This window comes from Ischnura elegans, chromosome 5, assembly GCF_921293095.1.
Source record: "Ischnura elegans chromosome 5, ioIscEleg1.1, whole genome shotgun sequence".
Lineage (NCBI taxonomy): Eukaryota > Metazoa > Arthropoda > Insecta > Odonata > Coenagrionidae > Ischnura > Ischnura elegans.
The window spans coordinates 134,781,251-134,925,429 of record NC_060250.1 but is presented as its reverse complement, the minus strand read 5'-3'; the positions used below and the strand labels follow the sequence as shown (position 1 = coordinate 134,925,429).

The following is a 144,179-nucleotide window of genomic DNA, read 5'->3' as shown; positions in this document are numbered from 1 at the left end:
GTAATAGTACTGGTAATGCTTGTTTTTAATAATGTACGTTTTAATTTTTTATAACCATAGGGGTGTTTTGGGGGCATTAAAATCCCCCATATTTTTCCCCTGGAGGTGACTACCTGAAATGCATCTGCTGAGAAGACCACAAGCCCTCCAGCACTCCAATTTTCAAATTACATATGTGGTTACAATTCATTATGTCTTCCAGTAATCAATGAATTGTTATAATGCTGAATGATTATTTCATCGCTAAGTAGCTGAAAAGTTTGTAACGAGTGTATCCTTGTCTGATACCTTCAAAGCGACGATAAAAGAGTATCAGTGCAGGCAAACCACATAACACCCAAACTCTTCATACCTTTCTGGCTATGTGGCTGACTGAGAACTCAGCAGGGATCTGCCAGGTAAGTTCAACCATGAAAATTAGAGCCTCATTTGCATAGCTAATTTGCATTGTTTTTTTAAATACATAACACTGTCAGACAGTAAGATGGAGGGAAAGGGGCTTTAGGATATCAGCCTCGAACATTTATACATATAAGATGAAAATATTCCAGGTTGGGCACACAGAGTACAAGACAATTTAATAAAAATCTTTCCTAACTCTGGGGAAGGTGGTAGGTGCCCCTGAAAATTTATTTATTTTCATCTTTAAGTGTGTCTTTAACTGTGTGCGCCCAACCTGGGACATTTTTTGTGTTACACACCTCGTAGAGGAATTTCCTGAAGTATTTATACATATAATGGTAAGCAGGGGCGGATCCAGGATTTCTTTCTGGGGGGTGGGGCACAAGCGCGACCGTATCCAGGATTTTGTTCTAGAGGGCACAAAGATACTTCGTAATACAAAGCGAAAGCAATGACAATTGGACTGTATTAAAAATATTGCATATTTTTTTAAGAGTCTGGAGGGGGGGCACAAGCCCCCGCCCCCCCTTCTAGATCCACCTATGGTGGTAAGTTATTAGTTATATTGATATGTTATCACTTCTTAGTAGGGTAAAGTAGCTACCCCAAAAAACCAGATGCATTAAGATCCATTTTTATATGTTTATATTTGAGTGCAGCAAGAGCAATCTCACATGGTCACCAAGTGTAATGCATCGCCACTCTCGCCGGCAATCCCGGGACAATTCCCACAGCCGCTCCCGTTCCCCATCCAGTGACGGGCTGTACTGGTATCACGTGAAGTTTGCGGAGATGGCGCATTGCTGTGAGTCCCCATGTAACTTCGTGGAAAACAAGTAGGGCAGTTGGTAAATGCGTCAGCCGACTACCGCCCTCCTGTCAGCCGCCTTTTCATCACTGACTCTAAACTGCAGTATCTCATCGACACTGGATCGGACTTGAGCGTTTTTCCTGGAGCCCTACTCAAAGGTCCCCGCCCAAAATCCACGAACCAGTTATTCGCTGCGAATGACACGGTCATTGCCACCTACGGCTGGCTTCAGCAGCATTTAAATCTTGGCCTTCGCCGGGATTTTGTGTGGAGATTCGTTGTGGCGGATGAGTCGAAGCCGGTCATCGGAGCCGATTTCTTGAGGTATTGTAAGCATCGTGGGATGAGGGACTCTGTCCTGTCTTCCCCACATCACGGCACCCGCCGCCCACGCACTGCCAAGTCCGCAGTTCCTTCTTCGATTCTCACCCATTCCTCACCTCACCTCGCCTCAAGTGTGGGGCCGACGCAACGTCGAGGGAATGGACATACCGCAGGGCGATAGAGTGGGAAGTGATAGAGAGCGTCTAGCATGCAAAAAGAGGACACTATGAGTGTGTGGTTGGCTGCCGTCGTGCACGAACGTGGCAAATAAACCTGCTTGTGTAATGTAGAGTTTTCTTTTAATTGATCCTGCCTTCCCTGATGGTATCAATATACTGAACACTTACAACTGGTGTCCGAAGTGGGGATCGATACCAATCAGGGGGCAGTTTTTGGTGGACGACCTAAGGCGAAATGGCGAATCGCGTGAGTTTTGGGGGCCACGATGTCGAGCTGCAGAGCGTCATCGATGATTTTGGGAGGAAGATTGAGCAGGTACGTTCGGAGAATGAACGACTTAAGGCTCGGAAAGGGACCAAGACGCATCCACACCTGTGAGAGCGAAGTTCTCCTTGCTAAACACGATCGAACCTTTCCATGGACGGCCTGGAGACGACGCTGAGGCGTTCATCGATAGAGTCCAGCAGGTCGCCTCTTTGAGCGGCTGGATGGACGAAGATACGCTAGCTGCTGCAAGGCTTCGACTTTGCGGAGAGGCGGCGGAATATGCGCGCACGAGGACCGAGTGTAAGACAGCGACGGCATTTAATGAATGGAAGGAGTTCATCCTTGACAGATATCGCTCTAAGAGGACACAGCGATTCCACCGTGAGCTGCTGGCGAACATTCGGAAGGACACTCGCGAGGATATAGAAGAGTTCGGGGATCGAGTCAGGCGGATCGACGCGCGGACGGCGGAGACTCCGGAGCGGATGGAGGCGATGAGATACGAGGCTGATCAGCAGGCTTTGAATGCTTTCCTGAGAGGCCTTTCGGGCGAGTTGGTTCGGCAGGCTACGCCTGCTCGCTATGCCCGAGAGCTTCGATGCCGGCGTCGCAACGGCAGTGAGAATCCGGGAGTAGGCGTTGAGGACGCCGCGTAATCCATCACCCAGTCGCCGGGCGTTCCAAGTGACGGCCCGAGAGTGCTACAATTGCGGGCGCACGCGCCATCTCGCCCGTGATTGTCGCAGCCAACGCCGTGGGAAGTGCTACAGCTGCGGCGTGGAGGGCCATTTTGCTGGTGAGTGCAGGAAGGGGAGCCGGGCGGTCAATTTAAACGGCGAAGGGGTCGACCGTCCTGCCGGCACCGAAAGGAAGTGCTGATTCCAGCCATCCAGGTGAGTGCGGGAGTGAAAGACTTAGTCGTGCGAGCGGTAGTTGAAGGGAAAATGTGCTCGTTTCTGTTAGACCCTGGGGCCCAAGTGTCATTATTAGTGCGGGGATCGTGTAGCGGGAGCGGGATGGAGCCCTCACAATATCGCATCCGAGGCGTCGCGGGGCGGGTGCTGAAAAGTTATGGTGAGAAGCCGCTGTCTTTAGAAATAGGCGGTTATGTTTATCCAATCAATGTGCAAGTAGTTGAAACATTGGGCGGTTTTGAAGGGATTTTAGGGTTAGATTTTCTATGTAAATACGGATGTGTAATCAACCTTCCAGAAAGGGCAATGAAACTAGACGGGCGTGTAATTGCACTGCACGGGGCTGATGGGGTAGAGAATGATCATTCGGAAAAGACACGTTCCAACAACGTGCGTTCCGGATCACTACGGACCAGGACCATGCGGTAATTCTTTCAGATGAGGAGTACATACCGCCGCGGTCCGAAAAAGTGTTTCGAGTGACTGTACCACGCGCGGCGGTAGGAGGCGCAGAAATGGTTGTAATAGAACCCAGATTGATTGAAGTGGAAGTGTGTGCCGTTGCCCGGACTCTGGGCAGGGTGGATGAGAAAAACCGGGTAGTAGTAATGATGTCTAATTGGAGTGACGAGAGGATTAGAATACGTCGAGGTAGGACGATTGCCGCAGCAAACGGTGTGGAAGTCGGTGAAGTTCCGGAAAGAGAAATTAGACGCGCGGAGAAGGACAAGCCGGGGAGGGATCTAACGGAAAAACTTGCACACCTTTCAGAGTCGGAAAGGAAACCTCTTCAGGAACTCATAGAAAGTTTTTGGGGTCTATTTAGTGAAAAGGAATCCGTCCCCGTCACTAATCTCGTCGAACATCATATTCCTACTGGTGACGCTCGTCCAATATACCGACGTCCGTATCGAATTCCTTTTCAACAGAAGCCCTTGGTTGAACAATTCGTCCAAGAGCAGTTAAGAACTGGGGTAATCTCCCCAAGTTCCAGTCCTTGGGCGAGCCCAATTGTTATTGTTCCAAAAAAGTCTACCGATGGAAAACCGGCGTACCGTTTTTGTGTAGACTTTAGGGCGCTTAATGATGTCACAATTCCTGACGTGTACCCGCTACCTAACATAATAGAAACTTTGGATTATTTAGGGGTTGGATTATATACGGACGGAAGAATGGAGAGCATTTGGTCCTTAATGAATGTAAAATTGTGCGTTACCCATGAAGATGATACTACTTCCTAAAATTGGGAAAATTGAATGTTATTGCATTTATTCCCTTTGAGCGATCTCTAAATGTTAAAAAAAATCGAGCTGAATTTTTAGGATATACATTCTGGACCCCCTTGCATATTTTAAGGGTTTAAAGAAAATTTGTTGAATACCTTCATTTCAATTCAGTGCTGATTTTGCTGAAAGACTTTTGCGATTTTTGATTCCAAGGGGGGGGGGGCGCTGCCCCCCCTGGGTACACCCATGGACGCAGGCCATCTTCCTCAAGAGAGGAGAGGAGCCGCTAGAGAAATCTTTTCCTCTAGCAGCTACACGTCTGCCGAGATTACCACTAGCCCAGAGGCAACCATCCTCCCTCCATCAGAGACCCTCCATTCTATGAAGTTATAATATGAAACGTGTTTATGAAAGCAGTGCACAGAAAAGAAATGAGGGGAAGAAAAAACTCTTTTATGCTAATAATATCCAAGGAAAAATTACCTGCTTGGCTGAACAAGAACATTGGTTCCTGTATCGATTTACTGCATAATGAGAGTTTAGATAGATTCAGTGTGACGTTACGTCGTAAATCTAGTTGATTTTTCACGTAGGCCCAGACAAGGGAAATACTCCAACCGTCGGTCACAAGCTGGATCAGGGAAAGACTCCACAAACAAGAAAATCAGCTCACAAGAAAAAGGGAGCCAAAATAATTTACGAGTTATTACCGTTCGATATCTATTCAAAGTAGAGTATTCAAAAATCATAAGTATTACAGAAAACAATGAAAGTAATTCATGATCCCAAAGGAAACATTACCAGCTAAATACCAGCCGAATAATTGCTCTAAATTTGCCATGTCTCACTAGACATGCGTCCTCGACCAGGGCACGAGCAGAAGAGGCTTGCCTATTACAAGACGAGACAGGATTTGAGGGGAGGGATTTTTCCAGGGAGTGGAGGGGTAGACAGGGCGATGTTTAAACTGCTGCGCCACTGCTCCTGTCGACCGGCTGTTCCGCAAAACATCATCCCTGGGTTTTGATTCAACAGCATACCACCCAAAATTTTCCCCTCAACTTCTGGGTTTGAGACATCAGTCGAATCAGAGGGATATTCATTGGAACACATGGAGGGGAAGGAGATAGTGGGGTGAGGTGTTGGAGGGAGAGAGTGTTGTGATAGGACAATAGTAAAACTTCTCACTCCAAAGTGCAATACTATGGACTTAGCACCGATTTCCCCTTGCTTGCCAAGGAGTAAGTATTCCTCCGCAGTAGTCCTATATAAGTCTTGGATTGCAGGTAGGCTGATTCGGGGCTGTTTCAGAGGCTGTTTCCAGAGGCAGGATTTTCCAGAGACAGGATTTTGCGAGACAGGGCCTTTTTGCTACAGGCCTTTTGCGCGAAAATCCTTTGTGCGAAAAACCTTAGCGCGAAAAGTTCTGCGGATAAGTTCGGAGGAAGTTCGAGGAATTTCTGGGGGGGGGGGGGGGGAACACTAAAAAATGCCACATCAGGTACGTTAAAATATTCACATTTTCATTTTAATTGTTAAAAAAACCACTTTGTGATGCGCTTTGAGTCAACTTTCCTAGCAGTTCTTCCTTCTCTTCATAATCAAGTCTATTTTTTAGTTCGTTTTGTACATTTTTAATTTTACATAATTTAATTTTTTCTGCATTTAGTTTCTATTTTCAATGTCTTGCACCAAACGCAAACATTTGAAAGAAACGATCTACTATATTGCAAATCCTGCAGTGATACGCCTGATACTAGAGAAGTTGTAGGCTGATCGAAGTTTGGATCACAGGGGGAAATAGGATGAATATAGGATGTATTCAGGGAATTAGGATATTTGGGATTTTCAAGACTAAAAAACAGCGGCTAATTCTTTTATGAAGAAAGACACTACTGTGCACATTTAGTAGGTCATATTATTAGTGAAAGTTTTACGGTGGTAATCTGCATCTACATACCACCACGCAAGCTGCCTCAATAAGCACATGGCGGGGGATGTCAGGACACCCGCTGTATTCATAGAAAAAGGAAATGTTCTAATGAAATTATTCCAAGCATTTAATAAAGTCCTTTGTTGTGCGGGGGAAATAACGAATTTCCTCACATATCCGTTCGCCTAAATATTTGTCTTATTTTATTGTTTTTGTCGTACATGCAAACACTGGCGTCGCCGTCATAGGGGACAAGGGGGACGCATTCCCCCCAATATTTGAAGTCAGCTTTGCCCCTCCCCCTAAATTGTATTAAAAAATTAATACAACTCCATTGTCCCCCCCCCAAGTGGTGACGTTTGATGACACCAATGCCTGGAAATGTAGTGGGGTTCTAATAAAATGATCTCCGTGTCGCTCTTAAAGATATCCATACTCTATCGCTCAACGGCCGAGTCTCTAGCGGCACCCAACCCAATTTGTTTCACATCTGTGTAAAGCTTTTTGTATGCACGCAGCAGTTTTTGACGAATCGCGGTAGGTTGAAGGGAATGAGGCCTTCAAGAGGCCCGGCGAGTTTGCTAAAAAAAAAAACTCCCCAGGTCAATTTTTAGGCAAAAAGTCATTAGATTCCTCTAAAATAGCCCAAACAAAAATAGTTTGAAAGATTTCATCGAGCAACTTATGAAAATATGGAAGATATATTTTTTGGCCAGCTTTTTTCGATTTCAGCCCACTGTGCACATTCATTTTTATTTAATTGGCCCAATGCCCTTCCCTGCAGTTAACCACTGCTGTCTGACATGCATCTACCTTTTCAACAGGTGAACGGAAGTCTTCCCGCAACCAGATGCGATTGCAGACACAGCGGCACAGGAACATTAGATGGATGCATACCCCGCTTTGGCACTCCAATCCGCATCACCACCGTGCAAGGCCATAAGTTCCTGTCAGATCTAAACCAAAGGCTGGCCAAGCTGATCAGTACCCACCACAAGGCAACTGCCTCTCATCCATGCGCCAATTGAGCGGTTCCATTTCCAGTTGAAGGGAGCCATTCTGTGCAAAAGAAGTGAACAGACATCCTCCTCACCACCCTCCCAGCCATGCCTTGGAAGGGAAATCCATCCAGCTCCTAGGAGAATCCCTCACATCCACAACTGCTGCCTGAAGACCCAGACTGAATCGCCGACGTGAGGGGGAGTATGCAGGAGCTCTGCCCCTTTCCCCCAGTACATCTCGGAGAGATGTCTATGTTTGTGTCCAAACACCTCACACATCTTTGTGTGCACCAAAATGGTGCGACTACCTCTGAAGCCCCCATATGAGGGGCCATTCCCTGCTGCCTCTGCAGCTACACCATTTCACCACCAGGTGGCGTCCGAGGCAAGGGGAGAAAGCTGTCCCCAGAATGAGGAAGGCAGCAACTGCCTGGATGCAAGAACTGCTAGTTCATGTTGCCCTCTACACCGCCATTTGTAGGAAATGTTTTGGCTTTATCTTGCGGACACAACAAATCCCATCACCACTGAGCTCAAGTTGATTCCTTGTCCTGTCCTGCATGAAAAGAGCTCCTGGATCCTATCTGAATGAAATTTCTCTAACTTGGGTCACCCACAGCTTGAGGACAGCCTTCAGTGCTTAATAGAAGACTTTTTCATATCTGTCATGTCAAATAAATGTAGAATGACATATTTAGTATACCCACGCGTGTCCTCAAGGAGTTAGCTCCACAGATCGCACCTATCTTAGAGATTATATTCAAGAAGTCACTCTCTGAAAGGAAGTTACCGCTAGACTGGAAAATTGCAAGCGTTACACCCATATTCAAAAAGGGAAACAGACATGACCCAGGCAACTACCATCCGATTTCATTAACATCGATTATAGGCAAGATACTTGAGCATATCATCGTTAGCAATATCATGACTTTCTTGGACAGACGTAACTTCCTCCATGACTGTCAGCACGGACTCCGAAAAGGTAGATCATGCTAAACACAGCTCGCGCTCTTTCTTCACGACGTTATAAAATGTGGTGAATCGAAAAGACAAGTTGACGCACTATTTCTAGATTTTAAGAAAGTTTTTGACACTGTACCTCACAACAAACTTTTATACAAATTACAGTAATGCGGATTAAACGAAACAGTTGTAAACCGGATACGCGACTTTCTCAGAGATTGTAAACAAAAAGTAGTTCTTGACGGAATTAGCTCTGATGTTGTGAAAGTTACATCAGGTATTCCACAAGGAAGCGTAATCGGCCCCCTGTTGTTCATTATATACATTAATGATCTCTGCTCCCGCATTAGTAGTAAAATACGTTTATTTGCTAACGACGCTGTCATCTACAGCAAAATTAGCGATCACTCTATGAAATTCTATCATCTGACTTAAACAACGTACATTTGTGGAGCCAAGAGTGGGGACTCGAACTTAATCTGAGCAAATGCATGGCGGTACATTTCTTGCGGAATTCGTCCAACTATAACCATGTTTATGCAGTGAATGGTATTAACATAAAGGCAACAGACGAAGTTAAGTACCTGGGAGTTACGATAACCTCGAACCTCACGTGGGGAACACATATAAAGAATATTTGCGGCATAGCCCTTAAGAAATTAGGATTTGTCAAGCGTATTGTGGGAAGATTTTCAGATGAGAAAGTAAAAGAAAGGTGCTATTTCGCTCTCGTCCGACCGCACCTTGAATATGCAGCGAGTGTATGGGATCCGGTGCAGAGAGACTTATTCCGCGAACTGAATAAAATACAAAGGAAGGCTGCGCGTTTCGTCAAAAACTGCTACGGGCGTACGGACAGTGTTGCCCAGATGTTAAGCGAATTAGGCTGGGAGCCGTTGGAGACTCGGAGGCAGTGCGCTAGGCTTAGATTGCTTGAACAATTGAGAATGGATATCTTTAGGAGAGACAAAGAGAACATATTATTAGAGCCACACTGTATCTCCAGGTCCGATAGAAGTGATAAATTAAGAGAGATGTTTTGCCGAACGGATAGATATGGGAATTCGTTTTTCCCCCGAACCATAAAGGACTTTAATAAATGCTAGTCCCAACCTCGTTAGAGGACTTCTTTTTTTTATAGTTGTAAATGGCTGGTGTCCTAACACCCCTGCCACACTCCTTTTAGGGGGCTCGCGGGGTATTATGTAGATGTAGATTTATAATCATATACTTATTTGATCCTTCCTTGTAATTGTTTGCAAGAAATCAAGGACTTCATACAACTCTTCATCCTTGTTTCTTTAAGCAAGTGTAAATAAAACTAACACATCAAGTAAAAACAATATTATTTATAGGAAGATGTAATACCATTTCAACAGCTCTTACAGAAAACTGCAACATCATTAATTATTATTTTGAAAGTTTTAAATGATCTGTTCACCAGTCATTATGAAAATTATCAAGACTTACATAAAACCAATCTTCTCAAATGTAATATGAGCTTATGAAAAATTACAGTACTTGAACTTTTTATTAGAGATGGGTCGAATAGCAGATTTCTCGAATTTGAATATCGAATTCGATTATCGAATTCGAATATTAAATCATTGCTCGAATATTCGAATACCTCGAATACTAAATGATGAATGCTGGAATGTTTGACTCGGTTGCCTATTCAGAAGGCAACACAAGATTTTGGGGAGTAATTTTGATTTCCTTTAAATGATTCGAACAGGAATTTAGCTGATTAATGAATATTTTAATTTTATGGAAACAATTGGGCATATCAGTAACTCAACTAACATCGCTTTACCCCCACTTCTGCTGCCAAGTGCTAGCTGACAATCTGAGGCATTTTGCAAAATACAAGCTCTATTCCACCGGATTTTCTTCAATTATTTTCAGTCCATCTTTGGGAGTTCTCACGAGATAAGAAGATGAATTGGAATTGCTATCAGGGAGAAACCAAATATTCTAAGAAAATATCCCTTTGTCTGGGACTGTAACAATAAAGATTTATAGCACCACTCATTAATTGTAACTTGATATATGCTTTCGGAAAAAAATACAGCATCAACTTCCGAGAAGCTCTGCTGCTCATATCGAGTTTCGCCAGAATGCTAAGTCTCCGTCGTATTTTGACATTTATTTCTTTGCGTAAAATGCTTAAATAAACTCAGAAATACGTCGTGTTTGGTCTTATTCTTTTTGAAATTACGCGCACATTACTAATATTTCAATTCAATGAAGGTGTAACATCAATTGACGAAAGTCATTCTTAGACACCTTTTGTGCTAATAGATGACCCATGCAGCGGTTGACTTCCACAGAAATGGGGAACTTCCAAGCTGGTAGGAAAAAAAAGGTCAGTTGGGGAGGAAAGGGAGGGCCCGAAACATGTTTCTATTGTTCTCGTGTAACTTGGTATTTTTTCGAAGCTTAAGTCTTCGTAATATGATCCCTGCGCGAGCTGACCTTTTTTTATTTCGAAGAAGAGGAAAGCCTCAGAGGGGGGGCTAGTGCTGAATGGAGAGGGATACCGGATCTTGGGAAATGCGCTAATGTAAGTATCCCACGGTACTCACACAGCAGTCGACCTCCAGAAATGGGGAACTTCGAAGCAGGTAGCCAGAAAAAGGTCAGTGGGTGAGAAAAGGGGGGAGGGCGTGAAACCCGTTTTTATTGTTCTCGTAACTCGATATTTTTTTCGAAGCAGGGGTCTTCGTAATGGGATCCCTAAGGGAGCTGGGACCTTTTGTTTGATTTCGGAGAAGAGGAAAGCGTCAGAGTGGGTGAGGCGAGTGCTGAATGGAGGGGGATAGCGGATCGTGGGAAATGCCCTAAGGTTGCTATCCCACGGCACTGAGGTTCTCCTGGTGGGGGGAATCGGGGATTTTCGGATTTTTTCACCCGAGCATTTTCGGTTCCCCTCGTCGAACTCTTTTCACCGCTAAAATCCACGAATTTGATGTAATTCGTCAACTTGCGTAAAACGGCGCTGCGAGCACTAAATGACTACAGTTCTCTACATTTTTCCGAGTCAACTACCAACGACGTGTGTGCGACAGTGTATGACGCGAAATTCAAAGTATTCGAGGTATTCGAGGCGGTACTTTTTGCATAACTATTCGAAACCTCGAATATCGAATACTTTCTAATATTCGAGGTATTCCAGTATTCGCGGATACTATTCGCACATCTCTACTTTTTATCTATGAAATAATGGTTCCCATTTCATTGAGCACTAGGGATGCCAAATATTAATGCAACTATAGATGAGCTCATCAACACTACACTCCAAACCAGGTGTACTCTCACCATTCAAATTAATTCACTCCTTGACAGCCAAACATTTACAAAATGTAAACATTACCAAAAACTTCACAATTACCTATTATTTCTATTTTGAGGCAATCTGAGGAATATTGTACAATGGCTCACTGCATTTTTTTTTTCCTTTGCTGAAGCAGGCTGAACTTCCAACAGTATAGCTTCAAATTTATTTTTATTAAGTATTTTGACAAATGTCAGGTCAAACCTATAACATAATTGATTGAGTTGCAATATTAAATGATAGGAATTAGCATAACAAAATACGAATGACAAAATTATTTCCCCATCCTAGGATCAAATTCTAGCTTAATCTTTCATAGAATGATAGTAGTGGCAATAATAGATTGAAATTCACCACTGAGCCAGAATTCAATCACAGAGAGGAGGTATAGCAAGGGAATATTAACAAATATGGCCCAGATCTATGATGATAATATAAGCTGATTTTGATCCACCTAGCAGTAACTGAGAAATGGTCACCATCAGTACAAAACATGTGCAGCAGTAGCTTTAATTATATCAATGACTTTAATTAGGTGTTACATGCATTAAAAAAATCATCAATATGAAGTATTTAAAGACATAGAAGTGGATATTGTCCATGATTACATGCAAATGAGATACACTGACAACTGAGAGTTAAAAATAATTCTTGACATAACATACAGCATGAATTGATAAACACTGAACTAATTTGATTCAAAAAGCTAAGGAAGGCTAACCTAAAATTAACTATGTAACAAGGTTTACAGGCAGAGCTCTTTGGTAAGGAATGAAAATTAATCATTTCCTAAAATTTTTTAGACAAATAAAACTTAAATGAATATTAATAACTAAAAATCAATAATCTTTCGCTCCTAATTTGAACTGCATGGAACGTCAGACAGCAAGATATAAATGCCATGGGCTGTAAAACCAAATTTCTTGCATTCCTGAATCTTAATTTGAATGAAACTACTCTTTGTACCAAGAGATTAATTACCGCCCACACTCTTCCTCTGAGACTTGAAACTGCACCTTACCGTCCTCACTACACCATACATTTCCAAAAAAAATCAATATCCCCACGAAAGCACATTTTTTCACAAGTTAACTTATGTACACATTTCAGTTGTATTTAACAGCCAGTCAATCAGAAATCTGATACCTTAAAACTGCAGCACCATACAATCCCAGCACCACATTTTCACTTCTTTAATTAACTGTTAAGTTTCATCCTCTAAGCTTTAGGTCATTGTGCCAAACACAGGGTTGTGCCGACATATGCTGGGTCCATACTCTTCGTATGCTGCTTTTGTATGGCACACTTGGTAGAATTCAGGCTGCAAAAGAAAGCTTTGCAGGATTAAATTGTCGAAACACCAGACTCAAGATTTGTGTTTCACAGATTGCTTCAAAGGAATATGTACCATGTATTTATGCAGAAGCATGATTTTGCACACAAATTCATAACACCAGACTTTTTCAAACAAGTATGAGCCCTTGACTGGTCTGGAAGACTGCAGCAGTTTTTAATTATGAATATTTTCCATTGAAATTTTCAAAATGTTTGTTATTCTCATTATCTTCCTATTTTTGTCAAATAAGGATAAAGTAGACTAAAAATATAACATTTTTTTTTGTTTTTCTGTAAAATGATGATAAATTACCGTCAGCAGCCTGAGAATATTCCCATTACCCAGTACAGGTCATGCTGACTCCAAATACACGATTCCAAAAGTGGTAAAAAAAAACCTTAGAGGAATTTCAAATAAAAGAACAAACAACTCCTAATAGGAAGAATTTATAAGAATGTATGATTGATATTTATTTGTTTCCTATCATTCATCTAAGGAGATACAATGGCGACTTATATACCGTATTTCCCGGCCGATAAGACGCACTTTTTTTCTCCTGAATGTGCTGTAAAATTTGCCTGCGTCTTATGCGCCGATGGTATACGGATATCACGGGTATAACTTCGTCCTATAATAAGCAACCATTTTGACAGGATAAATAATTACCATTAAGTATTTTTTAGTGTATCAGGCATTGGAAATAGTTCAATTCATTAAAAATTTTGATAATACATAGCACTCTTTTGAGCAGGTTGTTAGAAATAAAGTTTTAAAACGTCGATGTCTAACTCCCTTAAAAAAATTCCCGGATAAATCAGAAATGCATGCAATGTAGCATGTTTAGTTTAATCTTGCAATGGGTGCTGCTGCAAAACTTACATACATTGAGCTAATGGAGATGTCATCTATATGCTAATACATTGTATCTCTCACGATAAACTCACGAGTCTACCGGTACCACCGGCACTCAACCTTAGGTAACAAAGTATGAGCTCAGTGTTCAGTCAGTTCAGGCGTAATACGTATCTTTCTATTTAGTCTGCACATGTGCTTCTAAGCACAGAAACTTGGTAATTTCTGTATAAAAAGTCAAAATTAGAATAACCTAATGGGATCTAAAGAGAGAAGATTGTCGTACAGTATTGCGTTTAAACTTGAAGTCGTGAAATATGCTTCGGAACACGGCAACTGGGCAGCTGCAAGGCGTTTCGGCCCACCTCCAACCGAGAAGATGATACGAGAATGGCGGAAGCAGAAGGTAGATTTAATGAATGCAAATAAGAGTAAGAAAACTTTTCGTTCATGTTCTCCGAAATGGCCAAAGCTTGAGGAGCACGTTAAGACCTGGATAATAAATCACAGGAAGAACGGGATCACTGTTTCAACAAAAATGATTTTAATGTAAGCGAGAAAGTTGGCGATAGATATGTCTATAGCCGATTTTTCTGGGACAACGTCGTGGTGTGAAAGATTTATGAAGAGAAATGGTCTGTGCATGCGTACTAAAACCACAATAGCACAAAAACTGCCACCCGAATACGAAAGAAAAATTATCGAATTCCATAAATACGTACTTAACCTGAGAAAAATGAAGTGTTTTGAAATAGGACAGATAGGAAATATGGATGAGGTTCCCTTGACATTTGATGTGCCATCACATAGAACTGTGGACGTTAAAGGTGCAAAGACAGTTACGATAAAGACTTCCGGCAACGAAAAAACACGCTATACTGTTGTCCTTGCGTGTTGTGGTGATGGTTCAAAACTCCCTCCTTTGTTGATCATTAAACGAAAAACGCTGCCTAAGTGTACAATTCCACATGGAATTTATATTCATGTTCATCCTAAGGGATGGATGGATGGAGAGGGTATGAAACTGTGGTTGCAGAGGGTGTGGTCCCGGCGTGATTGACTTCTCAACTGCAGCCTTTGGATGTTTCAATCAATAAACCATTCAAGGGATTTATGCGTGAAGAATGGATAAAGTGGATTGAGGCACCAACTCACGATTTCACACCGACCGGAAGAATGAAACGGCCATCAATTTCTACCGTTTGTGAGTGGGTGAAAAGTCCTGGCAGAAAGTAAAAACTGAGACTATCATAAAGTCTTTCAAAAAGTGTGGAATCAGCAATGCGCTAGATGGAAGTGAAGATGACATTTTGTATGAGGAAAGTGACGACTCCCGAGAAAATATCTACGCGAATGATTTTAGCAGCAGTGATGAGGAATTTCTGGGGTTCTATGATGAATAAACTCTGATATATTTGCTCATTAATAATTTTAAAAATTTTTAATATTAAAGTTCCGTTTTTATGTAAAATGTTATCATTAAAATTCTTTTTTGTATTATCCAAGTATTTTAGTTTTTTTCGTAAATTCTAACCTGAAAAATCCAGGTGCGTCTTATGCGCCGGTGCGTCTTATAGGCCGGGAAATACGGTAGATGCTAAAGGTGCTTCCTGAGTAAAATAAATCATGTTTTTTGGAACTATCACACTCATAGTTCCATAAATGTGAAACTTATCATACAAATATTTCATAAACATTGAAAAAGAAACAGGTAAATCACCTGTAACCCTTCCAAGCGGTACAGAGGTAAAAAAATTTGCTTAAAAGAGAAATTTTGAGCTCCCACACATCATTTACTTGTGTCTTTCGTCAATTTGAGCGTCAAAATTTATTTGGTGGTTAGTCTCTTGTCAGGTTTATAGATTCAGGACATTAAAGTAATCAGTTTCAGTGACAGGAGAACATTTAAGAGCCTGGGAATTATCCAGAGTAATACAGCAGACTCCCGATTATCCGGCTGCGGTTTGTCTAGGATGCGGATTATCCGTGCTAAGAAGTTTCTCACGGTCCTAAGAAGTTTTCTGCGATCTTTAAAAAAAAATATAATCTGACGCAAAAGCACCAAGATATTGGCATTTTTTTTAAATAAATATATAATGACGAATTGATTGACTGACTGACTCATTGATACAATTTCGCAGCCCAAACTGTGATAGGTGTGGATATTTGGCTTATTGGACGTTAAAGTAAAAAAAAATCATCGGGAGAAAAATTCTGAAAACTTGAAAAATTCGATTAGTTTTCGAGATATATCGACTTGAATTAACATGGGAGCCTTATGGGACTAAAACTTGTTCACTTTTATTTTGTGCTTTTAAACGTCAGAGGAACATAATATTCAATGGACATAAACTGGATTTTTTTGTTTGGTTGCCTTTGCGATGAATTGATATTTAGTATTTTTTTATTATAGTTTGAACGCTTTCAATGCTTTTCTTATGGGAAAATTTTAGGAATTTTTTTGACCAACTTACAGTAATCGTACGACAAATTCCTTGAAATATAAGGTGGAAGATTTTTTGGTTGATTTTTTGGCTATATTGGAATCTTCGTACGTTGAAGCAATTCCGAGGAATAAACGATTTCGATTTTACATTGTCGTGATGGGCGAATTTTCAAACACGGATTTCGGCATTGAGACGAATGCCATATGAAAATTTGGAATCTTCTGGAAAAACTGTTGAGGGTACTTCGTACCCTCCCGTTCTAACTGTTTCTCCCATAACCTTCTTGGTTAATTAATAATTAAATTCCGAAAAATATCCTGCACGCGAAAAATCATTGTCGCCATTTTTTTGTGGAGCATACAATCTTAAATATCTTAGAAACCGTTCCAGCTAGATAAATGAAATTTTCAGAGTAACATTATTATGAAAAATGTCAACTTTTGCAATGATGGCCATTCCGCTCGATCGCTTCAGGTGCGAGTTATATCGATACAAATCTCCTTGGATACGGTTAAATCGCTAATAACTTTTTTGTAAATCAAGTTTTGAATACAAGAGTCATACACAATACAACTGCTAATGTTTTTCATCCGACAATAGTAAAATCTAGCGGATCGATTGATTACAGTTGAAGTTATAATCGATTTAAGTTTACATTCGATGGAGCCATTTTTCAGACCTGTTTACATAGTTACGGGGATAAAAATTTTAGCAATATATAAGGGAAGAAATGAATTATGCGTACATATAAATTTTTTAGAAGAGTAATGTTTCCTAATGAAGATATATCAATATGAATTTATATCTTTTTGTAATAGGTCCCCGTAAGAAATGCACGCATCGCCCTATCTACGTCACCAATATTATTACATAGGTGAAATTTAGAAAGCGGGGATAGTTGAGAAGGCAGGGATAAGGGAATGACCATAGAATGGAAGGGATATCAATAGGATTGCGAATTTTTCAATACAGGTGTCCCGTGTCAGTATAGTCGAAAGTTCGATTCAATTTTTATAGCAAATACGCAAATTGGCATAACTTGATTAGTGTATACGTTGGACCAATGAAATTCGGTGAATGGGTACATCTTGGTATTCCTCACAATGCGCAATGGAAATATGTTTTGTATATAGTCTCACGTTCGATATATATCAAATCTACTTTTTCTTAAAATATATCGAATTGCTATAACATATAGGATTTTACATCCCAGGAAATAGTTGACGAGGAATTATAGAGTATTTACCCATAGACTGGAATTAAAATCTACAGCATTGCGGATTTTACAGTACAGATGTCAGTATGATCGAAAAATTGACTCGATTATTATAGCAAATACATAAATTGGCATAACTTGAATAATATATCCGTTGGACCTATGAAATTTGGCGAATGTGTACATCTTAGTATTCCTCACAATGCCCACTGAAAATGTTTTGTATGTAGTCTCACGTTCGATATATATCGAATATACTTTCTCTTAAAATATATTGAATTGCAATGACATATAGGATTTTACATCTAAGGACATAGTTGACCGGGAATTATATAGTAGATGACCATAGACTGGAAATAAAATCAATGTAATTGCGGATTTTACAATACAGGTATCAGTATAATCGAAAGATTGAATCGATTATTGTAGCAAATACGCAAATTGGCATAACTTAAATAGTATATCCGTTGGACCAATTAAATTTGGTGAATGAGTACATCTTGGTATTCCTCACAATGCCCAATGGAAATATGTTTTGAGGGCCATTTCATCTCAAATCAGGCAGATAGTGCAAAATCATGTCAGGTGACCATCGCCGATTTCTCTGAAATTTATATATGTGAAAGCAGTATCCTTATGATGAATAACGATGCCTTTATCTCAGCTCAGAACTGAACCATCATAAAGTTACCGTCCTTTGCACATTGCAGTGTCAGGCCTCAGAGTAAAAAATGAAAAATCACATAAATGCTGATTACTAAGGAACCAAGGCCTGTAATGCAGTGGTTATTGTTTCATTGTGAAGAGAATACATTTATGCACATTATGGCATAACTTGAAAGTCATTTGAAGAAATAATAAACAAATGGGACTTGTTTAAACAATAAAAATTAGTCATTAGTTAACAATTTATTACTAAGAAAAGGCCACCTTTTATTTTCTTTAAAATTTGTCAGGGGGTAGTTTAAATGTTTTGCTTTCAATTAAAAAAATAAAAAAGGTAGTATTTTTATACTTTTGTTTTCAGGCATGTCAAAGTTAGGCATGTTTTCGACCCTTTTACACCAAGATTGCATACCTTCAAGGGGATAAAAATGAAGTTTCATTCTACTTAGCCTTCTTAACAGTGAAAAGTTCATATTTGAATGATTGGTTACATCTATTGAGTGAAAGCAAGTTCAATCTTGTTTACTTCCATGGCATCCAATGTGTGCATACACCCACTGCTACTGGCTGGAAACGGTGAATGAGTCGCAATTTGCACAGAGTATTTTTCAATGGCACTTTACACAAGTCTTCTACTTTGGGCCATGTGGAACAATTCGATGGACCTTGTGGATGTATAAGCGAGACACTAATGCCATTCCCTTCTAAACACACCGCAGTGATTTTAGAAATTCACCAGGTTTTTCGGAAGCACACGATGAAGTCATTCATGGTGAGATTTTGAGTACTGTATGTCTTTATATCTGATTTTGTTAGTGCCACAGCCTGTTTGATTGTGTGGATTAAAGAGAGAGCTGTAGTTGTCCTATGTCCGTTAACTACCAAGACATGAAACTGTTGATGCCATGTACAGGTGCTCCTTTCACCCAATCATTTTTTTGTCTAAATAGGGTGGTTTCCTATTATTGTTTATTGCCTAAATCGAAAGATTATTACTCCTGGAGTGCATATTTCACGATTTTAGATTTTTAAATGATGATATGTATCTGTTTTTTGCGATTAAATGAAAAGTGAAAATTTTCAAGTGTACGAGAACGCGACGCCTAAGTATGAATGCTGCAAAAAGCCCGCGTTACCTCTGGCTGCTTGCTGCCGAGCATGGCGATAGCGTAGAGTTACCTTCTAGCAGGTAGTGCTTGGTTTAAATAAGGATTATTAATACCCTATCAAACAAAGGAAACTCTCTGACCAAAGACAATTTTAATAGGTGATTGTTAAGGGATGTTTCCCGGAGCTCTGTGCCTCATGCATACATTGGTAATCTCAGATGATATAAAACTCCTATATAGCATCTAGGTCCCTGTGACGTCACGTGGAGTGGCATCGCATCGGTGCCAATCTGGCCTTCTTCAAATGAGGATAAAATTGACCATTGCCATTCGCCTAAACTGGGATTTCTAAAAATCAAATAAATTGTAAACATATTATGAATGCACAAAGGTGATTAACGAATCGCAAACAATACCTTTCGTTTTCTTAGATGAAGGAAATTACCCTATTTGGCTAGTTTAACATGTGTTAAATGCAAAAGTTTGATATTAGGCAAGGATATTCTCAAACATGTTCTACAAAGGACTTTTTTGAATATACATGTATATTCAAAAAATATACATATCCTTGATGGACCGCGAGGGCCTAACATCTAGTGCCATGAGCCTCGGTATAATTGCCATGGGAATTAAAGAACCTGGATAGCGTAGTGGTCTGCGCATTGGCCCAGAAAGCCAAAGGTCCGTGGTTCGATTCCCGGTCCAGGGGAATTTTTTCTCATGGCAATTCTTGTATATTTCACCGACGTTCACGCAGCAGGTTTAGAAATATAACACAATGGAAATGTGTTTCATCCCTACCCCATCTCACCAACTGACCTATTTCGGCCTACCAGGTTCAATTCTCCTAGTTTCTGGAGGCCAAATACTAGGTGAGTCACCAACTGAGCTCGAAGATATCTCAATATCTTACAGCAATTGTATGACGCGCACAAGGTTCAAAAACGAATGAGACCTAACGCGACGTATATCTGACGGCATTTAAGTTTTTTGAACTCTAATTGATTGACACAAAGATTTAAAGTTAAAACAAGGCTACTAATATTCACCATAGTCCAAACAGCACAATTTCGGAAGAAACAAACGTAGCATAAGCGCACTCAAACAAGACGAGACAGACTGGAAACTCAGGATGCGCAAACTACGTATATCACATTGTTGCGCCCTCGCCGCTTCGCTTTCAAGGCAACGACGTCAAATGCAAGATCGGACGTGGTTTCCCTTGCTCCTTCGCTCATAGCCTCGTAGCTTGAAATACGGAGGTGATACGCTCCTCGTAGCTTGAAATACGGATACACTCCTTCCCCTCGACCTCTCCTTCAGCGCTCTTCACTTATAAGTATTTCCGATTGCTTCTATCCACCATTTAGTCCAACAATGAACACACTCGTTCAAATATTTTAAACTGCAGGTTTTGACACCAATATAACTTTCAGTTGCAAAAATCCTCATATAAGCATCTGAAGGTAATTTTTGAAAAATCATGTGCTCAGCGTAATGGAAATTGCTCGGCAAGGCAGATATTGACTATTAACCAGGCATGTCCTTCAACACTATGCGTTTCTCTACGTTTGATAAGCGATTACTATACGCAGTATAAATGCCGCGGAATGCCCATTCGTGGCAGTAAATTTACTGCGCGCTCCGGAGCGAATCACCCCACGCAATCGTTTCCAAGTTCACCTCTGGGGTACCGACGTGACAGCGCGATGCTTACAATAAATGCAAACAGGAGCATTTTACAAAAACGTCACTAAGGGAGAAACTCCCCTACCTGCTGCTTGATTTTGACCCAGGGTTTCAAATGACTGACTCACGCTGAAAACCAAGGCGACTCAGTTCCCCTTGGACTTGCGGCCGGCGAAGGGGGAGGGGAAGATAAGAAGTTTGTGTAAGAGGCGCACCCCCCTTTTTGGCTTCAATTTCTGGGAAAAAAGGTGCGCCTCTTACACGCGCTTATACGGTACTTGCCATAAGACATCAGGGAGGGAATCGCATAAGCAGAGGACGCTTTCATGAACAGGGAGAATCTCATGAGAGGTTCGCTAATTTGTAAGAATTTAAAGAAAAGGTTAGTGAAGAGTCTGATCTGGAGTGTAGCTCTCTACGGTGCGGAAACGCGGACATTGAGGAAAGAAGACGAGAGAAGATTGGAGGCATTCGAGATGTGGGTATGGGGAAGAATAGAGAAGGTGAAATGGACGGAGAGGAAAAGGAACGAGGAAGTAATGGATATGGTTGGCGAGGAGAGGCAACAATTAGATGAGGTGTGGAGGAGACAGAGTGTATGGATGGAGCGAATACTTAGTGGGGAGGGGATGTTGAAATTGGTGTTAGGGGTAGAATGTTATGGAAACAAGGGAGGGGAAGGAAATGAATTGAATTTTTAGATAGATCGAAAGGAAGTAGGCCTTACAGTGAATTGGAGAAGGCAGCGCTGGAGGGAAAGCAAGGCCCCCAAATCACTTCCTTAGTACTCCATGGAAACCTACATCAATCGGTAGAATACTATAATAATAATAATTCCTGAAATAATAAACTCCAAACCAAAAACTCTTATTATCATAAATGTGTCTCCGCTTTCGCATCAAATTTTCAGCGTGGAACTAATTCAAGGGTTATATTTCCTTGCCTTATTAAATGGAGTGCAGAAAATTTCACAAAGTGGCTCAGTATCATGTCTTGCGACAAAGTACTATCAGCGATATTATCTCTCAAATTTACCAATGTTCCAGGACCGCATTGCGGAAGGCTGTAGTACTTCGTCAAAGGAATCATTTTGTCTTGCATAGTATTACACTGCTACATGTGAAACACCTCCAACGTCCATTCGGTTATCGAGCATATCTCCTCTCACTATTTCATCAAAATCTGTGGTGGTCGTGAATACTTCCGTGACCCTATCTTAACTGATAGCCTATTCGTTTAGTTTGCGAATATATATTTAAAGGGCCTGCGGCCCCCCTGAAATTTCCCTCTCTCTCCTCTTGGCTTTCGGACTGCAATGTTTGAAGTGCATGAGACAGTTTCAACATTTATTCACAGCTGTATGTTGAAAAACTGTTTTCAGTAGTAATGGGGAAAGCCAAGCAGAGAGAAGAAGGAAGGATTCGTGGAAGATGCAGCTCGCCAGGCGAGAAAGAAATCCCTATAGGACCCTGTCTTTTTTCTCTCACAATCAGCCCATGGCAAACATCGTTTTCCCTTCCTTCGATGCTTGGGAGACGGACGGAGAGTTAGGAAGAGGTGAGGGAGGGAAGGAAAGGTGAGGGACTGGAAGCGACCTTGAACGTGGTCTCTCTCGCCTCTTGCTCGCCACTCCAGGGCCATCTATCTGCTTTTTGAGAGTTAAAACTGTTGATACAATTTCTGCCTATGCCGTGAGCCCTCTAGAATATACTTACGCTATGGGCGTATTCAACCACATGCGAGTCCACGACAATAATTGCACATTTGTGATATGAAATATACAATTAAAGATCGTAAGTTACACTCCTATGAATTTGCGAATGATTAACCATTGAAAATTCTTCTAAAAGTAAACGAGAGTTTTTTTTTCCGCCACTGATCGTTGTCTACAATAGTAGAGCAGACATCCAAGTAAACTTGAAACATTCCTTGTCTGCAAATAGATCAAATAATTCCGATTTAAAAAGGGTATTCTAATGGAAATAATTAGCCCAGTGTAGCTAAATATTTAAACGAGTCGATAGTCGCTTGAACTCATCAAACGGGTAATTAGGGGGTTGGGAGCATTGTTGTGTCACGTGTTTCCGAGTTATGTGCCCATAAGTTGCTTAAAAAGGAAAAAAAACTCATAATATCGTTTGAATGGATGAAATATACGGAGAGTACGCTTTTTCGCCGTCAACAATACTTAAGGTCGTCTTAGTAACCACGATGGTATAAGCGTTGAGAGATTGTTTTAATTTTAATATTTACGTAATGGGGAGAAATACATTAATGATGACCGGTGAAGTTATTTAAAAAGGCCGATTTTTTGTAATTTAGACCTTTCTCTATGATTGTAGCTACTCCCTTTCTGATCGTAAGGGTTTTAACACAATAAACTTAAGCAATTTATAACAGATTTAAAAAAATAAAAGATCTGAGACCAATTAATACCAATACCCAGCCGCATATTTCACATATTTCCATTGGGCATTGTGAGGAATACCAAGATGTACCCATTCACAAAATTTCTTTGGTCCAAATTATATAGTAATCAAGTTATGCCAATTTTCGTATTTGCTATAATTATCGAATCTATCTTTCGATTATAGTGACAACTGTACTGTAAAATCTGCAACGATATTGATTTTATTTCCAGTCTATGGTCATCTATTACATAATTCCTGGTCAACTATGCCCTTGTATGTAAAATCCTATATGTTATAGCAATTCGATATATTTTAACAAAAAGTAGATTCGACATATATCGAACTTGAGTCTATATACAAAACATATTTCCATTGGGCATTGTGAGGAATACCAAGATGTACACATTCGCCGAATTTCATTGGTCCAACGGATATACTATTCAAGTTATGCCAATTTGTGTATTTGCTATAATAATCGAATCGATTTTTCGATCATACTGACATGCGCACTGTAAAATCCACAATGCTATTGGTTTAACTTCCAGTCTATGGGTGTCTACTATATAATTCCTGGTCAACTATGTCCTTGGATGTAAAATCCTATATGTTATAGCAATTCGATATATTTTAAGAAAAAGTAGATTTGATATATATCGAACGTGAGACTACATACAAAACATATTTTGATTGGGCATTGTGAGGAATACCAAGATGTACACATTCACCAAATTTCATTGGTCCAACGGATATACTATTCAACTTATGCCAATTTGTGTATTTGCTATAATAATCGAATCGATTTTTCGATCATACTGACATGCGCACTGTAAAATCCACAATGCTATTGGTTTAACTTCCAGTCTATGGGTGTCTACTATATAATTCCTGGTCAACTATGTCCTTGGATGTAAAATCCTATATGTTATAGCAATTCGATATATTTTAAGAAAAAGTAGATTTGATATATATCGAACGTGAGACTACATACAAAACATATTTTGATTGGGCATTGTGAGGAATACCAAGATGTACACATTCACCAAATTTCATTGGTCCAACGGATATACTATTCAACTTATGCCAATTTGTGTATTTGCTATAATAATCGAATCGATTTTTCGATCATACTGACATGCTCACTGTAAAATCCACAATGCTATTGGTTTAACTTCCAGGGAGGAGGTATGGTGGAGGATGGGGTTTGGGTGACGAGAAGTGGGGATATTGAAGGTTGCGGGAGATAAAAAAACGACCCTTCTTAATTCCTAAAATGTCATTTTGACTGTCGATACCGTTAATTTTTAAACCAATAAGTATTTTAGAAATTTTTTTAGACCCACAAGAGGGACCCGACACCCGTGACGTAAAAATTATGCCGTGCGACCGGGCGTGTACCACCTGTGTACCTTCTTATCTGTATCACCTTTACTCTACAAGCTTGAACTAAGTTATACAAATAAAGGTACATTTTAGCAAAAATCGAGTGTTATCATATAAATACCGCATGCATTTACATTATGCACAAGCATATATTGTAAGCAAAGTACACCACACACCCAGTTGTGTAAAACTATCAGGCACGCCTACTCTAGGGTTAACGAGGATGTTTTAACTTTGGAACATTGCTCAATCATTTATTTCGCTGGATATCTTAAGAAACTCTTGGCTAAAAGTGGATGCATTAACTGCAAGAAAAATTTTTCAGGGAAGAAAACAATTGAGGATAGGTGTCAAATATTAATCATGGAAAGAACATTTCCAGGAATAACCAAGGATGTTGAGGGTTTGCTGTGTCCACCGAAGAGGTTTATCAGAATTTGTAAAAAAGCTCTGTTAATTTTCAGATATCAATTTAGTGATAAACCTCATAAAAGGATATTGAGAAAGTGGATGCTTTCAAAAGCAGAGAGGTTCCTTAAGTTAGGGATGAATTATGAGCCTGAGGTTTGTAATGAACATTTAATATTCACTCTAAATTTACTTTTTCAATGCATGATAAAAAGGAGCTGTAAGTGATTGTCCCCAGTTGCTTCACAGGTGAAACAAAAAATTAATACTTTGTTTAATTTATAGTAAATACATGCAACTGAATCTTAATACTTATGTAAATAAAGCAGAATGAAAAACTCATTTTAACTATCAATTCGTTTCTGAATTTCGATATAAGCAAGCCCTGACCCCAGCATTTACTCAGTAATTGACTGATGATAACAAAAGGAAGAGAATCTCAGCTGCTGGATGAAATAGTGTAGAAGTGAGTATGAGGAGCTCATGGCAATCAATGAATCAAAGGATGAAATGTGTCGATCTAAGGTGTGTCCTATTTCAGCTGTTCATGACCTACATTGCTGTATCCATATGCGATAGATGGCCGTTATGGTGAAATATTCTATAAAGTCCAAAGAATTAATGACAATGAACGTAGTAAATGTAGTATTTCCTCATGCATTCATTCACAAATGGTTTGAATTTTTAAGATCTTCAAGTCTGCTCACCACTTATGGAGAAATACATTAAGGATTAATATCTCTTAATAGCTAATGTATAACAACTATTTTTAATCAACAGTTATTTAATTGAAGGCACCTGGTTTTCTGATTTTGACACCGAAAACTAACCTTTACCACTCGTTAGTACATATTACATCGCATGTAGCGCTAACGAATGTTATCTTAATCACAGACACGTATTGTGACGCTTTTGTATACACCTGCTAGTGTTATAGCCTAGCAGGAAGTGATAAACACTCTTGATCGCAGTGCATTACAGTCCTCTAGAAGAAGGCGAGTCAGTTTCCATCTAAAATATTGGCACCGCGTGTTTATAAAACCTGAGATTCAGATAATAGCTGGCACACTTGCATGACAGCAACCCACTACATTCGGAGAAATACGGTAAGCTCCAAAGAATATGCGATGTTAACCCCAAACAATGGAACTAGTACTCATGAATGTAAAGAACACAATTAATTACATTTAATTAATTGTGTTCTTTACATAATTACAATTAATAAAATCAAACTTTTGCCAGTAAAGGTATTATCAGTTAACACAACAATCTGTTGGATTCGAAGTAAAAATTTTCATATTGCTATGGTCATACGATATAAATACTGCATTATTTTCAATGTTCAAGTTCATAGTCAGCAATGCAGGTGACCGACTTAAAAAATAACCAAAATAAAATATTACTTGGGCTCAAGCCCAAATAATGAGAAATTCTCAAAATATTACGGCTTTCTTGTTATATAGTTACATGTACATATATACATTGATAGATAAGTCTTGAAGTTTCAAATTTTTAAATAGGAAGACAACATGGTAAAAATCAGGGCATCTAATTTTCTTTACATTGAAAATGACAATAATTAATAATATCAATCAAAACAAATGGAGCAAAAATGCAAGGTTAACTTACTGTTGATGCTAACATGCTTCCTCCAAACCACACGGCATATCTCTGCATGTGGTGAGAAATCACTTGGACATCTATAGGTTTTGGCTGCAAAATGAATGAACAAATGGAAATAAGACAAACAAACATCATAAGCTCGTTGATTAAGTCACTAATTAAGAGCATATTCCCAGAATAAAATCATGCAACAGCCTAAAAGTTTTAAGATATAAACTAGGGGTGAGCCGATAATTAATTTCAACATAAATACTGGCAGTAATTAAACCATCAGCATAATGTAATGAAACATCAAAATCTAATAATTTTTCCATTTTTTTAGAATAATGTTTTAAAGATATTGCTGTTTATGTCTCCATTGAATATATATTTTGCTTTGCCCGCTTCACCACACTTAATAATGTCCGTCCTTTGTTGGCAAATTTCTGAAATAATCAAATAATTGGCTGTATTTTGAAATCAATGCAAAAGCATAACCTATGGATATTTGAAATTTGATACTTCCAACCTCTGCAGCACAACCTAATTAAATAGTGCCAGAAATCACACTAAGCCTCACTATCACATATAACTCATGGTGTAACTGGAGGTGGTCACTATGTGGCATGTGGAAGTATTTTGTGAAGTACATGACGACCCCAATAAGGCATTTTGCTGACTTTGTAATTCACTTGTCTCGAGGTGGAAAAAATTCTCAATCGTATACTACAAGTAACTTGCGAGTTCCTTTGAAAAGCAACCATTTGATCCACTTCCGAGATCTGAAAAAGAATAAAATAAAATGTGCAAGGAAAAATATTTAAAATGACACACCTTTATAGCCACTCGAGAGGCCTTTTCATAGACCGTAACCTCCTTTCCTGCATTCTCGGACCTAAATATATTTCATCACATCTCAAAAAGTTGGCAACATCTATTTCTTTAACGCCGATGAGGGGCCAAATAAGGTACAAGTCGTCTCACTACGCATCCTTTTTTACCTTCTACCATCATCCGATTTATATTATCAAAGATGAACGCCCTCCGAGCACCACACTCGGGATGAATTTAGCTGTATGTATTCGAGGGGTGAGAGGGGGAGAAGCAAAGCGGGGTGGAGACGGGATCGTTCTTGTATCTGCAACGCTGCGTGGGCATTGGAATATTCTCTTTGCGGACGCAGACTCAAATTAAGCATTTTTTGGCTAAACGGTGTCAGATACGTCAAAATGCACGAAATTTTTGCCCTAATTGAACAGTAACTTAGCCATTGGCAATAGGGTGGTTTCCTATTATTTTTTTATTGCCTTAATCGAAAGATTATTACTCCTGGTGTACGTATTTCATGCTTTTAGATTTTTAAATGACAATATCTATTTTTCGCGATTAAATGAAAAGTGAAAATTTTCAGGCGCGCGAAAACGCGACGCTCAAGTATGAATGCCGGGAAATATCTCCGTACGTCGTATTTCTGGTTCCCCCTCCCGCCCGGTGAGGTGACCTTGAGGCGAGGCTTAGCGCTGATACGTCGCAGGCTGCCAGCGGGTAGCTGAGTACCTTGCTGAAAGGTAGCGCTTGGATTAAATAAGAATTATTAATACCTTATCAAACGAAGAAAACTTTCCGACCTTAGCCAGTTTTAGTAGGTGATTATTAAGACATGTTTCCCTGAGCTCTGTGCCTCATGCATGCATTGGTAACCTCAGACGATGTATAACTCCTATCCTCTCGTGTAGAAACTAGGTCCCTGTGACGTCACGTGGAGTGGAATCGCATGGGCGCCAATCTGGCCTTTTTCAAATGAGGATAAAATTTGACCCTTGCCATTCGTCTAAACCGGTATTTCAAAAACCAAATAATTTGTGTATTATGAATACACTAATGGTGGGTAACGAATCGCAATCAATGCCTTTCGTTTTCTTTGATGAAGGAAACTACCCTATTGTTGGCAAATTTCTGAAATGATCAAAGAGTTGGCTGTATTTTGAAATCAATGCAAAAGCATAACTTATGGATATTTTATCAAGACATCATGCCAACATATATATATATATTAGAGATGGGTCGAATAGCAGATTTCTTGAATTCGAATATCGAATTCGAATATTAAATCATTGCTCGAATATTCGAATACCTCGAATTTCGAATACCTCGAATACTAAATGATGAATGCTGGTATGTTTGACTCGGTTGCCTTTGCAGCAGGAAACACAAGATTTTGGGGAGTAATTTTGATTTCCTTTAAATGATTCGAACAGGAATTTAGCTGATTAATGAATATTTTAATTTTATGGAAACAATTGGGCATATAATTAATTCAACTAACATCGCTTTACCCTCACTCCTGCTGCCAAGTGCTAGCTGACAATCTGAGGCATTTTGCAAAATACAAGCTCTTTTCCACCGGATTTTCTTCAATTATTTTGTTAGTTTTTTTTGTTAGTTATTATTATTAGTCCACCTTTGGGAGTTCTCACGAGATAAGAAGATGAATTGGAATTGCTATCAGGCAGAAACCAAATATTCTGAGAAAATATCCCTTTGTCTGGGACTGTAACAATAAAGATTTATAGCACCACTCATAAATTGTAACTTGATATATGTTTTCGGAAAAAAATACGGCATCAACTCCCGAGAATCTCTGCTGCTCATATCGAGTTTCGCCAGAATGCTAAGTCTCCGTCGTATTTTGACATTTATTTCTTTGCGTAAAATGCTTAAATAAACTCAGAAATACGTCGTGTTTGGTCTTATTCTTTTTGAAATTACGCGCACATTACTAATATTTCAATTCAATGAAGGTGTAACATCAATTGACGAAAGTCATTCTTAGACACCTTTTGTGCTAATAGATGACTCATGCAGCGGTTGACCTCCACAGAAATGGGGAACTTCCAAGCTGGTAGGAAAAAAAAGGTCAGCGGGGGAGAAAAGGGAGGGCCAGAAAGACGTTTCTATTGTTCTCGTGTAACTTGGTATTTTTTCGAAGCTAAGGTCTTCGTAATATGAACCCTGCGCGAGCTGTGACCTTTCTTTTATTTCGAAGAAGAGGAAAGCCTCAGAGGGGGGGCTAGTGATGAATGGAGAGGGATACCGGATCTTGGGAAATGCGCTAATGTAAGTATCCCACGTTACTCACACAGCTGTTGACCTCCAGAAATGGGGAACTTCGAAGCAGGTAGCCAGAAAAAGGTCAGTGGGTGAGAAAAGGGGGGAGGGCGTGAAACACGTTTTTATTGTTCTCGTATCTCGATCTTTTTTTCGAAGCAGGGGTCTTCGTAATGCGATCCCTGCGCGATCTGGGGCCTTTTGTTTGATTTCCGAGAAGAGGAAAGCGTCAGAGTGGGTGAGGCAAGTGCTGAATGGAGGGGGATAGCGGATCGTGGGAAATGCCCTAAGGTTGTTATCCCACGGCACTGAGGTTCTCCTGGTGGGGGGAATCGGGGATTTTCGGATTTTTTCACCCGACCATTTTCGGTTCCCCTCGTCGAACTCTTTTCTCCGCTAAAATCCACGAATTTGATGTAATTCGTCAACTTGCGTAAAACGGCGCAGCGAGCACTAAACGACTAGAGTTCTCTTCATTTTTCCGAGTCAACTACCAACGACGTGCGTGCGACAGTGTATGACGCGAAATTCAAAGTATTCGAGGTATTCGAGGCGGTACTTTTCGCATAACTATTCGAAACCTCGAATATCGAATACTTTCTAATATTCGAGGTATTCGAGTATTCGCGGATACTATTCGCACATCTCTAATATATATCTATACGGAACGACCATAAAATATTACATTATTCGAATTTCGACCTTCCCCCCCTAAATTGCATTTGAGCAAGGGTCAGGGGTTCACCTAGAGGTCTCAAATTTTTCAGGCCTTATTTTTGATCGGTCCCACAACTTTTTTTCATTGGGCCAGATGGATTTGAAAAAATCAATTTTTCCGATCCACCCTATTGTACAAGATAGAAGTTTTTTTTCCAAAATGTGTCTTAGGCCTGTATCCTCAACGAATCTCCGAAGATGAATTGTGCCTGTAGGGGACCAACCCTTTTTTGTGGTCTTCCTATCCCCACGTTCGGGATATTTTATGTTTTCCGAGGATCACAGACCATGCACGCATGTGAGCGCATGCTCACCAAACCGCCCCCTACAATGATTGCGTATTGTATAACTCTCTGCAATGTGACAGTTTGGCATGATGTCTTGAATATAGTTCCTGCTGGCATAGGGTCATTCCATTCATTTCATCAATCCCCAACAGTCCTTGATCACAATGCTTCACATCATGTGACATGCAGCCAAAGATGTGTGGTTTTTGGAAAAGGGCACAAACATTTGTGGGAAGATTGGTGATGGTTTTCCGGGTTTACACCGCGTTGATAAAACCGCGGAAACCTCCGTAATAATTTGTGGGAAGATATTTAATTGGTAAAATTATATTCAAAAATACAAGTGAAGGCAAATGCAGACCTAAATAAGTGAAGTGACGTGAAGTAGCACCAATACGACAGGAAAGCGGGGCGTAAAAGTTACCAGGAGAATTGAGGGGGTTCATCTTTCATTTTTTGATATAACCAGCTCTAGATGAAATGAGTGATTTTCTACGGATTATAAGCACTCCTTACACTGAGCTTCCGTGGTATGGTGAAGCCTTTGACAAACCTTAATGCCTTAATATTTAAGCAAATGCAAAAAAAAACTCTGATTTGGTCCATCATATGCAGTTAGGACAACAAAAATTTGACAATCAATTTAAATTTTCTCCAACACAACGACCCTAATAAAAGTCTACACAGCTACATATGAAATCATTTCACGCTTAACGTTGTGAAAATATGATAAGATAAGCAGTCAAGAAGTCAAATTTTAATTAGATTCATTCACAAAATGAACATTTTAACAGTCAAGATGTCATATCTTTTGTTAAAACTGATGACTAAATTCAGCAAACCTGGAATTTCATCTTTTAACCCTTCCACGATCATGAAAAATGAATATTTTCTATAAAATACCCAACACTAAAGAAAAAAACAACAGTTGCTATTTTTACTACATTTAGAGCTTCTGACAGGCAATGCGAGGGTCCCTTCCGCCATTAGTTCGTCAGATGATTTAGAGAAGTCTCGGTTGCATTGCAGAAATGATTTACAGACTCATCAGCCTAAATTTGTTACTCAACATCTTGTTCATTTGTTGATATGTATCAGATTGCATTACAATCGTTATTTTGTACTGGAGAGGTCATCAGCTTGGGTCAAACTATTGCATTTACCAAACTGAGTGTGCGTGCACAATTTATAAGATAAGGTAGATAACACATATTACTGTGGCAATTTCCAAGTAAGTTTTTCATGGCTTAACCTGGATCCACTCAAAATATTTTTTTAGATTAATAATTGATATTCTAGGGGAACGCTAAGGGTCTCATTTTTTCAACATTCTGAAAATATTACGTTGATCGGTTGCGTAGTTTCCGAGATACAGGCAGTGACATAAGTATCACATTCTCTGTTGTCTTTTGGTGCATGGTAACGTTTCCCCAGATAAAGCAAATATTTTTCGTATTTTTGCTGCTGAGTTAATTAATATGATAAAACACAAGAAAAACATTTATTTTGGACACATTATTATTTATGTACACTATTTTCAAGCTTTTGTTTTCATTTGAAGAAACTTATTGAAAATTTAGCTATAATTTTCAGTGTTCCATTGCCAGCGATTCATAAATTTTTCGATGTAATGTCATTTCACAAATGTGGGGTATATTTAAATTTATTATGTTTTCAAATGCACATCAAGAAAAATTATTTTAAATTTATGTAAAGTTTTCGCCAGGAGTGTCATGAAATTACAGAACTTTGAATTGACACAAAAAATAATTTGTTGAAGGTAAGTTTAAATAATATTTTTACATGGAGAATAAGTAAAACAGTTGAAAATGCATTACCCCAATTTTGGAAAAAAATAGAATAAATACATATTTGAAAAATATTCTCACAACACATAAGAGTGTATTGTAGTATTAAATTGAATGAAATGTGAATCAATTTGTTTCAAATAAACTAAAGATTGATTTAGATTTGAATGCCGGCATACACGTACCATTTTGAGTGTTAAGTAGAAAAGCAATATTTGTCCATATTACATATATCGCATGCAGTGCGGTTGATGGAAGCCCAATATTCTCCAGCACGGCAACGTCATATTTTATTTAGTATAAAAAGGGACTAAATGATCATTAGCATCGTAACATAATTCATTGTCTACCTCCGTTGAAAATGAAGTAGTACGGCGGCTATACTTGGATTCGCATCAATATATGGCCAGTAATGTTTGCACTATTACACCCCTGAACTCTAATTGTGACCAGATTTCCGCTTGTGAACAGATTGTGAACAGCTACACCCAAAAGCCAAGAAAAAATATTCCACCAGCACCACCAAAATGGATTGACTTCTGCCAAATGAATTGCATGCAAGGATTGATACCGAAATACCCAATCATACTCCTATCAAAAGAGTTTTCTCGGTGAGAAAAATCCCCCTGAAACGTTCTTTCAATTTAGTGATCTACGGGCATAGCTCCCATAATTTGTCTTTCATGTCGGGCATCGTATAGTCAACACAGTGAAGGCATTTACTTATCACATAAAGGGAACTCATCACTCAGCTTCCCTTATTTTTAATAAATTACCACCGCATGTAAAAACTCAGTCCAACATTGCAACCTTCAAGCGCGAATTGAGAAGGCTGCTTTTATCCAAAGCCTATTACAATCTAGACGAATATATGTGTGATAATGTATAATTGATCTGTGTCGTTTTTTGTGTGTTTGGTATCTCTTTTTACCTGTAATATTCTCTTGACCATGTTCTATGTTCTATTCCTTGGACCAACAGAACAATAAAAATTATTATTATTATTATTATTATTATTATTATTATCACAAGGAACCTATTCCTTCGCTTGGCTATGGCACCCATTGAGTTCTGAACATCCCCAGAATCATCCCAGGAATCATTCCAGGCATCGCATGGAAGGAACCCTGTTACAACCCCATAACACTAAAGTTCCTATGAAAATTTTCATCTATTCTACACTGATATTAGGAGATGAAAAAACAATACACGCAGTATAATTATCTGATTCTGCCATGAGAAAAAAAGAGAACTTCATCCGCAAAAAAACCATTTCAAAAATTTCTACACATGCTTTTTTCCTCAATTCAGGAAGATCTGTTTTGCGGAATAGCCTAAATCTTACAAAAAGACCTTCCTGTCGCCAATTGGCTGCCTCTCTTTTTACTTTTTTCTGTAGGAGAAGTAACGTAAGCTTTGTTGACTTCGAATCCTTTTCCTTACGTGAATCTGGTACCGAAATTCTTCTGGTCTTCTCTTGAAATTAATTAGTATAATCATTATCAAGCCACAAAACAAGCTCCACTCTTGCCTGAAGTTGTCTTCCCATTCAATTTTCCACAAGCCCACCAGCCTGATCATCTGCAATGTCCTCATCAGTGACAACTGCTGCTTCTGGTGGCTCAAGGTATATTGATTACACTTTGTCAAAGTCTTCGTTTTACAGAAGCTCTTTGGCTTCATGAAGTGTAATATCTCTAAGATATCAATTTCACTACTATTAAAATTTTTAATTCAAACGTAATTACCGGAATAAAAGTTAATAAATGCAAATTTATCACTTAGTTGATAAATAATAAATCGTTTGGCAAGAATACGAAGGAAAAAACTTTGAAATCACCATAAATTCTAACTAGAGCATAAAATTTGCAACTTTGAAGATTGGCACAGGGATCCGCCCATTGTGATGCCCAATCAGATGCTTACAAGTGAGACTGTAAATAGGTAATAATGAGAATCTGAGCATAATTGGGGATTTGGAATTAAATATGAAATTAAAACATGGTACAAACGCGATTTCTACGTGGAAATTTTAATACAGAGAAGTCCAAACCGAGGTCCACAAATGCACCGCATTCAAGGGAGATCGCGTAAGCAGAGAGGTTCGTGCAGGAGTTTTCTCCATGCACTATGCGTGCCAAGGACTAGGAAATTTCATAATATGAAGGTTAGTAACTCTGAGGTTGTACATTTTAAGCATATGCCACTTTTAGTTCTTCATGCTCACAAAAAAGAGAACACACCACACTCAAAGTAGGCTTTAATAAATAATTTTAGAGCATCTATCAATAAACAATATTATAATGCATACCTTGATTCTTCCTCCGCTCAACTGCTCACTCAACCTGAGCCTAGCATCAACCACTCTTTTTACATCCCTTTGCAGACGGCGTCCAAAATCCCGGAACATAGTGGAGCCTCCAGAAAGGACAATATTGTGATACAACGGACGCCTAACATCAATTGGGCAATTCTGGATAACATTATCAACAATTTCTGATATAGGGGTTGTGAAGTCAGGATTAGAAAACTGCAAAAAATGCAACCAAAACCATTAGTGACCAAAACCATTCAAATACCACGTAAAATTCATCAAGGTAAACATCTTTCTTGGCGTACAAACCTCTGGATGGAAAAATATTTCAGGACCAAGAAATCTCTCGTACCCAACATCAACAACAAAAGGCTGCTTCGTGACAGAATTAACACCTTCAAACTTTTTCATCCATTTGGGAGAATCACTGTCATACTTGGCAAATTCTTTGGCAATATCAGGGCATATATAACAAAACCTTTCCTTGATTGCCTTGGCAGTTTCCAAAGACTGCTCCGGTGGGATTCCAATTTCTCGCTCTCGCAAAAGAGATTGGATGAAGTACGTAATATTCCGTCCAGCAATTGGAATATGCTTGATGCAACTGCCAATTACATAGCCATCAGCCTGGGAAAAAAATTACTTGGTTCAAAAATAACATTTGTCTTTCTGTTCTGTGCGTCGTTTGGAATTATGAAATCCACATACGAAGAGAAAAACAAATAGAGGATGACTATTCAAGCCATAACATAGAACTCACCACAGGAATTACATGTGTAACCCCATCTCCACTATCAACAACGATTCCTGTGAGAGTCCTTTCACCTATAGTTCTTGAGGCCCAAGAAGCCGCTAACGCTAACACAGCTTGAACAGCAATGTAGAGGCCAGGCACGTTGAACGACTCGAACATTATTTCTGAAAGAAAATCAATGATATAAACGAAAAAAAAACTTAAGACACATGCATTTTTAACAATTCTGTTACCTGCAGTGTATTCTCGATTCTCTGGAGTATTTAATGGAGGCTCAGTTAATAGGAAACAATGATCCTCCGGTTCTGCTCGGAGATACCGAAAAATACATTGCTCGAGGAACCTTTCCATCAAGTCCCAGTCTTCAACCAGTCCATGCCTCACAGGATACTAGAATTTGTAACCCAAGTTTAAAAATATTCCCACATATTGATATGAAATTGATAGCAAATACAACACCACCCAAAGATATACCTACTTTGACTGAATATCCCGTTGCCTCAAATGCCTCATCTCCAATGAAGAAGTCTAAATCCTCCACTCCTTTAGTTAGCCTTCTTATTGCTTGATCACCTACTTTTGCTGTTTCTTTGATAGCTATTGCAGACGGAATTATGAACTGGGGCTCTTTGTTGGCAGCAAACCCTAACTTGGTGTATCTAAAAACATAAGTATATTACGACGCAAACTTGTACTAAAAACTCAAATTCACGTTTACATTAGAACAAGTAACTTTAACCATGAAATATAGAAATAGCCTAATAAATAAATGGCTCATGACATACAATGATCGTGTCATAAGATCAACACCACAATCGAAGATATGGCTCGAAGTATTGACGAAATTATATTACATACATACCCAGTACCCACGTCGATGACACAAGCAGGTAATCTCCCAGTCATTGTGGGTCAATTATGACAAAATTTTGACGGGCCTGTGCACAACACTACATGAATAACCTCCTTCCGTTATCTCCGGCACACCCGTCAATTAATGACTAAGCCAATATGGCGTCCAATTACATTTCGCTCTTGTCCTTATCTGAACGTAGGCGAATTAGAAATGGTGGAAGTGGCGAACTTGTGGTTGAGAATTCTCAGATCCTGCGTTTATATTTTTTCAATATTTACGAATAGAGGAATGGCCTGCTGTGTAAACAGAAAGTGGGGAGTAGTACACGTTTGATGCCAGTGAAAAATCTTGTTTTGAACGTGAACAATTCTAATAATCTTGGAGAGACTAATGCTGACGTACATTTTTCCTGCACACCATGTTAATATCTACCACTACTTGAACACTACCACCACTACTTTCCTTGCATTTGTGCCTGGAATATTATTGAGAATAAAAATTTTAAGTTTCCCGTTAGAGTTTGATCAGGTATAATAAATAGTGACCTATACCATCATTTCTTTTTGTCTATTTTCTGCAGCACCGTTAAAATCCGTTCTTGTGAGCTTCAGCATTCCGTCAGATAATCAATTTCAATTCAAACGCGATAAACCCTTTTAAGCCCAATATCTGTCGAGCTTTGCCTGACCAAAATATCGAGCCCAGGTTGCAACCGTCCCTGATAACCATTAGAGGTAATACATAGGTACTCCTTTCCTTCCGCCTCTGCCAGCAATGGATTCTGAAAAACCTCAAAAGGGATGGGGGGCGTGCAAAATATATCTTGAGCATTCTTTACGTTGATCATTGTAAAAAATAATCAAGTCACGAGCAAAGTTTAAGGAAGTTATAAACAAAATTATTATACCAAATACAAGACAATGCCATCTTATGATGTAAAAAAATTACAACTGAAGTTCTGCAACGTGGGCGGCCCCATAAGGGGGGTGTGCTCCTATATATGTAATCTACCACTGGCCGCTGCCCGCCAACATAGATGGCAGCAACAATGTTGACTTCTTTATCTTCAAAATGTTGCCTATGCGCAGTCATATGACAGCTGTCTCAGCTGTTTATGTACATAAACAATTCAGCCACTCAAGAGGTGAAGAAGCAGTGTATTTATCACCTGTCCAGACATCACTCCACCTGCAGTTACCACAGCATTTACCCACAATAGGTTTTCCAACGCATATACCAAAACACATCTACTTACGATGCTCACTATTGAAGACTCCAGGGTTTTGATCTCCAAAAAAGTATTCTAACCACCTTGTCCCTAGCATCCATACATGTACATAGACCCCATTTTAGGAGAGCCTGAGCCATCTAATTATTTCATATGCTCATAGGACCACCATTGCAACTCTAAACATTGCTTTGACCTTAATGTAGAGCTTGTAGTCAGTGGCCAGAGGTGATAGTATCCAGGGGGTCTATTCTCTAACTCGAAGCGCGGTAGCTTTCTGGTGGAAAGATGCTTAATTAAGCTACTTGCTCCCACTTGTATTCTCTAACGCTGAAGCTCCGGCGAAGGGAGCTTGCAGAAGCTACCGGTAGCTTATTAGGCTCCAACCCTTATTCTCTATGAGATTTGAAGCTACTTCCGTAGCTTCAAACTAGCTACCACGGTAGCTTCGCGAAGCGCGCCCTCGAACCCCGCGCTTCAGCTAGCTACCATCAAAATACATAGGAATTCCCATAGGGCCATGTAGGGTTCTTGGGAATTCCTATGAACCGCCGTGAACCAAGGCTGCTATTATGGATAAGCGTTGCAAAAAATAGCATACGCTATTCTGCGGGTCATTATAGCAACGACCCCGTATTATGAATGAAGCGTAGTAATAATTTTGTTCGGAATAGCAGCATGCTATTTCTTGCGCGAGCTATTTGGAAGCTCCGCCTCTTCCCGTATGAAAAACTTTCTGAACAGTTTGCGCAACCAATGAGGGAGAAGATATTTTATATATTTTTCTGTATTTTATGGAATATTGACTTGCAATCACAAATAATTGCTTCATTTGCATTTAAATATTATATTAAACCGTGGATTTATATAATATGCTTTGAAAATCTCGTTTAGGAAATCAGCTGATTGTTGTTGTTTTGATAATATCACAATGGCTTCAGACAGGTGGGTTAGGTCATAATTTTACTGTTATAATGATGATTTATCGGGCATAAATATTGAATCATTTACCTATATCCGATCGGTCCTTTACCGTGAGATATATGCTATGCGAAATAATCATTGAAAGCTAAATATGTTTGATTTTCTTCGTAAATGTGTTAGGCTTCGAAGTCTGTTTGTTGCATATCAGAATTAATATGTATCAACTTTTATTGTATTGCTCGTGACGATATCGTTTTACTGTATGAACTAGAAGCTTTCGTTTCTAATGTTATCTATATATTATATGACTCCCTAATTTCAGTGTTCATTCTCTGTTTAGGAAATGAAGTAGGTGGCAACGTCACAGCTGTGCTTTCATGTATTATGATGGAATAGTATCGATATTTCAGCTGCATATTTGGAAAAAGCAGAGGGAGGTGATGGTGAATTTGAGGATGGATGGAACAGCTGTGAAAAAGTGAATCTAGCAATAGTGAATCGTGTGGAAAGTGCTGTTGTGTCAGTTATCATTGTTTTCGTATCAGCTGATTTTATTATGTGCTCACTGAAATTTTTGATAGACCCTGAACTGTGCCGATAAACTGAAACTTAATTGTGTGAATAACTTACTTGTCTATAGAGGAAACAATTTGTATTCAATTCCACATGATATATATTGCATTAATGATGTAGTGCATGGATATTCCATTAAACGTTTGTGGTGAATCATATTTGTTCGGAAACTTTATTGGTGTTCGGAGAAATCCTTTGTTTTCAAGCAAGTAATTCAAGTCGACTGCCCGTGTTTATAATTTAGTAAATTTTTAGTTTTAATTGTAGAAGGCAGCGAATAGTGGGGAAAACAATTTCGACTCGTTGCATGTATTTGTATATACTGTCCAATTGAGGAAATGAACGGCTGATCAAAGTATATGGTATTATTATGGTAATATATGGTTTTCATTGAAAGCTATAACTATTAATATATTTGGCGAGTTAGTGTGTTAACACAAGCTTGAAATTTTTCAAGAATCGACCTGATAGCCTACATTGAGGATATTTTTAGTAGCAAGTCAAGTGATGAAATAAAATTATGAATTGTAAATATGAATAAAACACGTAAAATTTGGGCTAATGGTAGTAATTCTTTGCATTAATTGTTATTGTTTTCGTACTGTCGATGAAGCAAGCTTGTGCTTCATATATTAAGCTCGAATGTTAATTCCTAACCAAATCACTTAACTAGTTAAATATTCATCACTTATGCTACTATTATTTAATTAAAATAAAGCTGATATCATTTTATTTTTGGCTATTATTCCATTTTTCAATGCTTGATTAGGTTACTTTAACCTCAGAAAAACAATTCGACATCGCAATGCGCACATTTTCTGGTTGCAATACCGAATTGCTCGGCATCGAAGACCGCGTAATATTATAGCAAGCCTACCGGTTGCAATTCGCCGTTCATAATAGTAAATAGCAACGGGCCTATGCTATTCTGAGAATTACGTCTTCCGGTGTAGTAAAAACACGAATTGCAACCGTTCGTAATACCAAATAGCATAGGCGTTGCAATACGCTATATTATAGCAACATCGGTTGCAATAATGAAGAATAGCATGATGCTATTCCATCCATAATAGCAGCCCAAGTGGCGCGTGTCGCTAATCTTTTGTTCTATCCCATCAGTCTTTCTTGACACGGCTAGCGATTGAGTGGTAAACAAGAAAAGTGTTGACTATTTTTGTTGTTTTGCGTAATTATTTTCTTTAATGAGGTCGGGAATGCTGCGTAAATTATTTGAAGCCTTCAATTATTGTATTCTTAACAAAATAGTGGGCATGAGTGACAAATTTCGTGACTAAACATGTATGTTTCGGAGTGAGCTATCGATCGCGTTAACTAGTTGATTTCATTATTTGGAGAAGAAAAATGTTACTTTCAATCATTTTATATCACGTGAAATCTTATTTTGCATGAAGTCATTACTAGTGAGAAGAAAAACCCCGAAAACAGTGATTATTATTGATGTTGCGAGAGACTGTTGTAGTGACGGTACAAATTGATGCGTTGAAATCATTACCAATGCCAATGTATCCACTGCACAGAGATGGATGTCTTATTTTTGCAAGTGTTTATACATTTATGATTAACTTTACCGTGCATTATTAGCAACGATCTTTGTTGTGAAGTGATTGTGTGAAGAGAGTTTAGTGTTACATAGATGCAGACCGGAGAGAGGTGGATATATTATTGTGTTATAATGCAATGTAAGGTGTTTCATGATAGTTATTAATAAATTTTTTGCTCTTCCAATGAATAAATGTGTTCATGATATCATTCTGCTTTCATTTGTGTGTCTTTGGCCGTATATACGCATTTAATTTCAGTGCCGGTAGTTAAGTTGGTGTATTTGTTTTGAATTTTGAGAAAGTGTAGCCATGGATATTCCAGAAGCCCACGGAGGAAGTCATCACAAAAACAATAATATAATATGACTTTAATATTGGGAGAAGGAACTACGTTTAATAGATTGTTTTTTCATAATGATGGTCAAGTTCTAATGAATCGCCCTCGCTTGCAATAGTGCAAGCTTGGTGGTTGGCATATAATACTTATTCATAAAACCATTTAAATATTAATTTAGCCGTCGTGAGAACGGCACGACAGTAGAGTTTTGTGTAAATATCGTTTGAAGCATATTGTGAGCCTAAAATGATTGCTTAGGCCAATCTGAGTGAAATGACGTAACTTTCAAACATAATTTTCTCCACGTTCCCATTAACTTTGTTGAAGACATTCCCGAAATAATATACACTTATCGTATGCACATGTTATTGCGATATTCTCTCGCAGTGCAAGAAGGAACAATCTCTGCACAGAAACAGTTGGTCATCAAAATTTTTGCATCAAACAGGCAAAAGCATAAGGAGCGCTGAGTGTAAAGTTCTCGGGAATTAGAACGACAATGTGATAGCATTGGTTTAATGTGTTGGTAGTTTACTAACATTTTCTCTTCATTATATTTACATGATTATCAATCGTGACATAAACTGCTGCATCGATCGAAACTATTGAATTGATATAAAAGCCGCTTAGCCAAATATAATTATTTCAACGTATTTCTATTATTATGAAAGCTGAAGGCACTCAGCATTTCGTAATTTACAAAGCACATTAATTTCAAGTGGAAGAAAAAGTCAGCCGAGAACGACTACACGATTTTCCCGCAGGTTACAAATTGAAACGAGCGATTTCATTGGTTCTAAGAGTAAAATCTGAGTTCGCACGAAATATTTCTCATACCCCATATCCGGTCTGAGAAAGCTACCAGAAATTCTCGGTCTGAGAAAGCTACTCCCTGTTAGAGAATAAGGTTGGTAGCCAATTCTGGTAGCTAGTTCGAAGCTACCACGACGGGAGCTTCGAGTTAGAGAATAGACCCCCAGGGGTGTCATTAGCAATTACTTAAAGTAGTGGCTCAGGTCACCCTAATGACAATGTTGGGATATCCCTATCCTTTCCCTGAAGGCATCGTCGGGCTTCCATTGTAGCGGTGCTTCCTATACTTTTTCTTTCCCTTACCGAGGTGTCCAAGTGAAAAGTCTCAGACTTACTGACCCAGCCCTTGGGAGAGTAACCACACAAGCCTGCCTCGGATGACCTGTATGATTGGTAAATAAGGACACCCCCATTGATATTTTTATGCTTGAACATGAACGAAAAATGAAATGGAGTATGTATCACTGAATACTGATCGGCCATGGCATGCCCTATAGTGCATGAATCATTGGACTATAATTCAGACGAAGCAGAATTTTTTTATTTACCTCAATTCAGTGCATAAAAATACACATTAGAAATAACTGCTGTGGCCAACTATTTTAATGCTCATGGTGATAACATTGATCTAATTCACTGTATTTGTGAGGAGAAATGAGTTGTTACCCTTCCACTTCCCTGTCCACCAACAGTTCAACCAGATTTACTTTCATGGTTAGTGCCAGTGGAATCACTAGGAATATCAGACTATAGGGGGGGATGGGGTGGCGACCCCCCCAGGAAACGGGAGGGGGGAATTTTTTTAAAATGACATGCCTGGAAGTACATTTAGATTTTAATATGACAATATCTTTTTTTCACAATTAAATGAAAAGTGAAAAATTTCGAGTTCATAATATACAAATTATATTCATTCATAATATACAAATTATTTGGTTCTCGAAATCCAAGTTTAGACAAACGTTAATGGCCAATTTTAACCTCATTTGAAAAGGGCCAGATTGGGCCCATGCCACTACACGTGATGTCAGAGGGACCTAGATTCTATAAGAGTAGATAATAATAATAATATATTTATTTATTTTCTGTGGCAAAGCCACCTTAGAAAAACAATACATTTACATTATAATATATCAGTCGGCACTAGTGAATACAAATAATAATATTATAGATGTGCACATTTACATTACATATGATATTAATTAATAGTGTTCAAGAATATACAAAGGTGGGAAAGACTTTTACAAAGACAAAGTTTTATAAAGATATTTCCAGCTGGCATATGATTACGTATTAATTTAAAAATGAACAATCCCAGGAAATATTTTCTCCTAAGAGTAACTGGTAGCCATCCAAGTTCCCGAAGGTGGGGACTGATGTGTTCAAACTTCCGTTTACCATAAATAAATCTGGCACATGAATGCATTAGCCGTTGGAGCTTAAGGTTTAGTTCCTCAGTAAGGTCATAATAAACTAAGCAGCAATAATCTAGATGAGGAAATATCAACGTGGAAATAAGTTTCTTTCTGGTGTCCATAGGAAGTAAATGTTTATATATTTTCAACTTATATAGTGTGGAATTTATTCTGTTTGAAATTTGGGATACGTTATCTTTCCAGGAAATATTATTACTAATAGTGACACCAAGATTACGAGCATTCTGGGAATAAATAATTTCATGATTATCAACCTTTATTTTTGGTTTTTGGTCCAAATCAATACGCTGAAGCATACGTGTGCCTCCCATAATTAGGGCTTTAGTTTTGGCACCATTTAAAATGAAATTATTTGCTGCAGCCCAAGAATGCAGTTTTAGCACGTCAGAATTCACTTTGCTTACGGCCTCTACAATTTCTTGGGGTTTACAGTGGTAGTAAATCTGTAAGTCGTCTGCATAAAGCATATATCTACAATATTTCAGTTGCTGAGGCAAATCTAGAATGTAAATTGAGAAAAGAAGTGGCCCAAGTACCGAACCCTGGGGAACTCCAAGTGTGACAGAATTCCATTCTGACAATTTCCCGTCATGTCCCTTGACTGCTTGTTTCCTACCATGAAGGTAAGACAGAAACCAGTTCAGCACGCTACAAGATAATTTCAGTGTCTTAAGTTTTAAAAGAAGCTTAGTATGATCGACACGATCGAAGGCCTTGCTGAAGTCAAACAAAACAATAATAGTGACCATTTTGTTTTCAATTGCTAGTCTAATATCATCAGTTACTTTAAGCAGTGCAGTTTGGGTACTGAAACACTTACGAAAACCAGACTGATAAGGGTCAAATAGATTCCGATTTTCAAGGTGTTCACTTAATTGATTGTGAACTATTTTTTCTAAACATTTTGAAAGATAGCATAAAATAGAAATAGGTCGATAATGAGATACATCTGAGGGATTTTTGATCTTTTTTATGGGACGAACCAAGCTATATTTCCATTCAGTCGGGAATATGGCCATTGATAAGGAAAAGTTCATAATCTCAGTTAGGGCAGGCAGAATTACTGGCATTGACATTCTAATGTATGATGGCGAAATATTGTCACTTCCAGTCGCTTTTGATTTCGATTCGAGCAAGAACCTTTGTATATCTCCTGGAGTAACGTGACGAAAGTAAAAATTGCTATCATCAAATGGTACTGAAGGATCAATAGACTGGTGACTATCAGTGAATGTTAAATGAGAGGGTGAAGGCAGCGTGAAGTAATCATTAAATTGGTTCAACGTGATGTTCGGAATAATAGAGTTATCTTTTTGTCGGAGTAGACCAATGTGCCTTAGTTCACGCCAAATTAAATGTGGCTTTGGAAGGCCTTCAAGTTTTGTAGCGTAATAAGAGTGCTTTGCGGCCTTTACAAGATGATTGACTGCATTTCTAAGAACTTTATACCTAGCATACACTTCAATGTTTCTAGACCTAACATAGGCTCGATGAATCCTGTCTCTTTCTTTCATTTGCTGTTTCAGCTCTTTAGTTAACCATGGAGCAGCATGGCGACGTGGGATGATTGTGCATAATGTAGTGTGATTGGATATACAGTTGAGAATATTTTCATTAAATATTTTAACTTTCTCATCAATATTGTTCGAGGTGAATACAGTACACCAATCTTTTTCAGCTAGGTCATTTATAAAATCATCAAGATTAACATTTTTTAAATCACGATAAATAAATGGGGAAAGGCTAACTAACTCTAGAGAATATAAACTTATAGGTGATATGAATTAAGTCATGGGACGAGAGAAATGAAACAGGACATTGTGATGCGCAGATAACTTTATCCTCGTCATCTACGATGAAGTGATCAAGCCAGGTATCACCATGAAACGTGTGGTGGGTTGGTTGAAAAGGAACCATATACATGTTATTGCTATGAATAAAACCTTTTAGATAATTACTGCTAGTGGACTCTCTAGTTAAATCAATATTGAGATCCCCCGTAATAATAATATTCTTATATGCAGTACTAAATTCGGAAAGCTCTGTTTCAAAGTTAAACAAGAGACTGGATTTTGGTGGGCGGTATATAACACACAGTAAAATTTTTGAGGAATTTTCTCCTGAGACCTCGACTAAGATATACTCGGGTTGAGATAGGCACCCATCTTGGGAGGTGGCCACAATGCTTGCCTTAATGTCTTGATGTACATAAACACCTACACCTCCACCAACTTTTCCTACCCTATCACACCTTAGAAATAGGTATTTATCAAGATTTACCATAGTATCGTTAATATTGGGGTTCAACCACGTTTCAGAAGTACATATTATATCATATTGATGCTCAGTAAAATAGAGTCGAAATTCATCAGTGTGCCGTATCAGTGATTGACAGTTAACATGACAAAGTTTTAATTCATTCATGAATATGAAATCTTAACAGTACAATTGTATTTTTACAGATAATTTCACAAGAAACGGCACAACACATTTCACAACCAATTAATATAGTAATACATATAATAGTAATATTTATGCATAATTTGAAAATGAAACTATTAATGTGCATAATAAGGCATTGATTCGACAAATCATTTAATCTTAGAACAAAGAAGGAGAAAAATACTGATACATGAAAGATGAGATATACCCCACAAAATAACAGCTTTTTTCGGAGAAAAAATAAATCCTTGTAAACACATATGATTAATTTTAACGGCAGACGCACGAAGAACAGTAGAAAGATCTTTGATTGATTGGTAGTAGAACACCACAATGCGTTATAGAAGACTAATACGTCTTTCATTATTAAACTATTACATATTTCCTATTTGAAATTTTCAATGTCGTACATGCTACGAATAAGTACATGCTCAGAGCCTAGATAGGAGTTTTACATGATCTTCTGAGATTTCCAATGCATGCATGTGTCACAGAGCTCAGGGAAACATTTCTTCATAATCACCTATTAAAATTGCCTATAGTCGGAAAGTTTCCTTCGTTTGATAGGGTATTAATAATCCTTCTTTAAGCCAAGCGCTATCTTCATGCAGGGTACTCTGCTACCTGCTGGCAACCTGCATCGTGTCAGCACTCATAGCCTCGCACCAAGGTGGCCTCACACGGCGGCAGCTGGAACCAGAATGACATCACACGGACCTTTCCCAGCATTCATACTTCGCCGTTGCATTTTCGCACACTTGAAAATTTACACTTTTCATTAAATCGCAAAAAATAGATATTGTCATTTAACAATCTAAAAGCATGAAATACATATTCCAGGAGTAATTATCTTTCGCTTAAGGCAATTTAAAAAAATAGGAAACCACCCTATTGGCTACATTGACAGCAGAAAGATAAAGAAGCTGTGGATAACAGAGGAAATAATAAAAGAAATGGAGGAGATGAGAAAGTGGAAGAACATGGAGACGGAGAAGGGCAAAAGAATACATAGGGAAATAAATAATCAATTACGGCATGAAACATAGAGGGCAAAGGAGGTTTGGTGGAAAAGACAGTGTGAGGATCTGGAATAGTTCCAGAAGGAAGGAGAGGTATGCAAGTTGTATGCCAAAGTTAACTCGCCATTAGGTGGCAAAATAGGACAGGCCATGCCTAAAATTAAGGCTAAGGATGGAAGGATGCTAACCAAGGGAGAAGAGTTACATGGTAGATGGAAGAAATACGCGGAGGAACTGTATGACAGAAAAACAGGCCGGAGAAATAGACTTTAGAGGAGGGAAGTGCAGTGGAGGAAGATAATCTTAGATGCAGATACCGAGACAGCATTTTGTGATATGAAGGCTAGGAAAGCAGTAGGCGTGGACAATATCCCGTGAGAGCTTCAGAAGAATCTGGGGAAGGATATTAAGAAAAGTTTTTTCGAACTAGTAAGCAGGATCTAAGAGGAGGGATGTTGGCTGGAGGATTTCCTTAAGACGGTTCTAATTCCTCTAACAAAAAAGAAGAAAGAAGTGGAATGTGGAGATTTTAGGACTATTAGCTTAATATCAAAAGCGGCGAAATTGGTACTGAGGGTATTGAACAGATGAATGGAGGCAAGGGCAAATGAGTATTTGGGCAATGGTCAGTTTGGTTTTAGAAAAGGGAAGTCAACTCGTGATGCAATAGCGATAATGAGGTCCCTGGTGGAGAGGAACCTGGAATATGAACAGAACGTGTATGCCCGTTTTGTGGACTGTGAAAAAGCATTTGATAGAGTGAACTCGGTAAAGTTAATGGATATTCTTACGAAAATAGGCGTAGATTGGAGGGATAGGCGACTGAATTGTAATATGTATATGGACGAGACTGCACAAGTGAGGGTAGGGGACGGAGAATCTGGGTGGGCAAGCATTGGCTAAGGTATGAGGCAAGGCTGTCCTCTATCGCCGCTGCTTTTTAACATGAATGCTGAGGAGATGGTAAGAGAAGCGTGGGGCGAGTTGGAAGTTGGAGTGGAAGTGGGAGGAATGATGTTTAAATCCATGAGATTAGCGGATGAACAGCCATTGATTAGCAAGACAGCGAGGTGACTTCAGGCTCTAGTACATAGGTATGTTAAACGAGTGCTGCGAGGAGTATGGGATGAGGATGAATCACAAGAAGACTAAGGTTCAGTGGTTTTGTAAAGCATCGTAAGCAAGGAATGTGAGGCTAAAGATAAAGGTGGGTGGGGAAAAACTTGAGCAGGAAGAGTAATTCAACTATTTAGGCAGCACATTAGAGGAAAACGGATACTGTAGTAAAGACATCAGGGAGGGAATCGCATTAGCAGAGGACGCTTTCATGAACAGGAAGGAGCTAATGAGAGGATTGTTATGTAAGAGTATAAAGAAAAGGTTAGAGAAGAGTCTCATCTGGATTGTAGTGCTTTATGGTGCTGAAAGGTGGACACTTAGGAAGGAGGACAAGAGAAGACTCGAGGCATCTGAGATGTGGGTGTGATGAAGAATGGAGAAGGTGAAGTGGACGGAGAGGAGGAGGAACAACGAAGTGCTGTACATGTTGGGTGAGGAGAGGTAGCTTTTACATGAGATACGGAGGAGACAGAAGGCATGGATGAAGGGATGGCTAAGCGAGGAGGGGATGTTGAAACAGTGTTGGAGGGAAGAATGTTAGGTAAACGAGGTAGAGGCAGGAAAAGAATAGGATTTTTTGATAGAATGAGAGGGAGAATGCCTTATTGTGAATTGAAGAGGAAGGTGCTTGATGGAAGGGGAGGCTCCCAGAATGATTCCTCAGTACTCCGTGGAAACCTACCTTAATCAGTAGAATACTATAATTTAAATAATTATAAATCTTAAATATGCAGTTATACATATGTAATTGGTCAAAAAAATGTAATAAATAAACATTAGTTATTTAGAAATTTATATGCCCTACAGTAGATTTAAATTAGAGATGTGCGAATAGTATCCGTGGATCCTAGAAAGTATTCGATATTCAAGATCTCAAATAATTATGCTCAAAGTATGATCTCGAATACTTGAATTACCTGCCATACAATGTTGCATGCACGTCCTTCATAGTTGACTAGGAAACTACGTCGACAACTCTCGTCGTTAAGTGCATGCAGTGCCGTTTTAGGCAAGTTGTCGAACTATATCAAATTCGCGGATGTGAGTGGTGAATGGGTATCGTTCGATGTAGAGGACCGAAAATGATAGGGGGGAAAACCCCCCTCAAAAGTGCTCAAAAAAATTGAAAAAGGTGGGAAAAAATATTGACTTTTGAGATACCTTCCGTTACACATTCATCTACTGCTCCCCGACTGCTCCACTCATTGGAAATATCATCATGGATTCAAAGACTATAAGGATGCGGCCTTCCCCTGATGTCAGTTTCGTTTTTCTATGCCGAACGACAACTCCACAATGACGCATTGCAGTTGATAAAGGAACAAAATTTTCATTAAAAAAATAGTAAAAAACACCAACTGGCCCCTGGCTGAATGCATCAATACACCAACATTCAAAAAATTATTTTCACCACTTCTCATTCTATGCTCATTCAGGATGGACCCACAAGATGGAACTCCCTTTTTCCAATGATGAGGCATCTTCCAAAACAGAAGCAAGCTATAACATTAGCTGCCTCTAACCTGAGTTTAATGTAGACATAACTCCACTACAGTGCAATGCTATCAAGCAGTTGATTGATGTTCCGGATGCTTTTTCTTTTAAAGCAACATTTCTTGCAAGTGGAAGTGCAATCACAGTTTCTTAGGTTTTCCCCCTGATAAAAACCATTATTAATTTCCTAGAATCTAGGAAGTTTTTGCATAGTCATCTACAAAGTTTCGTCAATGATTTGATGTTTTCCAGTAAAAGTCACTATGAATTTCTGGAAAAAGAACAATTATTCACTTTTGCCACAATTCTTGATCCACAATACAAAATCAGTGTGTTTCAAGATTAAAATAAAGTTGAGATTATAAAAAAATAATTGGCTTTAAGGCTGATAAGTCTGTCAAAACAATGTCACCCTTAGGAAAAGTGCAACCGAAAATAGCTTATGTAGAGCTTCAACAATCAATGTGGAGAATTTATTCAAAATAAAAAAGTTGATTTTCAAAATATATTTGATATATACCTCTTTATTTATACATTCATCATGTAATAGTAAATAGAAGAATAACATTTACTATGCTTTGAGCAATTCTAGAATTCGAGGTATTCGAAATTTGAGATATTTGAATATTCGAGCTATGATTAAATATTTAAATTCGTAATTCCAGTTCGAGAAATCTGCTATTCGACCCATCTCTAATTTGAATTTAAATAAAATGAAATTGTTGAGAGAATGTTGGAGACAATGACTAGCAACAGACAGTTTTATATTATTGCAAAATTGGTACTGCTAGATTTTAGTATTATCGTTTAAAAATGTAAAAAATAAAGAGATAGTCCCATTTGAGTATGTTAAACTAATATAGCATTGTCACAGAAGTCTTAACAGATAAGTGCAATTAACCTTTTCCCTACTGTACACGTATATATAGGTGTGGACGTTTCCTGACCCGGGAGACGAAGGGCGTATATATACGTGTGAGATTTACCCGGCCAAGAGGTCGAAAGCCGTATATATACGTTTTCTAGCTCCCCCCCTTTTAGGACGGTCGTGGGTTTACGACGTCTTTGTCTCCGGACCCAACCCTTCGGGGTTTAGGATTAACCCTCGGAATCTGGGAGCAGGTACCCGGACCCTTCGTCTTTTAGAGCCCCTCTCAGCGGTACAGGACAGCGGTCATTCAATTGTTTATACAGTCAATTTTCGAAATAAATATTTGTTCATTTCTCAATAAATATACAATAAGAATTGAATTATTTGTCTTTTGAGCATCGTTTACAATTTTTAAACGAAATTCTACGACAAATATTAACTTATATCTCGAGTTATGAATAAACATCAACATGGAAATTGTTGCTGCGTTAAATGCGTTAATAATGGCCTTAGAACTTTGTTTAAAATTTGACAATGCTCAGAAGAAAATGAGGAATTCAATTCAAAGTCTGTAATTTACGTGCAAGCAACAATTATCCATTTGCTAAAAACATATAAGCAATACATAAGTTGACCGCGAACCAATGCCGCAGGTATGGTCGTAAACCCGGAAAGGAGGGAGCACGACTACTCTCGGAGTCCGAGATAATGCGAAGTCCCTGCGTGGAGGGGTCGAAAAAGGTTCAGCGAGACCCTTCTTAACGAATGCCCTCCAAAAATGCTCCGTACCACGAGAAAGAAGAGTCTCTTGGGGCTCAGTATAGCAGTCATGCTAAGACGAAAACTCCGCTGTCTCGAAAGGGTTAAACAATAATAAGACTGCTAATACCATTAGATCTAACAAAAATTGAAGATCATCAAAATTAATAGGACTGAAAAATGCTTGTCGTAGTTTATTTATATAAAATCTACAATTATTTTTCAGTGAATAACTTAATAAATATGAAGTCAGTTTCTCTGTACAATCAATTCAAAAAAATTATTCATTGCGATGTATTGTCAAAAAATTACTGCAAAATTATTTACTATGGAAATGTAACCTTCAGATTGAGTACATACATGAACAAATTGTAGTTAACAACAAAACCTTAAGAACACACTCACATGAACTAACGGCTTTTATAAAAATAACAATTATTATTCCTCATAACTTAGAAAATTAAGTCATAATAAAAGACGATACATTTCAGAGAAAATAAAATATGTACCATTCTTCTCAGGATGTCCTACACTTCTAAATGATACAGAATAAGCACATCACTCAGCAAACCTTAAAAATATAATTTCATTCAAGTAGATATCACAATCTTCAGCAGTCACGGCAAATACATCACTGAGATGAAGATATATAATGATAGATTCATATCACTTCTTAAGTTGCTGTCTCTTTAAACACTTGGTACAAACCACATTCATTAATGGTTAGAAATAGTCCTCTGGAAGGTAAAAAAAAAAGAAAAATTAGGCCAAAAGGCACTACAGGAATAGCTTGCACTCGTTCCTTCTCCACCCAGCCGTCTAGTCATATTCATGGCTGCTCTCGCGCTTTGACAGAAGAATTTCCTTATCTTCCTCAGGCGTTTGACTTGAATTCTTGGTTCTAGATATTTTAGTCAGCCCTTCAGTTAGTCCAGTCTGTGTGACACTAGAAGTAAAAAAGCATGGTTTTCAGAAGAAGCAGTATTCAGCATATGCATCCAATACCTTAAAAAATGAAAGTTTAAAAAATTCAGCATTCAAATTGGAAAACAAATAAAACCTCAACTGGTGTCTGGCAACCAGAAAATGTCACATTTTTTTGTTTATTCACATACCACCGAATACAGCACATATTGGTCATTTTACATTTTGTAAGGTGTTCAACAAATTTAACAATGCATGTGTAGGAACGACCATGCCCTGGATAGGGGTAATATACCCACACAGGATTGGAACCTACGACCTCTTGTTTAGCAGGTAAAAAATTTTCCTTGCTGCTACGCAAAATATTACTGTGTAAAATACTGTGGCAAAATATTACAAGCATGTTACATGGTAACAAAACAACTTTACTAGCAAATCTACCGACTCCTCTTTTCCTAGGGTATCCGACAATAACATAACAACATATGATTTGTAACATTTCAACACTATGCAGGAATTTTGACAACACAGAGATTTTTTCTGTTAACGCAAGGATGAATGCATAGTCCAGAGAATTTAGGCCTTTAAATCCACTGCAAAAAGCATTTATTGAAGACTGATTTCACGTGTAATATCAAATAGCATTTAAAATAGGGATGGTTTAGTTCCAGTACCCAGTTCTCGGTACTGCCGGTTCATGGCCTATGGAACCAGTATCAAGAACCGATCGCTTAAAGTCATTACTTTGGAACTGGCTCGGAACAGCGGCAAGGATTTGAATTTGGTGCCCAAAGCCAATATAGTCTGCAGCATATTAAGGCCAAAAAGATTAAAAAATGCATATGTTACCTTCTGATTGCATGGCATCCAGATTTTTTTTCTTTTGAGAGTTGCTCGCTAAAACGCACATTTAAAGGTTCATCAGTTTGTCACTCTCGCCAACATTGTAACATTTCCAAAGCTGCGATCACTTAGACTTCCTTCAAACGAGCTGACTTTTTGCCTGCCGCCATCCACGGCATGGCGCCATTTTTTTCAACTTACATAGGTCTCTATAGATGTCTTCAAACGAGTCGAATTGCATAGTTGACGGCACATGCCCATTTCAATTTGGCCCAGCAACGCGCTTTCCACGGCATGAAATATACATAATGCTATATTGAGGCTGCTTTCAGAGAAAACGACTTTTTGCCATGAAAGTGAAATTCAGGCGGCTTTCAGATTAGACGACTCTCTGCAACGCTGTGTGCCGTGCCGTGAACAGCGGTCGGAGGATAATCGTTTCGTCTGAAAGTGGTCTCATGATGGAATCATGAACATATACAGAAATTCTTCGATATACAAACAAGATGCATTCCGAGAGCTTGTTTGTAAGTTGATGCAAGGCTTCAAAAAGTGTAGTTATCCTGTAGAATGCAACACTGCATTGCAATTCTGCCTCAGCTCACAGCCGCTCAGTTTATCCAAGGTGTCGCTGTACTGGCGTGTTGAGCAGTTTATTGTTGAGGATATAAGAACTGTGACAGTGAATCATGCGAATAAGTTGTCAATTAAAGTAACAAGTTTAATCTACATCGCAGAATACAATATATTTTGAACCGACTCACAAGTTACAAAAAATTAAGAGATGATGTCATCAGAAGTTGGGGGAGATTCACTATTGATCCTGATGCTATGCGAACTATCTATGCAGCATGTAAAATGTGCTCCAAGCATATTTTGCATGGCCCTTCAAAATCAACATCGACCCCTACAGTTTTCGGGGAACACCTGTTCAGAACTGCCGGCAATATTTATGCCAAAAAAAGAATAGATTAGACTCAGATAGGGTAAAATTGTTGAATTTTTTCAATCAAAACCTGGAGAAAACAACCAGAGGCTGCCTGATGTAATGCGACATATTGGTCGATCATGCATTATTTAAACTTTTTTACTTGGCAATTAAAATTATAGAAACGATCTTAAGTTTTTTTTCTCAGAGCTTTCACACTAATTTACATCTTTAATGAAGCTATTTTCTTTCACTTCTTGTGTTTGTTCATTTAAATTTGCCATTAATGCAGATTATAACAGTTCATCCTTGGAACCGAGTATTTAGAACTGAGAACCAATGGGGGAGAACCGGACCAGTACCGAGAACCGAAAAAATTTAAGAACTGACTCATCCTTAGTTAAAAACGTTTCTGTAGACAAACAGCAGTAGAAAAACCTAGGCAAACCTGGCATCACTTTTTTTGCTCCCAAATTAAAGATTAAATAGATTAATTAATTTTTCCCATTTGAATTTCCATACTTAGTGCGTACCTCCCACTGACTTTGCAAAGTTAAGCCACTGGCCAGAGCCCACTCATTTTCTAGAACATGCTTAAATAAAACAAATTATTTTCGATTTTTCTGACGTCTACATGAACGATATCTTTCACTAGAAATAATTTGAGAATGTAAACACCATTTACAACACCCAGGGAGTATTTATGTACTCCCAAAGGTTTAAATTAGAATTATTAAAAAGGGCTTGAGTAACAAAATAAAAATCATTCATTGTGTTAACTTACACAATATCCATTTCCTCCTCCTCATCGTCTTCATCGTCCTGATTCAGCTGGAAATATGGGTTTGCAGAAGCAGGCCTGAACTTGTAACCGGTGAGAACAAAGAAAACATATGTTGCCATTTCTCGAAACATGGCATCCAGCCACTCATACTGAAATGGTACTGTGATCTACAAAAGAAAAAAGGCAGCTTGAGAATTCCCACACTTGCAAGCAATGCAATACAAGTGCTCCTTTCCCAATCATATGATGGTGATGCGTGCTCTAGCTATCACAACAGGTATAAAACATGGAACTCAAGAAAATGGAATTTTAAAACTAGTTGATCAAGACCAACACGATAAAACACAACAATTGGCTTGTTAACCAATTATTTTCACTGTCAAATTCAATAGAGTTGAAAAAATAATGAGACGTTTATTGTTACATTTTTTGATCTGTCACCAGATATTTCTCCTGTGTTCTACTCAGAGTGCCAGTCGGATTGCTTGAGGGTTGATTTTACTCTAAAACAAGGAAAAAACTTATCATTCCTTTGAACGACCTGAACACCTACAGCAAAAAAGGCAACATAACATCGAATTTTGGTGCCTTACTCTTTGTCATGAATAACCAGATATCCAAGACAGTACATACAGTACACTCCCGATCATCCAAATGGGCTAATTAATGAATGGGAGAGACGGCACGAATAATCGGAAAACACGTACAACCCAAACTTTCACTTAAATGTCTTGCAACGTCCATAATTTACCTAAAGCAAACAATATATTAATATTCATGCACTTATTCTGTTAGATTAGAGTGCTTCCCGGACTCATTGAGAGCTTTCTTCACCAATTTGCGATCTTTTTAGCGGCGATAACATGGTTGTGCTCGTATTATTAAAGCCTAATGTATGGCCTGGTTTCAAAAACCACACATCCGTGGCTTTGTGATCACGGATACAGAAGAGTGGTCGGCTCGAACGCTTCAAAACCACTGCCCAACGTCGGAAACTACACTGTCAGGCACCACGCCACGCAGTCGCCTCTCGCACAAGTTACCCGCGTTGCAACTGCTGCGGGACGTGATCACGGAGTGCAGTCGCGCACTGCGAGGCTTGGAAAACAGGAACACGGTGTTTCTGTGAATGCAGCTAGCACGCGATCACTTCCATTTTACGAATGGGATTCTAACAGAAATAATAAGCCTGGTTTATGATAGCATTAATACAGTAATTCCAATGATTTTGCGTACGATTTTATTTATTTATTTTTGTTTTTATAAAGATCACTGAAAAAATTGAGCGAGAGTGAAAACCGTGCACGGATAATTCGCTACCCGGATGAACTGCAGCCGTATGATCGGGAGTCTGCTGTAGTTTCAATGGGGAACATGCATGAAATTTGTTCATCATGCTAGTTAATCTCATTGAATAGAAAATTTTCTCACGAGACCAAATATATACGCCAAAACTCTCCTAGAACTCCACAAACGTCAATAAATGCTAATTAAAAATGCTCAAATATCGCTTGAAGTCACATGACCTGAAACGCCTTCTGACGTCATCGCATGGTACACCATTCCCTTCGCTAAGAGAGAAGAGTGGTAGAGCCTTGAATACAAGATATCGAAGTAAAAATCTTCGTTGAGTTTTGTAGTAGTTCCTTAAAGGACAAATTGACTTAAGAGGGATTTAACCCATTTACGGCCAACGTTGCGAAAACACAACATTATTGAGAAAAGCAAAAAAAATGTTTCAATTGAACTTTATTCATGTAGAATTCGCTTTCTTCAATAAAAATAAGTTTAAACTGATTTTTAGTGAGATTATAATGACATTTAATAAGTATTTCGATATTTATAAAAATACTCAAAATGTGTCAATTTTCTAGTCTCCTGTTAAGCAAGATAAATAATTTTTCCTAAGAGTAACTATTCCCTTTATTAAGTTTTTTATTCGTCCATGTGGACTTAGAAATGTCAATTAATAGATATTAAAGCTTATATTTCGTCAGGGAGTCAACATTAAGCGAAAATCAGATCCGGAAAATAATGTTGCGTTTTCGCAACGTTCGTTGGCAGAATCCGGTATCTATAGGAGGTTATGCAACCCGCATTACCACATTTTTCTGTCTCGTAGGAATATGCCGTTTTTACTGTCAGATATAATCCTACGCCTTTTTATGCCTCGCATTTGACAGATATCGTCATATTTGATAATTAAATTTCTTAGATATTATATTTCCAATGAGATGCTGCATTATTTTACCTAAATTTAGTATAAAATAGAGATGCATTACGGCTTGAAAGAAATGAGTCAAAGCGAATATTTTTACAGAAGATATCGTATATTCCAGTTTTTAATTGACATTTTTACCACAACAGATTGAATTACAACAAATAATGATTATTTATGAATTGCATGAAAGCATTTCGGGTGCAATGGAACACAAAACTCCGTACATTCAATCCGAATTAGTCCTTCCTTAATTCACGATTCAGCGATATCACCGACTTCCACAACAGGGTATTGGGTGAATGAAGACGATAAGGCGTAGATTTGGTTCGGAAATGATTGCACCAAAACATATTTAGATAAATAAAAAATAATCTACACTTTTCAGACAATTCACGTCTGGACAAAAATGACAGATTTGTAAATTATGACCTCCATTTGACGACTTGAATTAAAAATTATTACAATTCGGAATATTTGCGCATAAATTTTGAAATAATGAGCAAATGCTACCTTACTTCTGTCACTACAGTGCATTAATTTTCTTTTAAAACAAGCCTTTTAGATTTTGCTTTTAACTTTGGTGCTTTTGTTATTCATACGGTTTTAGGGTTCAACCAGGTGATAGAAAATTACTCCCATCGAAATTTAGGCTTTGAAGCAAGTGTTATTCTGGAATTTCTAAATATTATCCCTGATCCCTCGAATCATCGTATGTTTTTCGATCACTTCTTTTCATCTTGAAGACTTTATTGCTTTGAAAGAAAAAGGATTATTTGTCACTGGAGCCATCCGTGAAAATATAACGGAGGAGTGCCTGATAGAATATTATAAAACCATCGACGTGAAACCGAGAGGAACATGAAAACAAACATTTGATAAAGCCGAAGTTCTTAGTATTATTCGATGGAATGATCACTAGATTGTCCCTGTAGACAGCAATACAAGTTTTTTGCTTCCATTGGGCACAGGGAAAAGTTTCAGCAGGAAAAAGAAAATACTATTTCACATACTATTCTATGTTAATAAAAGAAAATACTATTCGTGTTATTGGGGAGTATGGCAAATACATGGGAGGTGTGGACCTGATTGACTATGCAAATGAAAATTACCGCACTAGAATTCAGGGGAAAAAAGGTCCTAGCTTATCAACTAACTGGACAGCGTTTGCACTAACGCCAGGAGATTATACAGGTTACGCAACGGATGTAAATTACACTGGTAGAGTTCAAATCATATCTAGCAGAGACGCATCTAAAAAGTGAAGTGAATAAGTCAGTAGATGACGTACCCCTATAAAATTCGCGTCCATAAACATAGAAAAAGTTAGGCCATGTAATTCATCGCGGATTCGTGAAGCATGAAAGGACGAATTTGGCCATAGAGTTAAAAACAATTCAGTAGTAGCCGAAACAGTGTAAAAGCCAAACCATGTATGAATGTACGAAATTTTATGTTCCATTGCACCCAAAATGCTTGAGTATTTCATAACTAGCCATTAATTGTTGTTATTCATTCTGCAATGATAAAATTAAAGTCAATAAAAAATGTGAAATACATGCTCTTCTGAGAAAATTTTCGCTTTGGCTTATTTCTATCAAACCGTAAAGCATGTCAATTTTATAGTGGATTTAGGTCAAATAACAACAACATCTCATTGGAAACATAATATCTAAGGATTTTATTTATCCAATATGACGATATTTGTCATATACGTGGCATAAAAAGGTAGAGGATGATATCCGACAGTAAAAACAACATATTACTATGAGACGGCAATGTATTGTAATGCGGGTTGCATAACAGCATGTAGATACCGGATTCCGCCAACGTTGCGAAAACGCAACATTTTTTTCCCTACCATAAGCAAATTTTTTTGAAGGCCCATATTTTCAATTTACCTTATTTAGCATGTTATTAGGTAAATTGAAGAGAAAAAATTATATATTTTCAAGTATTTCTTTACTCGGCCGGTAATGGGTTAAGAAAGCACAATACCTCAGTTTACTTTTGGTCGACTTCCTTACGGCAGCTGATTTTCTGAAAAACAGTGATTGCTTCGTCACTAGCTCGATGCGGTGCGTAATATAAAGCAGGTAAATAATTATGCGATTAATGAAAATTATTTTACAAACGTTTTTGAATATTTATTTAATGTCCATTAAGATTTAATATATCCATTGCTAGCTGAAAATCTATTTATGTATTTACTTAGTTACCTACCATGCGGAACTTGGATAGTTTTCCCTAATCGGCCGGAGTTGAGATCCTAATGATCGTGAAAAGGTACAAAAAAAAATATTTGATAGACACAGAAATAAGTTTAAAATACTATTTACTCTGTACTCAAGCTCCTGTTTTTGAAAAGAAACCCATTGCAGAAACGAGACGAAATTTTAGATTTTGCATTGACATTCAGCAAACTTTATGGGCATCACAGCAGCAAAAATCTACTTAATTTACCTTACCAAAAGCCACATATTTCTAGTATACTCCTTATTTTACCCATGGTTTAATCATAATCAGTATTTATTCTTATGAATAGCCACCTTCCTTTATAAATATAATCCTACAATCGGTGGACTATTAGGTAGTACATTTATAGGGTTGTTTACAAGGTGAAATGAGTGATACATCCTTAATTTGGTGGCCATCTGAGAAATACTGGCGATTTGAAAAAACCTACGGTAACCCCGATTCAAGAATGTACTTACGTTGAGAAACATCCCGTTGACATTGTAAATAAAGTTTTTTACTCCATTCTGTAGGCCATCAACCACTTTCCTCTCTTATTTTTTTCCTTTGGGCACAAGCAAAAATCCTCTCCAGCGAGAAAATTGAGCGGCGGGGCACTAAACACGACATATATGGTTTTCACACGTATGCCTATTGAATATCCATGCTGCAATACACTTATTCCACTAACTAAATGATATGGGTGTCCAACGTAGATCACAATCTGCAACCAACTAATTTTCATTTAATCTTTCCAAATCTCCCCAAACAATCCCCTCTATTTGTTACAACAAAGCCTTGGCAACCCAAAATATTCACAGTCTGCATTTTGGCATTAAAACAGCAATTATTTTCGCCTAAATTTGCATTTGAGCCCTAGCAGATCGATTTTCTATCCACTTCCTCAGTCTGTTATCAGTGGATACCGTGCCGTGATGTCACGCTCCGATGACGTCGTGTTTTCAAGCAGCCGATGAAGGTCTATTTTTAAAGACTCATAACTCAGCTAATAAATATTATTCATCCGCAAAATTTTCGATGAGTACATTTGAGGCAGGGAGCTTCTTATTCAAGTACTTTTAAAAAATTGTGCATGTTCCCCATTGTTCAACCAATCTACCAATAAGCAAGCATTGATGTGATGAAATAAAGTAAAATTAATCTAATACCTTTTAATAATTACACCTTTGTCAATTTTTACTTGAAATCAATAAATTTTGAAAAGGTAATTTTTACTTGTAATATACTTCAAAGCTTGCGTGAGTAATGTCTAAATTTGAATAATCACTACATGTGAGTACATACTCAAAAATGCAAGTTTAAACTCAATGCATGTTATGCGAAAGGCATTTCCAGCTACATTAACCTCATCCACAGGAGTAAATTTCTATTGGAACGTATTTATTCATGCCTGAAGTACCTAAATCAAGCATTTTAATTATTATTTTATGCATTTATTAATAATTATAGGACTGGTTTGCAAGTTCGTACTCCCTATTTAAGATGATATTGACAGTAATTGCTTCATGCGCAGGAGCAAAATTAAAAGTAATCCCACTGATTAATTTTTCAAATAGTTATTTTTAAATGCAATTATGTAATTGCAATTCTGACAGTGTCATTGTAAATGAGCCAGAGAAATAAGAGATTACTTCTCTTCAATACTTTCACCATCAGTACTCATAGCCACACCTCCCCTTGCCACCTATCCATCATACCCCTATGAGTGCTTCACCTCAACCAGCAGCAACTCCACAAAAACCGCACACAATCCTTGGCCCATGTATACTTTCCTGCAACCGCTTATTTGATTATTCAACTGTCCACTATACGTATTTCACAAAGTACCTGGTCCTCCAATAGACTTACCACCTTTTTAAAATTTCTATTTCTCATATATTATGAGTAATTATAAAAGTTCCAATAGGAATTGACAGATTGTACAAGGAAAAACAGGAATTCAGTGATACAACCTCAAGGTTGGTATGGATAAGTGAGTGAACAGCCCACTGAACTAAATTAGAGGTGTGTGATATGGAAGCATGGTAGCCTAGCGAGTACATATTGTCTCCATAGAATTAACTGGTCAATTTGTGAGAAAAACTCCCTTGACTAATGTGTAATTGTATAGGGTTTACCTTTACACCCAATTAAAATAGGTATGTAGCATTTATGAATGAACAACATTGCTGCTGTAACCAAAATAGCTATTAAGGCTTTTACTAATAATAAAAAAACCATTATCCACTCCTAATAATCAAAATACAGTAGACTCTTGTTATTACGAAGTTCACTGGACTAAAAAACCGAATGAGGTTCGTAATAACAAAGTTTGTATGAACATTTCTTGAAGGAATCATTGCATAAAAAAACATGCATTGTCAAAATTTCTCGTCTCTTCAATTTCCCATAATAAGGTAGTTTCCTTCATCAAAGAAACTGAAAGGCATTGATTGCGATTCGTTACCCACCATTAGTGTATTCTTAATATACAAATCATTTAGTTTTAGAAATCCCAGTTTAGGCGAATGGCAATGGTCAATTTTATCCTCATTTGAAAAAGGCCAGATTGGCGCCCATGCCATGCCACTCCACATGACGTCACAGGGACCTAGTTTCTACACGAGTAGATAGGAGTTTTACATCGTCGGAGATTACCAATGCATGCATGAGGCACAGAGCTCAGGGAAACATCTCTTAATAATCACCTATTAAAACTGCCCAAGGTCGGAAAGTTTCCTTCGTTTGATAAGGTATGAATAATCCTTATTTAAGCCAAGCGCTATCTGCTCGCAGGGTACTCTGCTACTTGCTAGCAGCCTGCATCTCAGCAGCGCATACATCCTCGCCCCAAGGTCACCTCACTTTGTGGCAGCAGGAACCAGAATGACGTCACACAGGCTTTTTCTGGCATTCATACTTAGCCGTTGCGCTTTCGCGCACTTGAAATTTTTCACTTTCATTTAATCACAAAAAATAGATATCGTCATTTAAAAATCTGTAAGTGGGAAATGCGTACTCCAGGAGTAATAATCTTTCGATTTAGGCAATAAAAAAATTATAGGAAATCACCCTATTATAGAAGAATTGCAGGATAGCTTCAGAGAAATTTGCATAATATATAAGCGAATAAATTACCTCCAAATATATAAAAAAAGAACATTCGCTTTTTTCGGTGTCATGCGGCAAGTTACAATCGAGGGTGATAACTTCCCAAATACATTAAGTCCTCGATATATGCACAAGATACATCCTGAGACCTAGCCTAAGTTGATAAACCTACGTAAGGGATCAAGAAATTCTGTCACCCTGCCAAATGCAACACTGCATTACACTTGTGAGTTAACATACAATAGGGCGGTTTCCTTTCTTTTTTAATTGCCTAAATAGAAAGATTATTACTCCTGGAGTATGTATTTCATGCTTTTAGATTGTTAAATGACAATATCTATTTTTCCCGACTTAATGAAAAGTGAAAATTTTCAAGCGTGTGAAAATGTGACGGTTAAGTATGAATGCTGGGAAAAGTCCGTGTGACGTCATTCTGGTTCCAGCTGCCATGGTGTGAGGCCACCTTGATGCGAGGCTATGAGCATCGATACAAACATTGGAGTTATTCCTTTTCATGAACATTTGGCAGTTACTTGTTCTTCTTTGCTGCCTCTGTGTACAGGCAACACACCACAACTCTCTAGGTACAACTTTACAAGGAAGGAGAGCCCTAACCATGCTAAGGAGAAGTAGATTCAGGGTAAGCTGAAAACAATTCATCCAAGGCTATTAGTGTCAGCTGATCTGTTGCCCATGTTTCCAGATATAAATAGCAATCATCTAAGTTCTTGATCATAATGGAAAGGCATGCAGGAAGTTCATGGTGACTCAGGATTTCCACAGGATCAGCTTCTCCATCACGGCCAACATTTCGATGGATGACTCGTGCATCAAAACATCGGCCTTCATGGACAACCTGACCAGGTGGAAACCCCGAGTAACCTTCCACAATTCAATACACATACCAGGAAAGCCATACCATTCCATTATAAGTTTTCCTGGATATGAGACAATTACTTATATGTACCACTTATTTTTTATCAGAGTGCGACCCGGGTTTCAATGAATTATCATCATCATGTATCATATCATATAATCATTATATTTGTGCCTGAAGATGATGATAATTCATTGAAACTGGGTCATGCTCTGATAAAAAATAAGTGGTATAAGTAATTGTCTCGTATCCAGGAAAACTTGAGGATGCTATGCTACGTATATGTATCTTCATCCCAATTGTGTACCAAACAGCAACTAAATAGTATAATGCCACATATGAGTCATTGAATGAGCATCAGCCCATTCCAGGAGTGAACTTATTTCTAAAGGCAGAGAATGTAACTAAGAATGACGTAATTGTGAGTAGTGGCATACAGTCACTATCTCACGAATGGCTTAAATGCAGTGTAAATAGAAATCATCAAAAGATTTCTAACACAAAGATTGACAAAAGATTTACCTCCTTTAGTAGAATTCTGCCTTCAAAAATCTTACAACTTAATTCCAAATAACAAAGCAAAAACAATATGAAAGAATAGTAAACATATACACTATGACAAAAGACCAATAATCACTTACCCTTAGTAAGTACACAATGATGCGAGTGAAATATATGTAGCACACAATCATAATGTAAAAATGCCTGAAAAGTTTCAGTTTCCTCAAATTAATAGCAGCTTTCCCATCAGTCTGTGAAGCTTCTTGTAAATGCCTTATTGACCTAAAGGATCAGAATCATTCATCATGAGAGAGAGATTCACAACTATACATTCAGTTTCAGAGACTTGAATAAATTCTATTTACCAAACAACAGGGAAAAGGATGGCTCCACAACAAATGAGATCGACCAAAATGAATATGTCCCTCCATCTCCTGTACTCCAAGTCACCTTCTTCCGATTCTTCAATTATAATTTCAGCAACATTGGCAAGAACCTGATGGTAAAGAAGTGTTTCATAAGTGTTCACTTGGTTCAAATTGTTACGCATGAATAGACAGCTAGCTATTTTCTTTACTTTTCTCTCTTAGCTCTTTACTTTTATAGCCACATCAACAGTTTGAGGTAAAGATTGAGCCTGGAGCAATGTATTCCTTAATGCCTTAATGGTACTTGAGAAGCCTTCTGGCAGTGATCGGTCCGGCACAGTGACAAGAGGGCATTCTCTTCATTCACAACATGCTCCACCGACAGTCCACTGATTATTTTTAATAGCAAATAATGAATTCCCACGGAGACTAAATAATTATGCTCAGTAATTTTTCCTCCTAATTCCCCATTTAAAGTATATTTTAATAATGTTCGGCCATGACCAATGAATACCAAAAAAATAAATACAGTAGAAGCCCAGTTTTACGAGTGTTCGTAATCCCTTGGAAATTACTCGCAAAACTGAGTGCTTGTTGTATCCAAAGGTGTTGAATAAACTGACCAAAGCCCCATAATCTTCGTATTCACAGTATTTCTTTTGTTTCCGTGATATTTAAAAAAGTAAAACAGCATAAGAGTCATTATCAGGCACAATCTAGTTGAGTATCAACACATTTAAAGAAAGAAATGGGGGATTTTCAATTTTATAAAGCATTACTTACCCGGTGATTTTATTTCCGTTCTTGTATTTTTTGATCGCCATAGAAACATGTAAAAACAGTGCAACTAGTCTCAATCAATATGTTTGGTATGAGGTGGACGTTTGTGGATAAGTCAATCAATTCTGCTCTAACTTTGAGAAAATCCATGTTGAAATGAAAAATTGGTAACTTTAGTAATTTTTCACAGGAAATTATTAATTGGTACGACGCGTTTCGACGCTGAGGTGTCGAAACATGGGAATACTTGAGAATGACGCCTCAGCGTTGATACACGTTGTACCAATAAATAATTTCCAGTGAAAAGTTACCAAGGTTTCATTTCATTTGTGGATAATTTTGCGAATACATCATTCCGACAACATCGGTTTTGTCGAGTTTTCCAATGTTTAACCAGTATGTCAGTTGGAAAATTGGCCAAAAGGTTCACTGAAATACGGCATGATTCGGTGGTTGAAGGTATTTCTCCCCATTGGAAATGAAGTCAACTTTTGTCTTTAACATCGCACCATTTATGGACAGTCCTGCAGACCTTTGTTAACAAAACCACTTCAATAGTGCTGATTCCACATGTGAACAACTTAAATGACGAGACATCAAACCGCCTCTCGATATCAGTCTTAAAAGTCCAACTACTTTCGCACTCGTCTATAATTTTAATTTTGATATTAAGACCCAAATATGTATTTGCGTTTCCTTCATCCAGGATTTATTTCTGGGAGGGGAGGGACAAGCAGGCTGTATCCAGGATTTTACTCTGGCGGGGTACAAGGATACCTCGTAATACAAAACGAACGCAATGATAATGGGATCGTATTAAATACCTTGCATATTTTTTCAGGTTTGGGGGGTGCACATGAGATTGGGGGTGCACGGCTTTCTTCCCCCGTGCCCCCCCCCCCCAGATCTGCATATGGTTTCCCGGACATAATGCACTCGCACAAACCACCTGACACTACTCCGCCCCTCCAAGCGAGTATGCTCCACCCCGAGTACATCCGAAAAGTCCAGACCCCTCCAAAATATAAAAACACAATTATTTTCCTTCATAAAAGAAAACAAAATATTGAAAAATAATGAATTTAGAAAATATTTCTTGAACAAATGAAGTTTCCTCGAGTATTAAAAGAGTTGAAATTACTTTAAAACCCACTACTTACAAGGAGAGGTCGCCAAAGTGATGTTCGGGATCTGAATGACGATGTTATTTCCTGAAACAATATAGGTAAGGTAGAAAAAGTGTCACGGCTTTCTTCCACATAGGCCCGGGTTCGAAAGATATTCGCATGTAAAGATTCCGCGCACTACGAGTTCCTTCGACTACTCTCCCTTGTACAGCATGCGGCGTAGCCTAGTGGGTTAAGGCGCGAGGACGAGACATTTGATGTATACGTTCGGGGTTCGAGTCCTAGTGGGGTCAAATTTTTTTCTTCCTTATTATGTTTTAAAATCACTGCTATAATTCATTCCTATTCTTTTATGTCAGTTACTTGGCTATCTTTTATTTTTATATTAGTTTACGAATTTTAAATAGTATTCCGAATGGTTTCCATTTCCACCCGCTCTATGTCTTTGGCGGGTAAGCTATATCGCCTGAGTGAGGTGTTGGATCTAATTGCTCTACGCACCTTCTTCCTTTCCTGTGTCTCTCCGGTCCTAGAATACTGCTGCCAAATCTGGTCTATGGCCCCACCTTCTTTATGAAAGCTCCCAGAAAGCCCTTTGAATTTTTTTCCTTTCTATTGTCCGCTACCGCCACTTGCCATTTCGTAACTTCTCCCTCAATAAGATTAGATCCTCTCTTGGCAATGCTACCTTAGCTGATCGCCGTATCCTCAATGACCGGAGACTTTTCTTGAATATCATTAAATGCAAATACAGATCATCTGACCTTCTTTCTTTTTTCCTCTTCGCGTTCCTTCGTGCACGACGAGGTCGAGTGGCCTATTTCATATTTTCACCCCCCGCCTTTCTGTCTCCAAACGTTCTTTTCTATTCAGACTTCCTCCTTCCATTAACTCCTATGCCGAATGTGTTCCAAATTTGATCATTTTTTTCATACCTCATACATCTTACTCCATCACTATCGTAATTTGTCCCCTATTCCTCACAACACCCGATAAAATTTACTATTCTTTGTTATTTATTTGTAAATACTGTTGAAAATATTTTGTTCATTAATGGTTACGATGCTTTATATTATTAAATTGTTTCTCCTGTTATTGTTTATCCTCTGTAATTGGCCTCGTGCTGTTTTTGGACTGGATTAAATAAATAAATATATAATTACCACGCGAACTTGAGGACGCATATAACTACACGTGAATTTCCAGGTAATGTGCTCATCCTCGACCAAGACATTGTTCCCTCAGCCTCTTCATATATTTATGATCTCAACTTATTCTTCTCACCAAATAGACACAACCGGGTATCCGCATATTCAGTCACCAACCCTAGCCAGGTACCTCCCCTACCCATTATCGCCCGTCAAGTGCAATGACCCTGCGTCCCAACTGCCTGCTCAAGCCGTTCTGGAAGTCTTCTTTGTCTATCTTTCGCACACTTCTTCACACAGTTGGGCCCCTGATACCTCATTGAGGGATTAGCAAGGGTCAACTGCGGAGGGAAGGTTGTCGGGGCGGAACTCTTTGAATGGCGCAAGAAGGTATGACATAAAGGGGACAGGGTTGATGGAAGGACATTCTGTAGTTAGGGGCGATAAGATTTGTTTAGAAGACAGTGGGCGGGCAGTGGAGAAATCGTAATGGAGGGAAAACCCAGTGGAAATGGCGTTATGAGTAAAGGAATGTTGAAGCGGAAAAATCCCGTTTTGAACCTTTTTTCAGTGCTGGGAAGGGTTATTCTATTCATACGGCAATGCATGCTAGTTGTTATTGGCCGTCTTTTCCGCCAGTTCCAATCCAGCTTTTGATCATTGAGGTTGAAGTGAAGCGTAGTTCAAGTATCCTGCAGTAAGTGTAATGCGTTATTTAGTTTCACCTAATTAAAGCATCGTGGCGTGAGTTTTCGGAATCCAAATGGAGGATACTCGAGAATGTTGTCCGTCGTCCAGTAGCGCCTCTTCATTGTCAGAGAATGAGAATGACACCCTACTATCGGTTTTGCCATCAACTCAAATGAAAGAAGACATCTCCGGTGCTGTGCGTTGCTTTGAAGGTAAATGAAGTAGTGATTTTGATAGAATTTCTCAAATTTTGTGGTGATTTTTGTATTCTTGGTACATCTGCGGCAATAATCAATGCGATTTCTTGTCAATTTCAGACAACTTAAGGTCTATGCAACTCATCGGGGATTTATCCAGCTCTTTCATTTCTCAACGATCTCAATTAATTGGAGAAGAAGCTGTAGGGAGGTTCCTTGAAATGCTAGATGAATATGAATTTGTTGAAACTGATGAGCTTTTTATGGATGGAGAAGATGAAGGCAAAGCGGAAGATATTCGTTTTGCCAATGAACAAACGCCAGGAGTTTCCGGCATGGCCATGGCCATCACGTCATCTGAAGCCTCTGAAGCATCACAATCGGAGGGAAGCGAATATGAGCCGAGTCCGAAGAAAGTGAAGTACAAGGAGGTACCTCTGGGGGTTAAATTCAAAGTCATGAACTTGGCTAGGGAGCACCTCAACTGGAGCCTTGCCACCTTACAAAATCAAGGCTCGGTGTTTTTGAAACACAAAGGTATGCTTCAAAAATGGAAGAAAGACATAGAAAGTGGAGGCACACGCCTCGAAAAACTGCGAATGATTGATGAATGGGTGAGCGAATGCTTCGTTGAAGCGAGGCAGAGGTGTGAAGCAGTGTCGACGAGGACATTGCAGGAGTGGGCACTCTCGGCGGCCAATCAGCATATTTCTCCGACTTTTTCCTTTACAGCAAGTGCTACGTGGGTGAAATCTTTTAAAAAGAAATTCAGAATTGTGCAGAGAAAAATAACGAAATATGAATCAAAAAAGGAGCATTATTCACTGGAGGATGTATTAAAATCTGCGGAGATTTTTCAAATACAGACTAAAAATTTGATGAAAAAATATAATAGTGATTTCGTTATTAACACTGATCAAACAGGGTGCTCATATAGAGTAGATATAAAGAGAACGCTAGCCTCAAAAGGGCAAAGAGTTCCGCCCCGACAACCTTCCCTCCGCAGTTGACCCTTGCTAATCCCTCAATGAGGTATCAGGGGCCCAACTGTGTGAAGAAGTGTGCGAAAGATAGACAAAGAAGACTTCCAGAACGGCTTGAGCAGGCAGTTGGGACGCAGGGTCATTGCACTTGACGGGCGATAATGGGTAGGGGAGGTACCTGGCTAGGGTTGGTGACTGAATATGCGGATACCCGGTTGTGTCTATTTGGTGAGAAGAATAAGTTGAGATCATAAATATATGAAGAGGCTGAGGGAACAATGTCTTGGTCGAGGATGAGCACATTACCTGGAAATTCACGTGTAGTTATATGCGTCCTCAAGTTCGCGTGGTAATTATATATTTATTTATTTAATCCAGTCCAAAAACAGCACGAGGCCAATTACAGAGGATAAACAATAACAGGAGAAACAATTTAATAATATAAAGCATCGTAACCATTAATGAACAAAATATTTTCAACAGTATTTACAAATAAATAACAAAGAATAGTAAATTTTATCGGGTGTTGTGAGGAATAGGGGACAAATTACGATAGTGATGGAGTAAGATGTATGAGGTATGAAAAAAATGATCAAATTTGGAACACATTCGGCATAGGAGTTAATGGAAGGAGGAAGTCTGAATAGAAAAGAACGTTTGGAGACAGAAAGGCGGGGGGTGAAAATATGAAATAGGCCACTCGACCTCGTCGTGCACGAAGGAACGCGAAGAGGAAAAAAGAAAGAAGGTCAGATGATCTGTATTTGCATTTAATGATATTCAAGAAAAGTCTCCGGTCATTGAGGATACGGCGATCAGCTAAGGTAGCATTGCCAAGAGAGGATCTAATCTTATTGAGGGAGAAGTTACGAAATGGCAAGTGGCGGTAGCGGACAATAGAAAGGAAAAAAATTCAAAGGGCTTTCTGGGAGCTTTCATAAAGAAGGTGGGGCCATAGACCAGATTTGGCAGCAGTATTCTAGGACCGGAGAGACACAGGAAAGGAAGAAGGTGCGTAGAGCAATTAGATCCAACACCTCACTCAGGCGATATAGCTTACCCGCCAAAGACATAGAGCGGGTGGAAATGGAAACCATTCGGAATACTATTTAAAATTCGTAAACTAATATAAAAATAAAAGATAGCCAAGTAACTGACATAAAAGAATAGGAATGAATTATAGCAGTGATTTTAAAACATAATAAGGAAGAAAAAAATTTGACCCCACTAGGACTCGAACCCCGAACGTATACATCAAATGTCTCGTCCTCGCGCCTTAACCCACTAGGCTACGCCGCATGCTGTACGAGGGAGAGTAGTCGAAGGAACTCGTAGTGCGCGGAATCTTTACATGCGAATATCTTTCGAACCCGGGCCTATGTGGAAGAAAGCCGTGACACTTTTTCTACCTTACCTATATTGTTTCAGGAAATAACATCGTCATTCAGATCCCGAACATCACTTTGGCGACCTCTCCTTGTTAGTATGTATCCTGTTTTTCAAAAATTTTCTTCCCTGGTTGTGGACCCCCCTCTGCCCATCCCCCCTCCCCCCAAACGAAATTCCTGGCTATGCCACTGGGATGATAGAAGTTTTACAATCTTCAATCGCTCTCTTCTGCTGAATGCTGAGGCCCCATAAATCAGCCCTCTGCCTTGGATCGTGCTCAAAGGATCGGTGCATTGAGTTCACCCCTGTATACAGTCCGGCTACCGAGAATTTTTCAATGACAGGCAGGAGGGCCTAGTTCAAGGTAGGGGATAAGGTTGCCAGGTAAGAAAGGAAAATGCCCACCTTACTTGTAAACAAAATGCTTCCGTGAAGAAAGGAGCCAGAGGGGACGATGACCTTGAAGGAACCAAAGGAACAATCCCTTGTTTTAATGAGTCGAAGAAAGGGCTTGTTTTGGATTTTCACGCTTGTTTCTTTGATTCATATGCATGTAACAACTGTTGTATGACTAGGTGAGGGTGTGAGGTGTATTTTGGGGGCAGTGATTGGCTGCAATGGCTGCAATCCGTGCTGGCTAAAGGGTTCTCCGCCCCTCTTATTTGGCTGTCATTGGACAACTCACGCTGGCTTGACTGTAGTATGAGGGTTTTCTGGAGAGCGATTACCATTATATAAAAATTTTACTTAATGTACAAAATCTTCAGTTCATCTGAAAAAAATAACCCTGGGCGGTTTATATGCCTACAATAAAAGCACCGCATGGGAATGGATTAGCAATGATGCATATGGTACATTGCAAAATTAGGAACAGAATATTATTCTTGACATAGGAGTCTTATATAGGAGCTTTTAATCATTGCCAAGAGATTCAAAGAATCTGGTGTAGGAAATAGCTTTGTTTTTAATTGTGCTCGCATAGTACATAGCCCATGAGGGTAACCCATATCTAAGCCATTAGTTTAAAAAAATTTAAGGGCTTGCGCGGAAGTGCATCACAGCTTTACTGATATGATGTGAAACTTTGAATCACACAGAATTTTGGAGAGTACGAATAAGAGATATTGTAGAATCACTAATATTGGTCGCTAAGAAGAGGATTTCCACTATCAGCACAGTAATTCTGCTTTTACAAAGTTTTTTACAGTTGATTAATTGGTGCTGCTGAGTCCTTCTTCGCTAACCTAAGGTTTATTTTTATTTTACCATCTTGGTAACAATTCTGGTTTTCCTATATGGCAATAGCTAAGTTGTCTTGATCGAACTACATTCCGATTCATATGAAATATCGATATATGCATCGCCGGATAGCGTGCAATGCAGGTAACATTGCTCTAGCTTTCCTTAAGTCAGAAGTCAATGTAAGGGTGCCAATCTAACAACAACAATGTTGCGCTTTCAACTTGCATACCTCACACTGGAAAAGATTGAGGGGGTTTCACTACAATGTAAGTTCCAATTAAGATGTAGTTTATTATTATAGTGATGAAGCCAGTGAAAGAATATGGGGGGGAACTATGTCCCTCTCCCGCTGTTATCTTCCTCCCATTCCCCTCCCATTGATAGCTGGGCGTAACAAAAGAAGAACGAAAAATGGGAGCGCACGGAGTGTACTCCAGGCTGTAAATCACATAAATGCATTGGGCGTAACTGGCTTTAGATTTTGTAGATCTGACAAACATCTTCTATTTTTTATTTAATAAACAGATAATAAAAAGCATAACTGTTAATGCTTGCTCAGCGGTGCATTGCCCTCGAGAAATATCTCTCATAATACTAAGCATGCACTGTGGAAGGAACTTTTTGACCTCGCTAAATCCGATTTTTTAAATACAATTAAAACATAGGCCATTTGGCGGTACAAAGACTATCACTTGCAAAAATGTGATTCTCGTAAAATGCCTTTCTCGTAAAACCAGGCTTCCACTGTACCCTAAAATAAAGAAAAAATGTCTCAGATTCAAACGTTCATTCATCTTATTCAATGCCATTTTACCTGGAGTGGTATAACTATCATGAATATCTTCTTATCTTTCTCTGATAAAATGTACTTAATGAAGGTCCATCCAGTTCCAATGAGTACGATTGTTATGAAAAGGACAGCACCTTTACACCTGAAAAGAGCCATTCAAACATCTGACTACACACCAATTTTACATACATTAAAATTAAAAGTAGTACATACATCATCCAAAATAAAAAAGGACAAGAGATCTAAAATTACTTACAGGTGAGTAACATAATACAATACTGCCCAAGCTGCAACATGCTCTCCGTTGGTTTGAATAAAATGAAAGTTAATTCCATGAAACAATAGGGAAAATGACTTCAAGTACACCAACACTCCCATCAGATAATGGATTTTGAAAACTTGATTCCTGGAAATATATGACTCAATTAGCAGAGCCCTGGGTAAATAAAAAGAATCAATTGTGCCTCAACATACTTGCTCTTTCTAAGGATGAACACCCAAAAACATCCAGAAAGGAAAAACAGTATTGCCATCATAAAATAAAGAGCTGGCAAAGGCATTTCCCCAGCTGAGAGGTAGTTACCACTGTTTTTCTCCTCAATTTCAATCTGAAAATTAAATCATTAGACTAATGTGAAGACTGGCAGAAAACCTGGATTAAAATATGGAGCCAAAACACAAACGCATTTGTAAAGCAAATGAGGAACGACTAGAGAAAGACATTACTCACCAAGAAATCAAGATTTACTTCCTCACTACCGTAGTTGGGGCAGCTATGGAAGTACAAATTATAGAGGCCTTCTTCCTCCTTGGCTGCAACATACATGACAAACTAAAAGACAAAAATTTTCAAACTTCAATCATTATCCATTAATGAAGTGCTTCACATCATAAATTTGGCATGAGAATGTTATATATAAAAATGAATCGCAAAATGTGTTGGTAAGCGCATAACTCAACAACGCCTGGACCAATTTGGCCAATGCTTTTTTTTAAATGTTCGTTGAAGTCCAAGGATGGTTCTTACGGCGAGAAAAAATTGAATAATTGCCGGGAAAACCCTAAAAACAGCCCTTTTCTTTTTCACATACAAACGTTTTCTAACTAAAACGTAGAATCAATTTGAGCTTTATTGCTATTATATTAAGTTCATATTAAATTACAAGCACTCACTGTTATCTAAGAAATATAGGCGTGTAATGTAACATTTTAATTACTAAATATATTCAAAATATTAACTAAATTGAAATTACATTTTTAAAATTTAATTCGAGCTGATTGTAAGCCCAGCCGTGGCCCAGCTCGAGTTGACACTTCACTACCGTGTTTGTAAACAAATCTCCAAGCAACTGTTGACAAACGGTAATGTCCGTGTTCCTGTCGAGGAATCGAGTAGTTTTAACTCATTTCCTTGGAATGATTGCAAATTAGTTTCAGTGAGCTCATCAACAAAGAGTTCCAGAATATGATTGATCACCAAAAGAATCAAAGATGGTTGATTTAGCGAGCAAGAACGAAGATGTGGATGACTAAAACGAGGTAAATTCAAATAGTTCGTACTCTGCATGGATTCGATCTTTTAAATGTGTAACAAACAAAGACGAAATCACCAACTATCTATCTGAATATTTTAAGTCCTTGGACGTACCTGGCTTACCAAGGCACGATTTACAGAAAAATGTAGTTTCTGTGCTCATGATCTTTCGAAGCCTAAACCAACCATAACTATCCAACGGAACGTGTTTGGTCATTAAAAAAATTGGTGATGAATGTGATTCACGCAACTTTACTCAAAGGAAAATTCAAAGGTTAGGAAGTCCTCATTCCGTAGATTCCATGATCTCAACTCATATGCCCTTTTGAGCTTAAACTTATTCAATTTACAATTCGTGTTGCATTCGTGATAACGATTAAAAAATCGCATGGTCATTTTTTCAGTTTTTGGGTTGTTTGTGCTCATGTGCTAATGAAAACCCATGATTTTCTCATGGTCAATTTAGCGTGCTATGTTCACGAGTCGATAACCAATCCTCTGTATTTCTTCCTTCGCATCAAGTGCGTAGCTAGGATAGGGGGTTTTTGGTGCAGCTAATACCACGGGTCTGTAGGGTATAGAAAACTCGCTAAGGTAAGCGGGAAGTGTGGGGGCACTTCCCCCAGACATTTTTTAAGATAAATGGTTCAAAATAGTGGGTTTTGTGGCTGTGTGAATAGTTAAATATGTTTTGTTTGTTAGTCATCCGTCCCCCTAATATTAATAACATAATCTTTCATAAAAAAATTCTCTAAGCTCTTGGGGGGGGGGGGTTTATCCCCCAAAACCTCCCCTCGCTGCGTCACTGCTTTGCTTCGCTATATTTATTTAGCTTCATCCGCTTCATCTTGCGCCTGATAACAAAACAAAAACTGTTGTTTCTCAGAAGGTGCTTGACGCAAGACATTAAACCCGAATGTGTAGGGCTCACCGTGGTGCGTTTACGCATGCAGTACGTTTACGCATACAGTACGTTTACGCATGCAGTACGTTTACGCATGCAGTACGTTTACGCATGCAGTACGTTTACGCATGCAGTACGTTTACGCAGTGCATTTTTTCCAAACAGAGATACTAAAACTGGCGCGCCGCGAATGCTGCTTCATAGGGGCTTTTCTTGCACGATTTTGAGCATCAGTCAAGCGTCGGTCTGGGGTCGTGTCAACCTGCCCCCTGAATGGGCCAAGTGTATGCAACAGACTTGGACCTAAAAACATTTTTTTACAGCTAATAACGCAAATAGCCAACAACTGAATGCGTATAATTTTTATTTCATGAACTGCTTTATTAAACCACAATGCCCAAAATTTCTTAAGCTAAAACGTAAGAAAATTTGTTGAAAAAAATCCGCGTAAACGTGCTCCGATTCACCCTATGTAGATTCGATAAAGAAAATGTCTTTCTGACAAGCAATTTTGGTTCTCATTTACGTAGTTTTATTGAATTTGTATCCTTATTTTATTATAATAAATTAAACATGATTAAAAACGATGCAGCCGCTCTTGATTTATAAATGGTGTAAGTAAACTGTAAGTTCATTGATTGTTAGGCGGTACGAAGTTCGCCGGGTCAGCTAGTCAGTAATAAAAATGAAATTGAAAAATTGAAATGTGTACTCATTTAAAGTTACAAAATGTATGCATGCAGTTGTATTTACAAAACAAACGAACAATGAAATTCTAAGGAAAATGTTTTTTGGACAGTAATATCAATAAAAGGATGCAAATACATACTTATATTCACCAAAACAAATCAACTGTACCATTCCAAGAGAAATGATTCTAGTTCATGATCAAACATCTTCCACAAAAATATTTTCAGTTAAAAATTAAACAGCTACTTTGATTAAACATGCTTATGAATTGATTTCTATCTTTCCATCATCCAACCCAATTTTCAGGTCTTGCCAGTTGATTTAATGTCAATAAATTAGACTGAATGTCAGGTACGTACAAAACATCACTCAGCCTTAAGTCCATTCCACAAGTCTGACGTCATTCTTAACAATGGAGATCCCTTTCCCTTTATTGACACTGACCCTCCATCTGCCACATCGACTGTACCAGAATATGCACTGAATTTGTTCAAAATTTCCAAACATGGGATCTTATGATTAACACCTTTTTCTTAATTTTCTTTTTTTTATGCCATTTTTTATATCCTATACATCTTTCAACTTCTATTCAACGCTTTCATCTAATCCCTGTCTCCCCAATAACGGTCTTTTTTTCCATGAACTTCGCCTAAAAATACATGCACATGTTAGAGATGGGTCGAATAGCAGATTGCTGGAACTCGAATATCGAATTCGAAGATTAAATCATTGCTCGAATATTCGAATATCTCGAATTTATGCAGCAGGAAAGACAAGATTTTGGGGAGTAATTTTAATTTCCTTTAAAGGATTCGAACAGGAATTTAGCTGATTAATGGAATATTTTAATTTTAAGGAAACAATTGTAGATAGAGTTGATTAAACTAACATCTCTTTCAAATATGTATTCTAAGGGGACACACCACCTCGCAACAAATGATTGCATGCCGTCTCAGCATTTACACTACTACGATGGATTTCTGTCTGATGTATACACTCATATCTACCAAACGCCATTTCAGCGGCATGCCCATCTGATACTCGGCTTCATCCAACTTCTTATTTACAACAGATAGCTCGCTTTACCCCCACTCCTGCTGTCAAGTGCTAGCGGACAATCTGAGGCGTTTTGCAAAATACAGTGCAACCTCGATATAACGACACCCCACGGTGCACTAATAAACACTCGCTATAGCGAATTGTCGCTTTACCGGAGGAGGAGCAAATAATAGCCAATATACCTGTTGCGGACAGATATACAGGAACAGGAGTGGTGCGGCGACAGATAAACATCTATCCGATAAACGTAAGCATAAATCCAGACGAAAGGCGATGTTTTTTGCATCACTAAATTTCCTTACTCGAACAACGACTAACTATTCAAACCATTTATAAGCGCCGCACTGAATAAAAATCATGGAAAGCATTGTTTCGTCAATCATTATGCTAATGCACAACCGACGAAGTCATTTTTCTATGCATTTAATTAGTTCATTTACGTGATCATTCTATTATTTTGGTATTTTCCACTGAAAATTCAAAAATTAACTGACAAAACAGTATCGCGGTTATTTAATGCCTCAAAGGTTTCCATTGGTGTATGTTTATTGTTTCTGTACGTTAACCGGCAGTGAAGTGAAATAACGCATTACATTTGTTTCTACCGGTGGAAGGTTGTATAACGTTCCCGCCTTGGAAGACTTTTTCTATCAGATAATGTAATATCTTCATCATCTAAGGTAAAAAGTTTGCTAAGCTTGAAAAATGACGTGATTAAAATTACCGTTGTTGATAAAAAGTTTCTTTTTGAGTGTTACGCTCCCGACGTATTTGAAATGATACACCGAGTTTACCACGGCACTGCAAACCAGAGTTAGTTGTTCTGTGAGTTCTTCCAGCGGCCACCAGGGGATGTTCGGCTACCTACGTAACAAAAGAGAGCGCCAGTACGACTCCGACCAATGACCCGAATAGTTCACCCTTGTACATCCGCAACGGAGAATAAATACGTCCATCCGGACAATTCACGCTGAGTATCATTGCTTCGTACATCCTACATCATCGCTAAGGCGCACTACCTACCTTTAGAGGCATCATTGCAAGTAATACCTCATACTGCAAGGGTTTTGTCGGGGAGTTGTATATAAAAAAAAAGTTCCGTTTCGTCTATGTTATATGACGCGGGGAATACTTCTAAAGATACTTATGATCGGAGTCCTCTCTTCCACGACTTCAGGTTTACACCGCAGGCATCACCAGGGGAGTTGTGAGGGGAGAAAACGTTTTGGTGCTTCGCATTAGTATAATCAACCTTCCGCACTCTTAAAATTCTCGATTCACAATCTATCCCTAAAATACTCCGCTTCAGGCTTGGACGTAGCCCCTTTCTCAGAAGTTCCCGCAGATTTGAATGGGCAAAACCACCCGAACAAAGCTCCTTATAACTCTTCATCGTCTGCATTCCTTGGGCGCTTTTGTTTTTTTTTTAATTTTGCAGAGCGAATAGGAAGATAAATTTAATTTCGACACTCATATTACTCCTTTATTTTTATTTTCTCGCTTAGACGTGTTTGGTGTTTTTTTGGCCATGGTGACTGCCATCAAATGCTTTCTATTCACGCAACTCACGGACGTGCGGGTATGCTGCCGACTGCTTTCTGCCGCCCGAGGAACAAAAGAAGATTAAGCATTCGCGAATGCTAATGCCACAATATTTTCACCAAAATTAACTACTTATTTATCGAACGACAGTTTACCACATAAATTTGAGACTGAGCACTCCATTAACTTCATTTCTAACAGATCGCTAGCAATTACAGAGGTTAAGGAGTCTTGATGAAAGTCTTCCGGCGGTGAAACCCTCGCTATGGCGAGAGCCAACACCAAAAGGGTCTCGTAAAAACGAATTTTTTAACACGCTTATTGTAGGGTCAATTGACGGTGCATCGGCTATCTCTCGTTATAGCGGGAGTGTCGCTATAGCCCGTACTCGCTGTAACGAGGTTCCACTGTACACGTGCTTCTCCATCAGATTTTCTTCAATTATTTTCAGTCCATCTTTGGAAGTTCTCACGAGATAAGAAGATGAATTCGAATTGCTATCAGGGAGAAACCAAATATCCTGAGAAAATATCTCTTTGTCTGTGACTGTAACAATAGAGATGTATAGCACAACTCATAAATTGTAACTTGATATATGTTTTCGGAAAAAAATACTGCATCAACTTCCGAGAAGCTCTGCTGCTCATATCGAGTCTCGCCAGAATGCAAAACCTCCATCGTACTTTGGCATTTATTTCCTCGCGTAAAATTCTTAAATAAAGTCAGAAATGCGTCACGTTTGGTCTTATTCTTTTTTTAAATTACGTGCACATTACTAATATTTCAATCCAATAAAGGTGTAATATCAATTTCCGAAAGTCATTGTTAGACACCTTTTGGGCTAATAGGTGATTCATGCAGCAGTTGACCTCCAGAAACTGGGAACTTTGAAGCAGGTAGGCTGAAAAACGTCAGTGGGTGAGAAAAGGGGGGGCGTGAAACACGTTTCCATTGTTCTCGTGTAACTTGATATTTTTTCGAAGCTAGGATCTTCGTAATATGATCCCTGCGCGAGCGGGAACCTTTTTTTTTTATTTCAGAGAAGAGGAAAGCCTCAGAGGGGGGCTAGTGCTGAATGGGGCATAGCGAATCTTGGGAAATGCACCATTGTAACTATCCCACGGTACTCATGCAGCAGTTGACCTCCAGAAATAGGGAATGTCGAAGCAGGCAGACAGAAAAAGGTCAGTGGGGGAGAAAGAGGGAAGGGTGAAACACGATTCTATTACTCTCCTGTCACTTGATATTTTCTTTTGGAGCTTCTCATTTATGGTCTTCATAATACGAACCCGACGCGAGCTGGGACCTTTTCACCTTTTGTTTGATTTCGGAGAGGAGTAAAGCATCGGAGGCCGAGGGCTGATGGATGGAGGGGGTAGCGGATTTTGGGAATTGTGCTACGTAGTTACTATCCCACGGCACAGAGGTTCTACTTGTGGGGAAAACCGGGGATTTTCTGATTTTTTCACCCAATCATTTTCGGTTCCCCACGTCGAACTCTTTTCACCGCTCTAATCAGCAAATTTGATGTAGTTCATCAACTTGCATATAACCGCGCTGCATGCACTGAAAGACTAGAGTTCTTTACAATTTTCCGAGTCAACTACCAACAACAGTGTGCGACAGTTTACGGTGCGATATTCAAAGTATTTGAGAGTGTACCTTTAGCATATTAATTCGAGACCTCGAATATCGAATACTTTCTAGTATTCAAGGTATTCGAGTAATCAAGGGATTCGAGTATTCACGGATACTATTAGCACATCTCTAGCATATACAGTAGAATCCTGATTTAAGGTTTTTCAGCAGGGACACAATTTAAAACACTAAATGCGGAAAAACACTAAATGAGGACCTGCCATTTTTTCAGTTTTGAGGGTCTGTAATGATTGGAATCATTCTCGGCAGCTATTAATAAAATTTGGCTGGACCTTGAATAACGATTAGCTAAACTCTGTTAAGTGAAAAGTTTTAATCGTCAATAGAACTGGATTTCATCTGAAAAATTGTCAGTGCCGCCAGAGTTTGGCAATTTCGTCCGAGTTATGATGTCGCAGTCAACCACCAAGGGATTCCTGCTGGATTTTCGTATTTTTCCGCGCTCATCTATTTTACCGTGATTATACGGTGATTTTTTTCCAGCATGAGTGATTTATTTAGAGTCATGGACCGTGATAGTTTGTCAAAACTCTGATTTACATTCGCTTTTGACATAAAATAGCACCAGATAAATATCTTTGAATCGGCAGCGATATCAACCAGCCGCATGTCGGTATATGGGCTCCGGGATATCTAAATTACGATGTAAAATAATGTTATTCCGTTAGGAAAGAATGCTTTCACTCACGATCATGACAGGGGAAACACTTCCTCGGTTTTTCGCTGTTCCTCCGTGGAAACTGACCTTGGAATGGATTATAAAAAGAATCTTCTGAACTGCGCAAATGATATTGGGCCTCTTTTGAAAAGAGAAAGTAGCAGACTGGAAAAATATTGGGCTAACAATGGACTACCCGTAGAGAGTAGAGTTGAAAGGGGCATAAGCCGTCAATTGAAAACATTACGTTGTTATTATTATCATTGTAGCGGCCCTCGGAGTATAACTCGTGTCATCAGTCGTCACGTATCATCGAAGTTCACGAAGTGAAGGATAAGGTAGTTAGAGGTTATTAAGGGATGAATTTGCTCCATTAGATCGGATCTGATACAAAAAGTGTCTGGTGTTTGGATCAGAAGGGGAGCAAAACATTACGAGAAGAAAAATCACCTAGCTTGCGAGTTGAAGGTCCCAGCACTGCATTCGCGGAAGAAAGCAGTTGAAGAAGCATTCCCCGGTAGATTCTATTGACTCTTGGTAAACTTTCATGAGACTCTTCTTGTTGATGAGCAGAAATTCGAAGATTTGGATAATCATTTGCATGAGCCGTCATGAAAAAATGTTAAATCGGGCAAAAAAATCTTGTGCGGGAAAAATTTTTACGACCATAAATGCAGAAAACGCAAAATGCGGAAACACTAAATATGGATAATTTTTACATTGCCCTAATAGGGAATGAATCGGGACCCTAAAAAATAAACGCTTAATGCAGAAAAATGTTAAATGCGAAAACGTTAAATCCGGATCCAACTGTATACATATTAGGGATGGAATGATTCAGGATTTTTTTCCAACCCAGATCCGATCCTTGATTTTCAGAGCCGGATCTTCGGATATTTTTGGATCCAAATGCATTTTCAAATTCCTGCTGTAAAACGAAGTAATTATTCAAGTTTCTCTGAGTACATACAATCAAAGGAATGCTTTTTAGATTAACATACAGGTTTTAATATTTTTACTGATTTAAAATCATTTTTATAAGCTTTCAAATTATTTTTTTTAAATGATAAAATCTTTATAAGCTCATAGGGTCTAATCTGTTATGCTTGCATTTGGAAATGAAAAAAGGTTTCAATCTTCAGATAAATCATTGACTTATTTTTATGAGAACTTTTAAACAAAATTTAGATGGGAGATTTTGCTATTAAAAAGGTAAACGAAATACCGCACATTTCTCTCCATGCATCAAATTAGGGAAGGGTCAAGGACATGTGCTATGTCCTAGTCATAACAAGACATTCAGAACATTTTGCTCTATAGTGGCTTATCCTGAGAAGCAAAAGTAACAGAAGTTAATGCTAAACAGCTTAAACACAGCTAAACCTGGACAACACAGTATCCCATAAAAAGTATAAAACCTTAGTTCCATGTACTTCATAAGTAGCCATGCATGCTCTTGGGGTAAAACTTTTACTCACACTGGTGTTATAGTAATATTCACTCCCCCTTTGCTCCACTGTAATAGGAAGCGGCATGAAGGCACAATTTCCATGGCTGCCATTGGGTGGTGTGCGGGCAGGGCGATCTGATAGGTCATGAAAAATGCATTATCAGCTTTATACATTTGTACACAGTAAAAGGCCATGACAAGATTAAACACAGCCTTCAAGATATATCTTAATGATTCTTGGCCAGATAGTGAGTCTTGATGAGCTGTTGAGCCATAACCAAAATATTTAGTCCAAATTCATGATAATTTTAAATTTATATACAAATACGTGATTTTCCAACTTTTTCAAATATTTTCTCTGTTCATGAAAATTAAACCGAATTTAACAATAGGACATCACCTGTGGAATTAAGGGATATTTTTAGACTTTACTTTGTTAATTTATAATACTGAAGAATGCTTTGAAATTTTCAAAAAATTGTTTTGCCAAGTAAATTCTCTGGCAAACCAACCAAAATACATTGATATTATGCACTCTTGCATAAGTGAAAGAAATTTCAGCCAAATCAAAGTAGTACGTACACCATAGTTTTAAAAAAGTCAAAAAAGAGCCAAAATCCCACACCATTATGCACAAAAAATTGAGTCACAATGGAATACACAGTAAAACCCACAGATGGTTGCTCACCATGTCCATGCACCCATCCATACTGAAAACTAAGGTGTGTGGAATGTCAGATGCTAACTTGATTAGCATTTGCCTCATGACTTTCGATTAGAATTGGTTTTTGAAAGAAATACACAACATAGTAATGATAGCAGGGTTTAGTGTTCTCATGTGATTTGAGATAAATTCTTTTGATTGACAATTAAGTTTTTCTTTCTTAGCTACCAAAATTCTATCAGCTTAATTTGGTAGAGTAGAACACCTATTTAGGCTAATCAATGTGGTAATTTTTCAGCAGGAGTAAAGGAGGTGATAATGACCAGGAAAGATCTGATCAGACAGGATCATTTGAGTCAGAAAAGAAACGGAAAGGCCGTTTTACACGGGGCAAGTTTTTTTTACTCGCATCCACGCATTCTCGCATGTGTTCTAGCAATTCTCCGCTTTACACGACGCAATTTTGATTGTGCCTTCGCATGTACGTCAGATTGCGCAATTCCGTATACCGTGTAAAACGGCCTTAAGAGAATGTAGGTGTGTAACTGGGGGGTGAAGGGACGGAAAGAGGTGAGACCCTCGCCTTGAGCAAGAGTTACATGGGGAAGGGCGCAAAAGGGCTGAGGATCTCTTGATAGGTCATTTTTTGCAATGATGAGACAGGCTATGGGGCCACGTGACACAAGTGAGGAGAAAGAACAGAAAGATCTGCAGGTAAAACATTACCGCAATATTTTTTCTGAGAACTTATAAGCGCGATTGACACTACAGGGTATCAGCAAGCCTAGAATATTAATGGTTCTGCAGGACATTTGGAATGAATTTTTGCCAGAGTACTGCGCACAAAATTGTGTGAATGCCACTGCTATTTCTTGGAATCAGCTAATGGCTCACCAATGATTCAGATATTGAAAATGTTGGCATAGCAGGAGGTGTGGGCGTGGTCGGAAGTTTACATTGAGCGTGCCACATGCCCCAAATTACTTCAAATCTATCAGAGGAGATTTGTGAAAAATGTGCGGCATATGAATGATAATTGCTTACTTTCCTCCTTGGAATGCAATTGCCTACTTTTTCAATTACACATTTGAGCTCCACACGTCATGAAAAGGATTTCTGCCTGCATCTATCATCTACATGCACTCATTTTGGAGCAGTGAGAATAAAAATTTTGTTTAAAACATGTTTATACAAATGCGATTTTTCCAAATGAGAGCACTCTATTCTTATCAGAATTTCATCTTTTCTTTTGAAAATCCACAAGAGAAATAGCCAGTTGCTTCAGGTGCAAGAGCCTTGCAGTGGTTTTATATCACACACATATGTTAATCCCTTTTCACATTAACATCTTAAACCTTTCCGAATGGCCTGGGTATGAAACAATAATAACATGTAATAATGTCTGTAATGATCACAGGTTCCCCCAATCACAATCATTTTAATATATTTGGACAAAACATTTAAAGCAGTCGCATGAGAGGAGTGAGAGTCCACTCAGCATTTTGCTCCAATGGGCAAAGGGCAATCCCCGCCACAAAGCCAGAAGGGTATCTCCATGCAGATTTGTCAAAGATTGTTTATGAAGTTAATGCCAAGTAGTTTTTCCAAAATATTCACTTTTTCCACAATAACAAGATTAGCTGCAACTACTCATTTAAATTTTAAAATATTAGAAAATTTGGAGTTAAAATTCACAACCGGATATTAATTACAGTAATGTAGTTAAAGTGGGATAACCTGCAATCGGAGGATTTCATGATTGCCGATAAGTTTCAGTAAATATATAGTCGTGAAAATGACATAGAATTTGCGACAGGTGTACATTGAAAAATATGGAGGGGCAAAACATTGGCGTGCTGATCGGATTGTAAAAATGTTGGGTCATTTTCCCTCCATTAACAGGTGGTCTCATCAAGATTATGTACTTTCATTACTTATCTTCCTTGGCAATTTTTTTTATGAAGAACTTTTTCAAATGTTTTGCATCTTTTTTAATTTGTCTTTCATCATTAATTTTATGAATTTGATTGGGTTTTTCTTTTCACTTGGCCCTTCACTTAACAATGCATCATTTCCATTGATGCCAACACACATACTGAAAAGTTATCAGTGTTGCCTACATCCAGGTTACTGATCTATTCACTGGAAATATCGTTAAGTCGGAATATGTCTGGTCCCAAGCATTCCGGATTATCAATCTTCCACTGCACTTCTATAAAAACTAAAATAACTAGAGATTTTTTCACCGCCAGAGCATGAAATTTGCGATTTTAACACAGATTTCCCTCAATTTTATTTACCACTTTTCTGGGTGCCTGCTTGGAAGGGAGCAACAGTAAGCCAACATTTAATTCTTCTCACCATGAGAAGGAAATGAAAACATTTCTCTTTCGCTGTCACCATTTCTTTACTCCACCCACCTCGACCATCACAAAGCATATTTGCACAAGGCATACCCCTTTCATGTTCAGAGCGTGAGCAAGATAAATTCTTTGAGCTAATGCTTTAGGATTCACATTCTTTCCACAATGCGTCAACCAGACTTGGTGTGGCGAGCCAACATAGCAGCTCACCAATAAATTCATATCACCATTAGGAGCACATGAAATTGAATGGCTATTTTCAGCAAAGCTACATGATAGAAATGGAAATGTTATATGAAAATATGATGAAAAGACATCCAAATTCACAAATTCCAAAATATTAACATGATGCGATTGAATCACATACAAAAATAAGTAAGCTGCAAGGAAAGTCCACACAAGCAAGCAGTAGCCAGTAGCAGAACTTTGGAGACTGAAGTGGTTCCAATTAACACACTTAAAAATTAACAGCTGTTTGACCACACTAATCAACTGTGACTTCATCAAAGAGCAATAATTTCATTTATTTTTCAGAAGGCTTAAAATAAATGCAATAAAGTGAATTTATTCAATTAAAATGAAATTAATAAAAAAACTAAACCAGAAAGCTAAAAGAACTTTTCAAGAAGAAAAATTTTCTTTACATACCGTATTTCTACGAATATAGTCCCCCCCCCCCCCCTAATTTTGAGGCCTCAGTTTCGGGAAAAGTTAAAAAAATACATTTGAATATAGTCCCCCCCCTCTACTTTTACCACAGGCGTTTTTGGAAAAAAGGGGTGACTATATTCAGACATATACGGTAATTGTCTTCTGAACTTTCAGGCCCAAGGGAATAAAATGTCAGCACCAAAGGGTTAAAAATGTCTTCATTAGTACATTGTCACGGAAACCATGATGCCCTCAAACAGAAAATGAGAAAATTGGTGAAAGGAAGAGATCCCACTCACCTACATCCCGTTTCCTCCTCTGATGAAACAAAGAAGTGTCACTCAGCTGTGACACCACCGAGTCTCTCTTCGCACGCAATACAGGAATATATGAGGCATCACGATAAATGTGACTCATCTGGAGGTCACGACTACATTTCACTTGCAACCTGTCAATGAAAAGCACCATTATTTTAATTTTTCTCAATAACTTAAATGAGGTTTCTACTGACATATCTTAAACAACTAGCAGCAAACTGTGACAAAAAACTTATTCATAACTTAACTTGCTAATGTTAATTTTTTTAAACATTTACAGCAAAGTAAATAGAAGTCTCTTCCAAATATATATATATACAGAGCGACCTGGATAAAACGAGACCGCACGATGCTCAAATAAACACTCCCTGTAGCGAATTGTCCCTTTACCAAAGGTGGAGCAAATAATAGCCAACATACCTATTGTGAACAATTACATAGAGGAACATGACCTTCCACTCAAACTAGGACATGCATTGACCTGACCATCGACCAATCAGAGCCCACCTGAACCCAATGCGACGGTATACAGGACAGACAAATCTTGGCTTAAAATCCATTCACCCTGAAGACGATGGCAGACTTAGCCCTTTTAAACGTCGGTGCTGAAAAACCCTTGGACCCGGCTGGAAACCCGAAAACTCTTACTCCAGTCTGTTCGATCCTTAGATCCTTCAATATCATGCCAGGCTATGCCAGTCATTCCTGCTTTCAGGTAAATCGAATATTCCCACGTAGCACTCCAATGTATGCTACCATTTCATCACACGTAACATCTACTCAGTCTTTGTCAGCCTTTCCTGTGGAATGTTGACGATGTTCTGCATATTTGTTTGTGCTTTTGACAATGTTTTAAAAAAAATCTTCGCCCCATAGCATATATTTTGGGAAGGAAAGTTCATTGTCACACATCGCCAAATTATAAATAGGCCTTCTCTCTTCTTTGAACTCAGATGGTTCTTCAAAAATCAGGGTGTCCTCCAAGAGTAATGCACCTGAATATAACCTTTTAAATCAATTCTCTTCCTCCAGCCAAGATATTGACTGCTCAATTGTTTGTGACTGTATGACCTATGGTAGATACACAAAAATTTCAAAATATTTCCATATTAGTGACATAAGTCAGGAAAAAAAACAGGGAGAGGAGGATTTTGATGTGTTGCATAAAATTAGGCCAGTTCCTGATGTAATGGAAACTTTTCATCAAAAGTATAAACCAGGTAGGGAATTAAGTGTTCACGAGGCGATGGTTGCTTTTAAAGGCTGTCATTACACAAAATAATACATCCAAGGAAAGCCAACGAAGTGGGGATTTAAAGTTTGGGTTTTAGCAAGCTCCCATGGCTACGTTCTCCAGGGAAATGTGAACCTAGGGAAAAAAGATAAAAGAAATCGTGAAATGTTTCTTGGGACGGAAGTTGTAATGAAATTCATGAAAAACTATTTACAGAAAAATCATCGTGTGTACTTCAATAGCTTTTTTTTTTAAGTGTGACACTCATGAAATTACTACTTATGAATAACACATACGCATGCACTACTACATAATCATCTCATACAGAATGGCCTACGGAACTTAGACTACAAAGAGGAGAGGGTATAAATTTACAGAGCGGAAAAGTTACTGCAATGGTTCGGACATGATAATCGGGATATTTGTATCCTTCAACACCAATTGCGATCCCAATAACAAAGTCTATGTGCAAAGAAAAACAGGAAAAGGGAACAAACAAACTATGGTTTCCTGTCCACATTCAGTTGCATTGTACACCAAATACATGGGTGGTGTTGACCAAGCTGACCAAAGAAGGTGCTACTGTGACTGAGCTAGCAAAACAAAAAAGTGGTGGAAATATTTATTTGACTTCGTCGTAAACACAGCTATAGTTAACAGTTTTATACTGTACAAAGAAACCAATTCACCCTTAAATACAAGGCATGGAGTAACACAGAAGAATTTTTGTTTAGCACTTTACAAGCAATGATAGGGAAATTCTCCTTCCGTAGGTTAATAGGACATAAAAGAATCCTTCCAATGAGTACAATTTCACAGAGACAGCAACACTCTCTTGTAAATATCATGGGGAGAAAAATAGCGTGCGCCTATTGCAGCTCAAAGAAAAGAAAAACTCCTACTGTTTGGAGCATAGAAACGTCATGAAAATGCATCACATGAGATTTACCTCTTCACAAATCAGGATGTTATCTTCAATATCACCAAGAAAATGGAGTTGAAGTAGGGAATTGAATTCAATATAAGGTAATGCAAACTTTTAATTAATTAATATACTCTTAAAACGTATACAAATTTTAAAATAAAACACTTAAATATATTTCAAGTTATTGTAAGTTAATTGAAGTAACCTGCGTAAGTTTCTCATCAAGGAGAAAAATAGGTCTACCACAGGGGCAAATGGGTATTTAAACTTCGTGCATGACGGGAAAATGTTTACGGCCGGTTTCAGGTGGTTTAGGAAGAGGGTTAAGATATTCCACTAGGATCGGAGTCCTTCCTTCCACGACTTCGGGTTTACACCGCAGGCATCACCTCCAATTATAAAGGGAGATATGTATCGCTTTCGTGCTTTGAATTACCTAGTATAACCAACCTTACGAACTCTCAAAGTTCTCGATTCTCTATCTATTCCTGAAATACTCCGCTTTAGCCATAACCATAGCCCCTGCAGATTGAAGTGGGAAAAACCATCCAAACAAAGCTCCTTCTAACTCCTCATGATCTGCATTCCTCGGGCACTTTTGTTTTTTTTTAATTGTGAAAAGCAAAAAGGAAGATAAGTTAACTATGCCACTCTCGTATTGCTCCATTATTTTCATTTCCTTGCTTGAGCGTTTTTTGCGTTTGTTGGCCATGGAGTCTACCTTCAAATGCTCTCTGTTCACGCAACTCACAGACGTGCAGGTATGCTTTCGACTGCTTTCTACCGCCCGAGGAACAAAATAGATCGAGCACTTGCGAATGCTAATGCCACAATATTTTCACCAAAACGAACAACTTATTTATTGAATGATAGTTTGAATGACAAGAATTTGAGACTAAGCACTCCATGTTAACTTCATTTCTAACAGATTGTCGGCAATTACAGAGATTAGGGACTCTTGGTAAAGGTTTTTCAGAAATGAAAACGCTCGCTATGGCAAGCGCCAGCATCAAAAGGACCTCGTAAATACGATTTTTTTACACTAATTGTAGGGTCAATTGATGGTGCCGTATATCCACGAAATGAAAACTATGGGAAAGGAAAAACATAAATACACACATATTAGAGTGAGTATTATGTTTAAGGTTTAGAGAGCTAAATATTACAACTATTTTTCATCAATTTAGAAGGTTGATGTGCACTAGCATCTAGGAATAAAGGAAAATGTGAACCAACATTCCAAGTAGTGGTTGCATTAAATAAGCAGTTTTTACAGGAGTTATAAGGAGCTTTTTCAATCATCATCACCATCATCCTAAGTCGACGATTTAATGCAACTATTCATTCCGCTCCCCTGTCCCCTAGCCTTTTCGAAGTGATGTATTTCTTCTCTTTTTCATCCTTTATGACCTGTTCTACGTAGCTCATTCCGCGCTGTCCCTTTAGTCCCTGGGAAATGAAGCACTTTGGCTTGCAATTTTTTCAAACTGAATCCATTTTCCACCCCATCTCAAGGGTGGAAAATTTTAATTATATTTTAACCATAGGAGTCGCTAGAAAAATAAATTCTAAGAATAAAATGTTCTTTCCATTTTTTACATCAAATTAATATTTTTCGATTTATTTGAGATTGAAAATAACAGTTTTTTATGAAAAAATCAACGATTTTAATTGGTTATTGGCAAATAACTTGAAAAGTATTAATTTTATCAGGAAATTGTCAATCACAAAACTGTAGCTTGTAAAAAATTAAATAAAAATCTTATTTTGTATTTCCTATATGACCAATTCAGACCAAGCTACAACTTGTTGATGGTTACCTTTTGTTTGTCAAATTCTAAATTTGAAATATTCTATACCAAATAGCGGGAAAACTGTATTTTTCAAGGAAAACTTATGTAATGTGTTTAAAAGTATTAAAAAAAACTTTCTTATAATGAGAAAAAAAAATTATCATGAAATTTGAGCGAGTTATGATTAAAAATAATATCAGTCCCTACTTTTTTTCTACGAAAAAATTAGTGAAAACAACTCCTTATTACCACAGTAGTAAAAATTGATCAATGCCCTTCAGAAGTTCTCTACATTTTAGTATTGTTAATTGATCCTAGAAGTTTGGTAAATTTACAATTATCAATTTCGAAAAAATTGGAGGTAAAAGTGAAAAGCCATTTTCTACAACTTCCTTAAAAATGCTCTTTTTTTCAAAATAACTACAAAAAAACTTGAAATATGAAAAAAATGCTAGAGTAATGAATTGTAGCTTCTTCTTTTTCAAATATTTTGGTTTGTTTAAATTTTCTGTACAATAAATATTTGGTGAGATATTAATGTTTAAAACCTCTATTTACCTCTATTTTACATCTAGTTTTAAACTTCAATTTCCACCTTATTTAAACCCTTTAAACCCCTCTCCTTTCAAAATTAAGGATTTGTAAGAAATTTAATTCACATAACCTCGTAGTCCTTAAAAACCCAACAAAATACTATTTAAATAAACTTTCTATAATCAAAAATAAAGGAGCTATGGTTGAAATACCAATCAAATTTATTTTCGAAAAATTCGAAAACCACAATTCAGAGCATAACATTCCTCATTACCAGTACATATATACTTTGTGTGATTTACGTTCAAAGATAATGAGGCACTCAAATTTACTACAAAATAAACACAAATACCCATAAGATGTATGTATACATACACATATGTGAGTACATTTGCTCTCACTCACATGTGACCTGGGTGCATGCATGTGGTGGGAAGACTGGAAGCCATACAGTCTTCGTTTGATAGTGTTCCATGTAATGTCTACATAAATATACATTTATTTGTTTACGTTACCATGACGAAGTTTTAAATTTGACGAAGTTAAAAATTTTTTGAAGGGGGTATCATTAGTATAATCACAAATTTTATGCAAATCAATTCAGTTTGAAAATTTTTTTTTTACATTAACCCCCAATAAGGGTTGATTATTAAGGGCTGAAATACTCTAAAATTATTTTCCAAACATAAAAAATAATTATACAACTAATTTAAACTAAATTTTACCCATTTTTAGCTTTAAAATATAATTTTAGAAGTTTTAGCATTAAGGGGTAGTTTTCACCCCTAAAAAATAAAAAGCCCCCTTTGGCACCATATAGATTTTGAAGTAAGGGGTATGATTAGTCTAATCCCAAATTTTTATGCAAATCGATTCAGTTTGAAAAAATTGCAAGGTTTTGCACTTTTATGAGCTTTATTTCCTGGACTACTCACCCTTCCACCTTTCCTATGACTGTCATCGAGCCATCATGCCTCACAATGTGGCCAACTACCTTGTCCCACCTTCTCATTAATGTTATTAGTTAATTAATAATCTCTTCTCCCACTCTTCTAAGCACTTCCTCATCTTCATCACTCTTCAGTAGCACCACACTCCGAATGATTTCACTCTTGACTTCTTTGCAGCTGTCAATGCCTCACTGCCATTGAGAAACATGCTCCATGATGTATTGTTTCCTTAATTTTATGCTCATATGTATTCTTAGCTGTAAGAGGATTATTCTTTTTGTAGAAAGCCCTTTTCACCTGAGCTAATCTAGTGACTACATATGTATTTCTTTCTTCCTTCATCCATGGTTGATATTCCACTTCCTGGGTAAGACAACACTTTCACCTCTTCAAGATTTTGTTTCCCTAGTTTAATGCTAGTCCCAGCCTCCTCTCTTTTGCTCCATACTAATATCTTAGTCTTCTTTTTGTTGATTTTAGCTGATATCTGGCCATTGTCCTTTCCATATTTGTCTTCTTTAAATCATTCTTTGTCTCAGCTATGACTGCTATGTTGCCAGCAAATCACAGCATACTAAAATTTTTTCTCTGCGGACATTGACACCCAAAGACGTTTTGATTTTATTGAAGGCTTTCTCGATGTACACATTCAAAATTATGGGGGAAGAGCATACTAGAGTGGTTCTTAATTTAAAAATTTTTAAATTTGTTTTGAGACACCCATAGATTTGTTCCATCTGATTAGAAAAAAAATTGTGAGAAACAGTTTTTTAATTGGATGACAGGAAAACATGCCGCAGTGTACTTAAATTGTTTTAAATTTTGATATAATATGAGCTAAAAATGCTCATTTCCCCAATTTAATACAGTGTGTCCTCGTTTAACGTCGTCCCGTTCAACGTTGTTTCGCGATAACGTTGTCCAAAAATTGAGACCCTTGATCACTTAACGTCGCCAATGCTTCGCGATAACGTTGTTCAAATTATGCGCGACCAAAAAAAAAATGAATAGCGAATAGGACGCTAGCGCATCTGATTGATGATTTTCGTTCGACAGAAAAGGCATAGAGCTCTATCAGAAAAGGTTAGCGTGGGTAGCGTATGTAAAATCTTCATCTGAGCGAATAATTATCGCCTCATTTGCCCATTATCCGTATATTTTTCTGTTTCTAACTGAAAAAATATGTCTACAAAAAGGAGTAGTGATGCTGGAGGTTCTTCAGACGTGAAGAAAAAACGGAAAACGGTGACGTTAGAACAAAAACTGGACATTATTAAAAGAAGTGAGGAAGGTGCAACTGCTGCAGAGATTGGTCGAGTTTTAGGTTTTCAGGCGACGACAGTTAGGACAATTTTAAAGGACAAAGTGAAAATTAAAGAATTTGGGAGGATTGCTACTCCTCAAACTGCCGCACATTTATCTCGCAGCAGAAGCACAGTTTCAGTAGAAATGGAACGGTTGCTTACTCTTTGGTATGAGAATGAAATGCAAAAAAAACGGCCTGTAGACCTATCGAGATTTCAAAGGAAAGCATTAGCAATCTATAGTGACCTCACTAAAGACTTAAGCAATCCTGAGCCTTTCACTGCCAGTCGTGGGTGGTTTGATAGATACAAGAAACGTGCCAATTTGCGGGGTGTCGTCAAAATGAGCGGTGAAGCAGCCAGTGCTGACAGTGAGGCTGCCAATACATTTATGGAAACTTTTAGGGCAATTGTCGAGGAGGGAGGTTACCTGCCTCATCAAATATCTAACGCAGACGAAACGGGGTTATTTTGGAAGCGCATGCCGACAAAAACGTACATTTCAATAGAAGAGAAGGCCATGCCTGGGTTTAAGATGGCCAAAGATCGATTGACTCTATTATTGGGAGGCAATTCATCGGAAGATTTTAAACTTAAGCCTATGTTGGTGTACCATTCTGAAAACCCCAGGGCACTCAAAGGTTTATCTAAAGATCGTTTGCCTGTCATATGGAAAGCCAACAAAAAAGCATGGGTAACGCAGAAGATCTTTGCAGAATGGTTCGCCGATCATTTTTGTCCCACGGTAAAACGGTACTGCAAAGAAAAGAATTTTGCCTTTAAAAAACTACTCCTATTGGACAATTGCCCTGGCCATCCTCCCAATCTCGATGAATATAGTGAAAATGTAAAAGTTGTGTATTTACCGCCTAATACCACAGCACTCCTACAACCTATGGACCAGGCTGTAATAAAAACATTTAAATGCTATTATCTACGCAGGAACTTTTCGCAGGCAATGACTGCAACAGAAGATGAGTCAGGCATTACTCTTCGTGACTTTTGGAAGGCATATAATATTAAAAATGCAATAGAAAATATTGCGCATGCCTGGAATGAAGTTAGAGAATCAACTTTGCACAAAGCTTGGAGGAAGGTTCTTCCAGAACAAATGTTTGGTTTTGAGGGTTTTGAGGATAGTACAGAAGCCATCAACGACGAGATTGTCAAGATTGGGAGAGACCTTGGGCTGGAAATTTCCGGGGATGATGTGGAGGAGCTGTTGGCATCCCATGAAGAGGAACTCTCAACCGAAGACCTTCTCCTGCTGGAACATCAGAAGAGTCTGGAAGGTGAAGATGCTGGCGAAGTCGCAGTAGTAAAACAATTCACTGCGAAAGACATTAATGAGGCAATGACGCACGTTGAGTGTGCGATGAACATATTCAGAGACCGCGATCCTGACATGGAAAGGAGTGCGAAAGTGTGTCTGGCGATTGAGAGTGGTATGGCTTGCTATAGGGAATTATACCAAGATAAGAAGAAGGCCGCCACCCAGAAAACCCTAACTGATTATTACTTCAAGAGTGCAACTAATTTCTCCGAACCCCAACCCTCAACATCACGTCGAGACGATTAAAATTTGTTTTTTTGCTATGAGATTGTTTGTGACGTTTCGCCATAAAATACTTTCTAAATTTAGTTTGTATATTTATTTTAATAATGCCTTATTCCCAACCTTTTACCGTTGTGCTGTGCTGAAATCGTTATTGTGCCGAAGTGTTAATAAATGTTTCTCGCCATTTCCGCCGGGTTAAAGAATTCATATCACCGCGAAAAGTGACTCGCTCTTCATCCTCTTGCATCGGAGCCTGATCTTCTTTTTTTCACTTAGTTTATATCTTTGGCCTGGTTCAGGTGTCTCCCGATTGGTCGCGACGTGTTTTTAAAATTAACGGCTCCAATTTATGGCCTCCTTGGATTCACGCCCAGGATATTCTGGATTCTTTACAAAGAAATGGATCGTTAGGAACCAATTTAAGTTTTTTACATTGTTTCTTATGGGAAATACTGTATCGTTTAACGTTGTTTCGCTTAACGTCGGGTTTTTCATGAACGAATTGACGACATTAAACGAGGACACACTGTACGTACAAACCTCCACTATCGACCATGTTTCAACATTCTACATCGTTACCAAGGAAAAGCCTTTTCAAGCAGATGGTTGGGTGGGAGGGGAATTGAGGAGAGCATTGTGAATACCATCAGGTGGTTTGATGCCAAAAAGAGCTTTACATAGTACATAACTAGAATTGTGACTTCCTTGAGGAGGTGAGGCACACACTGAGAAATTCGGGAGAGTCCTTATATGCTTGTTTGTCTCTTGCATGCATCCCTCCCTCTGACTCTCCCTCTCAACCTCCACACCCTTTTGCATTTGGCGCCTACAAGCTGAATATGAAAAACAAATTGTGGGCTCTGAGTTGCAATCCAATGGCCAGGTGCTAAGAGTTCTGTTTTACAACAAGAGAAAAGTAAAAATTAAGTACATGTGAAAATGTGTCATTTTAGCCGCGGTAGATAGGCTGCCTGCTATAGCCTGTGGTGAGATTGAGCACCTTCTAGGGGTCCTTGTTACTCCTACTGGGAGTGGGAAAGAGCAAGCAATTGCTGTGCGTCAGGTGCTGGATGAATGGAACCTAAGTGAAAAAGTCCGCATCCTGCTGTGATATGACAGCAGCAAGCACAGGGAGCGTATTCACTCTCGTGTCGTGCCCTCTTGTATATATCCCGTGCACCCCCATTTTTGGGTCGTGAGGAAAAAAGCTTCCAAGTGCTTTATCGTTGTGGTCTAACATAAGAACTTGTGATTAATTGGTAAATTGATAATTTTGAGCCATGGTGCCATGATTCATGAGGTTAAATAATGTCAGAAATGTAATTCCTGTAAAGGTTTCCGCAGCAATGTTCATGATGAGTACAGTTATTTGGGTACTCGCACCAGAAAAACATGGCTGGAGAACCCAGATAACCACTCAAGTCAGAAATGCCTCCTCTTTGTACTCATTTTTTTATATTTGGCGCACATTACTAACACTGAAACCATAAGGAGGCAAAACACTAACTGTGGAAAGCTATTGGTTTCCACCACAGAACACAGTAGGTGGCTCATGTTATCAGCATGTTTCAGAAATTGGGGACCAAGAAGGCAGGCAGATCGCATGAGAAGAAGGGAAGTGGTGAGAAGGCGAGGAGCATTAGACTCTACGAAAAGAAATTACTTCCTATTGCTCTCAGGTAACTTGAAACTTTTGCTTGATGATGTCCATGACTTTTCCCTGCTGAAGGAACTCCAAGCTCTGCCCCTTCCCATTCCACTTCCATTTTTTACAGTGAAACTACTTCCATGCTTAACACTAAAACGACCGGGGTAAGCCACATATGTACCTATAATGACCACCAGCAGTCAATTAACCGTTCGCCCTTTTCTTGCGCTCTTTCATTCGTTTTCCCTCCATACTTTTACCTAACGTGTGTTCTGATTATGTTTCACAGCTAGATGTAGTGTTAGAAAAAAATTGCACTTTGCAAAAAAATATTATTAAAACCTAAAAAAAATTTTACTGTAAAATAAAAATGTCTCACTTACTTAGTTAAAAAATAATACACAATGTGTTTTTAAATACAAATAGCATTTCAATACACGTTCTTTGCTGTAAGTACGAGAAGTAGGAAGCCATGGTAAACTACGAGACAACAAAAGAGACAACGCTTAGATGAAGTGACCGAAATTGATGAATGAGATGCATATTTGAATTTCAAGGAAATAGAAAAGAGCGTTAACAGAATGTGTCGTTATGTATTTCATCTTATCGATCCTCTGAGCCTGTGATTAAACTTTAGCGTCTTAGTAAGGCGTCTTCCAGAGACCAAGCGCAATGGGACAATGAGAGTGACATAGGGAGAGCCAATCGACCCAGAAATTATGTTCTTGCCACTACGAAATTAATACTTAAGTGTGTTTTCAACTAAGCTGTAATGTATATGCAGAAGTGGCTGCCTATTACGTGAGACATGTTGCCATAGATGCCAAGGTTAACTCCAATTACAACTTTGAAAAGACTTAAAGCACCACTCTCCTTTACGGCAGCTAACAGGATACAATGTAGAAAGAGATTTGAACATATATCAATCCTAAAATGTGTCATATTTTGTACAATATACTACATACTATTAAGAGCTTTGTAGCATGGTATTTTCTTTCTTCAAGTATTGCTGCACCTCCAGACCTAGATGAACAATAGTTTTTCTTTCAAATAACTTCAAAATGCTTTACAAATTCGCTACTATGCCAAATTAACCAATTCACATAGACATGTTCACCAATGCTAAACTCTGTAGAAACAAACGAAAGGAATTTCAGGGAAAATGGTGCGTGGCTTGTGACATGAAAATTTGGATATTTCATGGAATGCAGTCATGTAGCCCCTTTTTTCACCGGCAATTCTGGAAAAAAAGGTGCACGGCTTCTCCGAGTAAATACTGTAATAAAACTTGTTTTTTGTAAGGGCAGACACTCAAAAAGGACATCCTGTTCTAACCTTGCAGGCATAAGACTTGCGAAATAATTCTGTAAGGTGTTATCGATGAATAACTTGGAAAATCATCAGCCCCACACCTTTTAAATGATTCCACAAAAGATAGGCCTCGGTGGCTGCGGGGTAACGTTCTCGCCTGCCAAACAAGAGGTCGCGGGTTCGAGTCCCGCCTGGGTAGGTTTCCCCGGTCCAGGGCATGGCCGTTTGTGTACGTTTACTTGTGACATTTGTTGTACACCCCAGTGTAAAATGGCCAATAAGAGCTGTATCCGGTGGTTTAAGAATAAAATAAAAAATAAAATAAAATAGCCCGTGGTGAATATGGAAAACAACATATCAGGCATGCAAGACAGGCGTTCTTAAGAAGATCTACAGGATGCAGTCGGAGATATTATGAAATTTGCATTGCAGTAATTACAAACAAATCACTCCAGAGAGGACTACAGAGAACTCCTAGAATTAATGTTATATTTTCAGGTTGTATCACTCCACAAGGGGTATCATTTCATATTCCTGTGGCATTGAACCATGCTAGACGGATGTCCACAGCTTTGTATTTGATGAAATTATGTCTTTTCTACAACGAGTTTCCTTTATCGACAAAATCACAGTTGATAGATGCATTAATCACAAACCATTGATTTTGCATGATCAATACATGAATGGATTTGATGATTGCGTGTTAAACATCATTACTACCTCATATTTGTGTGCTACTACAACCAAATAAGATAATAAATTCCTTTTACATATAGTTACAGAATAAATAAATACCTTGTATTCATAATTTAAGAATAAGAAACAAAGATATATCCATGACTTACACTTTGTTTTTGAAATCCATGGTAAAATAGATGACAGCTCCATTATTATTTTGTTCAATTGGTTCCTGAAGCAAACAGCTCTCTTGATGGCTATCCAAGTAGGGATTCATAGCATCACTAACTGTTCTATCGAGGCTGAATCCATACTGTAAATGAAAGAACACTCATTAGAAGGCTTGAAAATATTCGTTGTACAGAATTCATAACCTTGCTACTCATTAGATGAAACCATTCAAACAGCATAAAAATATCTATGAACATTAGACTAAATTATATATTCTCAAGAAAGAATACTCAAAATATCTTTAGAAATAAGCCTTTGCAACAGGTGAGAAGGCACCACCTGATGGTATGCTAACTGTTCAATGACCATGAAAACAAAAAAAAGAGCATCCAATTCGACAAAAATAAGCTACTATGAGTCATTGACACACCAAGATCATTTGGATAACAATACCCATTGATGCTAAACCCCACACCTGATTACCAGGATCTATGTTCCTGATTTGTATCTTCACATCACACACCAATAAAATGGTAAGTAATGAACATAATAAAAGTTTAAAAGTCTTCTTGAAGCCAATAAATTTTGTGCACAAACTATATTGTAAAATTAATATTACACCACGATTATTGTAAAATTAAAGGAGGAGTGTGCCGGTGAAGCTGATCGTGGCGTAGCCATGAGTCCGTTTCCCTCCTTCCCAACCCAAATGGGGATACAGGCGGTCCCCGACTTTCGTACACAATGCGTTCCCGAAAACTTGTACGAAAGTCGAATGTACGAAAGTCGAACCATTGACTTCCATACTAATAAGGGGTTACGTTCCAAAAGAGCGGAATATACATACTAAATCCTTTTTTTTCACAGAATTCATTTCGATTGACTTAATTTTAATAACATGTTAATAAAACTCCTCAAATCATCTAATTTCTATCGAAAATACGCAGAAAATGCAAATAAAAGTTTAAAAAACAAGAACTCTGTTGGCTATCGAGTGAAACTTCCTCTTGGCGTTTAAGTTGACATTCCACTTATTACGTCCACTCTAAATAAAAGGACATATCAAGAAGCATAACAAAATCGCGTATTTGTTGAACCCGCACTCTGGATACCTTTTAATTTTTACACCAAAATTCGATATTTGGCAGGTGACTTTATTGATCGCGTATATTCCACATGTAATTCAAAAAAGACAAACGGAATTCGGGTGATATTTCGTGCAATATCGTTGCTGAAGGTTTACATGAATTAAACAGCACTCAAACGAAAAAAACACAATTAGAAAGAAGCTCTTACTAGTTTTATTGAAAGCTATTCGATGATGTCTAGTCAACTTCTTTTGAAAAATATCTTCAATGAAGGCTTTTTTCTTCTCTTGATAAAGGAGCCTGTAGCAGGCAGTCTCTCTCCCAAATAAATCACCTAGATTAGAGTCAATTACCAACAATTCCCTTCATTATATACGTTCGTATTGTTCGCATATACTGCTGATACTGCCATTTGAAACAATTGAATGTTGGGATGCGCAATAAACATCGCGGGAATTTTAAAAAATTACAGACCAACGTCCGAAAGTCCGAATTTAGCGTACGAAAGTCGAGTAAAAGGTGTCAATTTTGAACGTACGAAAGTGCGAATTGTACGAAAGTCGAGTGTACGAAAGTCGAGGACCGCCTGTATTGGGAATAGAGCTGCGAGGAATGGTTAAGCCGGTCGTGGCACAGCTATGGGTCCGTTTCCCTCCCCTCCTTCCCAACCCTGGGGATATTGGGAATAGAGCTGCGAGGAATGGTTAAGCCGGTCGTGGCACAGCTATGGGTCCGTTTCCCTCCCCTCCTTCCCAACCCTGGGGATATTGGGAATAGAGCTGCGAGGAATGGTTAAGCCGGTCGTGGCACAGCTATGGGTCCGTTTCCCTCCCCTCCTTCCCAACCCTGGGGATATTGGGAATAGAGCTGCGAGGAACGGTTAAGCCGGTCGTGGCACAGCTATGAGTCCGTTTTCCTCCCCCTGGTCGTGGAAGCCAGCCTCTAGCACTTTGGGGTCATATTACTCATAAAAATTGTTTGAACAACCCACAAAATTAGACCCCAAAGCCAGATGAACCGGAGCAAGCGTGCGTGGAGCACCGCAAGTTCTAATACTATAAGCTCACAATACAGCTGAAGAAGCCATATTTTCTTCAACTTAAAACAATAGAAATTTTGAAAATGCATAATGAATTCAGGAAAACTTTCCATTGTCAGATGCTTCGGTAATTAAGATTTCCAGATTATCAATCTTATACTGTACCTCATTTTTATGCAGGATAAACTTCTAGGAGATACAGTGGAAGCCTGGTTTTGCGAGTATGACTTTTTACAAGAATCCTATTTTTGCAAGTGATAGTCTTTGTACTGCCAAATGGCCTGTGTTTTACAAGTAAAAAAAAATCGGATTTTGCGAGGTCAAAAAGTTTCTTCCGCTGGGCATGCTCAGTTTTGCAAAAGATATTTCTCGAGGGCAATGCACTGCTGAGCAAGCATTTACGATTATGCTTCGTATTAACTGTTTATTGAATAGAAAATACAAGATGTTTGTCAGATCTACAATACCTAACACCAGTTATGTCCAAGCATTTATGTGATTTACGGCCTTAAGTACCCCCTGCACTTTCCTATTTTACGTTCTTCTTTTGTTAGGTGCCATTATCAGTGGGAGGGGAATGGGAGGAAGATGACAGTGGGAGAGGGAGATGCGCTAATTTTTGAATACCGTATTCCTCCGAGCATAGTCCCCCCCCCTAATTTTGTGGCTTGAGTTTCGGAAACAAATTAAGAAAATGGGTTTGAATATAGTCCCCCCCTTAACTTTTATCAAGGGCATTTTTGGAAAAAATGGGGGGACTATATTCAGACATATACGGTATATTTGTCATTGTATAAAATGAAACAAAGCCATATGCTGCTCTAATAATTAAAATTCTTCCCTTTCACCATGTTTTTGTTTTCTTTGGTGATTCCTAATTTCACAGGTAATTATCGTTATTCATACTGTGCGGGCCCTGGAGATGGCAGTACTTTAGCATAGCACGAAAAATGTCATGGTGCCCAGGGGGCCTTCACAGTTTGGTGCTGCGTTGCGGCTAGCGAGCCAATCAGAACCCGTCTTTGACAATTGATATTGTCATGCCGCCAGCTCACTGCGTCGTCGCACAACAATCTGGCCGTGTGTCTGCGTGAAGGCGGCAGTACGCTGGCGATTTCAAATTGGGGTATTTTTTATGGGAAACTTGGTGGACAAATATGCTGGAGTGGCTCTAACGGGAGTGACGAATGCTATTAATTTCCATTATTCACAATTATGTATTTTGAAACTTTAAGCATAGATATTTGATATCTTTCCGAAACATAAGACAAATGTTAATCCTAGATTAGGTTACAATCACTGAGGAGCATAGATTAGCATAACACATACCCGTCAATGGTATCATAAGCTAAATACAGCATGAGAGCTCCTTGTTGGTTACTTCAGTCGTTTAAATCCCAATTTATACTTTTATAATTTTGCCCTCATGATGTGCTCAGCTGAAACTACTTAGAAAATATGGCTGGGACAATCTGTTTGAACAACAGTTATCTTACATAAATGTTCCTGGTAACTATTCACATAACTCATGTTCACTGAGCATATTTCATTTCATATTTTTTGTATATTCCGAGATAGGAAATAAAACTTAAAGGTCATTATAATGCATAGGCACGGGCCATCACTACATACATGATTAGCGACTTTATGGTTGCCATATTAACTTCCAAAGCTATTAATAGTTAAGGAGAATGCTTTAAGAAATGGAATTGCGTGAAAATGCACAAAAATACATATGTATTGTGCGTTTGGCTCAAAATCATAAGATGATATGCTCCTGGGATGATTTTTAGGAGCCAACACCTTTTGCCTATCATTTGTTCCCGCAACACAGAGCTGGAAGGGGCAAAATTTGTTGGCGGGGCGGGAGCTCTCATGGCTTCAACGCAATGCAGAGCTGTGAAGGCACCCCCAATCGACTGAGGTATTTACTAGTGTAAAAAAAATAATCAACAAATACTCAATACTTTGCGTGGGGTGATAGAAACTGCTAGGAATAGGTGCCTTTGCGGAAAATATCTTCAACCACCCCATCATGTTGTATTGCAGTGAACGTTTCAGCCTATTTTCCCAACTGACGGATTCACTGGTTAACATTAGAAAACTGGACAAAACCAATATTATCGTCTTAACATATTCCCAAAATTATCCAAAAACTTCCACCGCATACCAAAAATATTGATTCCGACTAGTTACGCTGTTTTAACAGATTGATTCCGCGATCAAAAAATATAAGTACGGGTATCAAATCTCTGAAATTGTAGGAATTAATACTTTATATGATTGAAAATTCCCCATTTCTTTATATATGTTGATACTCAACCAGAATGTGCCTGATAATGACTCTTTACCTGTTTAGCTTCGTTGAATACCTCAGAAACAAAAGAAAAACTGAAAATAGGAACGATTGAGACGGTGGGTTAATTCAACACCTTCGGATGCAACAAGCGCTCGTTTTTACAAGTGAGGGATTATGAGCACTCCTAAAACCGGGCTTTTACAGTATCATTCATTATGTAGCTATCATCATTAACATAATAGGCATCATTGATAATATCTCCACATTTACAGGCAAGCAAATAAAGGAAAAGCAGAAATTCTAAGGGATATCCATCGACTTGGGAGTCAAATGAGATACTGTACTTCCCATGCTCACTTTTTCCTACATATCATGAACATATTCACAGCCCCTAATAACTCAAAACCTGGGTAACTGACAAGCCCAAGTGCTCATACTAAAAATCAATGACTTGTATCATGCAGGAGAAATTTTTTGAAACTGCTTCCTTGAATTTAGTCGTTCAAGGCTAATTATCATTGACAAGGAAATTCCAACAAGAATGTGCATTGAATTAATTTAAAGAACTTAAAGAATAATGCCAGCTAATAAAGAGGTATATTATCATTAATGACAAAAAAATAATTTTTTTCCACTAACTGATATCTTTATGCAAAGCAAACCAACCCACGCCCATACTAACAATAAGTATTCTCAATTCTAACAAAATATTTTAATGCAACACTTCATTCTAGAACGAAAAAAAGTATAACACTGTGATGACAGTTTCGCATAAGAGCAATTAGGGATCAAGGCTATTTCTACTTATATGAATAAAGGAGCAATATTTATCAACAACTCTACACAGTAATAACGAGAAGCTGTCGGCTAATAATTAATAACGCTTCCATGACTCCCACGGTCCACTAGCAAGAATTATGTGGCTCGGAAATACGACAGTGCAGCGATTATTGGAAGCAAGGTCCTAACTGCCCACAGCACTTAGTTGGGTAGTTGTCTCGTTAAAAGACTTTTGTATGAGTTTTAATGATTTTTCCTTTGCACATAGTATTATATTTACTCTGTTAAGCGTTTTTCGTCTATCAAACATATATAGTTTCATTTTGCAGTCGCTACCATCTATATATCTTTTCCACTTGTTATTCATTCTTAGCGTTTTGGCACTTGTTACCGATTATAGATTCCCGCACTTGTTATCATTACATATGCTTGACAATTACAAATATATTTTAGAATAACTGTAAGCACTTTTGCAGGCTTATGTTTATGTAATGGTTTTTGCCGTTGGAATGAAATAAAAAAATAGTGACGATGACAATATAAACTTGTCAACTTTAGCAAAAAAAGATGAAAAAAACTGATCCAATCTAGGCAAACGCCCATAAAGATTACAAGAGTAGGTAAAGTATTAGTTGATAACTCTTAATTCCACAGACAAACGTCAACATTGATGACTCACCACCGCGGTATCCGTAAAAGGGGAGGCATGGAAATTAATTAGCTTCACATTGAGCAATCCACCTTCGTAGAACCCAAATGTACTTAAGGCGATATATTTCCTCACGTCATTCTAAAATAAGGAAGAATGAAGACAATGAATGAATGACATATGTGAAAATCACTGGTTTCACCCGATTGGGGGAATAATTGACAAACAAAGGCTCTTAGCATTGCCTTTTTTGCCACAGAATTACCTGAACTTCCAACTTGTGAATCCTGCAATTTACCGAATAAAATATACACAAAAACAAGGATATTACCAAACTCTTGCGTTGGAACATGATTGCAGTTACACACACGACATCTATGACGCAGTGTTGCACAACGAAAACATTTGAACGTAGATATCCTAGATATCCATGCAACATTGCGGCCATTGAGCGGCTGAATTCAATCAGCAATTTGTTGACAGGACATTCAATCAATTCAATCTCCGTGAGAGTGATTGATCGTTTCCATATCTTACCTAGATGCAAACACACGAAAAATATTTTTATGTTTCGATAATTTTACAGTAATTGGAGGTTTTAAACTCATTTTTTTATACATGCTTACTACACTCGACATGTGATCTACCTTTTTAGGAAGAATGCTTCATCAACCAGCTTCGGAAATACATTTCGCCAAGGTAAATTCTCAGTTCTCCTGCTCAGATCCAAGTGTTAAGATACATCGATGTTGTGAGTTGAGGTTTTTAAAAATCATTTCCCCAACTAGGTATAACTCACCATTCCATTTTTTCCTCTTCCCGGCCAGCACATTATAAGTCTTTGATATAAGATGAAAGGAAGAAATAAGGAAGGCGCTCATCAAGTAAGCTTACGTTATGGGTTTATTACGGCCAGGCCAACAAATATCCAGATTAATGACAAAATGGATGCCAAACTTTCAGCACTTCTGTAGATGTTGTTTTTACTCCATCCTTTTAGAGTATTCACTGGGATTTATGTATAAGAACAATTTTTCCATTATTGGCACATCTATAGTATGAGTAGAAACAGTGGCGGCTCGTGAGTCAAATGCTGGGGGGGCGCACTCCACCGGGGGGTCATAATTTTTTAATATTTCGCGTATTTTATTAAGCTTTTACGGCAATCTAGGAATAAAATTTTGTGATGCCATACGTTCCGTTTTTTTCAACAAAAATACGCAGTTTTCCTAAGAAAGCTTGATTAATAAATACTAAATGCAGTAGGCTCTCGGTCATACGGATCGGCTTAGTCCGGACTCTCGATTGTACTGATCAATGATCTTGAAGAATAAAAATATATTTGCTGCGATATTTTACAAATACAAACGAAAACACGAAACTTTGCGTTTTAGCGCTTACATTTTTCGCGCGGATATGCCCGCAATAGACTTCTTTTCGTTTTTGCTATCATAATGCGTTATTTGTAAAATCTATACACTTTTTGCAATGATTTAGGTAGCAATGACACTTGTAACACCTGAGGAGGGAGGGGAGTGTCAATGATCTCCACTAGGCAAGAAACACTTCAAGAATGCGCGCGCTTTGTTATTGCAGATATAACCTTCGATTGCTGTGTTGTGGTTGCTTCTTGAATACAGTATGATTTCAAATCAATAATGAAACATTTCTCACACATTTTTAACAAAATCTGGAATACTCACATGCCTTTATCCCAGATAACACGGCATTTGTATTACATCAATAATACACAAAAAATACGTGCCCAAATACATATGTATAAGATGGAATACGATCGTATTACATCGGTATATTTCACGTAGAAGTGGTTCAAAAGTCCCTATGGATGTATGTATTCGTGCGTATTACAAATTGGAAATCTGAATACCCATACATGAATTATACATATGTATACAAAGGAATACAATCGTATTACGTCTGTATATTTCACGTAAAAGTGGCTCAAAAGTCCCTCAGGATGTATGTATACATGCGTATTACAAATTGGAAATCTGAATATCCTTACATGTAATATACATATGTATCTGCAGGCCCTCGTACACGAATTATACATATTGATTTTCTGACCCACATCCACTTAATATCAATATGGATCAAACGGATGAATAAATATAAGGAAACCAGAACATACAGATAATAAAACATTTATTCAAAGAGAAAAATAAAATAATACACACAAATAACAAGTGTGGCCATGAATATTGCTAACAAGCATTAAGGGCCAGCAAACAGTAGGTGAAACTTAGTTTAAAAAAATGGCACAAAGATAAATCAAGTACAAACAATGGTTTGAATTGGAAAATAGAAAAAAAATGTTAGCACGGAACAAGCGTTGTAACCCATTGCACAAGAAGAAACCTGAATTCAGGAAACCAACTCTGCACAATTAACCACTTTCTGAAAGGAGAAAAGAAGAAGTCAAGTTTAAAAGTCATGCAAAAATATATCTTTTTGTAAGATCTGAATAGGAGCTCAAGGCCTTTCAATTTTTTTTTTCAATTCATATAGGCAGTCAGTATTCTGTGAAGTCTGTAATTTTAGTACTAATTCTGTATTCTGAATGCAAATGAAAGTTTGGCTTCTCTGCTAGATTCCAGACATAAGTTTTAAATTTTTTCATTTACCAATTATGTCGAGGTCCCAGCTAGAGCAGATTAGACCTTGTCCTTTGAGAAATCATATATTTTGGGGAAATGCTTTCATTTTACAAAATTAATAGCCTTTCTCTTGAGAAGAATGAGAAATATGAGAAAAGATCATATGACTACTTTTAAATATAAATTAACTAGGAAAACGTGAATCCATTGGTATGCTTATTTAGTACATGATACTAATATATTAGTACCATGTTTAAGTAGCGGATGACTCACACAGAAAAAATATAAACTTGTGATATCAAATTTTCAAACAAATAAATTTCATACATAATAGATAATTTCAGGCTTAACTTTAAGAAACCTCTCGATTATGGTTAAAAAAAAATTTTCCCTCATACCCCAGATAGCACAAAGTAAGTGAGTTAACCGTTTCTTATGGTTTTCTTACGGAAAAAATTGATAAGCAGCTTATCGTAAGCTAAGGGACTTATATAAGGCAAGGGTAAGACGTTAGGGGCGTTTAGGTAAGGAATGCCGTCAAATATCCTCAGGCAATGTAATGCCTTGTTTCCACTACGAAGGGTCTACAGCGGTTAGGGGATGATGGGTAACCTGACCAGCGTTCCAACGGGAAGTTTGTCCGAATACCCTGCCGGGAACAGAAGTTTGGGGGAGGTAAATAGTTGAGTAACGAAATAGCGTGTGATGAAAATGTAGGTTCAAGTAGCTAGATTGTTGCATTTGATCAACATTTATTTAATGCTGTGGCGAAATTGGATCCGCCTCCGGAACAAATGGAAGAAGAAATGCGACGGAGGAGGAACCTGAGGGCCTATATTATAAATAGGTTACGAAGAAAACCCCGGCATTACATTAGAAGAAGTTGACGGTTTGTTAGCAGTCAGGGGTTTTGGGATGGAGATGTTCCCAAATGACCCGATGCTTTTCAAAAAACATATCGTATTCAGCGGGATACATTTCAAATGCTGTGCAATATAGAATAAGGACTAGCATCGTTAAAATAAGTACGCGCACGCGAGAAGCTATTCTCGTCCCTAAAGGATAGCGATTGCACTGTACTACCTCAAGTTTGGGTCAGATCTTGCAGTGGTGGAGGTATTCTGCGATGTCAACATAGGCCGCTTTTATACCCGAGCAGCCTGTCTGCCCACACCTGTTTGTGGCCTTTAAACGTACCCCGAAACCTCCGTTGGATATTTTCCTCTTCATAAATCGAGAGCAAGATCTCCGTCTCGTCGTCTAAAAAATTCTTTCTCTCAGGATTGGCCATCCCCGCTCTTATTAAAAAAAATGTGTACTCGCAACGTTTTTCCTGCCTTCAATAATAGGGAAATTGCATACTTTTTATAAACAGTATGCTGATATACTACAGTAAATACTTAGTACCGCAATATACTTTTTTCCGCTTAAAATTCAGTTTATACCCTAGAAAATGACTCCCAAAAGTCGCCCGAGTTTCGCGGGCTAAAAAATACCGCCCCCACCAATCTTTGGCTGTGACGTCATAGTTCAGTACGAGTCCAAGATCCAAGCCCAGCAACTGCAGGTTTGGAAGAGCCACGTTGCGTTTAAAGGAAAACACGGGTGAAATAAGGAAAAATTACAAGTGGTGCATTGTTCCTCTGTGCAATAACACCCCAGAAAAAATTTTCGTCTGCATTCCCACGGAGGAAATTAGAAGAAAAGCCTCGATGCATGCCGTCTGTCGGGATGAGCGTTACGGAAAAATAAGAGTATAATAAACGGAATGATAAACCCGTGTGCTATGTGAGCGAAGATAACTTTAATATAAATAATATTTCCATATTTCATTGACTGAATATCTTGAAACTGAGATTTTTCGATAATTCGGCCGCCGTAGAATAAAAACTCAACTTCACAACAAAAATCGAGATAGGTGTTTCTCGATGGTTACGATCGTTACGATGGACTCAAATTAAAGTGCCTTAATGATTATTAAGGCGCTTGTTCAATTTCAGTTACGGAAGGACATAGAAAATTCCATGTTGTTTAAAATCAAGGGAGGAAATATGAAAATATAGAGCAACGTTGATCCTCATGCATTCGAGTGCCAGCCAAGAAGACAGCGTTTTCTTCTACTCTCGGCGTCAAAATGATGTGCCGCTGTACTTGGAAATTTATATCCTGGCTTCACTGCATGCTATAATAATGAACTATTCGTCATTTTAAAGGAAATTTTATCCTAAATTCTGATTTATTTTATTACAAAAAATTTCAAAAATGTAGACACGGCCAGTGCAATAAATGACTCCGCGCACCGAAAAATTAGCCGTTTTGTCAACTTCATGAACTTTGCAACTCAACCTAGGGAAAACTACTACGTCTACAGCATTCATCTTCCACATTAATTTACACTCATTAGTGCGGATTAATGAAATGACTTTTGGGTAATTTTAGAACTTATATTTTGTTATAAATTAATGAAAATATTTAAACATTATCTTGTCCCATAGTTTATCCCGAAAGATAAAGGAAGTTGTAGATGGAAAAAGAATGGAATCCAGAGGTGGTCACAAAAAATTAATCGCAGCATTCTTTGATTTTATTCTACGCCGTTGCTTGCTTTTCAGAAAAAGTTGAGTCACAAGAGGAATGTTCCGCGGCCCTTAATTTGGAAACTGTGGAGATAGAGGAAGACGTGTGGATCAGCAATTTCCATTTAGTTGGTTGTCAGGATAAACCAAGGATCCATTTAAAGGTTGTCAGGCCATCGTATGAAGATAGGATCCTGATGTGCACCACAGGGGAAATGGGGTGTTTGAGGGAAAGTCAAACCTAAAGTTGCCCAAAGAATGTGCAGTTCTATGTTGCTCTTTCCCCAGTTAAAACCAAATAGAAATTGGATTGGGATGATATTTTCACCACGGGTTCCAGTGATAGTGAGAGTGGAGGTGATCACGGTCATCGTCGAAGGTCATCCCTCTAGGATTTCCGATACGGAATTTTTAAGTGACAACCGATCGCAATGACGATGAGCTCGCCTTTAGAGAAGGTTTCAGACATATCGTGAGAAAAGCTCCCAAAATGCATTAAAGACTCTGTTTGGAAAACATGCACATTTTAATGCTAATTTAGGAAGTGTTTCATTTCAAAAGTAACTTATTAACACCTGAAGACGTTGTGTTTATTATATTGATCGAAGTGCGATTGACCGATTCTTTCTGCAGAATAGGAAGTGGTTTCGGGGTTTTGAGACACAAGATGGTAGATTGTGTTGGAAGTTCGACTATATTATCGCTACTAAATTGAAACATTAATAGTCTGGCTTCCTCAGAGCTTCCTGTCGCCCTCCAGGCAAGGTATTTTTAAGTTGAAAGTATCATCGACAGCTTCGAGGTGGAAATAAGTTCACCATAAGACTCTACCGGACTGCCAAAAGAATACACATTTCACATGAGTATACGCTTTCGCCAATATTACGCAAGTCTCACTTTGTTATGAACTATAAAACATTACAGATGCACATCAGCTACCTTTCCATTTCTCGGCATCGACTTTCCGAGCCGACGAAGTCTACAGTTTCACTAAAATACCCTGTTATCATGATGGAATCAGTAACAGGAAGCTTGCTAGGATCAGCCTAAGAATAACCATATGCCTTCATCTTTACGCAATCTATCGCTTTCAATGGAGGAGAAATAGATCAAATAATAGCCCTGAAGTCACAAGGAACAACTCTGATACGTCTGCACTTCAATAAATGAATCATAACCACGCCGTCGCATTTATTCAAGTATGCTACCTATACTATGGCCGTGCCGCCGTGCCTCGTACTGAACTATGACGTCACTTTTCTACCAGCCAATCATCGGGCGTTTTCGCTTCTCACTTGCATTTGAAAATTCTCGTGATCTTTGATTCATTAAATATCGCAAACCACGTCATAAAATAATAAAAAAACTTTCACCGAGGTATGCAAACATATATTTTTAAATAATTTTGGGGCTATTGATTATATCTGAAATATATGCAAGTTCCCTATTGCCTGATCTCGTGGTTGTTAGACGAAATACGTTCGTCAATTGCTCACTAGATCAGGAAACTAGCGTTCCCACTACGATTTCTAACCCGCGTTACCTGCTAACCCGCGTCAGCCAACCCGGGTTACAATTCTGACCGGGGTTGGCGCTAACTGCCGTTTCCACAACGATATGTAACCCGGGTCAGCGCTAACCCGCGTAAGAAGGGCGTAGTGGAAACAAGGCATAAGTCACTTCTGTTGGAGCGCCAAAGGCGGCTGAACAGCGTACTACACATGCTACGCGGCTCATCTTGACATGAATTTAAAGGCTATTGGGGAAATTTAGCGAGTTTTTATAAGGGCTGAACAACTGATAACAGATTTTCCCGTAAATAGAAAAAAATTAATAACTGCAAGCAACCGGCTAGTGAAGATATAAAGCATAGTACAAGTACTCTATCCATGCGGCGGAAAGAAAAAAAATAACATCAGGGTGGATCCGAACGTGCGACCCTCGGGACCGAAGTACTACACGCCAACCATTACACCACGGTAGTTGTTAAGAACAGGTGGCGTAGTTACTAATTAAATATCCAATTATGTAAAAAAACTTGTTTGGCATGTGCATGGCCCTTATATACTGGTTACTATTCTTCGGCTCAATGTTGTTGCCTTGACTGACGCTCCCACCCCTCAAACCCCTCCAGAGAAACTCTGGCGCGCAGTGGCGCTATCACTAGGGGAAATATGGAACTAACTGCGGTCTCGGCGGCGGTTCGAAAGCAAATCGGGACGAGATGGAGTGATAAGAGTCGGATGTGGACGAATTATAGGAGGAACGATTAGATTCATTGAATAATTTCACCATGGAAATGCGCTATGGGCTGTAAATCACTAGTTCCTTAGTTTCGGCGGGTAAATAGGACCTAGTGAAGCCAAAGTAACAATAAATTTATCTGCATTAGGGTTTTACCTAACTCTCGGAATTTTCTGATTAAATTAACGAATAATAATGATCGAAGATGATAAAGATCGAATGATGATAAATAAATTAATAATGATCGAAGGCGGCGGCAGTTGGAAAAAAACATATAGGTACATTAAAAGGCATTTCTCCCGTTAACGGCCATTTTACACCGTGCACATAATTGCACAAACTGATGAATTTACTAAGGCGCTGTCAAAATAACATCGTGCAAAGCGATTAAGTGCTAGAACGAATACATGCAAGATGGTGAAATAGCCCTTATTCTAATTTCATTGAAATATCCGTGCAATTGCACGCCAGATGGAGATAGAATAAGATCTCATGATGGCCACTGCTAGTCTTCTTTACAGAGTGAGTCAACACTTCCAATGGTCATTTTAACAAAACACAACAAAGGGTCACTCTCTCGTCGCCTAGGGTCCGGTCTCCCAGATGCCAACGTATGGTGAGGATATGATTGATCAGTTCACCTTACGCATGCTTATATAGGGTTATGTTATGCAAGCAGTTACATAACATACAGGGTGAATTCTGAAAGTGATGCAATTGAATAACCCGTGCCACCCCAATTGGTTGGAGTGGGATCAAACTACTTGGAGTAGGAGGAATGGACTCTAATCATTGTTGCAAGACCAATCTGATAGCTTTCTAAGCTATGGAAGGACGTAAGTTATTATAAACCCCCCCCTTGGCCGACCTTGTCAAGGAAAAAAATGGAATCAACAGTCGAGCAAAGTTTAAGTTTTATGCTAAATATCTTTAGGAAACGAAATAAGTTGTGAGGCTTCTAGCGACTCTGTTCTGCCCTACTCACAAGTTTTGAGGGAGTTAAAAGCCTTTACAATAATAATAATATGCCTTTATTCAGGCGAGGTTGAGACTATGAAGTCCCCTCTTCCACCTATTGAAGGGCTCCTTGCCACAACATGCTACGAATCCACACCCTGGTTCCTGGCCAAACACCAGATTCGTATGCTGCCTCACCTGTAGTCCGGAGGTCACCCCATCAGATATTTTTGTGCAAGTTAGGATTAAGGCAGCCCTGAAATGAACCCATTCTTCATCCATAGAAGAGATACAAACAGCCATGAAAAAGACCTTACGAGAAGCCTCCGAAGAAACCTCCTTGGGCATGTACTCAGTCACAGCACAGTCGCTGGAAAAAATGTGCAGAGGCCTAAAGACAGTACTTAATCAATTTCTTATTACTCTACATTAATGACACAATATCCAGATCACAAAGGAAATATAGTTAATTATTAACCTATGCTATTTAATGTCTCTTTAGAAGTGCACCCTATAACATTTATTGAATTAGAAATATAGAGCGGCTGTAAAATATACAAGACCATTTCAATGCACTACTCTCCAGTGTTGGGAAAAATCTGAGAGAGTAAAAAGTTCTCTCTTATCTTTTGGAAATAATCACTAGGATTACCTCTATCAGGAAAAAAAACACCTTTTGAAGCTTACCAACATTTATTTCCGAGAAAAATTGATAAGCAAACATTTTCAGGTATACATTCTATCAAAAGGAAGTAAATTTCCACATCAATTCGTCAAACAACATCTCTCTATAATGTCATGAAACAGACAGCCATAAAAAGCATCAATTATTCTCCTGAAAACGGATTAAATAAAGGCTGACTGTAAGTTCTTCATTTGAATTCTAGTAGGAAACAGCCACCATAGGTGTTGAATATTGAAGTCCACTGATGAATCATCTTAAGGAACAGCCTTCAAGGAGTTTCACAGACATCATATTAGCTGATAGAACAAATAATAAAAAAGGATTAGTACAAGTATAAGGGCTAATAACAAAACCATGATAAGAAATTTAAAATAAAAAATGTCCAAAATTTAAGAAATTAGACCAAGGCATTTAAAACATATTAAGTCACAAAGAACACAAATATTAGTAATGTGAGTGAGTGTAAATTATTGAATAAACTGAATAAGAATAGGAAAAAAATAAATATTCAGGCTTACAATTAGATAATGATCAATAAACAAAATTAGTTCACAAATTTGGCATTTAAAGTGATGATTTCTTAATGATTTTATAAATAATTAAATAGTCATCCATGAATTCCTAAAAGTCAAAATGTAAAATTCATAGCATGAGCTAAAAAAATTGAGCCATCAGCAGTAAACACTATCCCACTGAAAGCGAAAGTTTTATTAGAACACATTTCCCAAAACTACATCACATCAAATTATTTTCACAAGTTCATGGTTCACTGGTTTCATATACCAGTTTATCATGTGGAAATATGAACAATAATGAGTCCTTCTCTAGACTGTGAGAATGGAATTGAGAAGCAGGATAGATGCAGGTGAAATGTATCTCATGATCCAATATATAATAGATTTACCAGTGATCATTTTAAAAACCTGGAATTTGCTAGAGATGAGAACATGGCCCATAAGGACATTGCCCCATCTCAAGCTGAGTCAACCACTTGTTTGGCTCATGTTATGAAAAATGATATTTCAGCTCAATAGGGAAGTGCACTAATTTTTTTTTATTGCTGAATTTGAAAGTTTAGCCTAAAAAAGAAACATTAGTATAGTCACTTTTATTTTCTGCATCTGGGGTATGCACTTTAAAACGTTTTGAAAGTCGGAAAATTTCATGTTGCGCTGAAACACAGTGCCTCCATCTTGATTGAGATGTGACGTCACAAGGCAGTAGTCACCAGTGGAGTATCGCTGAATTCCGTCGCCTTCTTTAGCGCAGCGAGAGTTTCCGGGAATCGGTGGAGTTTGCTTCCTAAAAATGTCGTCTAGTACCGAAAACATTAATTCAAAATAGAATTATAAATGATTTTTTGTTCCAAATTTCATCTCGACGTCGAAACAAAAGCCTGGAGAAGATATTCATTCCCGTGCCTTAACCACAAGCTATACGGAATAAATGGTTCAAGGCTGCTCCTGACTCTTACCTATCGATGATATTCTGTTTTGAAGATCATTTGAAGGTATTGTAAGATCAAATTGATATTTATATTATAATAATTGACTTAATAGGTACCTCAGTCACATCAGAAAGTGTGTTGAGTCAAAATATAGCATCTTCCGCGTAGACCTACGTAATTTATAAACTGAAAGTAGTTTGGTTAAAGAATTATGGCGCGACTGTTTTTTTACACGACCGGGCAAAATGCGTACTTTGCCCATGATATGTGCATATATGATAACAAACGATTTTTGTTAAAGTTAATCTTTATTTGTTGAAATTAGTACATTTATAGGTGATACAGATATAAAGGTACACGGCAGGTCGCGCGGCGTAATTTGTGCTCCACTGGTGACGGGTTCACCTTGCTGATCCAAAAAATTAGCTACAATAGCTCGAACTTTGAAAACTCGCAATATAGGCAGTCAAAGTACATTGTAAGAATACACGAGACCATTATAGCCCAGAATGTACGTACAATGTCGAAATCCTTGGTTTTCAAATATTGACGTATTTTATACGCCAGCGCGCCCGGTCCAGGGTTATCAACTTTTATTTCATCCTATTTGTTAGTTGAAATTATATTTCAGAATGGTTCTTTTAGCACTGCTACTGAGGTATGTACTGAGTAAGTAAACTCCCTTTGGAGTAATGTGAATTACAAGTGTTCGAGATATATGGCATTTCATATTCGCTTTGTGTTCTTATTAATTATGCCTGTACGCATATTGTTGCTTGCCGCGAGCCTTTAATGGTATGTGGTCTTGCAAGAGTGGTTTTCATTTTTAATGTGGAAGTTGGTCAGTATAAGCAAAGAAAAAATTAACATTTTAGCGCACACCAACCCTTGTAGTCATCGTATCTCTGCGTTTGTAATGACACTGCTAAAATACCTAAACGCCATAGTGATGATAAAAAAATTGTCTCATGTCAATGATTGCTGCAATTATAATTAATGATAAACTTGATGCCGTATGATCACAATGAAGACAACAAAAAATAATGCCATGAAGCAGTCTTGAACCACGGTCCTTCGGGTAAGATATTTATCCATAGAATCGCGCACGCTACCACTACCCCAACCGACCTATTGGAGTTAAAGGATATTTTGTATTTATATACATAACTTGTAAAAAGTAACGCATGAAAATTAATTAATTACAGCCTAACTAACGCCCTAATTGAAAAAGATGCAGCAAGGTACGCGGTCTCCCCTTGTTAGCCTTAACGTCTCGCATTTCTATGGAACGTTGAACCTGTCCTCCTCATTCAAAAATTCAGTAACCATAACTACATCAAAGTTTGGTATACCATTTATAAATCGTTGGAATTTTCCTTCTCCCAACCAAGATTATCTTTTCTTGAACCCATCCTGGACAGCGAACCATTGCAACAACCAGCCAGCTCGGAAATAAGGCTAACATCCCATGATTCTAGTTGCGAAGGGCGAACGTTCCGGCCGGCGTGAATACATACGCAACGAATAAGTCTTGCAGCAAACGTCTGAAATAGGTTTATTAGTTTGACTCGGTTCTTACAAAAAACGTTTTGGCATGATAAACGGCATTGTGTCAAAATATACCCAGCGAAAAATAAATGCCATCATGCATTTATTAAAGATTCAATGTGCTATTCGTACTACTCTTTCCAAACTTGAAGTTGACACGTAAATGAATATTAATATATTACGCAATGATGAAGTCGTTTACTCAAAAGAGAAGCATCCACATATATATTCTGAAGATATTTTATGACAGCAAAAAACGGATACCCTCAAATTCTGTAATTTTTCTATGCAATAATAGTGGTATAACTAAACGGTGTAGAAGCTGCCTTCTGCTACTGCCTTGTGACGTCACGGCCAATATTCAACATGGACACCCGTTTTCGCGGCCTTTGAATTTTTCCATATTTCAGACGGTCATCTCGAATAAAGTATTCACTATTAGGATTTGAACTGTGGTTTTACGACATTATATTATTCTAAACTCTAATTTAAAAAATGTGTTTGGTGCATTTGAAACACTAGTGCACTTCCCTATTAGAATTTTCATAATGCTGTGGTATTTTTTTTTTCATATAGCTTAAAAAGTATGCTTCAAGTACATATACTTAACATTATTAACAAATTTTTTTCAACTAAGTTACAATTTTTTCACCTTTTGTTACGTACGGGACATTGTACACTTCAGGCTAAAAGTTATTGAAAGCAGGCAGAGTTAACATGGTCAAAAACACATTTATCAGAAAAGGTTGTTAAGCCAATTACAATATAAGAAGATCATATGTTTATAAGCATTATTTTCTTGATCAATTAACTTGTATTTGCTTAGCTTAATTATAATACAATTAAGGTATAAAAAAATTATACAGCTACTTTAATCTTGTTACCATGGTATTATTAAAAAAAAACAAGGAGAAAGATACCAGAGTTCATAATTTAAGATCTTTACGGTTAAATTCTCCATCGTCTTTTTTTGTTCAACACTATAGGAGGAGAAATAGCTTTAATATACAATACAATCGGGCAGCGTTGGCCATTTATAATGTTCTGGGGACTGGTGGGTACCCTCAGGGGTACAGCTAGGAATTAAGGCTAGAGGAGGTTTTAGGGGCGACTAATAGTGGGGATCTGGGGGGTATGGAATACCTGCCAGGGCAAGCAGGAGGTACGGGGACCCTCCCCCAGAAATTTTTTAAGATAAATGGTTCAAAATGGGGAGTTTTACAGCTTTCTGAGGGATATTTTATTAATCCTTACACTTTTCTATAAGTAATATTAATCCAATTAACTAATTTAGATTTGGGGGGTGATTATGCCCCAAAAACCTCCCCCCCCCCCCCCCTCGCTGCACCATTAGGTACCATGACTGTAACTTACAGTTGCTTCTGTGAGACAATTTCTGTGATTTTGCCTCAAAATAAATTGCCATTATATTGCACTAGAACCCACTGACCTCTGAATTCTGTCTTCACTTCAACAAACAGGTCTAAATTCAAGTTGATATCTTTAAAATGTTTCTCTCCTGAAAAACTTTCATTTGTATTGCATATCACGTGAAAGCTAAGGATATCTGGTGCTGCTTGAACATTGTCTCAATGCTTTACTTTGATGATGGTATCATTTATATAATCTTCTCCAGCATAATATGCCTTGAACAAACAAATATTGAACAACAATACAATAAAACTTGTCTTTGAACAAACTACTGAAGATTCTGATGCAAAATCCTTGGCAGATTGAATAGAGCATCATTTTCATCCTCACTACTCTTAACATTCAGTCAGTTCTCTAAAATTGCATTCAGGAGAACTGATGTGAGCTTGATTTTTTAGCTTAAGTTTGCCTGCTATTCACTGTCATTTTTTCCCTTTCATACTTTTTCTTTGTCGGTAATATTTTCTCTCCGCTTTTTTCTTAATTAATTTATCCTCTTACTTCTTTTTAAGAACCCATCATGATCACTTGCATTTAGTTTACTTCGCATTTTCTTTACTCTAGCAACAGCAGTTGCCTAAGGTTTTTCCACCACCATTTAAATTCTGAAAAAGCATTAAATTTCTTATCTTCAAAGTTTCAGGCATTACTCAGTGGTGCTTATGTAAACTTACTTAAATAAAAATACTTCATGTAGTCCACATTGTTTATTTTCTGACCTTGATTCCCTCCTAGTAATCAGTCACAAAAATAACATATGCTATAATCACTCACGCACTGAAACATGTATTACGTGTTGGCTAAAGGCGACTGTAAATTCTAGTATCACCAAACATCTAATCGAGAACAACTATCCCAGTGATTTCACATCTGAGATCTACCACACACTGAGACAAAAGAAATTAAGTCCCCACTTTTTGTCACGAAGAACTGGAGATTATTGAGGTGACAAAATCAAATGAAACGCAGGAATTAAAAAGTCAAGATTTACCATTTCATTCACCTTACTTTTTCTAACCTTTTCTACCCGCCCTCTATGCACCTAAAATTTTACTTGTTCTTCTGTTTACTACAATGCATACTTTCAACCACAGCACCTACTCCTCTGCCACTTTGTCATTTCATGACATAAACTTAATACCTGGCCCTTCTATTAACCGATGCCAAACTCCCCAACCCTGAATGCCCAGAGCACAATTTTAAATTTAAATTACTGTAGGCCTAGACTTTTCTGGACTAAATGTAAATAACGCTTCATTTTATGTTTTAGAATTAAATATTATCAAAATTTAGTAATGATATAACATAGTGAATTCATTTTTTTGTATATTGCATATTATGTTGTGAAGTGTCCCGTACGTAACGTTACGTACGGGACAGAAAGAAATTGAACATTAGGGTATGTTTAAATTTTATTATTTTTTCACAACATCATAATCATTTAGTTTGACACAAAACCAGTTTAGAAAATTGTATTTTGAGTAGCTGTTTGTCAAGAAACTTTGTGAAAAAATAAATTTATATATTTTATGTGACGTACGGGACAAAGAAACAATCTACTTTTAAACACTGTATTTTACCATTATACTATCGCAAAATTAATATAATTTTGTGATAGAAACTCTTATACTGTACTATATTTTGATATTATAATTACCAAGACACATAAAAATAGCATTTAGTCAAGCATTGATATGGCAACACAACCTATTAAAATGGCAATTTTTGAACAGCTGATGAAGAGACGACTTTGAACCTAGGTTACCTACATATTTAAACATATTTGACTAAAATTCCTAGTAAATACTCATAATATAACCTTATGAGAAGACAATCATGACACAATAAGTTAAATATAAAAAAATATTTATATTTCCAAAAGTTACCTATTTTCATGGAATGGCCCATTAGAGGGGCAAGAATAGTACATATTACCAAAAGTTCTCCAGGAGTGTAAGTCAAGTCGTAGTTCACAAAGGTCATATGGAGGTTGTTAGTATGAAGAAAATTTTAAGAACCAAGGTTTGGAGGAAAAGTATGCAAAAAGATGTTGAACAGTGGTGTAGATCCTGCCATGAATGTCAGTTAGTGGCTAGTAGTGACCCACTAGAACCAATAGTACGATCTGAATTGCCATGTCAACCATTGTAAGTTTGTATTTCCTTGGCCCCTAACCATCAGGTGGCAATTTGTTGATAGTGTTAGATTTGCACAGTCCTTATTTGTCTAAAGGCTTGTTCGCACGGTATATGGTTTGCTAAAATCTATTTCATCAGATAATGGACCACCATTTAAAGATCGAGGATTTCAGAGGTTTCTGAAAGATTTAAATATTATCCATCATTTTTCTACACCATATTGGCCCCGGGCAAATGGAGCGGTAGAATGCCAAAACAGGAACATTATGAAAAGATTAAGGATTGCTGGCGCATAAAAGATAAGTTGGATAGAGGAACTTCTGATATACCTATCCTCATATTGAGCCACTCCCCACTTGGTAACAGGTTGCCCACCAGCAGCGTTGTTTTTAGGATGCAAGATTTGGTAAAAAAATTCCAGATTTACAGTTATGTATGCAGGTGAACCTGATATTAGCTGTAATAATTAGAGACAGGGAGTTAATGTTGAAAGATGATGGTAAATTGTATGCTCATTTAAACTGTCTTGCAAAGCCTAGTCTTGTGGAACCAGGGGATGTGGTGTTAATGAAACAAGCTTGGGAAAACAAACTATCCACTCCCTTTAGACAAGATCCTGTGACCATCATAGAATCTAATGGAAATTCGGAGTTGATTTATGATAATCAAGGGAAACCTCATAGAAGGAATACTTCTCATGCTAAACCATATCTTCAGAGGGAACAAGAGAATGGGAATAAGGAAGAGAACTACAATGAGCTAACACCAAGGGAGGATATAGTACAGTTGAGGACCAAAAATACGGAATCCAGAAACCCAAAAAAAAAACAGAAATCTAAAATGTTTGAAAATTCTTCTGCATAGGGTTTCGACTAGACACCTCGTGGCACCGGCCTCTGAGCCTTGTTCTGGGACGAGTAGGATGTTAGCACACTCTGTAAACATACACTAACAACCTGGGCACTTAGGGATCTCAAATATCAAGCACAAGAGCCTGAACACATTTATAAATTAATTAATTAACAAAACATACCATGAAGACCAGAAATCCAGAAACCCTTTGGTCCCAAGCTTTCCGGATTTGAGGTCCTCAACTGTAGATGGAGGAAAGAATTTGCAACCTAATCCTGTGATGGCAGGAAACAATTACAGGAAAACAGGAGACTCTCCAAGAGAGATGAGGTCAATGAGAGAATGTAATAAATCTAGTTCCTTGCAGTATTATAAAATGTAGATCACTGAATAACTAGTATTTATTTATTTATTATTTATTTACTGAACACTCAGTATTTAACATGCGCTGATTATTTAACATATGCCAAGCTTGTAAAAAGACTTTTGATTTATCTGGAATGAAGAATGTTATTTTGGTTTATAAGTGAATTGGTGTAGTAAGTATCAGGATTTGCATTTGTTTTTGTTCAAGACTTTACGTTTATGTAAGGGTAAGAATGTCTCTTAAAGGAGAAAAGGGATGTTGAGTCCTAAGGTTTGCCACCATGCTCAGAAGTTGGGAATGAGAGTTCCAGTGTAAGAGTGATGAACAATAAAGATGGCGAGATGTAAGGTGAGCTTACACATCGTTGATACTCTGGGAGGGGTGAATCAATTTGCACAGTTGTTCTCTGGGTATTGGAACTTTATTCCAAAAGACAAAAAAAGAATGATACACCATACACGAATGCATCTAGCGAACTTCGCACCATGACTGCGGCCAACCGACCGAACCGACACACACGTACCGTCCAACTTGGACATACTCGACTGACTGCTCTAGCCCGAGCAGGCCACACACCTTCTCCCACACCGCAATATCGACAGTCAATTGTCAAAGCATATATGAGAAATTGTCTCAACTACAACACCCCTCCTCAATTTCTCATACATCTTAAATTTACCCTATGCTTGCAAAACACTTTTGCTGATAACCCTTTTGTCAGTACATCCGCCTCCTGTTCAGAGGAAGGCACATATTCAATGTAGATAACCTTAGAGTTATACAAGTCTTTTACAAACTGATATTTTATATCAATGTGTTTCATGCGTTTTCTCTTCCAATTTTCTACAGTCTGAATACATGATTGATTATCTTGGAAAATTGTTATTGGATCCTTCATATTAACATTCATTTCAGACATCAACACTTTAAACCATAACACTTCAGTCGCAGCTGCCGCTAAAGCAACATACTCAGCCTCAGTAGAAGACAATGCTATTGTACTTTGTTTCTTTGTGTTCCATACAACTAGATCACCATACATTTTCAATAAATAACCAGATGTTGATTTTCTATCACTACAATTTGCAAAAGCTGCATCGGCATAACACAACAAAGGTGTACTTGAATTACCTTCATACTTTAAACCAAAATCAAGTGTCCCTTGAATGTACCTCAAGATTCTTTTTAAGCCTTTCCATTGTATTTCAGTGGCATTACTTTGAAATTGACTATAGAAATTCACTGCAGCACAAATATCAGGTCTTGTTCCTAGACATGCATACATCAAACTTCCCACTAGTTCTCTATATGGTTTAACACCAATGATACATTCTTGAGATGTCACATCGTTATCTGGTTGGAGTTCAATTGGAGTACTCACTGGTTTACATGATTCCATATTAAATTTAGTCAAAACTTTCTTTAAGTAATTTGTTTGATTAATAAACAGACCATCACTAGTAAAAGTTACCTTAATTCCCAAGAAATTACTGGTAACACCTAAGTCTCTCATTTTAAATTCACCCATTAACTTTTGTTTCACCTCATTTAACAAATCACTATTATTTCCTGCAATTAAGAAATCATCAACATAAAGCAGTAGGTACATTACATCCACTTCACTTCTCATTATGTATAAACATTCATCAGCTTTACTGCTTTCAAAACCCAGTGCTCTTATAAACTCATCAAACCTTTTATTCCACTCAAGGGGTGCTTGTTTTAAACCATATAATGTTTTTTTGAGTTTACACACTAAACCACTTTTGACATTCAAGCCTTCCGGTGGGTACATGTAAATTTCCTCTTTAAGATCACCGTGTAGAAAAGCATTCTTTACATCTAATTGGTTGACAAATAATTTCTCTTTGTTTATGAGACATAGCAATGCACGAAAGGTTGACAAACGTGCTACAGGAGCATAAGTTTCCTCATAGTCTATCCCTCTTTTCTGTGCACAACCTTTAATCACCAGTCTTGCCTTAAGTCTTTCTACATTTCCATCACCATCTTCCTTAATGGTAAACACCCATCTACTTTTAATTGGTAATTTACCTTGCGGAAGAGAAACTAATTCCCAGGTATTGTTAAGTTCTAATGCACCAAGTTCATCATTAACTGCTGCAAACCATAAATCTTTATCATCCCTATGTTGTAGTTCAGTATAACAATTTGGAACATCATTGCAGTAATTTGTTGCAAAGAGTGACACATCACAATTATTTTTTAAGTTAAAGTTATCAAGAGTATCATCACTCTTTTCTTTCACAGTTACTTCATTTGCAAATTCAGTCTCGTTAGGATTAGTGGCTAAGGTTACGTAATCTTCTAGATATTTAGGTTTTAATTTCACTCTACTACTTCTCCTGAGTGGTTCCTCACTTTCACCACTTCCCTGTTCAATTGGTTCAATCAGCTCAGTACTCTCATCTAAAGATTTATCTTTCCATGCAATATCCCAATTTTCAGTTACTGAGTCATTGTTAGTTTCAACAAAGATTACATTCCTTCCCACAATAACTTTGTTATCTTCTAATGACCACAACCTATACCCATTATCACAGTATCCCAACATAATACATCTTTTGCTTCTTGAGTCAAATTTACTATGTGTTTGCTCCTTCGGTTTGTGAAGATAAGCCTCACACCCAAACACTCTCAATTTGCTTAAGTCAGGACGTTCACCATACCACATCTCCGCAGGGACTTTACTTTCATTAAGGGCTGTGGTAGGACTTCTATTGATTAAGTACACTGCTGTCATCACAGCTTCAAACCAAAAGGACTTTCTCAACCGACTACCAACAAGCATACATCGAGCCTTATCTAGAATTGTTCGATTCATTCTTTCAGCAACGCCATTATTCTCCGGAGTTCCTGGAATGGTTAGCTCAAATTTAATTCCTTTTTCTCTAAAGAATTTCTTTACTTGGCTGTTCACATATTCTGTACCATTGTCACATCTAAAGGCACATATTTTAGTTGAAAAACGACTCGTGATTCTAGCTTCGTACTGTTTTAAATATTCATACACATCAGATTTGGACTTTAGACCAAAAACAACAGTGAAATGTGTATAATCATCAATCAAAGTCAAAATATATTTAATACCATTATACGCAAGAGGAGTTATTGGCCCACAAACATCACTATGTATTCGTTCCAATGGTCTTGTGGTTTGAGATCTCGTTCTATTAAATGGTTGTTTCGTCTGTTTGCCCTGAATACATATTTTACACACATCTAAATTATCACATTTCAAATCACCAATACCATCAACAATTTTACAAAGATGTTTTAAATTTGCATTGCCAATATGACCTAACCTGGTATGCCAAACTTGATCACTTACACTTGAAAAAGCCTTTCTCTCAATGGCACACTCGTCAATGACAATAGGAAGTTTATAGATATTATCCATTCTATCACCAACAACAATATTTGCATTACCTTTCTTGACATAACATTTCTTATTTCGAAAATTAATTTCAAACCCTTTCTTTTCTAGTCTTGAAACAGAAATTAAATTGAACTTGAGATTTTCCACTATTAGCACATCATTCATTTCTATCTTGTTTACTTTTCCATTCACAACTGCAAATGCTTTTATATCTCCTACTTCTTTAGCAACAAGAAAAGTATCTGACTTTGCTACCGTTATTTTTATTGGATTGTCAAATTGTCTAATATTATAGATCGGAGTTCCCACCTTAACAAGATGATCTGATGCACCGGAGTCCAACACCCAGTCACTCTCAGGTGTTGCGGTTTCGCTTACCACCGCTGATGATACTGCCGTTGTTTGGAAGCTGTAGGCAGGTTCCACCTCCTCTTCTGCCACCAAACATGCATCATTTCTGCCTCCGTTGTTCCATGGTCTTCCTCTGCGACCAACTGCTCGTCCACCTCTTCCATTCGAGCGCCCATGAAACGCTCCTCCTCCAGGCTTCCAGCACTGCACCTTCCTATGTCCTCTCAAGCCGCAATTGTGACAATTGAATTTGAAGCTTTCTTTCTTCTCTCTTCCTTCACTTTGGGTCCTCTGGTTGCCCCTCCTGCAGCCAGCAAAGGCCATATTCGGGACATCTCGTTCCGAAGCGACTGAATCTCTTGTCTCTTTCTTGTGTGCCTCGTACTCCTCAATCCTCACTCTAACAAACTCCATTTTCAATTCTGTTGCAGCCAGCGATTGGAGACTAGTTACAACTGTCTCATACGATGATGGCATCGTCATCAGGAATCTTATTACGGCACCGTCATCGTCAATTTTCTCGCCGGTTTGTTTTAGGGAACGGATCAGTCTGTCGAATCTCAGGCAGTATTCGCTAAACGATTCCTCTGTTGGGTCATACACAAGCGTATGTAATTGTTTCGAAAGCATCATTCGACTCATCACAGACTTCTTCTCGAATCTATTCTCTAATGCTTTCCACACGTCAAAAGCGGTAACTTTGCTTTTGACTAGCTCCAGCTGACTATCTTGTATTCTCTGAATTATTAGACTTTTGCATTTCTTATCGTTCCTACGTAATTGCATAATGTCTTTCTGCTTCTTTTCTCGTGCGGACTCGTTGTCACTTGCTAATATTGCGTACGGTTCTGACAGGACATCGAACGACCTTTCAACATGTGACAGGACTTCCTTCTCATCTAAAAACACTTCCATTCTATATTTCCAGTCACTATAGTTCTTCCCGTCTAATAGCGGTATTCTATATCGCTCTTCTTCCATATTAGAAGTTCTAATCCACCACGTGGTCGCAAGTCACTTTCTCACTGTTTCCGGGATTTCTGGAGTTCCTGCGCTCGTAACCCCTGGGCTCCATAACCTCTGGGAGGGGTGAATCAATTTGCACAGTTGTTCTCTGGGTATTGGAACTTTATTCCAAAAGACAAAAAAAGAATGATACACCATACACGAATGCATCTAGCGAACTTCGCACCATGACTGCGGCCAACCGACCGAACCGACACACACGTACCGTCCAACTTGGACATACTCGACTGACTGCTCTAGCCCGAGCAGGCCACACACCTTCTCCCACACCGCAATATCGACAGTCAATTGTCAAAGCATATATGAGAAATTGTCTCAACTACAACAGATACATACTCTAATAGGTGATTGATCACCCAAGCTTGGTAGTACATATACCAACTTTTATGTTATGCTTAATGGTCTTAACTACCTAAACCTCTCACAGATGTTGGACATTGAAGTTGTAAAAATTATCCATAAAATAAAACTTGGGCTCATGTCACCTTACTTAAATTAATAAACAATAATAGTGATATTCATAAATATGAGAGCAAAATTTTCATATTACTTCTCTGAGTAAATCGGGACACAAATGTTCAAAAGAACAAGCTCAGATCAGACATCAATATACATTTACATATTTTCAAATTTACTCACATTGCTGGAAGGCGGCTGTATTTCTCTTGAGGACATACAGTATATTTGGATCTGAGGGTCTACATCATTCTTTGTATCTAAATGTTCGACTCCTCCAGACAGTATTATTAGGTTTCATCTCCCAAAATTACTTCACATTAAATTACATTCACAAAGTTTCATGCTTCACTGGTTTTATATATCAGTTAATCCTGGGGAAAAATAAAGAATAATTAGTTCTCAAAGCCAATTACAGATCCAACATCAATATGCATTCATGTATTTTCAAATAGTAGCACGGTTAGACAGAAATTGTTCATGAAACATGCAGGATGTGTAAGGCTTGTCAGCAACTGGCTAGTTAGTAGGCACTTGGCAGGGAAAGATGGCCAATTTCTCTTGATTATCCAGATAATTTGCACTGAACCGAATCGATAAATCTCAGCAATTGTAGAAGCAGATCAAATTGATAAACCTCGACATCCAATTATTTCCAGAAAATTTATTGCAAGGCATTTATTAAATAACTATTTCAATTTGTTAATTCACGCATCTGGTCTTTAAAAGCTCCCGAGTAAAACAGTCATTGGTTCCGGTCATTGATTATAATTAATTGTAATTCCCAAAATATCATATCATAGTAGAACGTAGAACACTTCGAAATGGCAGAGCAAAAATGAAGTTAATTACATTAAACGCAAAATCAACCAAAGGAAATCCTTGTGCGCGACATTGCGAGATACCTGTTACGCTTTATCTATGAATCCTACATAAAAAGTTAATGTTTGTCTGTGTCTGTCATACAAAAATCATCATATAAATGTGGTTTTTATCCGATCGAGCTAAAATAACGTAAAAGAATATTTATCGGTTGTTTAAATTGCAATGCATTTAAATTCTTCAAGACTATTAACCCTGCAAGGCACTAATATACGCTAAAAATAGAGGCCAAGATAGAGAAAAAATACACTTATTTGCGGTGTGTAGTAGGATACGATCGAGGAGTACTCCTCTCTGCTACCATGAACAAAACTTATGAACCTTGTGACGAAGAGAAATAAACAATAGCATTTTCACGCACAACGGCCAACTTCAATGCACAAAGTATTAGGCAAATTCTCTAACTCATCTCCGAGCTGCTCAAAATCAAAGGGCTTCTCAGCTAGTAATGTATATAAACAAGAAACCCAAACCAAAACATCAGGTCCATTCCAGATAAAAAAACTTAAAAATAACTTTTCAAGAGTTTGATTCTACTTCCGATAGAGCAAAACAATGTTTAAAAAATATCAACTTTAAATGCGAATACTCACTGTGCCATGCGATGGACAGTAGGCGGCACACATTACTTACAAAATTAAAATTAACGTGTCCACCACATTCTGCCATCTTGGAATAAGGTCGGCTAAAAATGTTGAGCGGGATAGGTGTTTCATTTTCGACAAATGCTGTAATATGGACACGCAGTTGAAACATTTGCATTGTTATTAAACTTAATTGCTAAGATTAGTGACACTTCGGGCCTTCACCGTTATCATAACTTAGGTACCATGCACAAGAAACAACTTATTCAAAAATGCAACATGTAAACATTCAGTGTACTTACCGCCGCCTTCCACAAATGGGAGTTTATAATGCCCAGTTTGGAATTTTATTTCTTCTTAGCATTATATACCGACTTAAAACCACGCACAAAAACGATCCCTTGTCGTAAGCCATGGTGTTCACAGGTAAGTAAACGGGATCCCACTACGAGCGAGGGCACGGGATTTGTTTCAAGTCACTACTCCTGAACCATCGCTGATTTTTCTGAGCTAATAGCACCACTTTCTAGCCACTACACTCAGTTTCGTACTGTGAAAAAATGAAACCTCCAGAAGGCCTCCTTACCACTGAAAAAATGGAAAAAAACACCACAAGTCAACGTTTAGCCTATACTCGCCATGTTAATTTTCCTACAACTAGAAACCATGGGCACCCTCGCGCTGCCACTCGTTCAAAAGAGGAACTATTTGGTGTCGGAAGATTGAGGCAACAGCGCCCCCTACCGATTTCAATGAGAACCTTTTGGAAGATTAGTAACCAGTATATAAGGGCCATGGGCATGTGCATGAAAAACTGAATTTATTCAAGGTCCATACATTTTAACATTTATGAATTTTAAATTATGGTTTGATAACCCGATGACTACAATACGTATATTAGATGTTCCTTCCGGCATTTTTATATTATTCTACGTTGGTATTCTTGTGAAATTGTGTTTTTCTTACGACCTTCGTTAAGCTATCAGTTCATAAATGTGAATGATTTTCAAATTATGGCGGTATGATGTTATTTCTCCTCATAATATAGAAGCGCCAATAATAAAAACATTGTTTTAATGCATAAAGGCCTTAATTAACACTCTGTAACGATGGGATAATAACAGCATCTACGGAAGTGCTGAAAGTTTGGCATCCATTTTGCCATTACTCTGGATGTTTGTCGCCCTGGCCGTAAGAAACCCACAACAAGCTTACTTGAGAAGCGACTTCCTTATTTCTTCCTTTCACCTTATCTCAATGACTTATAATGTGCTAGCTGGGACCTTACCTCGGTATTAACAATTCCACCTGGTCTTCTGGCTTTGCTTCGTCGTCTATTCCGTAATCCATTCTCCTCTTGTCCAGGCCAAGCTATTTACATCGTCGCCTGCTGGGTATGCGCGAAAGAGCATGAAAAGAAAATTACAATTACCTAATTAATTTGGCCCGTACGCACCTTTTTCTTACATATAATGACAAACTTTCGCATGAAAATTACGTATTTATCTTGTGTTAATAATAATGACGAAATGCACCTTGATTGACTGCATTTCAAGATGAAAAAAATATTACATTTTGCTTTAAGGGAACCGATATTACACGACCAATACTTCTTGTTCGTTAAATAATTAGAAGTAGAGGGCAAAACCGCTCGGAACCTCGAGGAATCTATTAGTGACAAGGCTACGCTGATAAGTCTAAGGTCAAAGATGTTATGACTAAAGCATCCCAGACGGCACAGGAAGTTTTCGTACCTAAATACGAGGGTGGACAATCAAGATACAAAAATCGCGCTTAGGAAGTTACTTAGAAGGTTTTGTTTCTTTATTTCCGTTAATGACGAATAAAGATGCAAGAGGACTGGCAAATTCATATGCATCGATAAAATTGTATCATTGTAAAATTGTAAAAAAATAATAAGTTAGAAGTGGCTTCGGGATGTTGATGCATCAACATCCCGAACTATTCAGTACTGAAGTACTATAGTACTATTCAGTACTAAAAATGGTGATTCAAAATATTGTAGCAGCAATTCTTTTGAAAATTCTTGCATTTTAGTTGTTTTTTTTGTATTAATTCATTCGGTAAACGTGTGGTTAAAGGAGAAACTAGGAATAAGCTGCCAAGTTTATAGGTTCGAATATTGCTTCTTAGCTTGCCCTATGGTGTATTACACGTCGGCTTTCATCATTTCAAATTATCTTATGCTATAGTTTAAAACAATAAAAATATCAGGCATAAAAATATTTACTATATTTACGAGCCTAGTAATTTGATTTCTCATGCAGAAATACCAAAAATTGGAAATGATTTGACCTAATAAGTTACATGGTATTTTATTATTTATTAATTTTAGGTGTCTGAGCTTCACATCGCACCTCGTGATATCAGAAAATAATCTGTGGCCTTGGACGAGAAGACGAGGAGAAAATTCTTGCTGAATTGGAGGTGCCCAGATTGGAGGAAGGTACCATTGCTTCACTGTTACCTGTCGCCAAGAAGACAGACATTGTGGCAGAAGTGACATATTTGTGGATGTGGATTTGATTTGTGCAAGTTGGTGCAGTGATAGTGGACGTTCATCGGAGAAAGTATTGACGATAGTTTGTATGTATCGACCAGTCCTCTTTTAAATAATTTTCTATTCGAAAGAGAAGAAGAGTAATTGTTTCGCTAAATTAGATGTGGGATAGAAGAGAAAATTGGAAATATTATTGTGGTTGACAATAGAAAATACATAATATATGTATTGTATTTCTGTGGGTTTTTTCTTTCCTGCCTCTTTAAAATTTCTTGCGGTGGTGACTTCATGCAAAGTAAGTATAAAATCGGAGGTGTGATCTAAGAGATAACATGTTTTATTTTACAAGTGTTTATGCTGGTGATTTGGCAGGACTTTCATATTTTTAATAGGGTGATACATTTACTGCAGTGACCTAGGGACTTTTACTCATCCCAAATAATTTTTCAAATACTTTAGCGCCTGATATGGGTAAGTTTTAGTAGCTGAGACTGAACTATACGTTAATTTTTGCTTGCATTTTGATGAATTCGATCATACTAATAGCAGATGTGTCAGCAATCCTGTTTCATCGGCAATTTTTATTTAAAAATTTTATTTCGTCAGGCTTTAGGGTAAGCGTTTTAATGCTCGTGGGCTATGTGATGTTTTATTTAGTGTCAAAATTAATAAGAATTTACTCTCATTAACATCTCAAGGTTTCCAAGTAAGTACGAGCCACTTAACAATGCTGGATGCTGGGGGTGCGGGAATTAGCCATGAGAATCTCATTTTTCGCAGAGTTATTTAAGTGGCCGAGTAAGTTTTGTAAGTTCTCAATGGGTAAATAATACTATATCATGAATTCTAATTACCATGAAAAACTCACAACCGACAAAACTTTGTCGGTCGTGAGTCTTTCATGGTAATTAGAATTCATGATATGGTGTTATTTACCTATTGAGAACTTACAATTCATAATGATTCGTATCAAGGTTCTCGCTACGGTCGGTAGCTATCGATTATGTTGCGTTCGATACATTTTTCGATCGTGCGAGTTACGATATATCTAATGTCGACCTAATCGATTGAGATTAGCCTGAGTGCCGTGTTCCTGCGCGCTTCGTATCCAATCGTACGTGCTTAGTAGCGGACATTCACATGCTGCGTACGCGCTTCGTCGACAGGCCGCGAACGGAAATTATCCATTGACGAAAAGCGACGAAGCGGCATAGTATCCCCTTAGTCAATGGGTACTATGTACATACGAATTAGATACGGAGGGTTCTGTGCCGTCTGGGATAGGATAACTAGGAATGCAAGAACTACAATACAGTAGGTTGTGGTAATAAACAGCGATAAAACAACTTACACGTGAACGAAAACATTCCTTTAAACAATTTTTTCTGCTCTTAATTAAGAGAAGAAAAAATGTAACTTCAGCCGCGAAGCACGGAATTACTATACGACGCATAATCTATTAATTTATACGTACAAGATTGACATTACTATGTTTTACCATATAACTTCAATGGAGACCAGTCTCCTCGATACATAACTCAACAAAAAAGGAAAACAATAGCCAAACATAAACAAAATAATTACCTCTATTGGCGCAATGTGGTCAACACAACACATTGCGCCAATAGTTGTATCCAAATATACTCAAATAACATAATTAATGTAGTCTATGTATGCGTACAATATAATAAAAGATAAATCATACCTTACCTTAATTATCCAGTGACAGGAAACTGTTGGAGCTGGCTTGCACGAATCGCAATAACGTGCGGGATTGAAGCACATTTCCAGCAAAACATAGCTTCGGTTTGAGCACACCATCCACACGCACCGGTTATCGAGGATTAAAACACTATGTCAATTCTTCCAATACGTATAATAATACAAACAAATATAAAATTAACTATACATCAGTAGCCGGAGTTCCTCCTACAGCACGTTCTTGACGTTCTCGTAGTCTCGAACGAAATGCCGAGCTAACTGTTAACGAGATTATCACTCCCACTCACTTCCCTAGCTTGTTGCGACAGAATTGAGAATTTAATTTTTTTGTTTAAACAGTTAATTTTAAATATCGTTTAAAAAATTAAACTTCGCTTTTACTTTTGCGCTGTGCAAGAACTATTTTTTGTATTTTTCATGTATTGTGAACCATTTTCCATGTGTATATTTCGCGGATGGAAACTGAATTTTACATATGTAATACGTCTGTATTTCTCGTGCATTTACAAATTAACATAAATATGGTCGCCATACTACCCTTGCTCACATCGATCAGTATATGATTTATTTTTAAGCTTCCTGGGTATAAATTCGAATGGATGAATGATCATTGAAATGAGGAAATCTGGCGTTTGCAGTGAACATATTATTTCTGCAAAAATGTTTCTGAACATTTCACTAGACGCCACGAAAATCCACCTCTCAAAAATTACAGGAAATATACATAATGTATATTTTGTGTATTTTTGACCACATTTACATATGTATTTCCTCTGTATTCATACATATGTAAAAGTAACAAGTGTTACACGATATTTACATTTGTATTTTTGACCACATTTACATAAGTATTCAAATTTCAAAAATACAAATGTATTTATCGTGTAAACACGTACCACTTTTACATATGTATGAATACGAAGGAAATACATCCAATAATACATATGTATTACACATGTTATACATAAAAAAAATACATATGTATGTGACCCATGAAAATACAATATAAATACATTATGTATATCCAAATGTGTGCTGTTGGGGTAGTTATATTGCAGAAGTCCATCCTTCTTTCCTTTTGTCCACCAAGTGATCAATTACACGTTCGTTGAAATCAGCGCCGGACAACAATTTCTTTCCGATTGAACACATGGCAAGGGCACTAGACTATAAATAAACAAGGGACTTAATAAACATTAAGGGACGACACAAAATGGGCCGACGAAAAATACGACCAAAAAGAACAAGGTGCCTGGACACAGAATTGGGGACAATTTTTCCCTATATTTCCCTAAAACATAAACGAGCACTGTTGATTAATTCAAAATTGTCTTCTTGAATGTACACACAGCACTAAGAAACTTCTTAATAGGCAATTACGCACAGTTAACTCCTCGAAAATGATGTCTGAACTCATTTCACTCCGTTCTTTCCGAGAGTCTTGCCTGGTCTTGCCGTTACATTAAGGACGACTCAAGGGAGATAGAAGTCTTGGTCCACAAATGCTGATTCAGCTGAGGGACGAATTTAAGGTCAGCAAAGGCATTCAAGCAAACAAAAACGTCACGGACCATCGCCTTGAGTCTAAGATTCATATGTGGTAAACACATACGAAACGCAAACGGGTCGCACTTGGAATAACCATGTCTTCGAAATCATTGCCATGATATAATAGAATATAAATTCTAGATCGTAAAAGTTGACTCTGAACCACAGAAAGGAGCTGTAAGGATCTCCGCACTGATATGAACTCTTCGAAGCCACTTAAATCAGACCCAAGTGACATTTTCCGTCAGACAGCTACCGCTCTGCCGCTGAGGAATTAGGTGAACATGAACTAATACAACAAGGACGGCTGGAAAAATTATGAACCTACACACAAAAGGTGCATTGTACGCGGAACTTCTTGACATTCATTGAATGACTATTTAAAGTCACGTTTACGGGTTAAATCATGTTTAATCCTTCACACTATCACGCACGCACCTATTTCTTAAATTATGAATCAGTGGGGAATGTTAACTGATTTTTCCTAATACTGCAGGTCTTTTGATAAATTTATCTAAAAAATAGGTTCCGCATTTCTAATCATCGGGAAGATGAATACATTGTTAAGGGCTAAATATTATAATATTAGTTTCCCCAAGGTTCTTGAAATTCGTAATCATAACAGAACTGTGGCAAATACTCGAGAATAGTTTTGCTACGTAAATACGGCCTTTAACTGGTTGGATTTTATGTGTTCCGGAATTCAAACACCAAAAAACGCAAGCATAATGGGATAATTTATTTTCTGTAGCAATACCTACCAGTAATTAAAAATTAAAATCGTATAACTACAGCCAGTACTGTGACCATTCTGATCCCGTACGTCCCTTATCTGTGGCAACACCAAGTAGACGCCAGATTATACGCCCGCCGGCCTACGCAGCAATGTCAACTCACACGTCGCTCTGCGCATTCTCGGACGACGTCCCAAGACTTCCATAAGACCCAACGTTAGACGCGTCATAGCACCAGCGGCCCCCACCACTACCACTCTCCATATAACTGCATGGGGATGGATTGGGACGTTCTGGCCAGCGCCCCACGGCTACAAATACGAACTTCTCGCGCTATTATTTTTCGTGTTTTTCCAACACTTTCGATGTATGCGACTGAAAAAACACTTTGATTAATTAGATGTATAATTATAAATTAATGGATATTTATTTTTTTACTTTTTCAAATATTTGGGAGGGGCGACGTCCGAGAGTCCTTATGGGCAAGCCGCCACTGAGTAGAAATAACATCATACGTCCAGAATTTGAAAATCATTCACAATTATGAAATTATGCCTGAAAGCAAGTAGACCGAAGTATCTATATAGAGTTTAATTTCACTCATTTAATTTTCTTTATTTCGCTTGTTCTAAATTAATGACTTTCAACACTGTACTGTTATTGACTTTAAATAAAATATTGAATATTGTATGGATTTTGTAGTTTTTATTGTGTACTATACTTTAAAGTGTGTACATGAAAGAATTATATTATACTGTTCTTAGCATCTAAACATTAAATAAAATAACTATACTGTAAATAAAAAAGTGAATTTTCTTTTAAAATATTTTGTCTTACAGCTGTTTGCATTAAGCAGATGTTTGGGTTGCAAGTGTCTGTATTAGCTGGACTCCAATGTATTCGGAAAAATGGAGTATTTGAGAATGGATTGCTCTGGGCTTGTGGTCCTCTCAACAGATGTATCAACGGCAGTTGCCGTAAAGGAAAAAAATTTGGTGGAGAGTGAAACACCCAATGCTCTTCCCTCGCCTGACATTCAGTTGCAAGAATTAAGGCTGCTCCATCTTCATCGCAAGCTTCTCAAAAAAAAATCAGCTCTTGGTGGAGACGCCATTTCCTTGGTGGGACGCCATTTCTCATTCAGTCATTTTCTCATAACTTTAAAGTGAAAAAATGCAAAATTTACCACCTATTTTTCATGAGTTGATGATGTTGTTAAGTTCTGGTTCCTTAATTCATTTAGATAAAGAGGTGGCTTTTACTGTTCATTTTCATCCTGTTCAGTAAAAGAGCAATTCTTGATGAACCTCCCCAGCATATCAGTTGAGGACCTCAAATACTGAGTCCAGAAATTCAGAACGTTTGAAAATTCCTCTGCGTAGTGTTTTGACTTTCCACTCCAAGGCTGCTATTCTGGATAAGCGTTGCAAAAAATAGCATATGCTATTCTGCGGGTCATTATTGCAACGACCCCGTATTCTGAATGACATGTAGTAATAATTTTGTTCGGAATAGCATCATGCTATTTCTTGCGCGAGCTATTTGGAAGCTCCGCCCTTTCCCGTATGAAAAACTTTCTGAACAGTTTGCGCAACCAATGAGGGAGAAGATATTTTATATATTTTTCTGTATTTTATGGAATATTGACTTGCAATTACAAATAATTGCTTCATTTGCATTTAAAAATTATATTAAACCGTGGATTAATATAATACGCTTTGAAAATCTCGTTTGGGAAATCAGCTGATTGTTGTTGTTTTGATAATATCACAATGGCTTCAGACAGGTGGGTTAGGTCATAATTTTACTGTTATAATGATGATTTATCGGGCATAAATATTGAATCATTTACCTATATCCGATCGGTCCTTTATCGTGAGATATATGTTATGCGAAATAATCATTGAAAGCTAAATATGTTTGATTTTCTTCGTAATTGTCTTAGGCTTCGAAGTCTGTTCGTTGCATGTCGAAATAAATATGTACCAACTTTTATTGCTTTGATCGTGACGATATAGCTTTACTGTATGGACTAGAAGCTTTCGTTTTTAACACTAACTTTATATTATATGACTCCCTAATTTCAGTATTCAATCTCTGTTTAGGAACTGAAGTACAGGTGGCAACGTCACAGCTGTGCTTTCATGTATTACGATGGAATAGTATCGATATTTCAGCTGCAGATTTGGAAAAAGCAGAGGGAGGTGATGGTGAATTTGAGGATGATGGAACAGCTGTGAAAAAGTGAATCTAGCAATAGTGAATCGTGTGGAAAGTGCTGTTGTGTCAGTTATCATTGTTTTCGTATCAGCTGATTTTAATATGCTCACTGAAATTTTTGATAGACCCTGAACTGTGCCGATATACTGAAACTTAATTGTGTTAATAACTTACTTGCCTATAGAGGAAACAATTTGTATTGAATTCCGCATGATATATATTGCATTAATGATGTACATGGATATTCCATTAAACGTTTGTGGCGAATCATATTTGTTCGGAAACTTTATTGGTGTTCGGAGAAATCCTTTGTTTTCAAGCAAGTAATTCAAGTCGACTGCCCGTGTTATAAGTTTGTAAATTTTAAGTTTTAATTGTAGAAGGTAGCGAATAGTGGGGAAAATAATTTCGACTCGTTGCATGTATTTGTATATACTGTCCAATTGAGGAAATGAACGGCTGATCAAAGTATATGGTATTATTATGGTAATATATGGTTTTCATTGAAAGCTATAACTATTATTATATTTGGCGAGTTAGTGTGTTAACACAAGCTTGAAAATTTTCAACAATCGACCTGATAGCCTACATTGAGGATATTTTTAGTAGCAAGTCAAGTGTTGAAATAAAATTATGAGTTGTAAATATGAATAAAACACGGAAAATTTGGGCTAATCGTAGTAATTCTTTGCATTAATTGTTATTGTTTTCGTACTGTCGATGAAGTAAGCTTGAGCTTCATATATTAAGCTCGAATGTTAATTTCTAACCAATTCACTTAACTAGTTAAATATTCATCACTTATGCTACTATTATTTAATTAAAATAAAGCAGATAACATTTTATTTTTGGCTATTATTCCATTTTTCAATGCTTGATTATGTTACTTTAACCTCAGAAAAACAATTCGACATCGCAATGCGCACGTTTTCTGGGTTGCAATACCGAATAGCTCGGCCTCGAAGACCGCGTAATATTATAGCAAGCCTACCGGTTGCAATTCGCCGTTCAGAATAGTGAATTGCTACGGGCCTATGCTATTCTGAGAATTACGTCTTCCGGTGTAGTAAAAACACGAATTGCAACCGTTCTGAATACCGAATAGCATAGGCGTTGCAATACGCTATATTATAGCAACATCGGTTGCAATATCGGAGAATAGCATAATGCTATTCCATCCAGAATAGCAGCCCAAGTGGCTTCACTTTATGACAATCAAATGATTCTAATATTTATGACGTGGGTTTCAATTCCACCTTCATTAAATTATCACTTTTACAATGTGTCATTATTCTGCAAGGCAGAAAATTCACTTGAGCACCAGTATCTAGTTTAAATTTGATTTTTATGCCATTAACATTAATAATTATTATAATATCTGAGATTAATCTCAGACCAGACATTGGAACCATCTGTATACTTAAACTGCTCACAACACTTGGGTTGGCTCACAACACACAAGAGGTCTTGGGCAGATAACTCAACTGATTTTACTTTAGCATTATTATACAATTTTCTAACTTTACATGCAATTGCAAAATGATTTTGCTTTCCACAATAATTGCAAATTTTACCAAATGCTCGACATTCTCCTTTTTGTGAGAAAGAAAATGGCTAAAAAGTAAAGTGATCAAGTTGGTACATGAGTTTTAAGCTAGTAATCTGTCACAAAAAAGACCGATTGAGCTCGAGGTATGCGTCCTCTTAAAAACTAACACTATATATCAGCGCTGATGTTGGGCACTACGTGATAGTTTTTGTATGAGCACATTTTTTCGCATAATAATTCGAAGCTGTTAACTAGCGGCTGGCAACTGATAAGCAACAGAGCTGTGGCAAGGCGACGTCACTGAAAATGAGTTCTAAGAGGTGTGTAAGGAGTTGTAGAAGACCGTAGCTGCTTTGCAAAAGTTCGGTAAGGAAAACAAACCTGTCTAGAGACAAAAGAAAAACCAAAGCTTAAAATATAGGAGTTATTCGAAGATAAGATCCTAGCTTAGGCCGAGAAGTTCATTCCTTGTCCTGGTTGGTTTGTGCAGGCCGAAGCAAGGGCAAGAGGTGGGAGCTTAAAGGTTAGGAGGTAGAATGGTATCTATAATATATACAGCCCGATGTGTGACGGATAGCTCACTGACTGATTCACTCACTAATTCACGTATACAAATTCCCGACCACTTCCGGACGTGCTGGGAAGACGAAATTTTTACAGGTCGTGGAGAAAAAATATAAATAACGGAAACGGAAAAAAATACCAGAAAACCCCCGATCACCTCCTGGAACCTCGCCGAAAAAAAAATAAAAAAATGTTAAAGGCGCTTTTCCGAGTAGTTTTCGTCACAATTTACTCTACTACTGTCTGGTGCCTCTACTACTTATTAAAACCCCCGATAACCCCGTGAAACCTCCCAGAAAATTTTTCTAATAAATCGCCTATCCGGGTAAAACAATCGTCAGAATTCTGCCACTATTCCAGACCCCTAGGACTTATCCGCACGGAATTTATGAGAACGATTTGTGACCACAGGTTTTCACACGCATAAAACCCCCGGTATTCCGTTGGAACCCCCCGCAAAAAATGAAAACTTGCCATTAAGTCTTCTTTTATGGGTACTTGTCGCCACTATTACGCCACATTGCACTACCCTTTAAAATCATCGCCACATGATCACTGTGGACGATTGATGACCGCATGTATAACACATGAAAACCCCCTAATCCCCCTGGGCACCCTCTCGGTGGAGAGGACCATTTATGAGGACTACGTGGAGCAGCCGCGGGGGGCTCATTATCCCCAAGGCGGCGAAGCCGCCCCACAACGAGGAACGGTGAAGTCGTTCCGAGGAGTAACTGGCGTAGGCGAGGGGGAGCTTCAGTAACCCTTGGGCGGCGAAGCCGCCCCGACGTTAAAGCGGCGCAGCCGCTGTGGGCTCCCTCCGCCTCTGGGCGGCGAAGCCCACGAACGAATGACGGTAAAACAGTTCCAAAATGACCTTGCCCTCTGGGCGGCTTTGCCGACCCCTGACGAGGAACGGCGAAGCCGTTCCGAGTATAAAGCGGGGTAGCCCCGGGGGGGCACACTCAACCCCTGGGCGGCGAAGCCGCCTCTTAACGAGGAACGGCGTAGCCGTTCCGAGGAATGAGTGGGGCGCTTCCCTACCCCCTGGCCGGCGAAGCCGGCCACTAGCTGAGGTGAGATTATTCGAACTAAAATTCTTCGAAGAATCACAAATGTAGACGGCGAAGCCGGACCCGGGGTTTTTAAGGGGCGGAGCCCCTTAACGAGCGCGCGGAGCGCAGCGAGTGTATTGGTATATGGTCACTTTACTCAAGCAGAGAGGTTCAGATCCAGTTGAGTCTACAGGCCCTGACTCGCCCCAAAAACAGGTAATGCGAAGTTGGGCTTAACCGGTCATATCAACGCGTGGAAAATAGCTGGAGACTGATTGTGAGTGGTAAATAGGTCTAACGCCTCAACAGATGAAAGTTAATAGGGATTAAGTTACATTTATTGAAGAAAGTTGGAAGGAAGGTTTTTATTGAAGAAAATTGGCCACACCATTCCCCTGCAGTTAATTTTATGCCCTAGAGAAACATTTTCGCCCCTCAGCATTTACGGAAATGGCAATTAATATGCCATGAATTTTTCTCGGAATTCCGACATACTGTTAGTGAGATGCGTCCATCGAAACGTTGGCAGAAATTGAGGAGCCTAACCCGGACAGAAACCCAGAGAGAAAACTATTTCTTTTCTATTTTTTGAGCATACTTCTCAAATTCACTTGTACTTATGGAGAAACCACAGGAAAGTGCGCTAAGAATTGTTCCAAACCATTGAAATAATTCCACCTCTCTCCAGTAATGCCTGCTCAAGTAAAAATTTCTCCCTTGAAACTTGACTGAAACCGGGCTGAAACTACCTTGAAACTCACTGCCCCCTTCTATGCTGAAACTGCATTGAAATTGAAACAAAACCAATGGAGTTTGGAAGAGGGATGGCAGTGCAGTAGCAGTGCAATTAAGTATACTCCAGCTACTCCACTGAAACTCCCTTGGCCGACTAAACTGAAACTCCCTTGGCTACCCTATTGGAAAAAATCAGCCGATTCCATTGAAAATTCCAATTGAAATCAATTGAAAATGCCAATTTTCAATGGAATTTCCTTGTTTTCAATGGAATATCCAAAAATTCCATTGGATTTTCAAATTTACAACTGAAAATACGAATATTCCATTGAATATTAGGAAATTCAATGGAATTCGAAGAAAAGATACAATTGAATTTTCAAGTATTCCATTGGATTCTCAAATTTTCAATGGAATTCCCAAATATCCTATTGAAATCTCAAATACTCCATTGAAATCTCAAATACTCAATTGAAATCAAAAATACCGTTATACCGTTATTCATATGTTTACGTGCACATGGTTGACTGGTTGTGGTCAGTTGTGGTTAATTTTTTGCTTGTGGAGAAAAGACTATTTAGTATCGTTGTTATTTAACCTGTGCTTGATCCCCACAGCGTTGTTTTAGGTCATTCGTGTGTTTCTTCCGTGATATATAGTGGAATTCTTGATGTGATTGTCGTGCTGTAGTGTGTTCATTTAGTAATGTATCGTTTGCCTTCAGTTTTTTGACTGGTTATACTAACGTTTGTGTTTAAAATGTAAGCATATTTGTATAACTTAATTATGCGTACGTGCGTTACGTCGCCGACAAAAAACTACTAGCATTGTCGGAATAGTGTGTGTCACGCAGGTTTGTTTGTGTGAAGTGAAATTCCCGTGTTCTTGTATAAACATGAGTGACATGTTTCTGTTGTGAAAAACAAGTTATGTTGGCTTCATGTCAAACCAGAAGTATATTAATCAGTATTTTAAAGAAGCCTTTCTCAGATAAAGACGTGTGAGATATTTGTTGGTGAAGTTGTTATCGCTAATCGCGGAAAAACGTCTTCTTTTCGACAACTACCCAGACGGCACAGAACCCTCCGTATCTAATTCGTATGTACATAGTACCCATTGACTAAGGGGATACTATGCCGCTTCGTCGCTTTTCGTCAATGGATAATTTCCGTTCGCGGCCTGTCGACGAAGCGCGTACGCAGCATGTGAATGTCCGCTACTAAGCACGTACGATTGGATACGAAGCGCGCAGGAACACGGCACTCAGGCTAATCTCAATCGATTGGGTCGAAAATTAGATATATCGTAACTCGCACGATCGAAAAATGTATCGAACGCAACATAATCGATAGCTACCGACCGTAGCGAGAACCTTGATACGAATCATTATGAATTGTAAGTTCTCAATAGGTAAATAACACCATACCATGAATTCTAATTACCATGAAAGACTCACGACCGACAAAGTTTTGTCGGTTGTGAGTTTTTCATGGTAATTAGAATTCATGATATAGTATTATTTACCCATTGAGAACTTACAAAACTTACTCGGCCACTTAAATAACTCTGCGAAAAATGAGATTCTCATGGCTAATTCACGCACCCCCAGCATCCAGCATTGTTAAGTGGCTCGTACTTACTTGGAAACCTTGAGATGTTAATGAGAGTAAATTCTTATTAATTTTGACACTAAATAAAACATCACATAGCCCACGAGCATTAAAAAGCTTACCCTAAAGCCTGACGAAATAAAATTTTTAAATAAAAATTGCCGATGAAACAGGATTGCTGACACATCTGCTATTAGTATGATCGAATTCATCAAAATGCAAGCAAAAATTAACGTATAGTTCAGTCTCAGCTACTAAAACTTACCCATATCAGGCGCTAAAGTATTTGAAAAATTATTTGGGATGAGTAAAAGTCCCTAGGTCACTGCAGTAAAGGTATCACCCTATTAAAAATATGAAAGTCCTGCCAAATCACCAGCATAAACACTTGTAAAATAAAACATGTTATCTCTTAGATCACACACTCCGATTTTATACTTACTTTGCATGAAGTCACCACCGCAAGAAATTTTAAATAGGCAGGAAAGAAAAAACCCACAGAAATACAATACATAATTATATATTTTCTATTGTCAACCACAATAATATTTCCAATTTTCTCTTCTATCCCACATCTAATTTAGCGAAACAATTACTCTTATTCTCTTTCGAATAGAAAATTATTTAAAAGAGGACTGGTCGATACATACAAACTATCGTCAATACTTTCTCCGATGAACGTCCACTATCACTGCACCAACTTGCACAAATCAAATCACATCCACAAATATGTCACTTCTGCCACAATGTCTGTCTTCTTGGCGACAGGTAACAGTGAAGCAATGGTACCTTCCTCCAATCTGGGCACCTCCAATTCAGCAAGAATTTTCTCCTCGTCTTCTCGTCCAAGGCCACAGATTATTTTCTGATATCACAAGGTGCGATGTGAAGCTCAGACACCTAAAATTAATAAATAATAAAATACCATGTAACTTATTAGGTCAAATCATTTCCAATTTTTGGTATTTCTGCATGAGAAATCAAATTACTAGGCTCGTAAATATAGTAAATATTTTTATGCCTGATATTTTTATTGTTTTAAACTATAGCATAAGATAATTTGAAATGATGAAAGCCGACGTGTAATACACCATAGGGCAAGCTAAGAAGCAATATTCGAACCTATAAACTTGGCAGCTTATTCCTAGTTTCTCCTTTAACCACACGTTTACCGAATGAATTAATACAAAAAAGACAACTAAAATGCAAGAATTTTCAAAAGAATTGCTGCTACAATATTTTGAATCACCATTTTTAGTACTATAGTACTTCAGTACTGAATAGTTCGGGATGTTGATGCATCAACATCCCGAAGCCACTTCTAACTTAAAATTACATCCAAATAATTACAGCGAGAAAGAGTATATACCTCACAGTTTTTCGTAGGGGTGAAATGTTTTCTTCTTATCGCCCAAATGCACTTCTTCTTCAACTCAGGATCTTTTGAAAAGCTAAAAACTTGAGCCATGTCCCGGAGTTTCCATTACATCCCGACAATACACACACGAAAGGCACTTTTAACAAAAATATCTCACAAACACGTTTCTGAAGCCCAGAGAATGAAATTAAAGAATAAGGGAAACTTCACCATTACCAGACACTCTATTTTTCACAAACTTAACCACAAAAATCCCTGAAATGTGGTGAGACGTGACGTAAACCATGCCATCTCCAACGGTTTGTGAAGGCATGTGACCTTTCTAGGAGGATATGGCACGATGGCACCAGATGGCACCACCCGCGAAAGAAAATAGTCCCAGACCGAATACAGTTTTATCGATGAGATACAATTTTATCGATGCATATGAATTTGCCAGTCCTCTTGCATCTTTTTTCGTCATTAAAGGAAATAAAGAAACAAAACCTTCTAAGTAACTTCCTAAGCGCGATTTTTGTATCTTGATTGTCCACCCTCGTATTTAGGTACGAAAACTTCCTGTGCCGTCTGGGATGTGGCTCTCATGGTATAGTTGTTGTTCTGATAATCATGGCAAAACTATACAGATTTTCGATAACTATTCATGATTGTGAGAAGTGATGTAAGATGTGGAAAAGCCCAATTAAAGTTTTCATATGACACTGCTTCTAAAAATATTTCAACTTTAATTTTTGTTCACATGTTTTATTTATTCAGAATTCGGGATTCGTGAAATTTAGATGTTAAGTATATTCTACCTAATAATAACCCTAGTAGAAAAAAGTGTGTTCATTCAGTGTTCTTTTTATGTTCATTTAATGTTCAAATTGTGTTCCTTCTATGTTCACCGAATGTTCACTTTATGTTCTTTTTATGTGTTTTGTGACAGAAAGAACATAAAAAGAACACAAAATGAACACTCGTCTGTGAACATAAAAAGAACATTATTTGAACACAAAATGAACACTTTTTTGAACATCAAAAGAACACAAAATGAACATAAAAAGAACATTTTGTTGAACAACAAAGAAAAAGCTTTCACGGAAGTCCCATCATTACCATGAAAACTTTCACATATTTGGGAATCAGATGTCAGTGTTTGGATTAATTTCAAATCATTTTATTTCCAGCTTTTTTTTTAGAAACGAACTTATTAGTTGAATCCAAATGCTCAGGCCTTATCCCTGTTTAGTATGCAATAAAGTACATATTGAGAGTGTTTTCAGGTGTTCCTTGATTGCATTCTCGGATCGTTCAATGTCCATTTTTTGATGATATGCCTTCATTTTGGGATATTTTTCCCGGAAATTCATTATTTTAAATTTCTAGAAATATTATGGAAAACTGCTAAAAAATACAGTTTTGTGGATTTCAAGATGGCGAAATTCAAACTCATTTTTGGTAGACAAAGTCTCCAAAATCATCTGTATTACTTGTTTTATGTAAAGCTACTTGTCATGACA

The 144,179-nt window shown here is 38.0% G+C and overlaps 2 protein-coding genes, 1 long non-coding RNA gene and 1 other non-coding gene across 4 annotated transcripts; 1 reads left to right on the top strand and 3 right to left on the bottom strand.

The window, feature by feature from the left end:
* Positions 1-11,509: 11,509 nt before the first annotated feature.
* Positions 11,510-36,669, bottom strand: LOC124159601 (actin-related protein 3). The gene is made up of 8 exons (XM_046535526.1): positions 36,322-36,669; positions 35,938-36,118; positions 35,693-35,849; positions 35,466-35,623; positions 35,015-35,332; positions 34,703-34,921; positions 26,499-26,582; positions 11,510-12,676 (listed from the first exon to the last, which is right to left on the bottom strand). Exons 1-8 carry the CDS (start codon positions 36,363-36,365, stop codon positions 12,581-12,583), a joined length of 1,257 nt encoding a protein of 418 aa, XP_046391482.1. The 5' UTR covers positions 36,366-36,669; the 3' UTR covers positions 11,510-12,580.
* Positions 19,618-19,690, top strand: Trnas-aga. Its single transcript has one exon. It is a non-coding gene; the product is annotated as a tRNA-Ser (tRNA).
* A 14,402-nt stretch (positions 36,670-51,071) lies between the features above and the next one.
* Positions 51,072-103,873, bottom strand: LOC124159600 (protein GPR107). The gene is made up of 13 exons (XM_046535525.1): positions 103,745-103,873; positions 103,510-103,620; positions 97,621-97,766; positions 85,501-85,649; positions 81,552-81,658; positions 72,758-72,859; positions 72,502-72,635; positions 72,284-72,433; positions 72,052-72,169; positions 63,679-63,809; positions 63,454-63,595; positions 54,372-54,538; positions 51,072-51,838 (listed from the first exon to the last, which is right to left on the bottom strand). Exons 1-13 carry the CDS (start codon positions 103,829-103,831, stop codon positions 51,712-51,714), a joined length of 1,671 nt encoding a protein of 556 aa, XP_046391481.1. The 5' UTR covers positions 103,832-103,873; the 3' UTR covers positions 51,072-51,711.
* Positions 103,874-106,656: 2,783 nt separating this feature from the next.
* On the bottom strand, positions 106,657-107,246 carry LOC124159898. Its single transcript, XR_006865060.1, has 2 exons — positions 107,181-107,246; positions 106,657-106,746 (listed from the first exon to the last, which is right to left on the bottom strand). It is a non-coding gene; the product is annotated as an uncharacterized LOC124159898 (long non-coding RNA).
* Between the last annotated feature and the right edge of the window lie 36,933 nt (positions 107,247-144,179).

Bases quoted from the DNA above. Each gene is read 5' to 3' on its own strand.
- LOC124159601 (XM_046535526.1), bottom strand. From the start codon at position 36,365: ATGACTGGGAGATTACCTGCTTGTGTCATCGACGTGGGTACTGG. The intron at 34,922-35,014 runs GTTTGTACGCCA...CATTTTTTGCAG, and splicing joins AAATATTTTTCCATCCAGAG to TTTTCTAATCCTGACTTCAC. The intron at 12,677-26,498 runs GTAAGTTAACCT...TTTCTTTTGCAG, and splicing joins GAAGCATGTTAGCATCAACA to CCTGAATTCTACCAAGTGTG.
- LOC124159600 (XM_046535525.1), bottom strand. From the start codon at position 103,831: ATGTTCCAACGCAAGAGTTTGGTAATATCCTTGTTTTTGTGTATATTT. The intron at 103,621-103,744 runs GTAATTCTGTGG...TCCTTATTTTAG, and splicing joins TTCACAAGTTGGAAGTTCAG to AATGACGTGAGGAAATATAT. The intron at 72,636-72,757 runs GTGAGTAATGTC...TTTAATTTTCAG, and splicing joins AAGTAAATCTTGATTTCTTG to ATTGAAATTGAGGAGAAAAA.